Source organism: Dryobates pubescens, chromosome 28 (genome assembly GCF_014839835.1).
Source record: "Dryobates pubescens isolate bDryPub1 chromosome 28, bDryPub1.pri, whole genome shotgun sequence".
NCBI lineage: Eukaryota > Metazoa > Chordata > Aves > Piciformes > Picidae > Dryobates > Dryobates pubescens.
The window spans coordinates 12,057,756-12,201,200 of NC_071639.1; the positions used below are offsets into that span (position 1 = coordinate 12,057,756).

The following is a 143,445-nucleotide window of genomic DNA, read 5'->3' on the forward strand; positions in this document are numbered from 1 at the left end:
GAAAAGAAAGAAAGAAAGAAAAGAAAGAAAGAAAGGCTGACTTGAAGCAAATCAACAGGAAAAAAGAAAATGCAGGAAGGTGCTGATGTGGAAAACTTTCACACCATGCCAAGGTGTTTTTGTTAAGGTGTCACTTGCTGATGCTAACTAGTGATAGGAAGAAAGGAAATGGGCTTAAGCTGTGTCAGGGAAAGTTTAGATTGGGTATTAGGGCAAATTTCTTTGCTGAAAGAGTGGTCAGGGATTGGAAGAGGCTGCTCAGGGAGGTGGTGGAGTCACCATCCCTGGAGGTGCAGAAGAAGTGTGGAGATGTAGCACTTCACTGTATGATTTAGTTGGGTTACAGTTAGGCTCAATGATCCAAAAGGTCTTTTCCGGCCCTAATGGTTCTCTGCTGATGGCAGTGCTGTGCAGCTGAAGCTGGAGGAAATGAGGCTGATGAAAAGTTTGTGTGTGCAAACCTGTCGAAGCTGACTTCAAACAGAGCAGCGTGAGCCCGGCAGAGACGTTGCGCAGGAGCGTTCGAGCTGTCAGGAATGGCAGCTGGGTTGTGAGCATTTCCCCTCTCAGATTTGCATAGATGGAGATGGGTTGATTCAAAACAGGAGGATTGTGATGAGCAGAGATTAGCTTTGGCCATAGCTGAGTAAAGAGGAAGAAAGGTAGGTCACGTTCAAAACAACGGAAACTCAGTGGCTTAATTACATGCTGCGAGTGGTGCTGCTGCTTCAGCCAGCAAGGGTGGAAAAGTCCTTTGCTAAATGCTGTCAGTGGTCTTCAAGGCCATGCCAGCTGCTTCTGACATCACAGCAGTGCATAGTGCAGGCTAGGCTGCAATTTGTTTTCCTGAGGTCATGTGTTTTAACCTGCAAGTGAAACCTCCTTGGGTCAGATGCAAAGGTGTGGAGTTGAGAAGGGAGTTGGTGGATGTTTGCACAGAATCAACCAGGTTGGAAGAGACCTCCAGGATCACCAACTGATCACCCAACCCTAACTAATCAACTAGACCATGGCACTAAGTGCCTCATCCAGTTTCCTCTTAAACACCTCCAGGGACATCGACCCCACCACCTGCCTGGGCAGCCCATGCCAATGAGCAATCTCTCTTTCTGTGAAGAACTTCTTTCTAAGGTCAAGCCTAAACTTTCCCCCTGCACAGTTTGGGGCTGTTCTTGAGAAGTTTTGTGAACTTCCGTGGCCATTCTGCCTTTTCCCTCAAGAAATGCTAAAAACTTTGGGCAGGATGAGTTAGTGAAAGTAAGGCAAGAGCTTAGGCAGTGTAACTTTCCTGATGGCTAAAGGATGGCTCAACATCAATTAGATGTGATCAGTAATAAGAGTAAGCTACAATTATAGCCTGACGGTGCTTAGGAGGAGACTTGGAGCATGTGTGTAATATTATTTCCCTCCTTCCCAAACTTGTTTGACTGGCAGCCTGGCTACAGGAAAACCCTTGTAATTTAGCTTTTGTTGGCAGTATCAGCAGTGGAATCTAGGGCATATAGACATTGCTTTGTGTGTATCTCAGCCCAGATCTAACACAGGAGTACCTGAATATGGGAAAGTTTGCACTGTTGTCTCTTCTCCTTTTCTGGAACAGGAACAGCTCAGGCTTGGTCATGCTGGAATGTGCACTTGAAAACATCACCATTATCCCATCCCAAATGTCCTGCTGAATGGAGACATAGGCCCATGTTTGATCCAGCCTAACACAGGGATGCTCTTGAGCTGCCTTGGAGAAGCACATGGGGAAATTAATGGTCGAAGGTTTCAGGCTGGGCATGAGGAGGCAGCTCCCATTGCACCCAGGCCCCATGTGGGACTGAAGCAGGAATCTCCAGTCTCCAGACTGTCCCACATCTGACACAAACATTCCTGTTTCCTTCAGCCCACTCACTGGGAAACATCTGATGCAGCTCATGAGCTTTGCTTTGTGCTGTGTCTGAGGCAGAGTTTGGTTCTACAGTGAAGGAGTACTGTGAGTCTGGGGGTTTAGTTTTGGAAGAGCAGGGTAGCCAAGCTGTATCCTGCATTCAGTTCTGGCTCCTGTCAGCACTCAGTGTCTTGTTTCCCCAAATAAATCAGCATAAGCAGAGCCAAGCCAGCCCTGAGTGTGTCACTGGTGGCTTTGGTAGCCCTTTTGCCCCACTTGTTAGGAACTAAGGAACCTCTGTAATCTGGAGAGCCCAGCACTGGGGTTTGTGCCAGCATGCACCTGTTAGCAGGGCTTTGTCGAGGTCTTTGACCTCCAAACACAGATAAGCTGCTCTTGTGGGTTAGGAGATTTGAACCTGCTGGGCTGAAATCCAGCACGTTACAGCCCAAGCTCTTTACCTTCTCCTTGGTTAATAGGTGCTTGAACTATTTGGCAGGGAGCCAACGAGGTCTGCCAGGGCTGTGGTGGGGCAGAGAGTCACATTTAAAGCCCCAGTTCCTAATTAATCCAGGGCCTCTGTAAGTGGCTTGTCCAGAGTCACACCAGTGCAGGGCCACGCTTGTCTTCTGAGTGTGAGCTGGGGCAGGTGAGGCCTCCAGTTGTCCTAACCACTGCAGTGCAGTGCAGGTCATCAGTGGTTTGAAATTATCCACTGAAAACTGCTCAGAAGTGATCTGTGTGATGGTACTCTCAGAAGTCCCTTCCAGCCTCAGCCTTTCTGTGATCTTGAGGGGTAGAAATCAAAGCAGAGCCAGCTGGCTGATGTTTCTCCCTTGGGCAGGAGTTCAGCCTTGCTCTCTGTGCTCTCTGCTGAGCCTGGGTTGTGATTAACGTGGAATTTTTTTGTGGAGCTGTAGCTTGTGCTCAGAGGAGACTGAAGGAGATCCCAGCCTGGTGTTTTCTTTCTGCATTTCTGATGGTAGGTACTGGATGTGGGGGAATAGCTTTGCTGGAGCACTCTGGAAGTGTTAGCACAGCTCTGCCCAGGGTTGCAGGTGCTTGCTGCAGATGTGTCTTGGCTGTACTAAGCCACAGGATTGCTTTTTGCTGTGCTCTTAGTTCATGGCAGGTATCTCTCAAAGGTGATCTGTACACAGTCTGGTGTTGAATGATGTCCCATGTGAAAATATGGTGACCTCAAACGCATGGCAGAAGCTGTTGGTGTAGCAGTGTCACAGTGAACAGGGATGGGGTTTGCCAACAGAAGGTTTAATTAACACAACACTTGTGTGGTCAACTGTCCAACAGTTTCAGAACCATGAGCAGCAGAGCAGTGCTGGCAGTGCAGATTCCTCTGCTGCTGGTTGTGACTGAGTTGGTGGTCACAGATTCATAGAATGGTTTGGGTTGGAAGGGACCTTGAAGATCATCCAGTTCCAACACATGCCATGGGCACTAGCCCAGGCTGTTCAAGGTCTCTTCCAACCTGCCCTTGGACACCTCCAGGGAGGGGGCATCCACAACCTCTCTGGGAAACCTATTCCAGTGTCTCCCCTGCCTCACTGTCAAGGATATCTTCCTAATATCCATTCTAAACCTGCCCTCATCTGCAATGAGTGGTGATTCAGTGCAGACCCGTGATGTATCTCCTCATTGCCCTCATAACCCTCAATCCACCTTCACAGGGGATTTCAGGTCCCCCAGAATTTCCTTGATCAAAGAGAAGTCACTTTAAAAAGAACAAAGCTGTAAGAAGCCTCACACAGGAAGCTTCTTTGGTCTCTTAGTCGTGGTAAATATGATGTGTCTGCTAATATTGCATAAACTGAGTTAAGAGAAGAGACCCAGAGAGGGAGCTCAGGTTGCCCAAGTCCTGTGTGGTTGATGTTCAAAGAATTTTCACTTAATCATCCATTGAGGTGGGTGATAAGAACAAGCAGCTCAGTGCTAAATACTCTTCTGAAAGAAAAGAAGGGAAGAAAAACCCAAGCCCACACTGGGTAAACTAACCCACCTGCATTTCTCACTGATCTGCAGAGTGCAGCTCTTCATTTAAGAGGAGAATTTATAGTATTTGAAAGATCCTAGCACATACTGAAACCTTTAGTGTAAACTGCCACTTTCTGCCTATCACATATTGAAATACTTGTGGGGCAGAGTGAAATTTATGTTACATAGTGTAAAATATATAGTGAAACCAAAGTGATGTGTAATGAGACACACATGTGCCTGCCATGACTTCTCAGTTCCATTATTCTTCTGACATGGTTTTCACCAGCAGGTTTTTCTGGGTCAAAGGAAGGCAATGGTGAAGCCCAGCCCTGGGATTGCAAATGGGAAGTGTGGACCTGAGCTTGCAGAAAGCCCCCCCATCGAGCTGAGGGATCCTTTGTCCTCTGAGGTAAAATCTAAATGCAAAGGCTGCTAATGGTTGCAACATGTCTCTCTCTTTCCCTGCCAAAGCTCCCTGATGAACACCAGCAATGTCCCAGCCCAGGGAGACACCACCAGCCACAAGGGGAGAAGCTGAGGGCCCAAGTCTCAGCAGCTTTTACCAGCATGGGGCTGCCCCTGAGAGGTGTGTGGGGCCTTGAAGGAGCATCCAAGCACAGGTTAGGATGTTCAGACACATTGAGGTCTTACAGAAAGGGGCAGCCAGGCATCTCAGACCTGACCTCCTCCATCCACCAGTGCTCCAGATCTCCTGAAAAGGCTCAGAGTGGATGGGCAGCACTGCTGGTGGCTGTCATCTGCAAAACTTCCTTCTCTGCTGCTTAGATTTGTCGATTTGTTGGGGTTTTTTCCTACTTAAGCCAGGTCCTGACTATGCAGCCAAGCATCCCTGCCAGGCAGGGTGGCCACTGGGTGTGCCTTGCTGCTGGCAGAGTTGGGCTGTGGCTGCTGCTGGCCTCCCAGTGACCTGGGGAGCTCCTCTGTGGGGCTGTCATTTGCAGTTCACACTTGCTGTCCAACCTCAGCCATGGTTTGGGCTGAGGATGTCATCTCCTGAGCTGGCTGGCTTGGGAGGCAGTTTTATCCCTGTCCTGGTGGACTGTGGTCTTGCAGTTCCCACCTGGTGCACAGTGGCAGGACTTCCCCAGCCCTGCTGGCTCCTGCCCAGAGTTTCCCACAAACAAAAAGCTGTCTGCAAGACCTGACCAAAAACCAAACCAAGATCCCAGTGCTGCTCAACCAAAAGAAAGGAGAATAACCCACAAATCTCACACCTCCTTGGCCAGGCCCACTCCCTGCCCCATCAGAGGGGTTTCTTTCATGGGTTATCTTTTAGAATCATAGAATTGTTAGGGTTGGAAAGGACCTCAAGGATCATCCAGTTCCAATCCCTCTGCCATGGGCAGGAACACCTCACACTACAGCAGGTTGCTCACAGCCACATCCAGCCTGGCTTTATTAACCTCCAGGGATGAGGCTTCCACCACCTCCCTGGGCAACCTGTGCCAGTCTCTCACCACCCTCATGGGGAAGAATTTCTTCCTAACATCCCATCTGAATCTACCCATTTCTAGTTTCTTTCCATTCCCCCCAGTCCTATCACTCCCTGACACCCTAAAAAGTCCCTCCCCAGCTTTCTTTAGCCCCCTTCAGATACTGGAAGGCCACAGGAAGGTCTCCTCAGAGCCTTTTCTTCTCCAGACTGAACAGCCCAAACTCTCTCAGTCTGTCCTCCCAGGAGAGGAGCTCCAGCCCTCTGCTCATCCTCATGGCCCTGGTTTTGCACCACTGCCAGCAGGACCAAAGCATTGAACACCTGGGACAGGGTAAGAGCAATGGATTTCCCTCTGTGCTGTGAGCTGCTAGCACTCCAGGCAAGGTGTGCTTGTCCATCCCAACCGCTGGAGTGCTGGCCTCTTGCTAGACCTCAGCAATCTAGGCCATAATGAAACTGAAAGAAGAGCTGCTAACTTCACAGCTGTTGTGCAACCCATGCCCATCAGGGATGGCTGAGGGCACAAGACACAACACACCCTGTGTTTGAGGGTAACCTTTCCACTTGGAATGCCCTAATTGCTCAAATATTGCCCCCAGTGTTCAAACTGCAGATCTGTCAGGGAACAGGCAGAACTGGAGGGACAGCTCTATATAAGGGGCATGACAAATTTATTGGGCAGGTTGTATGGGAGGGCTTAACCCTGCTCTCTCTCTTCTGGTTTGTTGTTTTTATTGTGTTGTTTTGGTTTGTTTTGTAAGGACAGCTGCAGAGCAGAGCTGGTCATGACTAATCTCTGTGAGGAAACAGCACAGAGAAGTTGAGCAGCAACAAGCAGTTTAATTTCACTTGTTACCAGGAAGGCCAAACTTACTTTTCAGAAGGAGATGCAAGGTAGCTTTGCCATTTGCTCTCTGTGTTTTAAAAGCTGCAGGACAGCTTGAGGAGAGATGTGCTCTGCAGCATCAATGCCTCCTCCATCAATAGAGCAAGGGGAGGAGACAAACACAGCTTAATTCCATTGTATACCAAGGCAAAAGGTCTCTCAAGCATCAAATTTGTCTTTTGGTTTTGTTCTTCTCTATTCTAGAATGCTAGAGGGGATGTCTTGTGTTGTCCTTGCAGCAATGCAGAGTGTCTCTGGGCAGAGTGTCTCACTTTGTTCAGTGGTGCCCAGTGATAGGACAAGAGGTAACAGGCACAAACTTGAACACAAACTTGAGTTCCATCTAAACATGAGGAGGAAATTCTTCTCTTTGAGGGTGGTAGAGCACTGGACCAGGCTGCCCAGAGAGGTGGTGGAGTCTCCATCTCTGGAGTCATTCAAAACCCACCTGAACACCATCCTGTGTGACCTGCTCTGGCAAGTGGGTTGGATTGGATGATCTCTAGAGGTCACTTCCAACCCCTACCATCCTGGGACTGTGAAAACTGACCAAGGTGGTACAGAAATGATAAAGAAGGAATTGTCTTGAGGGAGAAGAGGTAAGCAGGAAACATATCTTAAGTATCTGAGCATCAGCTCTAGCAAACAACATATTAGGCCTGAGTGCACCCAAGGGGAGCAATCCCCTGCTGCCTGGTGTTTGATCTATCTCCTTATCTCCTCTGAATCAAAGGGTGAGACAGTGGTGGCAGTGAGTGGACGAGGTCCTACCTCTTTAGAGAGTGTTGTAGATCATTTGTTGAGAGGGAAACAGAAGCCTTTCATAGGGCTGGGAGGAAAACTCATCCAGTAATCCCAGAATAATAGACTTTTAATCCTCCATAGTTTCCTTGTATGATGCAAACTACTGGGTGTCATCCACCCCTCTGCAGCTTCACTGGGGCAGACCATTTCCTTTTGGTCCAGCCTGCAGCATGTGCTGATTCCTTCAGCTCTGTGGCTGTGCTTTTGCTAGGGCAGAGCAGAGCAAAACCACTGCATCACCACCTGTGTGTGTGAGGCTCCTGAAGCTTACACATGGACAAGCTTAACTAATTCTGGCACTGACATTCCAGCCTTGCTGGTGTTGGGGCAGGTGTGCATGTGTGAGTGAGGGAAAAGTAGCATCAGAGCTTTGATTAGAGCAAGGTTTCCATCAGACACAGACTTGTGGCCAGCCTCCTGCCCAGTTGTTTCCCAGTGATGTGAGGTGAAGGCTCACTCACTTTCAGCACACCTCTGGGGGCCCAGGCTTTTAATGATGTGCAATACTTCTGGCCCCAGATGAGAGCTAATCTGTGGTCTTTAAATCTGGGATGAGTTGTTGACCAGCTGTGGCCTGTGTGCAGAGACAGTAAATGCTTTCCTTTGGGTCATGGCACTCCCAGCCTGCAGCTCAACCTGTGGGTCAGAGGCAGAATCACAGAGTTAACCAGGCTGGAAAAGACCTTTGAGATCATCAAGTCCAACCTATCACCCAGCACCATCTAATCAACTAAACATGGCACTGTCTGCCTCATCCAGTCTCTTTTGAAACACTTCCAGGGCTGGTGACTCCACCACTTATTCCAGTGGCCAATCTCTCTTTCTGTTCTTCAGCTTAAACCTCCCCTGGTGCAGCTTGAGATTCTGTCCTCTCATTCTGACGAGAGGCAGGACTGAAGACCAGCAAAGTGAAGCCATTTCATGTCGTGCCAAGCCATGCAGAGAGTTTGGGTGCAGTCATCCTCTAATGATCTAACCATCTCAGAAGCTTCTGGGTGTGTTGGCTCCTTCTCCAGTGCTGCAGGTCGGTGGATGCTGGTGGGAGGCTTCTGCACCAGAGATGTGAATTAGTTAAGCAGAGGCATGAATTATTTGCATGCAGCTGAGGTGGCAAATGTGTTATCTGAGCAGCAGAAAAGGAAATGGTTCTCTATAGATTATTAGTTACTGAAAAAGCACAGGCATGCCTTATTTGTTGCCACCACACCACTGGTCTGACTGTTGAGTAGATACAGATCAATATCCCTCCTTCCTCCTCTCCCCCTCCACCCCCCCTCCCCTTCACATTTTCACTGAGGCTGAGGTGGAGAGGTTTCACTCTAATTGATGTCACTCTGGTCCTGCCAAATGGCCTGCCAGAGCAGCCACCCCGGGCCTGAGCTGCCTCTCTGCTCTGCTCTGCTCTCACAGGCCAGCCCCTCGTGGGAAAATGCTGAGAGAAAATGGAAATGTGAGCTCTGCACCCAGCCCCTGTGGTTTGTTGGGTTTCTAATAGTGCTTCGTTTGAGAGCAACTTGGGGCAGAGGGAGTTTGCTGCTGTGTTCAGGGTAGCTGCAGCCCGCCAGGGAGGGCTTCTCAATATTAAGCCATTGCAGATGGTGTGACAAGAGACTTGTTCTCTCTATGAACGTGGGACATGCACAGTGGAGGACCTCAAAGCAAGGTACAAACGTTAGTCCTGCACCACAGCTCGCACAAGTCTTGTGCTTGCTCTACAAATGACTTGGGTGTTGTATGGGAAGGTCAACTGACTTGTTCCAGCCCTCACTGCCAGTTAGTGGAGGCAACAAAACCTGAGCCCAGGCTTCTTGGCTCCTGGCTTCCTGTCCCTGATGCAAAATTTAGCTCTGGCCTTGAAGTTCTGAGATGTCCAGACTGGAACAGAAGTCTGCCTTTAAATCTTCATTGTTAGATAAGCTTAAATTGGACCTGTGTGGGTGCACAGCACTGCCTTAGTGTTTGGGTTGATCTAAACTGTTGACAGTTGCTTTGACAATGTATTGGATTGACAATTAATTAATTTTAAATCAAAGAAATTCATTAGGGATGGCATCAGCAGGCATCCCCAGACTTTAACACCCCACATCTGGAGAAAATGAGAACCTGGAGCTGAGCTCTCTGACTGGGGCCACCCCTGAGTGTATTTTTGGAGTCAGACTCACTTGGGGCTGGGGTGTTCCTTTGTGGCTGAAGGCTGCAAAGGAAGTTGGTGGACAGGAGGCCAGCAGCAAAGGGCTGAGATTGAGGCTGTCCATGTCTAACAAGGCTCTAAGAGTGCTTTTCAGGGGTGTGTCCTGCTTCAGAAGGGGTTAGATGGTAAGGGAAGACCTTTGTTTTCTGGTCTCTGAGCAGCCTGATCTAGTTGGGGATGTCCCTGCTTACTGCAGGAGGGTTGGGCTGGAGAATCTCTAGAGACCACTTCCAACCCAGTGAATTCTATGAAGGAAATGAGAGCACTGTTCCTCCAGTGTGGTCTGTGCCCCTTGCTCCTCAGCCTGCCTCTCTGTCAGGTGCTCCCTCAGCAGAATAAGGATAATCCTGCCCTGGACAGCAGAAGGACCCATGCCACACTGCCCCTGCCCCACGGCAGCCTGCACCACCTGTGTGTGGCAGGGCAGAGATGGCTCCACCTGCAGCCACTGTTGCTCCTGGGCTCCTTTTTGAGCTGAAACCAAACAAGTGACTGTGCAGCAAACAACAGTCATTCCTGAATGGTGAATCTGGGGGGAGATTAGAAACCTCAAGCGGATCTGAGGGAGGGAGGAAATCTGCACATCACTCTTAGCTGTTATGTAGGTCAAAACTTCATCAGAGAAACACTCAGGTGCTTGGCCAGCAAGGCTTCCAGTGAACTGTGGCACCCAGGGCATTGAGAGAGGAACCCTGGCTGTCCCAGGGCAACTGCACTGAACTCCTCCCTGTGGCTCCAGCTCTGGGGGGGAGGCATTTCTCTGCAGGTTTCTGCAGCAGCTGCAGGAAGCAGGCTGCTCTCGAGGGTGATGGAACACCAGGGCTGCTGCTGTCGAGCTGGAGGCCACATGGGCAGCAGGTGCAGGGATGGAGGATGTGAGGCACAGAATCACACAGAATGCCAGGTTGGAAGGGACCCCAAAGATCATCTGGCCCAAACTTCCTGAAGACATCATGCCAGCAATTACCTCTCAGTCACAGCCCAGCTGGAGACAGTGGTGTGGGCAGCATGGACATTGGGGTGCTAGGAGCAGATGCAAAGACGTTCCTTTGGAAGTCAGCTGCATGGCTGAGCCCAGAGCTCACTGCTGAGAGCACAAATCTTTGGAGCCAAACTGAAGCTGCTTCCCAAAGGCCCTGCCCTGCCCTGCCCTGCTGCTCAGCTCTGGTGCCCGGCTCAGGGCCAGGCTTGCCCAGGGCGGAATGGGGATGGGCAAGCGCCTCCTGCAGCTGCCCAGTCTGCAGTGGCCAGGCCAGGCCCCCAGTGCCGGGGCATCAGTGCACGAGGCCACAGGAGGCAGTGCAGGGTTTTGGGGCAGCAGGGATGTGGGAAAAGAGCCCCAGCCCTGGGGTCCCAGGGCCCTCTGCTTCCCAGGATCAGGAGCTCTTAGGGTGGTGCTGAGCTTGCAGGTCTCCAGGCAGCTTAAGGCCCTGCTGAGTGTGAGGGGTTTGGCAGATTGGGATGCTCTGGTGAGAAAAAGCCCTGTGGCCACCACCTCACTCCTTCCCTGTGCCTAAAGCAGATTTTCTTAGTTTGCAGTGTCAGGGGGCTGGGCACACCATGAAGCTCTTTGGATCCTGCATTGATAAGGCAACTGCAAACTGTCCTCAGAGATCTCAAGAGCAGAATCAAACTGAAACTCACCACTCAGAGTAGAAAGCTCCTGACACCCACAGCTACAGACGTGCACAAATTGCTGCAGCATAGGTTAGGAAAGGAGCCCCACTCTGCACCCTCTGGTCTCATTAAAAACACACATAGCACACACCCCAGGTCTTCTCTGAATGACTGTGAGCACCACTCTGAGTCCCTCCTGGACACCCAGGCAGCTTCTAACGGCTTGCTGAAAAGGCAGCTTTTCACTTTTCATCTGTCCTTGCTCCCTCTTGCACCTGGTTGCAGTTTCTACAACATTTTTAACTTTTGTTTTTTTCAGGACCAGCAAAGTGAGACCTCTCAGGGACACCTCCCATCCTGGTTAACTGGGTCCCTGCCTGGGGACATGGTCCCAGCACAGCCAGGAGAGGCCAAATCTTCCCTGTGTACCGAAGAACTTCTGCACGGGGCTTGGAAGCTGACCGGAGCAGCAGCACAGTCTGCACTTGCAGCCCAGAAGGCCACTGGCATCCTGGGCTGCATCAGAACAAGAGTGGCCAGCAGATCCAGAGAGGTGATTCTGTCCCTCTGCTCTGGTGAGCACCTGAAGCACTTCATCCAACTCTGGGGCACTCAACACAGGAAGGACATGGACCTGATGGAGAGGGTCCGGAGGAGGGCTACAAAGATGATCAGGGGGCTGGAACACCTCTGCTGTGAGGACAGGCTGAGGGAGCTGGGGGTGTTCAGCCTGGAGAAGGTTCTGGGGAGACCTAATAGCAGCTTTCCAGTACCTGAAGGGAGCTACAAGAAAGCTGGGGAGGGACTGTTTGCAAGGGCTTATAGGGACAGGACAAGAGGCAATGGCTTTATACTAGAGGAGGTTTTAGATTGGACAGCAGGAAGTTCTTTACTATGAGGGTGGTGAAACACAGTAACAAGTTGCCACAGAGGTGGTAGAGGCCCCATCCCTGAAGACATTCAAGGTCAGGTTTGATGGGGCTCTGAGCAACCTGCTTTAGTTAGGGATGTCCTTGTTTGCTGCAGGGCATTGGACTGGGTGACCTTTAGAGGTCCCTTCCAACCTGATGCATTCTGTGATTCCCTGATTCTGTGATCTTGGCTGTAAAGCTGCACAGGACCTCTCCTTAGAAAAAAATGCAGCCTACAGATGGGAGAGAGCAAATAGTTCCTGCAGTTTGCAGAGGGACAGTCCTTCATCCTGAAGACTGGCTGTAGGAAAGCTCTAGGGACGCTGGGAACTATTATATCCAAGGAATTCCACGTGGCCTGCCACGCTCCTCTTCCTGCCCAAGGTTCTCCAGCCACAGCTACTCTCCACTTTGCTCACTTAAAGTAGGATTTAACCTGTGAATCCCAGCTGGTAAAGGCAGGAGTGCTGGGGTCTTCCTAACCCTGAGAGCATTATCATGATGTGACAGCTGAGTCCTCAGCCTTTCACCCTGCCGTGCCTGGTTTCAGTGCTGCAGGAGCTGCTGCTTCTCTTCCTAGCACGGAGCAGCCACTTTGGGGCAGGAATGTTGTAAGGAATCTCACCCAGTCCCTGGATAAGGAAGTGATCAAGGACTTGCCTAGTCACAATTAATAAGGAAAAAAACAAAAAAAGAGAAGAGCTGAAGGCCTTCATTAAGCCTTGCCCAAGAAGGAAGTCATTCTGGTTTGGCTCCCTTCAACAGGGCTATTGGTCACACCTACCTAAGTGCTTTGGCATCCCAACCATCCCCGCGCCAAGCCGGAGAGGAGGAGCAGCAGGAGGAGGAGGAGGGAAGGGCCACTGCACCCAGGTGCCATCAAGGTGCCTGGCTGCCAGCTCATGGGGCAGGAAGAGCTCTGAGTGCCCATCTCCCTTTCCTGGAGGGGCGGCCATCTCTTTTTTGAGATCTCCATCCGATGCACACATCGGTGCCACCATCCCCATGCCCCGGGCACAGGTTTCTGCCCCAAACCCTGGCATCAGAGAGGAGCAGAAGGTCACACATGTCCTGTGCAGGATGGCCCTGTTCCAGCACCTGGCACAGAATGAAGCAGCCATGGCTTTGGTGTCACATCTCTGACTGAAAGTCATGTGTCCCTGCTTTTCAGGAGTGTCCAGTGCTGAAGCCACCAGGATTTCCATCTGTGCTCCTCACAGCCCAGCCCGGGCAGCTGTCCTGTCCCTGCCAGTCTGCCCCAGCCCCATGCAGAAGGAACTCTCCATCAGTGCCAGGGCAGCTACCTTGATGCCAAGGTGAGTTCTCCTTAAGCCCCTGTGCTGGGTGGTGTTTGGCAGATACCTGCCCTGTGACAGGGACATTCTGTGGCCACACCGCAGCCACTCAGCCCTGGCTCACGTGGTAATTAGCCAAGTGCTTCCTGGCTGCCTTTAATTATGGCCACAGCTATTTCCCTGGTGCTAATGTCAGGCCTCTGAAGGCCAGCAGAGGCTTTGGGCTGCATCCTGAGGGTAGCTGTGGTTCCAGCACGTGCCGGGCTGCAGCTGCACACCGGCAGCTGCTGGTTCGACCCCAAAGGGCTCACAGCCCCTCCGTGAGTCACGGTTTTCATTTTCGACCTCAAGATCACAAGTGTCCATGCTGGGAAGCAGCAGTGTCACCCCCAGCACTCAGCTGAGAGACACCAGGCTTTATAAGCCAGGCAGAAGGGCAAGATCCTCCTGAGCTCTGAGTTTGAGTCCATCATCTTGGCTCTGATTCACCCTGTTCCATGGCAGAGAACCTCAGCTGGCAAAGCCATGGCAGCCAAGTGCACATCTTCCTAGGCCACGCTTGTCTCCCCCAGCACTTTCACACCAGCAGTATTGATGTTTGCAGATATCTGAGGGGTGGGTGTGAAGAAGAAGGGGCCAGGCTCTTTTCAATGGTGTCCTGAGATAGGAGAAGGGATAACAGACTAGCACACAGGAGGTTCCACTTCAACAGGAGGAGAAACTTCTTTACTGTGAGGGTGAGAGAGCCCTGGAGCAGGCTGCCCAGAGAGGTTGAGGAGTCTCCTTCTCTGGAGACTTTCAAGACCTGTCTGGACATGTTCTTGTGTGACCTGCCCTGGCTTATCTTGCTCTGGCAGGGAGTTTGGACTGGATGATCTCTGGAGGTCCCTTCTAACCCCTATCCTTCTATGATTCTCTGCAGAGCAGCAAGGTGAGCATCAGGCAGCCCTTGGCTGTGTGCTGGGGTGCATGGCCTTGCAGGGCTGTACTTTGTGGCAGCACCCAAAATGATGAGCCATGCCTCCCTGCACCTTGCCAGCACCTGGTGGCGGTGGTGTCACCGTGGCTGAAGCCAAACCTATTTCTGGTGGCAACAGAGGGCTGCAGCAGCTTGCAGGCAGCTTGGCTGGGGGCTGCCAGAAAGCAAGGCAGCAGCTGCTGGGCTCAGCCTGGCGGGGCTGTGATCTGTAACGTGCATTGTCTTTGGATGTAATGTGTTTTATTAAACATCTTCTAAAGCTTACAAGTGTCCCCAGGACATAACTCTCCAGCCCCAACACAAGGCTTTGCCAAGTAATGAAGTTTGATTTACAGTGGTAACCCTTAGCCCAGGGCTTTTATTTTTTTCTTCTTTTTTTGCTCCCCCCCCCCCCCCCCCCCCTTTTTTTTTAACCAAAAATTATTACAGCAATAGCTCTGTGGACTGGAGGAATATAACATGCTGCATTTGGCACGTTTATGACACCAGTGCTCTGGTTTTCTTAACTCCACAGTTCGGGGCTGGCAGTATTTCAAGCTCCTCAGACAGATGTTTAAATGAATTTTTTAAGAGGACAGTGCAATAGTTTTCAAGCATCACACAGGGCTGAGGGGGCTCAATGTGAGCAGGAACATTATTTCTTTATCCTTCAGGTAGGGCAGGGCAGCACATGGCCTCTCTGGCTTAGCTCTCACAGCCAGTGATGGAAGTAGCAAATGTTGAATTAGCCGTTCTGGGGCATCCTGGCCTGCTGTTCCTTCATGGCTGAGGTGGTGGGGGTTGGAATGGACGCTTGACCTGCGCCTGGGTTTGGGGTGTGTTTGCCTCTCCTTGGCAAGCAGAGACAGCAGATGCACCTTTGTTTGGAGTGCAGCTCCCAGCAGGCTGGGACAGGGCTAAGTGGTCTCATGCTGACATTTTGAGTGTGTCATTGTGGTCCCAGTGGTTAGGGTTTCAGGCCAGAAATGACAATCATTTGGAAGTATGTAAATGAGAAGCCTGGTTACAGGGAGGCAAGGCAATAGATAGCATTCAAGTGTGTCCACTCTAATACTGAAAAGTCTGGGGTATAAAAATTTAATCTTTTATTATTTGGGGGGTGGGGTGAGGGGGTGGTGGTTGGTTTTTTTCAAGGTAGTGGCCAAACCAAACAGGAGCACTGCCCTGAACAAAGCTCTGGCCATCAGTCATGAAGCACATGCAGGCTCTTCAGAGTGGCTGATGCAACCTTCAGCTCAGGCCCTCTGTTGCAGAATGGCAAAACTAGGGGCTGGGAGCAGACTCAGAAGGTCCCCAGCAGGACCTCCTGCTCATAGAGCAGCTATGTCTTCAGATCAGGTTGTCCCAGGCTCTCTGCAGCTAAACTCTCAGCAAGTCTGCTGGCAGCCCAAACCCCTCGCTGTTCTCTGACACCCACCCAGCTTTGCCTTGCTGCAAGTTGCAAGCATTGACTTCTTGTGCTGTGCACAAGCTCTGGTCACCAGCTGGGTGGTTACAAGAGCACTTCAACCCTCTCACCCCCAGCTGGGAGACAGCAGCTTCCTTGGCCCCAGGGAGCTGCCTTCTCAGCAAGAAACATGCAGGCACAGCACTTTGGGACACGGTTTCATGGCCATGGTGGCGGTGGGTCGATGGTTGGGGCTCGATGAGCTTGGGAGGGTCTTTTCCAACCAAAACAATTCTATGCTTGCTGTTTGCAGCTTTCAGTCAGGGCAAATCAAGAGCCCAGAAAGCAGGAGCCAGCATTGGTGGAGGTGTCGCTGCAGCCCTGTTTTGCTGCCAGGAGGGGAAGGCGCTCCCCCTGCACCTGAGGCTGGGAGAGATTGAAGACAAGGGAAGCAGCAAGTAAAGCAATGAACACTTATATTTAATTTACATTTGACAATTTGCACATAAATAATGATGTAAACCAATACGTAAACAATAGGATAGTTTGTTGTTCTAGCAGAGTAAAAAGCCTGGTAACTTTGGTCAGAGTCTTTCTTAAGAGAGACAAAACAAAAGGAGAGGGGAAAAAAAAAAAGGAAGAAAAGAAATGAAAAAATCCAACAAAACAACCCCAAAACACTGTTGATCGTTGCTACATTCACAGGTAAAACTTCTAAGGGAAGGGGGAGGAACAGTAAAGAGAAGTAACAATTCTTAAAGCTGCTGCATATAAATTCTGGTAAAGGTTGTATCAAATACAAGAAAGCACTACAGGCAAATAAGAGGAGAAGCGTGTGTCCAGGGACAGAGTAGTGATACTTTGGTTTAGCCTACGGGTTAAGTCACTAAGAGTATGAACTATTGCTACATTTAAAAGGTGTCAGCCTCACACTTTGCAGGAGTGGAAATGTAATGAACTGTAGGTCCTTCAAAAGCTGTGCCGAGAGGGTTGGGTTTCAGGAGCGGTTTGGTTTGCGCTTAACGGAAGGCATTAAAATGAAGTTTGCTGAAGAGGGAAAAAAACCAAACCAAACCACCACCCCCACCACCCCAGCCCATGGAATCCTGAGGTGGGCTGGTTTCAAATGTCTAAGGATATAACCAGACAAAATGGGAGAGGTGGAGTGGGGGGTGGTGTGTAGTAATGCTACGGATGCCGAGTTGCCTCTGCAACTCGTTAATGGCCCAGGGGCTCGTCCCAGCTAGCCCCATCCTGCCCTTGGCTGTGCTGTGTGACCATGCCACGCACAGGGCATATTTGGCTTCAGTTCAAGTTCTTTCAGTGGCATTTCTTTTTGGCTGTTTGTTCACTGACCACCCACCTCCTCCCCCCTTCCCCATGCACACAGCTGAGTGAGCAGGGGACTGATGACCCCTACCCTGTCCTGCAGACAGGGTGACTCCCACCGAGTTGGCATGGGTGATGGAGGTGAGACACTGGCACAGGTTGCCAAGGGAGGTGGTGGAAGCCTCATCCCTGGATGTTTTTAAGGCCAGGCTGGATGTGGCTCTGAGCAATCTGCTCTAGTGTGAGGTGTCCCTGCCCATGGCAGGGGGTTGGAACTGGCTGATCCTTCCAACCCTGACAATTCTGTGATTGGTTTTGGCCGGTTCAGGCTTTCCCCTGGGGAGCTGTGCAAGTGGTAACACCAAGGACAAAAATGCCTTTAGCACAACCTTTTGGTTTTTCGAGGTCACTGGTAGTCTATGCAGAAGTGGATGAAGAGTGGATTTTCACACTTAGATGAAAAATAGGTTTTATTACACGGTTTGGCTCACAACTTAAGTGGTATAAATATATATACATATACATATATAGTATAGTGGTATAAATATATCTATAAATATACATGTACTCTTTGCTACACCTCAAACGTCACCACATCATCTTTGGGCTTAGCAGAACAACAGGAGAAGAAGAAGAAAAAAAAAAAAAAACCAACAGGAAAGCAAAACAAACCCAAAACAAAAAAAGCTAAAAGGATGTGCATTCTATCTTTCCCTGTGCACATTTTGGTTTCTTCTCTGAAGTAGCAAAGCAAGGTTTTTTTTTTTAGATTTAAAGGAAAAAAAGACAGCATTGTCTGCACCACTGGACACAAGCACTGAGGTAATTGTTGTTCAACAACTTTTGCAATGCCCTTTTTTTTTTTTTTTTCTCTTTCTTTTCTTTCTTTCTTCTTTAATTAAATTAACCACAAAATGTACAAACACAAATACTGAGGAAACAGGAAGAAAATAATAAATCTGAGTCGTACAGGAAGGAAGGGGGGAAAAAAAAAAAACCCAAAGAAATATAAATGTATGTGCCAGGAAAGGACTTTTGATCCCCACTTCTACCCAGGCAAAGGGGGAGAGGAAAATACAAGTAACAACCCAACCCCTTCTCCCTCAGGGAATCTGACCCTCTCTCTTTTATCCCTGGAAGGCTCTGGCCATTAAAAGGAAAGAGAAAAAAAAACCATACAGGAAGAAAGAAGCCTGCCCAAAACCCTCCTTTCAGGCAGAGTACAAACGCTAGCTGTGTGTTTGCTTGGGGAAACAAGAGAATGTAAAGCGAGGTTTCTCTTTTGGAAGAGCCACTTGGAGCTGATGCATTCCTTTGGTCATAAAGTTGCAGGATCATGTGTGGGGCTGTGGCTTTTCCATTTCCTAAACATTATCCATGGCAGGGAGGTGGTTGCTGTGCCACAGCTGCTGCAGGCAGGAGAATCCTCCTCCTCTCCTCGATAGAGGCTGGGGTAGCAGTGTCTCCCCTGCGTGCTGCTACTCTTGGTTGGTTTGGTTTTGGTTTGGTTGGGGTTTTTTTTGCCTTTGGGATGATTTGCACATAAAAGTGTTTTCAAACTGACAGATGCAGGATCCTGTATGTCAAATGTCCAACTTTGGCAAGAGAAAAAAAAAACAAACAACAAAACCCACCAACCCCACACTTGTTTAAAAGACATCAGTACATAAAACACATTTACTGAAACCCCAATCTTAGGTTCTTAAAACAGATGTGCAGGAAAAAGAAAAGAAAAAAGAAAAGAGGAGGGGGGAAAAAAAAAAAACCCAAACCCCAAACCCTCTACAAAGAATGGCCATAAAAGGAAAAATGCAAACATTTAAAGTCAAAATTACAATGAATTTTCCAGTCATTGTAAACATTTTCCTAATTATTGCTTTTTTTTTTTTTTTTGAGTGATTAATTGCATAATAAATTATGAAGTACTATCATTGTAAAAATAATTATGGATAGAGGATTGTCTTTTAGTAACTGGTGAGGCAATGCAGAGTCCTTTGCCCCCTCATTTGTTTTTTTTTATATATGCCCTGAGAAAACAGTAACTTTGGAGTTCCTTCTTTTCAGCTGGAGAGCGTAGGGAAACTACTGTAAGCCAAGATTGCTTTGCAGCATTGAACCTATGTACAAGCAACTGCTACAGGCACCCTGACTTGCCAAGTCATAAATTAAAAACAAACCAAAAATAGTCATTTTTGCCACCAAAAAAAAAAAAAAAAGAAGTCCTTAAGGGTCCATTGGTTCAACTGTTTCTTGCTTGACCTTTACAGGTAACAGAGGTAGTGGGTGACCGTGAGGCAACTTCATAATTGACATATCCGACGACTCGTAAAGGTTGCACCCTGAGGAGAGAAGTCCGTTTCCCAGGTTCCTCTGCAGGGATACTTTCAGGTTGGCTCCTTCCATCTCCCTCCTGAGCACGGTCAGTATGTCCTTCTCCACGATGGCTGTCAAGTCGATATTGTCCTCCACCTCTTCCAGCTTGTCGGCATTGTCACTGATGTCGAACTTCTCGATCTCCTCGTTGATGCGGTTCAGGTCCTCCACGGAGAGGCCGGAGGCAGGGGCGGCAGGACAGTTGCCCTTCAGGTGGACCTGGAGGCTGCAGAGGTGAATGTAGCTCTTGTGGCAGTGGATGCACTTGTGGGGCCGTTCCCGGGTGTGGAGCCGCTTGTGCAGCTTCAGGTGCACGAACTGGGTGAATTTGGCTGGGCAGAGCTTGCACTGGTAAGGCTTCTCTCCAGAGTGGAGCCGCAGGTGGGTTTTGAGATTGCTGGTGCTGCTAAACCGCTTGTGACAAACCTGATGTGGGGAGGGGGGTGGCAGAGAAAGAGTGAATGAGTGGGAGGGGATTTGATGGTTTAAATGGCAGACAGCTAGGAGGAGAGAGCAGGATGAAGCAGCAGCTTTATGTATCTTCGTGCTTCCTCACAGAGGGGGGAAAAAAAAATCCCCTCCTCTTTTATTTAAATATTGCTGAGCAGCTTTGTGAGTGTGGCCCAGGGCAAAACTCCAGCAGCAGATGTGTCTCTTGCGGGCTGGAGGCAGCCCTGCTGTCTCACAGAGGCTGGCTGCTGCAACAGGGCTGGGAACGGCTGCGGGACAGACTCCAGCCCTGAACAGTCACCAGTTTGTCACAGCCCTCCCCACGCACCACCAGGGGTGTGTGTGAGCCCTGCCAGCCCTTCAGCCTCCCGGGAGAAGAGGTCTCTGCGGTGTGCTACCTACCTGACACTCGTGGGGCTTTTCTCCCGTGTGTACCAGATAGTGCTTCTGGAGGTGAGCCAGCTGCGTGAAGCCTTTATTGCAAGTCTGGCATTTAAATGGTCTCTCCCCGCTGTGTACTCGGAGGTGCACCTAGGGAGAAACAAAGCAATTAACAACTTGCAGTTTCCAGAGCTGTAACACAAGTGCTTCCCTGAAGTTAGCAGAAGGCTCCCATTGCCAAGATACAACGTTGTCTAGTTCATTAAGTGGCATCAGGATTAAAACCCTGTCTTTACAGCCTTGCTTTCTTGCCAGGGGTGCCATCCTAAGCCCAGGCTGATAGCAGCCTGGCATTCCAGAAGGCTCCTGCCTCCTTCTCCACTGCCTACCTTGAGATTGGAGAGCTGGCCGAAGGTCTTGGAGCAAACGTTGCATTCGTACTTGATCTTCCCGTTCTGCTTCTTCAGTGGGTATGGGAGGGTCTTGTACCCAGTCACATTCCTCTTGCTTTTAATGAGATTCATGGCTTCTTCACCGCCCGTGGCAGCCAACACCACTGAGGTAGGTTTAGGTTGCATTATGTGTTCTGAACTGGCTGCTGTGCCAGCTGTGGGTGAGCCGCTGGTGGGGCTGCACGGCTTGTCCTTCATGCTGGCAGCAGCGCCCGTGATAGAGAAGGCACTGTTGGGGGCTGGGATGAGGAAGTCTCGGGGATGATCAGGCTGCAGCAGGCGACGGCCTCCTTCGCTGGGCAGTGAGCTGGGGAGGGTGGTGGGGTTCAGCATGTGGTGGGAAAGGCTGCCCCCGCTGATCAGGTTGCCATAGAGAGGATACATCCTTGGGAAGAGATTGAAATTGTTGATGCCGTTGATATTGTTCAATGCGCTCAGGTTATTACAGCTCATATTGAACGGAGGTAACAGGAATTTGGGATAGTGAGGGTTATAGGATGGCAGGAAGGCAGGCGGGAGGTGGCCAGGGGGTGCATAGCCAGGGTAAGACCCCAATCCTTCCGAGCCGTAGGATCCGTTCAAGTAGGAGTACGGCTCTCTGTGCTCTTGGGAAGGGGGTGCCAGAGGGGAAACCGTGACCCCCGGACTGCTGTGGGGGCTGGAGCTTTTTAAGCTTTGGTCTGGGCTGCTCCTCCCGGAAGGACTCGGTGTAGTAGACGTCTGGATGGGTGAGTGAGTAATGTAGCTGGGTCTGTCCATCCCGTATGCTAGGGAAGCTTTCAGATAGTCATCTGGAATGTGAGGTCGGATCGGGTAAACAACTCGAGGGAAGAAACACCTCTCCGGGCTATAGTTCTTACGCAAATCGTCCAAGTCTTTTTCTGGAGTAACTGGTGAAATGTTGCTCTGGAAGAAGTCTTTTCCCTTTGGAGGGTTGGATTCCATTTTCAGGATTTCTTTCACGCTGTGCTCCTTCTTTGGGACGCTTTTCTGATAAAGCTCATCTTTATCAGCGCTGTGCTGCTTTGGATTCCCGTGGGTTTGTGCTGAAACACAAAGACAAGGTAATGATTAGATAGGCCACTGTCATTATCTCTTGTCCAAACACAACCTGACTCCTACAAGTTTAGTGGGAAGGAAGGGCCGCTCTCAGAGATGAGCACTCATTTAACTCCCCCCAAAACCCAATTTCTGAGTGAAGAAATGCCCCTTGGTGTTAAGTGTTCATAAAAGCATTGCTAATCGATGGGATACCGAGTCGTTTGCAGAGTGCTAGCCTCCGCTTTTGCAAATCGATTTCACCTTTCTTCCCCCTTACACGTAACCAGTTTGCTGTCCAATGGCCTTTCAAGCAGCCGGCTATTAACTGCAGTTAAGGAGTATTTGTTCACAAGGCAGGTTTAACAGAAGGACTCTGCAGAAGGCAGGCTCCCAGAAAGGTTCCTCAGTAAAATAACAAGGCATGACAAATCGGCTTTTGCCAAACCGCAGCAGTCACTTCACCGGCCAGTTCAATTACTTACAGTACCAAAAAACCCCATGGCTGGCTAGGATGAAAGCCTTCTTCAAAGAGAAGGTATTCTCCATCAGTAAACAGATCATTACTCATTAAATATACTGCTTAGGAACATCTACAACAAAGCAGGCTATTTACTGCAGATTTCTGTGGCATTCCCTCTATGCAAAACTCCTCTGCTTACAGCTGTGCTTTATAAAAAAAATGCTGAAGCAAAGCAAAAGCCAGCAAGGCTGGTTGGCTCCAGCTGAAGATGAAATGGACTTTAAAAAATAAGGGGTGCTGGTGGAGGGGAGAAGTTTGTATTTAGAAGGAAACAGAAGCTAGCGTCCATTTGGCTCAGTTCAAGGCACACTGTATTGAGGGACTCTACCTTCTTATCTAGACATAACAGAAACAGGATGCTGAGAGATGGCTTCAATAGAGAAAGAAGCCTGCTTTTATCTAATCTCTCGGGGTTAATAGTTGTATAATCTTGAAATGATGACTTTTAAGATATTTTATTATAGAGGAAAAACTACAGCAAGGTTTCATGTGTTTGTGGTTAGCTATGTGCAAGGTTTTCCAGCGGGGGTACAATGCCAACGGGTTTGTCACTTGAAAGTGTTGCAGCCCTTTAGCCAAGCTTCTTTTGTGACTGACTGTCCTTGCTTCACTGGCTGAGGTGAGAAACTTCTTTTTTTCTGATGTTTTAGAGGACCAGTTGAACCCAGTGAGGAAGATGGGAGGAGGCAATGACCAGGGAGCTTTCACCATGGATTCTTTGCTTCACTATTCGCTGCCCTGATGGAATCTAACGTTTGGCAACATTACCCTATAAGGCAAAGAAACAGCCATCCACTAACTGTACCTAAGAAAACAACTGCTTTCAAAGCATGCTTCTGCTCCCAGCAAGTGACTTTTACAGCAGCATCCTTTCTCAAACAAGCATCGGGCTGGCAGCAAGCGAACTTACTCTGTGTGGGCAGTTTGTGTATTTTCAAGCTGCAGTGAAAAGCAGCTGAAGAGTTATGTTCAATTAAAACATCTGGGATGAACCATAGGGTGTGCTGTGCAGTGAGCACATAGGCACAGAAGCATGCAGACTGCAGTTACTTCTCTTGATGTTAAGGTTTAATGCAGAGCTCATTCAAAAATAAATTGATAACACGTTGCACTGTCTGGCACTAAAACTCAACTCCTTTCCTCGGTCATTTTGTCGGCTGGTAACTCATTTTCCAAGTGTCCACCCAGATTTCAGGGTATAGAGGGCCTGCTGGGTTCACAATGGCCCTGTGGATAATATTATCTACATCTTCTTATCAGCTGCCTGTCACCACGCCAGCATCCCAGAGCAAACATTCCTGGTGACGCTATCAGCATCGGGAAGTATCCGGGAAGTACTGAAAGCCGGGCAGGGGCGGGGGAAGCAGGACTTGTGAAGCCTCACAGCAGAAAAAATAAATAAATACCACCTTATCAGGTCCCTATCAGTTTCTCAGTGGGGTCTGCTGAGCAGGAAGTTCAAATTGACACTTTTCTCTTTTAAAGAAAAAAAAAGAATCCGGGGGGAGGGGAAGAGGAAGGAGAAGTGCTGGCGCTGCTGGAAAAGCCAGAGAGAAACCAGCGCTGCTGCAGCTGAGAAACGGCTCCTGCTCTCACAAGGTTAAGCATTAGGGTGGGGACAAACATGCCTCATGGGCTGGAGCAAGCCCACAAGTGACAGAAAGGAAGCTCACATCGAGAGCCTAACTTGCTTTGTGCAACAGGCACAGATCCCCACTTGACAGCCTAAAGAAAACTGCTCTCTCCTTCCCTTCAGTTTCCCCAGCAAAGCTTTCCCTCCTACTAATTTCCATATCCAGGCACAAATTGAACTGACAGCTCTTTAGATTGCAAACTATCTTTGGTCCAGAAATCTCCTCTTGGCTTTTTCCATTATTACCTGAGCACAAGGGATGCTTGGGAACAGCAGAGAGAACAAAACACAAACAAGTGTGCCAGCACTGTGTAAAGCAAGAGAAGGTGACGTTGGGGGCCAAGGTTTGGGGCCTGAGCATGGATTTAAAGCAGGGCTGAAACAGATTGAGAGGTTTACAACCCTTCTTGTTGCTCTAAAAGGAGCCACACTTCAAGGTTAAAGAAATGTATTTCTTATAAATTGATTATTTTCTTTAAAGCTGTGATTTTAGATTAAGTTCTTACTCATCACCATGTCTCCCTCTCCCTCCTGAAGTGCAGTTCTCTCTCCCACCCTCTTAGACACGTAAATACACTAAGTATAGGCACATCCAAGATCTAATTTCTGTGGTCAGAGAGTTACAGAGAAAAGAGGTTCATGACAAACCAAGAACAGTGCAGCTGCATTTCTGAGTTACTGATCTGAAGGGGGGGAGAAGAGAAAGAAAAAACCCCGGACGTGCCTCTTGAGGAGCCTGATCCACTTCTAACTGAGGTCAACAGAGCGTTTGCTCAGATCTGAGCTTAGTGAGTGCGTGCAAGAGGAAAAGGGAAAAACTCCTCTTACTTTTAAGTATTAATAAGACTCGAGGGGCTGCCTGAAGTCACTCCAATGTGGGTGTTCCAGTTGCTGGAATCGCTGCAGAGCTGTAGGCTTTGCTCTGGTTTCTAATGCTCCGAGCTGCAGCCCGAGAGAGAGAGACTTCATAAAAACAGTGATCTGGGTTTATCTAAAAACTTGAGAAACGGTTGCAGGAATCTCAGCAGTAATTTCAGGAGTGAGATGGCACCGAGCACGGTGAGTGGTGCAGCTGAATTGTGCCGATTCACATTTTCGGTCTAAATTAAGAACCTCTTTTGCTAGTAAGGAAGAGAACCTCGAAGTCGTGAAGCAGGGGAAAACAAAGAGAGTTTCCACTCAAAATGAGAATGGAGACCAGCATTGACAAGTCTATAATTTGATCATCTTGTTTTCTAACTGTGCCCAAGGCAGGGTGAGATATGCCTTTGAAAACATTTTGCACAGAGAAAGCCTTTAAGGGAGCCTTCACATCACTCTCAGCATCCAGTCGGCTTTAGCCCGCCAGTTCTGGTTTTGTGAAGACAACCTCTCATACAATTTCAGAACCATTTTCCTGAGCCCTTTTGAAGATTCCAGGAGGCTTTGCCTTTTTTTTTTTTTTTTTTAAAGCAAGTGCAGATGTTTCCTCTCAACCCACATAGCAAAGCTTCAAAACCAGAAAGTGAAACTGCCCAGTAAACAAAAGGGAAAGCGAGCGGCAAGGGCTTAACTGATGGCCAGCGTGTCAGGGCCAGCAGGAAGAAGAAAAGGACAAACCACATGTAAAGAAAGAAGCATTACAAAATTAATCTTCATAGAATCAGAAAGATTTTTAAATCATTCAGTCTTGCTGAACCTGCCAACAAAACAAAAAGATTGCCCAATGTCTTGTAAATAGGCAAATTGCCTTCCCCCAACTCAACCTTTCCTCCCGAAGCCTGACCAGAAGATGTCACCTGCCTGTACTTGACTGAGGAGACAAACATGACATGAGCAGCAGGAAGTTGCATCATGATTGCAATACATGAGCATTATTATCAAATAGTCATGTCCTGAGTCAAGGCAATTGTTTGGGGGTTTTTGGTGTGGTGGTTTGTAGTTGTTTGGTTTTGTTTTTTTTAACCTGTTATCCTCTCCACCCTCATCCATCCCAAACTAAAAATCCTGTGATGAGGTAGGAGTGAAATGGCAAACTATGTGGAACCCCCAAAGCAAATTACCTCAGTCTGTTTGCTAGTCCGAAAAGAACATATCCCAGGCTGAAAAAGACAATCTGAGGGCCCAGCTGAATGAGGTTAAGCACATTTAGCAAATTACCACAGACTGGTTTTCTGGGCAGCAGAATCTAGAAGTCTTGTGCTTATTGCACTAAAAACCATTTACTGGGCAATGGCACCATCTGAAGGTGGCACAGCTCAAAGCTTGATAGGGAGATCCAGCATCAGTGGCCTCCAAACAGGCAGGAAGGAGAACAGGATGGTTTGACATGAGACTGAGTTTCCACCACTGGGATAATGTGGATATTGTGCAACTCCTGCAGGCACTTCAACATCCACTTGGAATTACGTAGCTCCACTTGGAGCTAATCACAGCCATGAAGGAAGGTGTGTGCTTCAGCGTCTGAAGGACTGGGTCAAAGGCCCCAGTTCAAGAAAACACAGAGGACAGGGTTAAAGCCATAACTAAGTCCCTCCCTAATTGCTGTCTTCATTGGGGATGCTTTCCTTCTACGGCACCAATGAACTAACACTGCAGAAGTTACCTTTAATTTGAAAGTGTGCTGTTACAGAGGCAAATAGATGTTCTGTGTGGATGTGTAAATATATTTATGCTCTCAAGTGGTAGTTCTCTCATTTTTGAGGCCACTAATTACAGGAAATAAAGCCAGAGAAATTCTCTGATACATTTTTCCCCGGAGGCCCATCCCACTTGGGTGCTTAAAGAGGAACTGAGGTGCTGAACTCCCAAGACCGTGATCCCCAAACCCCTGAGGCACCTAAAGCAGCTGCCTATATTTTAAGTTGGCAAGACTGGGAGCTCTCTGTAGGTGTGTGTCCCAGGTGGCCTCTCCTGTGCTGGGCAACCAGCCAAGGCACAGCTCTTCCAAAGCCTCCCGCAGGCACCAACGTGCTTTGCACAGCCAAGATGGGATGGAGGGAGGGAGCTGGGCACAACACACCGCAGCCACAGGCTGGCAGTGCTGCAGCCCCACACTGGGAGGGAGCCCTGACTTCAGCCTACACTGGGACCTGGATCCCAACTTTCCCTTCCTCTTCCTCAGAGAGTGCCAAAACCATCAGCCAGGGGCTGGGAGAGGCAGTGATGCTTGCCTGCTGCTGCAGGCAGCCAAAGCACTTTAAACCCCAAAGGATTAGCAATCATTTGGATGGAGAGGGCTTTCCTGACTTTTTAGTGGGCTGAGGAGGTCAGTAGGGGTCTCCTGTAGCAAGATGCTGTTTAGATGTTTTTTTGATGGGGCCTGCAGCTGTTGCAGGATGCTAGCAATTTGGGGACAAGCCTTTTGCACTTCATTCATAGGTGAATGCAGTGTGAGGGTGCCTTGGGCAGGCTTGTGACAGAGGCAGAGGCAGCAGGATGCTCACTGGTTTTAGATGTGACTAAAAATGTCCTGCAAGGAGAGGGAAGAGGAAAACCAAACAGTGCTTACATTGACTTTCAACTCATCTAGTTCCAGTAATAAGACTGGAAAAGTCATCCTTGCTTCAACTGTTGCTACAGGGCTTTCAGCAAATACTGAGAAAGCTGATCTCTCAAATGTTTAAAGCTGAACTACACAACTATTGCTCAAGATTCTGTCTCTTTAAATCCACTTATTGAGCCTGCTTCTGCTCAGATGGCTTATTCTGCACATGTCCAGACACTCCTAGTTTTGACCTGAGTAAGAGTAACCAGGTAATTAGTTGACACTTTACAACTACATTCCTTGCTACTTCTGCAAGGCAACCTGAGACACCAGCAGATGGAGGAGACTGAGGCTGCACTTGTGGATCCTCCTAACTAGCGGCCAGATGTGTCTGGCTGGATCATCACAAACTCCTCATCCACAGGAAACCTTACTGCTGTTGTCTTGTCCCACACGGAGGTCCAAAAGAAAAGCCAACAGTTCATCACATCAGGAAATAAAAGCACACAGCCAGTGGTGAAATGACATATGTGCAAAGATGACAGAATCAGAGGGAGACTTTTTGAATAGGGAATATTGCAACATAGGACACTCCCTCCTTTTCTTCCCGCTGCCATTAACAGATAGTAATTTGTCCTCTATATTTAGTAGGAAAGACCAAAAATGGTGAAAAGATGACATCCATGAAGGACAGATGTACTTTTGATTATGACATCCATGAAGGACAGATTAATCTCAAGGTCTTGCTTCATTTTCTTAGCAAGGGTTTCCACTTTAGCTCTAATGATCCTCAAAGCATTTTTCTTGCCAAATAGCAGTAAATAGTCCTTCTTATAAAAAACCCAAGCAAACAACCCTGCTTTTATAGTTTTTCCTTCAAATTTCAGTGTAGGCACTGGCAGAAGGACAAAAGAATGCTCTGCTCTAGCTCAGAGCAGCCAGAAGGAGGAGAGGCATCCTAAAATTCAAATCAGAAGTCAGCAAGAACCTCCCCCTCTTTTCAAGGGGCTCTGAGTGAGGTGCTAGGCAGTGATTAAACTGTGAGTAAAGAAGCACTGAGGCTGGAAATGGTCAGAAACCACAGAGGAACACGGAGATAAACTCTTGGAAGTACCTCTTCCCCCTGCTGCCAGCACTACTATTTTTGAACAGAAAATGAAAGCTGTGATACACAGCCAAGAAATGGGGATGAAATGAGTTTAAAAAAACGAGTCAGCAGATGAGAAGACCGCAGGAGGTTTGCTCCCATAAGATAAGTAAGCGTAGATGGAAGGTTCAAAGGGTACTGTGCAAAGGGTATTTTGTCAGACACCTAGACAGAGTCAGAGCACATGGCCACTTCCTTGTGCAGTGAGGGCAGCCCTTTGGGAGCATTACTGGACAGCTTTGAGTATATGCTATCGAAGTAGGCTTTGGCTCAATGCGCTATAAGGTCTGGACTTGGAAAGCCCGAGAGTGAACCAAGGATTCTGAGGGCAGAGGACATATTCAGGTTGCCTGCCCAGACTTTCAGATTGTAAACCAGTAGCTGTTCAGATTTTTTTTATACTCTGTTTACATTTGAACAGCCACAAGGAACTCCTTCTGTTGTGTTGGGTTTAATTCCCTTTTTCCACTCCAAGCAGCCTACTGTGACACAACAGATGATGCAGCAGTGTAATTATACAACTTATTATTAGATCATATAGGCAGAAGAGACATTGCTAGCATTCCTTGTTCATACTGTAATCCACTTACTGAGGTTCATCATTGTCAGCTCTCTGGAGGAGGGATAGTGCAGCCTCTCTGCAAAGTCTCGGCAATACCACACAAGCAGCTCTTGGTTGGCAGGGATGGGCTTGATGGTGTAGAAGTAGATGTTCATTCCATTCTGACAAGCAGCCAAGTTCTGTTCCTGAACAGAGTAGCCAGGGTTTACATAACGCATCCAGTTGCTCTTGTCCTCGTTAAATCCATCAATGAAGTGGTGAAGCTCACCACTTGAATAGATCTGGAACAGAGAGGAAGTGCTCGTGAGGGTGTGTGCACACAAGCAGCTATGTGTGAGCACAGCATCCTGAGGCAAAAGTGAGAAGACTCTTTTTTCTTTTCCCACAAGGAGATACTACTGAAAGAATTGAAGCCCTTTCCACCTATTCTATTCTCTCTGTTAACAGAAGAGCTGCTTATTCAAAGGTCACAGTCACCTTTTCCTTTCTGCTTTGCCCATGTCTCTGCTAGTACAGACACACCAGACCCAAAATCTGAAAGGCAGAGTACTCTCCCTGTGCCAACAGTCTACCTTGGAGTGCTTTTCCTGGTCCTATGATCAACAAGTGAGTGATGCTAATGACTGCAGGTCTGAGTGCATGCTTGCATTAATGCTTTGAGTCACCTGTGTATAAGACTGAGTGGCTGTGCTACGTCAATCCTTCTCGCCTTTTTCTATGGCCTCTGTACTTGCAGTTTCCTACCACCTCCACCCAAAGGTTTAAACTATGCAAACATCCTCCACCCCCCCAGAGTCCTAAAGCAACACTTGCTCATAGTTGGACTGTAACCCTTTTGTAGAAGGGCAGGGCGAGGCAGAGATGAACTTCACCTGCCATAGTAACTTAAGGAAGACCTAGAGAGGGGCCAGCCGACAAGAATTCACTTTTCCTATCCAGAGACACGTCCTGGCTTGTCCGCAGAGGGGAGAGAAAACATCAATCTGAGAAAATGCTAGGAGGCCTGGGTGGGGGAAATAAATCCCAATGACTGACAGAAGCTACTGTTTCTTAAAGAGGCAAAAAGAAGAAAATTACACCCTCCCTATGGCCAGAAAAAAAGGGGAAAAAAATCAAGACAAATCCAGAGACACATTTGCTAAAGACACATCCTTTGCTCATGGCAGGGGTGAGCTCTGTGCTGGATGAAATGGGGTTCCCGAGTTTCACAAAACAGATGACTGGGCAAAAGCCAGACACTGGAAGCAGGAGCAGCTTGCACCATCCATGCACCTCGCTGGGCAGGAAATGCCTTTCCAAAGGGCACACAGAGCTTATCTCATAGGGAAAACACTCCATGGTGTATTCCTGCCTCAGTGTTCACTCCAGTGTCCCTTGCACCTACCTAGCTGGGCAGCGGGCCCTGCGAGCACCCGCCAGCCAGCCAGGACCTCTCCTCTTCTCTCCGAGAGCCACCAGCGGAGAGGGGTGAGGCAGCCTGGCCCTTTAACGCGGGCAGTAAACACCAGAATCACTTTCTTTAAGAGCAACTTCCTGTAAACTGAGAAGGGGGAAATACATGTGGCCTCATCAAAGCAGCTTGCGAGAGATTCTGCGGTGTGTTTGTTATGAGAAAATGGAAGGGAGCCGGCCGAGCCGCGCTGCACCAAGAGCAGCCCTCGGCTTTCTCTGCTCACCCCGGCTCGCAAACTTTCAGGAACGCGGGGCTGCGGCGCTCGACGCCCGCCGCCGCTTCCCAAGGCCGCCACGTGGTGACAGGTAACCATGCTCTGGCCCAGGCGAGGCCACCCCACCGGGCTCCCACCTATTCTGGGGAAGGCGAGCCCAGATGTGCTGAGTCACGGTAGGGTTCCCAGAAATGACGTTGGCTCCGCTCCCCTTGCGCGGGCAAGGCGAAGGCAGCGTCCCCCTGCGCACGCAGCAGATGTTCATGCTCCTGCCAGCAAGCCCAGGATGCCTTTAATAACATGTGGGAAGTTATCTCCCACAATTTCCTTTGCATATGCAAGCCTGTGTCAGAGCCCTAGGAAGGAATTCATCTTTGGTGCAGCAGCCTGTCTTGAACGCATCAAGAGAGTATAACAGGGAATTTAACAATGCTTAGATGGCTCCTAGGATATTATTTCTGAGGATGCTTCCGCACTGAGGCTTAAAATCTCATCATGGGAATGATGTCACCTTTCTCACTGCAATATAGAATGAAGTCCTGCAAGCTGGTTAGCAGCCCCTCTTCCCAGTGTCTTATTCACAACCAGCAGGACTGGGGCTGGTGGACTGGTGTCACCTACGCTGGACACAAGCTCCCAAAAAAATTCAGCTACAAGAACCAAGCCTCATGAATGTGAAAGCAGCTGCTGCTTGGTGAGGACACTCATGCAAATAACTGCCTGTGCAATGCTGTATTACACTGCACACAGACAATCTGAGAAAACCAAAATGATGCAATTAGGAAGAAAGGGGTGTGGGGAACGCTGGTGCTTGCCCTGTGTTTCACCTGGATATGAGGTCAGGATATTGCTAAGGTAGGCACCTGGGCACAGAGGCTTGGGTATACTCCCAAATCCAGTGATTTAGACACAACCTAAATGGCTAGAAGGCAGCAAAACAAATCCATGGAAGGAGATGGGGCTGAAGGAATGTTCTCTAATAATTAATAATGGGTCTGAAAGGAAACTGAGGATTATGTGAACTGATAAACTGGAAGTATATTTCCCAGCACAGATTTCCCAAGCCAAAACAAGCTAGCTGGTGCTCCCTTCCAGCCTATACTACAGAGTGCAGATTAGGCATCATCCCTAAGTGTTTGTCTGGCAGCAATGGATTTTCCCCTTCACTAAGACCAGTAGGTTGCTCTTTTAACACCTTCTGAAGTAGACTAGGAAAGCTTATGACTTGAATGATAGATGCTGAAGACCACTACCACTGTGTTATAGCAGTCCTGTTCAAAATGGAAAAGGAAAAAATGCCACAACATGCATGACAGTTCCAGAGTAAAAAGATTATGCAGTACTTTCAAAGCTTCTTCACAGCTGGAAAAAACAAGGATAGGTGATATTTGCATAAACAAGAGAGACTTTCCGCTCTGAAGAAATGCAAAATCACTTGCCCCTACTGCAAGAAGCAGAAGTATTCCTTTACACAATCAAGCAGTGATCTGTTCCAGAAGACAGAGCCAAGAGAAGAGCTATGCATCTCCCCTGCTTTCTCTCTCTCTACCTAAATTCAAAGCAGCCAGGCACTTACGCATCTTAGCTCGCCCCACAGGCTCTGGTGGTGCCTGGCAGCGGACAGAAGTTGCCCCCTGCACTCAGAGAGCTCTGAAGCAGGAAGTGACCCAGCTTCTCAGCTGTACTCATTTAGTGATCTGCTTACTGCCACAACATGGTGCTGTTTTTTCCTGCTTACCCGCCAAAAGTATTTTCTGTTCGCATTCTTGGGAACTGTATCGCTGGTATAGATCTCTCCTATCAGGGGTCCGAAGCGCGTTCCTTTTGGGATGTACTCTTTGCTTATAACTCCAGTGACCTACGAGAAGAGCAGCACAGGATCAGTTCCTTGCCAGTAGAAATCAAAAAGTCTTCCTTCCTCTCCCCTGTCCCCCAAATTTAACAAGGGAAAGAAATCAGTGCAGGGAATTTCTTTGTGGCGGTTCAGGACAGGAGAGAGAAATTAACAGCCGTGCTGGATAGGACACGACCAGCATCTTACCAGACACAGAGAAGCCAAAGCTGAACGCTGCCTGAAAAACGCACTTTGTGAAGATACACTTTTTACAAGGAGAAAACAGCAAGTGAAATATACAGAGGCTGTCAAACACCTTCTGAAGTTATTCCTCCTGTCAGAGGCGACTCCCACAAGTCTAGCTCCAGCAAACAAAAACAGTCAACAGCTCTCAATCACTTCACTGCTACAGAGTTCACTTTTCTAGTAAGTTAGGAACTGGAATGACTGCTCCTCCCCATCAAAATGAAACCTCCCTCTTTCCCCCCACCCCATCATTGTCGCTCTATCCTCATCCTGATAGCTAAAAGGAGAACAACAGGGGAAAAAAAAAGAGACCTACAATTGCCTCAGCAGCAGCCAGTGGCATACCAAACAGAACAGGAGATGGCTGTGGGACATGTACTCACAGATCACCCTGCTTTATAAAAAGGAGGCAGCAGTTCCGGTAACATGTCAAGTGGGTTTGGTCAAAAAGGCGTGAGGGTTTTGATGAAAATGCTCCACTATGCGAGGTCTAAGAAATGTACTCTGCTTCTGCTGCTTCCTTCTTGACAGTAATTATACCCAAAAAAAAAGGCACTGACCACAAATCAGGAAGCAATTCATCATTATTCAGAAGAACGTGCCTTGGAGTAACCCTTTGCAAAACACTGCTGAGTTATTGGTTTTGTCTCTCTCTGTTCCTCACCAATCTTCTTCAATTTAATGTGTCCAAACAATGTTAGGAAACCAACAGTTTTGTAAACCCAAACCCCCAAGCCTTTGCAAGACTAATCCTGCTGCACAGATAGTGGGTAGGGGGGAGATGATAAAAAGCCCATTAATTTGGTATCAGAACCAAACTCTCATGGCAGAACCTATTGCTCCTGTCTCCTCGCCGCTTGTCTTTTTGCTCACCAGCACTTCGGAACCAGACAGGAGTGGCAGAAGTGGTTGACCAACATAAAGAGTTGAGATTACAGCTGTCTGTACCCCACAAGGAACTGACCTTCTTACCAAAGCAGCTTAGCACCCAGCAGACCTTGCAGAGAGCTCACTTCAAGTATTTCTTTTTCCTAATAGTCCCTTGCAGCAAAGGACAGTAAAACCCCTGGGCTGTAGAGAGCACTTCATAAATTAGCTAAGCCTTCCGAGTTTCTCATGCTACATTTTCTTCTGTGGTATCATCCTTGGTGTGAGAGAGGGAGGGGGAGAGAGAAATAGTTGCCTGTGTGCTGGTCAAGATTAAAAATCCCAGTAAACAACTAATGCCTACCCATAATTTGTATGTTAAATGTCAAAATACAGGGGACAGATAACAGCTATGGAGTCAAGGAGGTAATCCACCCGGAAACAGATTGCTGAGTGTATGTGGTGGCTGTTTGTGCTTGCCTGTGTTTCAACATGTGTTTCAGCACACTACCAAAAAAAAATTATTCAACATCATCAGTAGAGGCAGTTAAATGCTCCATTGATCTGTGCATCTGGACTGGAGAGATAGAAAAGGGACTTCCAGAAAACTTCCTACACCTACCACAGGCTGAAACAAGCTCAGTGGCTCAGTTTTATTTTTGTCTTGCTTATACATTTCTCATAGAGAGCTGAAAAAGGCAGATGTTCTTCTCATCTTCCCCATATATCTTGATTTACATCCAACTGCCCTCTCATGAAAAGTTCACAAGCAAGCTACCAGCATACCCTACCAGCTTTACTGCAAGGGAGCCTGAGGTTTTTTTTCACAGTTTTAAAATATCTTGGCCTTAATTAAGATGACTTTAATGCAGTTCTCAGAATCTCTAGAAATCACTCCTTGAACCAGTCAATTTGAAACACTCACTGAACTGGTGTCTCTGACACAGCAGATACTTTTTGGTATTCACCTTACTTTTGCTTCTCCCCCGGCACAGCTGAACACGAAGTCAATTTCTCACCCTGCACCCACAAGGTTATTTTGCAGAGGATGTTCTGCACATCCATGTGTGCCAGCACTGAAGTTGTGCTAAACCACACTGAGGCCGACCTTTAACCGAGGGTGACTTTCTGGTCAGCTCTTTTGGCCCCCGTTGTGCCCCCACAAGTTCAGCTGCTGTGGTGGAGGAGGGGTAGCCACGTCCAGAGTGGAGGGAAAGCCATCCCCGGGCTGCCGAGGAGCTGTCTCGGGGCAGCATTTCAGACTTGTGTCCACCAGGTGTCCTTCAGCACATAGCTGCCTCTCGGCGATGAGCCCTTCCCGAACAGAGAACAACGGGGGACCGTGCCCTGAGCTCGCTGCCCACTGATAAAAGCCCACTCAGTGGCCGTGTGCAGCCTTCTGGGTCAGACCCGTGCCCTGCAGGAGCAAGGCGCTGTTTCGGACCCTTTTCCTCTCTACAGACGCCTACCTGCTTTCCCTTCCCAGCTCCAACTTCCAGCCCACTCGCAGCGGGCCGGCTGACACATTTTCCCTGTCTGGAAAGCAGCGTTTCCAGGACAAGAGAACTGAGCCGGCAGCCTGCAGCCCCAAGGACGGCTGCCGGCACTGCACGCAGCGGCGGCTGCCGCCGAACCCGGGCTGAGTTCATGCAGCCGGGCTGAGCCGGGACGGAGCCGGCCGGCGAGCGGGGAACAGCCGCGACCTGCAGGCGCTGCAGCGGCGCTGCCCGGCCCGGGGAGCCCGGCGGGGGGAGCCCGGGGCCGGGAGCAGCCCGGGACGGCGGCGGCCCTGGAACTGACCAGGGTCCTAATGCGGCGCCGGGGGCCGGAAGGCGGGAGCGGGGCGGCGGGAACGGGCAGGGCTGGAGCCCGCCGGGCCGGGAGCGGGGCACGTCCCGCCCTGCCCGCTGCCCCGGACAGCAGGCGGATGGGCTCCAGGCCCAGACCCGACATCAAAAGGCACTGTGGAAGACCCGCGCTCTTTACACCTGTGTTCGGAGAGAGGGCACCGGGTGTCAACGCCGACCCCTCCTCATGCATTTTGCAATGAGACCACTGCTTCTAGAAAAAGCCAGCAACCAAAACCATCGAAGAAACCCATATTGGCTTCAGTGAAATAACAGGACTCTCCAAAAGCAAACAGGGAAGGTGATCCAGTGTCCTGCAGTAACCCTGATTTTTGTATTTTCTTTTTAACTACTAGTTCTACTTATGTAAGCCCAGACAAATTTTACCCAGTTTTCTACAAGAGATGCCATGAAACAAAATGCTTTCAGAGTTCTTCCTTGAGGACCACAAATAAAATAAAAGCAATATGGGAAAGCAAGAGTCTGAGGTCAGAGACATGCCCTCCCTAACAGCTTGAAATCACTGCTCTCATCAAAACCACTGATTCAGGGTCTGTCTCTAAGAAACAGCCTTATCAGAGAAATGCAACAAGTAAAGGCTCTGCTGAGACATGCTTCTGTCAAGCTCATGGACCAGGACGAGGCACTAGTAATACACAAGACAGCAGAATAACTGGCACTTTCTACCAAGGTCTGTTTGGGCTTTAAAGACTGAGACCAAGAGGGGAAAATACTGGGGGGGAAAAAAATTGGTTTTGAAGGTCTGTATGAAAAAGATCACACACACATTGCCTTTCTGGAGCATGATTTTGGCACTGGCTTTTCATCATTTTTTGTTGTTGCTGTCAGCTGCTAAAACTGGCACAGAAATAAATAAATGACTTCATGGAAGTCGAGCAGCCTAAGATGTTACGAGCAGTAGTAATTCATTTTTTAGAATGCTGACACACATTGTGAACTCACAATGAAAAATGTGTCCCTCAGAAAAAAAAAATTCCCGCTTGAGATCCAAGAATAAACAAGAGTGTGACGTGTCAGGGACTCTCTTGCAAATTCAATAAACCTTTAAAGAGGAGCCACTCGTTTCGCAAAGCGTGCAAGGGAAAGAAACACAAAAAGCAACCCTCCCCAAACAACAGCAGTTGTACTTCCTCCCTTCCAAGCAGGCACGCAGTACTTTTCCTACTCCAAGTTGGAGATACAATACTAATCGTGACAGCACCAGGGATTCATGATCTAATCATGACAGTATTAGCATTTCACAAGCGATGTATTATATATGTTTTTGTCAATAAACTGACTCAGCATTTAAGACTCTCGGCCAGACAAAGCTACATGAAGACAGCTCACATCTGAAACCCACTGGCAAACACGCACATTGACATCCCCCAAAGCCTTACCTCACCCTTTTGCAAGTGAAAAAATCCCCCCCCACTCCCCCCTCCTGCCCCACTTTGCTGGCAGGACTCCGGTGGTTTTCCATGAAGTCAAAACCAGAATCATGTTCCTTTGCTGACCCCACAAACACTGATGTGCAAGAGCAACTCGCACCCTGCCCTGACCCCTCTGAACAAAACCAAACTTGGAAAGTAGCAGAAACAAAAACTGAGGTATGGCAAAAGAAGTTGATAAGTGGATTACACCATTGACAAGTACTTCAGCCAGCAGACAAGTGGTAAATGGGTGGCCTGCCTGTACATTCGCAGGACTGTAGCTTTCCCAGAAGGTGGGGGGAAAAAAGCATCATATTTACCCTTTCTTTCAGAGCTACCTTAGAAACACTCAGAGTTTGAAAGTTCCTATTGCTCCTCATGGTAGGTACTACTCAGAACAAATAAAAGACTGAGGGAAACTCTGGAGAACAAAAGGAGGATGTCCTATATTCAGACTCCCACTAGCAGGGAGCTGCACAGGTCACATTTTACAAGGAAGAACCAGGAATCTTTCAACAACTTCTCTCTCTCTCCACACCTCTTACACAGACATGGCAGCAATCCTTCTATCCTGATTCACTGACCTGAGCTACAGCACAAAGAAATTACGCCTCGGTGTTTCCAAACAGCGCTGGGAATTTTGAAAGCTCCTCGGCCGTCTCCTGCCGCGGCAGCAAGACTAAACAGGGGCAGACAGAGCCAGCAGCCTAAGCAGCCAATCAGTCACCCGAGCTGTCGTGCTGCAAGCTCATCCTTCAACCAAGAAATCCTCCCAAATCACACAGCGGAGCTGCAGCTCTATCTCCCCGTCTCAGCCAAAGTAAGCCCTATCTAACAATGCAACACAAAACAAGGGTTCACACCTTTCTTTTTTTTTTCTCCAGAGTGTGTTTTTTCTCTGCCAAAGTTCTGCAGGGCAGGGCAGGGCAGATGGGAAGAGAAAAGTGATTTTAAGGAGAATTTAGCTTACCAAACCTACTAGGCACTTTATTATGTGCTGCCAAGCTAAATTCCACGGTGCCAATACCCTCCAGCTGGGGGTCCGGCCCTATTTCTATATGCAGGATTAAACAAGCACCTCCTTTGGAAGAAAACATTTGATAGGCACAGATGAGTGTACCTCTTCTTTTCAGCTCTGTGGTCAGTGTGTTTAGCCAAAGCAGCAGCACAGGTAATAGCTGCTATACCACAAGTCTCAGCACAAGGAGAAATGAAGGGTTGTCCCTTGGGTTATTACCCCGCCGAACATCACACCTAGCTATAATAGCTACTCTATATGAAGGAGTAAACACAAAACCAAATTGCTCATCCGGGCTCATTTCTTTCCAGCCCTTCTGAAACAACAACAAAGAATGTACCCACTCCAGGGACAAGGATAGGACAGACTTGCACGGTGAGCTACCAGTGAAGATACTGTCCCAGATAAACAACAGTTAATTTAAGCTACAGCCACTCTTCTGTCAAGCTTGTTGCAGTTCTACCATCACTTCCTTAGCTGACCCGCTGGAGTTTTTAAGAATTTAGGAAGCTGGGAACACAGCAACCCCACAAAAAGAATAAAGCAATTTCATAACCAAAGGGAAAACAAAAAGAAATAATTAAACACATTTCCAGGAATTTGTTGGTTTGTTGGTTTTTGGGGGGGTTTGTTTTTGTTTTTTAATCCCCTCTACTTTTTCTTTTTAAGCTATTTATTGGACAAGGGAGGCACTTTAATCTCTGAGCCAGAGGCAATGAATGGTCCTGGCAAGGAGCAGTCTAGAAATTGGCACAGAGAACTACCCCACAGTTCAAATATGCTTATTCAGATGCTGTTCAAATTGTGTGAAAATTTAACTATTTGTAAATTGGTACAGAACCAGTTTCAGGGACAGGCTGGCTGAGATTTCCAGTGAAGATATTCCATGACAGATGACCAGCTCACAGTTTCTTAGAAGAGTTATTAGGATCCCAGCTCACAAGCCAACAGGCAGCATTTGGTGGTGGTGGTGGTGGGGTGTGTGTGCATGGTAAAGAAGGGAAGCCAGGGTGAGCACACACTTTCCAAAGCGCTGTGATTTGGCTTGTCTGACTCCAACCTTCCCCAGAGCATTGCCGCTTACCTCTTTGCAGTTAGATGCATATTTGAAAGTCAAGTTCCTTGGCAAGGAAGCCTCTGCCTGAGTTAGGGTGCCTCCGTCGGCACTGGGATCCAGCGGGTGGTCGTTTACAATGTATGTGCACTTCTCTTCAAAATCAGCTTCCGTCCACAGAGTCATGTCAGCATCCTCCATGTCCATTTTCATTGTCCACTCTCTCCCTTTCACCAGATTCTTGAAACTCACAGCGTCCGAGCTACACTGTGTAGCAGCCTGGAAAATAAGAAAACAGCCTTTAATCCTCATTGTCCTTCAGTGTTGTGGTTTCCGTTGAGACAGCGTGACTAATACTGCAGTCTGTGACACTTTAAAAGCGTACGCAGGATAGTTGGTACAGTTGAGTAATAGCCAAAAAGCAGTGTAAACGAAGCTGCTCTGACTGAAGCAGCGCCTTAGAACGCCAGCCTCAGTAATAACTAGGAGCAAACAAAAACAAAGGGGGGTGGGGGGAGAATCCCTAGGCTGACAAAAAGTTTACCTTTTTCAGACCCTTTTGTTAATGCCTCAGAGGGAAAAAAAGTATTCCATGCTGAAGAAAACGTGGGGTCATGGCCGTGAGACCACTTAGTTGCTTGTGGAAAAGCTGCCTCTGAGAAGTGTCACAAACAAGGAGAGGAAGAGGAAAGGAGCTGCTGTCTGCGTCTGAATGAAGCTAAAAATGGAAAGCGCATGTTGGAAGAGCGGAACCCAGCCTTGCCTCTTCCAAATGGGGAAGCCTGAACTTTCCCACCGGCTTTCAACACACAAACAACTTTCAAAACAACCTGGCCCCCCCGCCTCCTCCTGACGTCCCCTTATCCTTTGGCATGGAAGGCTGAGAAAGCCGACATCCTGCCAGCATCACTGCAGCAGTAACAGCACTGTACAAAGCACTGTAACACTTTCGCGGGGGGGGGGGGGGGGAGAAGGAGCAGGGGAAATAATGAAAATAATTGAAGTTTTTTCCTATGCCTTCTGATTGTGATGGTACCTTCAATAATGACTATCGCAAAGCGCTGGATAGGAGCCTCGCAGGACAATTCCAAAGTTCTTCAGCCCCTCTATCTACCCAGGACAGAAGCACTGCTATCAAACCTATCCCCAAACAGGTACTAAGAAGTCAGGTTCTTTCCTTAAAGTTCTTTAGGAACCAAACCCTGTGCCTACGCCGGTAGCTGGGAATGACCTTCAAGCCCGGCGTAAAATCCCTTCATTTTTTTTCCCTTTCCGATAGGTAGCTGCTGCGAAATTCACAGCCCTGCTCCGGGAACAACGAAGCACGAAGACTGGAAGAGCGCGATCTTCCGAGGAAGAGGTTAAAGGCTGAGTGACTCCGGGTCACGGGGAGATCCCCGGTGCCCACCCCGGGACTGCCCGTGCGGCGCTGGAGAGGCACGACCGGGGCCGGAGACACTGAGGCAGGGAGGCAGCGGCACACGGCAGGGCTCGGAGCCAGCCCCCGCGCCCTGCCCCGACAGCAGCCGGAGCGAGCGGTGCAATAGTTCCTGACTCCTGGCATTAAAAGGAGGAAAGAAGAGTAACAGCGAAACTCGGGGTGGGGGGAGTGCGGAGGATGAGGTGACAGCTGCGCGGCGGACCGAAAAGGGTTAACGCCGATCACAGGAGCAATCCCGGCTCGGGAGAGGCGACGAGGAAACTTGTGCTCCTTTCCCCGGGCGCCGGTGCGGCCGGCGAGCAGGAAAAAAACGCCGGGGAGGTGCGGCGTGAGCCGGGGAGCAAGGGGGGGGATGAGGGGAGGCATCGCACTCCTTACCGGGGCAGAATCCGCGCGCGTTTCCACACCGAAGCCCACCGTCGGCGGCAAACCTGGCTCATCTCTACCGAGTAAACATTTCCCCTTCCTTCCAGCGGCCGGGTCCCCGGGAGACTGACTCACACCTCCAGCCGCCGCTCCCCTCCGCTCCTCCCCTGCTGTCAGACACAGGTGCTGCGCTGCCGCCCGCCTGCCCGCCCTCTTCTCTGCTCTTGCCGCCGGGGAACGCTGGGGGGCCGCCTGCCACAGCGCCGCGCGCTGCCCGCTCGCGCGCAGCCCGCGCGCGCGCAGCCCGCGCGCGGCTCGCGCTCCACGCAGCGGCCCCTCCCCTCTTCCCTCTCCCCTCTGCTCTCCCCACAGGGCGGGAGCCGGGGCTGGCTCTACCTGAAGCCCCTGCCCATGACCAACCCCCAGAGGCTTTCTGGGGGTATTTTGGTTTGATCTTCGGTGGTTGTGTTTTGTACTGTGGGGTTTTATTATTACTAAACGGTGAGGGGGCTTTCTGCATTCCCCTTCCCCTCTCTTCTCTCCCCACAGGGCAGGGGCTGGGGCTGGCTTTAGCTTTACCCGAGTCCCCTGCCCTAGCTCTACTCACCCCACCGGGGCTTTCTGTTTGTTCTGATTTGGATGCTACTGTTTGTTAAAGAGAAAAGGGGGGGAAAAAAAGTTTTTAAAAAGAGAGGGCTGTGCTATTGTTCTTATTCATATTTTTTTCATGCCTTCCCCACAGTGCAGGAGCTGGAGCTGGCTCTACCTGACACCCCTGCCCTGCCTCCATCCAACCCAAAGGGGCATTTTGGGGTTGTTTTTGGGTTTTCTTGTTTTGTTTTGGGGTGTGGGTTGTTTTTTATTTTTTTTTAAGTTATTATTACTAACATTTGTATTTTTTCACCCCCTCTCCCCTCCCCACAGGGCAGGAGCTAGGGATGGCTCTACCTGAGGACCCTACCCTGCCCCTATCCAACCCACAGAGGGCTTTTTGGTTTGGGTTTTCTTAAAATACTAATATTTTTGTCATACCCTATTGACCAAGGTGCCCAGCAACCAGGCAGGAGAAGTCTCACCACATGCAAGACAGCTTTTACCAGAAATCTGGTTTTCTTGCCATTTTAAGCACCAGAGAACAACACGTGCCCACTTTCATTTCCCGCCCCCTTCCCCCCCCCATTTGACTAGACATAAAAATAACAATTAAAAGAATTCTCAGGTTCCAGAGCATAGATTAAAACCTGATTTCAAGTGCTTCCTCCCAAACCTTAAATGTGTAGTACTATCTGATATGACCAGTTGGGGGGTTTCAGAGTTCTGATTTCATCCCCCTTCCAGACTTCTCTGCCTAATCAGTGCTTGTAAAACGAGTTAGGAAAAACTTTTGTTTCTTCCTTTAAATAAAGTCTTCCCCCTATACCTCAGCACCAGTAGGGAAGCTCACACAAGCAGAGCAAGGCTGATGTTCTCTGCATCAGGGCAGGCAGTGTTTCCTAACCCATGGCAAGCAAGCGAGAGCTGATCCCATGCAGGGCATTGTAAGGGGCCGGCTGGCAGCATGCTGGTGACGGGAGCAGGATTGGTACAGCAATCAGCAGACCCCGGACCAAATTTTTTTCTCCTCCAATCCCAGTCAGCGTGCTGGCTGAAGGAAGGACATCCTGTGATGATGGCATACAATGTCCTGTTTGTTTATTATTAAGAGCATTCCTGCTTCTCATTACAAAACAACCAGATGCCTTACTTCCTTCAGTAGTGGTCCTGTCTCTTCAGCGAGGCGTCCTCAGGCTCAGAGAGGAACAGGGATGCACAACTCCATTTATAGCCATCTACAACCCAGTGTGAACGCTAAGCTGCTCCACTGTGAGGCAGCTCTACTACTTTTCCTCCTTCTCACACTTCTGCAAAAGCATTTCTCATCGCTTTCCCAGCGCTTTACGTGGCAGCTAGTTTCACATTGTCTCCTAAACACACAGGCACGTAAATTCTGGGGGTGATCAGGGCGCTATGTGTTTCTTCACAGGAAAAAGGAAGAAAGAGGGAAAATAAAAATAAAAGCATGCCTTATGCAACCGGCTGCCTGCGTCTCTCTGATGGACTAACAGATCCCTTTCCCTTAACCTACTCCTCCTCCCTCTGGTGAAAAGACCTGTGGAAGGGATTACTTGCCATTTTTGGTGCGTGGTGCTGAGAATAGTAGATCTGTGTAAAGACCTTCCGCATGTGCTAGCCCAGGAGGGCTGGCTCCTGGCCGCAGGCATAAGTAGGGCAACTGCTAGCTAGTGAGTGTCCTGGCTTAACTTCCACCACAGGGTAATTCCACAAGAGAGCTGGCCCGAGCACGGGGCTGAAGGATATAAATGTAATTGGATATATCCAGTAAAACCCAGGCACATCCAAAATGAGGTCTAGGAAGGCTCTGGAGTAGGAAGAACCATTCATTAAAGGAGAGAAATCCGGCCTACTTGATTGGGTTAATTAGCTGATGCTGAGTCACACCACATAGAACAGAAAAACAATGTAGTCATACTGAAGGTGATTATTTCACCGAAAAATAGTCTCACTCTGAGAGGCAGCTGTTTCAGAGCTTTTCACTTCCCTGTTAGCTTGAAAGGAAAGAAAAATAAATAAATAAAAATAAAAGGGAGAGGGCCAAGAAGCAAAAAAAAAAAGGGTGGTGGGTGGTGTTAATGTGTTTCCTTCAGGGGTTGATCTTAATATGAAGGAGAGTTGGGAGAAAAGTAAATCTGCCTTTCAAGGAACTGAGAATGCTTTTGGGCTGGAGAAGAGGAGGAAACAGAGATTAGATCAGACCAGATGAAGTAAAGTATTCATCAGGACAACAGGAGGATGCCAACATCCCAGGTAGAGCAGAGCCTGGGGGGCTAAGTACAGCCTATGAAGCCTAAGGACTGCAGATATCTCCATGGCACACTCCCAGGCTACCCTGATGTGAGCTCCAAGGTCTCAGCAAAGCTGAGCCCAGGAGCAGGGATTTCACTGACATGCAGGTCTAGCCTAACAGTGCCTGATCTGGAATAAAACTAAGTTTTTATCAAGGAAGAAGAGACAGAAGCACATTGTTAAGAACGTGTACTGAAGTAAGAATCACAAAGGAAACTCCGCCATTAAAGAAATACATAGACTGACCTCCTGACCTTCCTCCTTAATAGAGAAACATAAAAAGACACCCTGTTCAGCCAGAAGTTTTCTGCTCTTTTATAGAAATCTTTCATACCAGCAGCTGCTATTGTCTGGAATGTGCAATCTCAACTTGTTGTTCATTTCAAAAAGAACATTTTTAGTCACATTTTCATTTTTTCCTTCTCGCTCATAGAAAACCTCAATTACTGTATTAATCAGCATTTCTCAGGCAGCTCTCTCTGCAGCAGCTTTCAGCTTGACAACAAATCATGAATGGCCCTAACAGCTCTGATCTCAGAAATCCCCATCCATTTCCTTTGATGCTATCACCACTTCAGCTCAACAACAAGCCTGCTGCCACTCAGCCTCAGCTGTTGCTGCTGTTCTCCCTGTGCCTGCTGTAGTTGTAAGGGGAAGGAGGAGGGAAGGGAGCTGGCTCTAATAGATGAAACTTCTTTAGAAAGTTGGAGGGGAGATAAAATGCACACAAGAGATTAAAGCAGGGTCTCATTTTCACATCCTCCCCTTACCCTTACCCAAACAAGGTCAGTGGCAGATTAACCACATCAAGAGTAACTACCAGACCCACCCCCATTTCCCACTTCCTGCATGTAGGCATCCTTGTGCTGGTAAACATTTGGGGACCAGTTGTGGTCATTACACTCGGGGAAGGTACATGATGTAGTTGCACGGCTGCACATCTTTTATAAGCCAACTGAGAAATCACACTCAAAGAGGAACCCACTTTCAAGTTCTGCTGAGATACACTCGTGTTTTGGGGCCACAGTTCTGAAAATGTGGTTGCTGTCAGATTCAAGGAAAAGAGAGAGAAACAGCAAGCTCTGTGACTGTACAACAGGAAAAGTTAGAGGCTTCTTCCCACAGACTGGCCTGACCTCTGCGAAACACAGCCTATAGGCTTCAGATACCATCTCAGAGCCTTTGTATGCCCTAGACAGCTTCACCATGGTATTGCCTATAAAGAGACAAATTAAAATTGCACTTGAATCTACATGAAGGTTTTTGCAAGGGCATTTGGGGTGGTGTATGTTGTAGCCAGAAGGCTTTTGAATTAGCACATGCAGCTTTCAGGGACTGCCTTTAATTACAGAGCACCCTGGTCATTGCCTCCTAGCACTTCCAAATGCCTTTACGTTTATTTTCGTCTCAGCTGTGTAATACCAAGAGCAGATCTTCTGGCTGCACTCTCAGCTACTGCCTAGTGCAAGCCTTAACAACTCTTTTGATTTCTGTTGTTTCATCCTCTCAAAAATGTTTCCTTAAAAAGAGAAAAGAAGAGACAAACTAAAATACCATAGCCCTTTTGGGTTCCAGCTAGGCCTTCTTAAAATACTGCTCTGATGACTTATAAATAAGCCAAAACAAGCCTTCTCCAATAGAAAAAAAGCCATTCTTGCAGCACACAGAAGCAAGAACTAAGCTTCATCCATTTCCTCTTGTTGAGGCTCGAGTCTGAGAAGAAGATGAAGCTGTCTGGGCCTGCTATTAGGAGGGCAAGAAGTCACTCTGAGAAGTTTGGCTTCTCGTCACTGCAAATGCATCTGAGAAAGACAAACCAGTCTGAAGCCACTCACTCATTTCCCAGGAAGCTGGGCTAGAGGTACTGAGAAAGCAGCATCAGCAGAAGCTTTGTCACTGGACTTCTTTTCATTGTGGGAAAAAGCAGAAGACTTCAGGGTCTGGCCTAAATGTAAGGAGCCATCTCCTTGTCTCTTACAAGAAGGGAAATGCCACTCAGCAAAGATCACACATGTTTCCCTCTTGGCTACCACCAGCCTTCTCATCCCACTTCTGAGAAACACTGATCTTGGGCAAGGTTGGGATGATAGCCAGAAGCCCATACAACAATGCTTCTGTTGTCTTTGCATGTTTCTACTAGCCCACGTTTATACTGGACAAGAAAACCTGAGCAGGAAAATCAACCTTCCACATCCCAAACATGGACTTTTGAATGTCCTGTCCACAGCAACTGAGTTAGAGGGGGAAAAAAGAAAAAAACAGGTCAGCCCATTCCAATCTTATTGGTGACAGAGGACTGGAAATAAAAAGGTTTTGCTTTGGGAAATTTCCCTTTAAACCAGGCTGACTTCCAGATTTCTATGGAGGAGAGATGGGACAGTACACATGTATTAGAAGGCTCACTCTGCTGAATGTTTTAAAGACATCAGCTCCTCAACAAACTGACAACGATCTGAAACAATGAAGCCACCTCAGAATTAATTGCATTAATTCAACTTTCCTGCCTCTTATCAACCTGGCAGTTGTGACACTTTTTGGGGTATCCTCTCCCCAGCATGCCTGGTAAGTTATCATGGTATGAGCCACAGTAAAACCCCAGGCTCTGTTTCTGCACAACTCGACTTTCATATCAGATACTCTCCAGGCCGCCCAATCTCACAGAGCTGACAAAGACAGCAGAAGGAAGGTGAGATCCATGGGTGGAACCACACCACTTTTCTCAGACAAAGAACCGGCCAGGGAGTGCGTTTCAAAAGAGATTAACAAAAACAACAGCTCCACGCCGTGACAAAGCCCATTCGCTGGGAATGAAAATATTTACCCACAGATTATCACAGATCCAGCAACGCCACTACTGTGCATCTAGGAGCAAAGGATTCCCAACAGCGACTGGTAGAGCTCCCTGGGGAATCTGGCAGGGGCAGGCTGAAGGACCACTTTTTCAGCTTCTAAGAGTACAGTTGTCATTTCCCCACCTTTCTTACCCCAGGGTGGTGAAATAACAGTCTTTTCATACCTGTGTGTTGGCTGGGGGAGGGAAGAATTCCTCTGCTATTAAACACAACTTCTCATTAAATAGTTGACACCTTATCCTTCTTTAAATGTTGTAATGTTTACTTTGCAAAACCCGGGAAAGCTTTTAAAATAAAGATAGCAGAGAGATTCCTAAGCCGGGTGTCCTTGCTTATCTGCTCTTTATCAACTCGCTATTGTTTCTGGAGGAGCTCGTAGGGGAAGGTGGAGCAAAGGGGGTTAATGTTCAATAGGTATCTATCAGTTCCCCTGAAGGAATAGCGCTGCTGACAGAAGAGCAACACTGGGCTCTCAGCTACTTCCTGCAGAATGTGACAAACCAGGAGGGGAAAAAAAATGAGGACTGCAGCTACTTCCCCCCCCCCCCCCCCCGTTTCTTTTTTCTTTCCTTATTTTCTTTCCCACCCTCTCCCAAAACAACTAGTTTTAAGGAAGACATTGTCCTTAAGAGAGATAATCCCACAATAGAGAGTCCATTAGAGGTATTAAAGCATTGGCAGTGCCTGATCTACAAGAAGGGCTCTGTCCTGACAATAGACAATTAAAGCTGATAAATCTGCACTACTTGTTGCCGTTCTAATTCCTCGTAATTGTATGCTACTTGTCCCTGCCTCCTGCGTCCAGGGATGAAGCATGCTTCTTTAATCTTCAGAGTACCTGACCTAGTTCCTATGTGGTCTTTTCAGGACCTGTTTTCTTCCCATCTGGACTTCTTCCCTCCTACTCTCCTTTCCTGCTTCTCTCCCCTAAGCATTAAGAAGAGGTTAGGAGAGAGGGCACAGAAAACACCAGAGCACAGCACCCGGATCAATAATTCTGGAGCCCCAGACAATGCACTAATCTGCAATAACAGCTAATCATGGTCAATTTGGCACACCAGTGATTAAACTGTACTTTTCATTAGGCTCAACAAGTAGAGCAGACGCACACTGACAATTCAAATTGCCCTATCAGTAAGAGCTGCCAAACTTGTGTGCACTTGTAGCTGCTGCATCACTTGGTTGGGCCACACTAGGTGCTCTTTGGAAGCTTGTCTCTTCCTTTTATCCTTCCCTTTACCGTTTCACAGGCTGGGACCCTTAGCTGGGTTTTCTGCAACAAGCATGCCCCTGCCTCCCTTTACTAACATGAGTTCTCCTAGTTAAAGGGCTCAGTGGGTGAAACTGTGATGTGCTGTGCAGGACACTGAAAAATGACCATCACAATGACACGTTCCCTCCTGGTGCTGACAGTGTTCTGGGGTTTACTTTATATCTCAACAATATTTGGCGCTTATATCAATATTTTTTTTTTCCTTCTTTTTAAAGTATGCTTGGGAGTCTGCAGGTGACAGAGCAGAAGCATGAAAATGTGCATCACATGTCTTACAAGATGGAAAACAAGTAAAAATTACCTTGGATCTATTTATTTTTCAAACTACACTGTTCAGCCAACATCACAAAACATTCGGGGATTAAAGGATGGTTCAGATTCTCTTTTTTTCCCCACTCCTGAACATGTGAGCAAGCCTCTACTGCATCCACCTCGGAAATCTACACAGTCACTAACCCTTACATGCCACTAAGATAGTCTTTCCCATCACCTTCACAGAACATTTTTTTCTGACAACATCATCTTCTGGTTACAACTGCACCTAGAGGACTTGTTTTGCAAACTGCCCTGAGAGCCTCACCCACGAGTTTACCACAACCTTTCCCTAAAGCACAGCACCAAATTCCAGGACTCCTGGAGAACGACCCCACGCACTCAGGGGTCTCCTTCTGTTTAACTTTACCTTATCAACCTTGTACTAACTTGAATAAGTGTTAAAACTGCACTTCAAGTTGCTCTTAAAAGAGAAAAAAATATAACAAGAAAAAAGGGGGGGAAAAAAAAGAAAAAATAACAGACTGGGGAAGATGTCAAAATGAATGCAGGAAGTGTGTATTGTACTATTAATATTAATGAATCCCTAATGCATTTGCAACCCACTGGAGGTAAGCCAGTAGAGTTCTCCTGACAGCTCTTCCTCAGCAAACTACCACTGTTGGAAGATGTTGATGCTTTCCCTTTTGCTTTGTAATCTTTAAAACTAGTTTAAATCACAGCAGAGCCTACCACAAAATCGTGTATTTTGTCCTAAGTGAACACAGCAAGCCCTGGAGAGAGAGGTTCAGAAGGGAGCACACGTCCGCTCAATTTATCATTTTAAGATAGGAAGCTGCCGCAACAAACAAAACACCTCCTTGAAAGTGGGACAGCAGCAGATTGCGGTGCAGAAAGCTCTGGGATCTTTTGTTTTCCTGGAGAGCAACGACAGGAGCTTTGCAGAGAAAGACAACAGCTTCCCCTGCCTGAAATCTAAATCAGTCCATATAGGAGAGCCTGCCAACTGCTAGTTAGACGGTAACAAAATATCGCAGATAATTCACTTTTCACGATAAAGCAGAAACAAGCAGGCATGCAGCACCCAGCAGGGGCTCAACTGATAAAACGGTGTCAAACTCAAACCATTTGTCAACTGGGAGGGAAGAGAGCGAGCTGAAAGATGGACTCAGGAAGTAGATTTATCTAGTGCGACACATTAACTAGTATAAATACTACGGCAAAAGTAAACACATTTACCCAGCAGTATCTCCAGCCAGCAAGAAAAGGCTTCTGAGCCTCAGAGCCACGCTGGCCATCTCACCACTCAGCTGTCAGCTCCAACAGCAGTAGCATTTTTCTTCCTGTGCAGGATTGCAATGCCATTTAATTCACGGCACTAAAAGGTTTTATTAAAAGCGTACATTGTAATTAAGCAAAACAAAAGCGTGACTCCTCTGCTGCTTTAGTCTCCTCCCTCCGCCCAGTAGCCAAAACAATAAAACCACCTCGGCAGCAAACAAGTCAGGTAACATACCCCAGAGAAGAGCAGAGATTTGTTATATAATCATTTGCTGCTTTGCGTCCGGCTTGCTCAAAACTGCCTTATCAGAAACTTCTGTCCCGGAGGCAACCGAGGCAACAGAGGGGGGCTGACAATGCAGGTCAGTCAGGCACCGTAAGTCGCCAGCAGCGTAATGTGGGGCACACAAACAAACTGGACTAATGCCGGGCAGAAGGGCTCTCTGGATGTGTGCCTTCTGCTGGGAAGTCTGAACAAATAACACAGTTTGTGGGCAGCACATCCCTGCTGCAATCACCAGGAAGAAGGAAAGCGGTTCAAAGGGAGTTTGGATACCAACCCACAGCTACGTAACGCACACACACCTTGTGCTGGCAACCCATAATATCAGAGTGGGGCACGTCACATCAGCAAACCATCTGCTATCAAACTTAAAAAATTAACAGCAATCTGCATCGTTCCTTCCTCCCCCCCCCCCCAAAAAAAAAGGAAGAAAAAAATAAAAGAAAAAGGAAAAGGGGGAAAGGAAGAAAATAAAAAAAAAAAAAAGAAAAGAAAAGAAAACAGAAAAGAAAAAAGAAACAAAAAAAAAAGAAACTAAAAAGGAAAGTAAAAAGAATAAAAAAGAAAAGAAAAAGAAAAAAGAAAAATAAGAAGAAGAAGAAAGGGGGGGAAAAAAAGTAAAGGAGGTAATTCATAAAGCGGAACAGAGCAGAGTTCTTTGTTCAGCGGTACCTTCGTGTGTCCACACAGCACAGGTTCCCCACCTCCAGCATCTCAGGATGTTAGTCCATATGGAAGGTCTGCCGCTCACTCTCACACTCGCGCACACACACGCATGCTCGCACTCCCCGACACGCACACCACACCCGCGCTCCGGCTCCCCGACACGCACTGCCTGCCACCCGCTCCGAGGGTTTTAGAATTTCCTCTTGCTAGCAGATTCCTCCCTCCCCTCGCATCCACTCCACCCCGTTCTGTAATTAGGCTTAACAAGAGCAATTAACAAAACAAACTCCTCTCCGCCTGGTGGCCTGATAACTCTGATTGTCATAATGTATTAAGATGTGTAAGCCAGTTTAAAATAAAGGTAAATTACAAGATTGCACAAGAGCCGTTTCGCACCGATTTTTACTGCTTTTAGCATGGGGATAATGAGCACTCAACCGCGCCTTGAATTGAAAACACAACCCCCAAAACTCACCTCTGAAGAGCAGGACTCAAGATTGTCACTTAAGGACTCACAAGGCTAATTTTTTTTTTTGCTAAGAGAGGGCAGTTCCCTCCTCCTGTGGGTGGCAAACCCCACAGAAATAGACTTTTCTGTTTGGAATGACTCTGTGACTCTCAAAATCAAGTTTAAATGATGCTTCTGGCTTACAGGCATCCACAGATAAATGGATTGTAACTGTTCCTTTTGCCCTGCCTGGTGTTTAATGCCATGATACAGGAGACCAAAGCCTCCACTTTTTTTCTGGTGGTTTGTCCATCCACTTTCAGATCACTTTCCTTCAGCAATCCAAGCAAAGAAATTTAGTGCCAGAATCATAAAACCCCCCAAACCAAACACACACACACACACACACAACCCCACCAGCAATTGAGGACTAAATGATTTCAGGTGGTCAGTGGGGAAACTTTGATGTCCTTTCCTTTCAAGGAGTCCAATACACTCAGGAAATTTACACATAGCTTCAATTCACTTGGAAAACACATCTTGTTCTGGCAGCGTGTCATTAAAACTGTCAACAGAAAATTAGTAAATACATCAGAATCATCAGCACACAGAAAATTCACGAGCAGAAGTGAAAAATAGAAGCACCCCACACACACATACACACACTTTGGTATGTGACATGGATTTGGGTTCCTATGAACTGAAAAAAAACCCCATTCCGTACAACCCGATTCACAACACCATCTGCCAACTAGCCACAAACCATTAAAGAGAGAGAGAGGGGGGGGGGGGAAGAAAAAACCAATTGAAAAGCTGGTGTTGCAAGTGTGTTGTTGGAATCCTGCAGTTTCTGACAAGCTGGGTATGTTTTCCTAAGTCAATGATTTCATCTCTGCTGGGTGTCAACATTTGCACAAGAATAATTTTGGGGGTCAGAAAGCCATCAGCGAATGAGATTTCAGGAGGTTTCATAAGAGGCAGATTGCTCAAATGCAGGGAAAGGAGGGTTTCAGCTTCCAGAACTTCACTCTTCTGCTTCTTCATTCCTCCTTCCCTGAAGCTGAGTCAAAGGTTCTGTGAAAACCTATAGCAACCCATCAGATCTGCAAGAAAGTGGCCTTGCATGAAAAGCTGCACTCTGCAGCCAGCCAAGCACTGCAAAATTACAGTAAAAGGAGACCGTTCTGGTGCAAAAAATACAACAGAAAGAGGCGATTCTGGTGCAAAAAATACAACAAAACGAGACAATCCTGGTGCAAAATTACAACAAAAGGAGACAACCTTGGCCCCAAATCAGGCACTCCTTCAATGGTAGGAGCAGCCAGGTGCAGGATAGCCTACAGAAGCCCAGTGCTGAGTGCCCTGTATATGATGCACCACCTCTTTATTTTTTTTCCACCAGATCTATTCCTGTGTCAGTGTGTAGAAAGATGAGTGCTCACTAAAAAAGTATTTTTCTTCCTGATTTTTTTCTCTCTTTCTATCCCCTTGAAAGGCCCAGTGCCTTTTTTTTTAACCATGCACTGTTCACTTGGAAGCCCAAACTCATTTAGTCTCGTGTTTTTCCACTTTGCTCCTCACAACAGGAGCACTGAATGCCACACAAATATCAAATCATGACTAATCTGATATTCACAATGCCTCTCCCATATGCTGATGAAGGTATCATTGCTGGTCTCGCTCTGCAGGGGCAGTGTGGAGGCACAATGACAACAACATCAAACACATCCAGTAATTTTGGCATGCAGAGCAGCTGATGCACGGCACATGGACCGTCTACGTTCAAAGCACAAAGCATTCCTCTTCCTGGCATCTGTGATGGCTCTGTATTTTGCAGGGCTTCCCACCAGGCGCCCAGGAAGATGTCAAAATTAACCTGCAAAAGGCTCTGCTGAGGTGAACTGGAATGAATCTTAATCAGAATCACAAGCAGAAAGAGTACCTGGCTCCTCAGACCACAGCTCATCTGTCCTGAGAAGTTCAGCACTTCTTCCTGCCACGGCTATTTTACTTCCTTACACTGCAGCAAAGGAGATGGAGGGAAGAGGTGTCTCCAAGATAACATTTCATTACCCCACCCCAGTTTATCTCCCCTAGCAAGCTTGTCTGATACCTGAATGAAGCAAGTAGCCAGTCAAAAAAACCCCAAACCCCAACAGTAATTAAATGAGTAATTAAAGACACTATCATAATGTGTGAGGATCAAATTGGGGTTAGGCAAACAACCTGAACTCTGGAGACTGTGAGTTTAGCAATTTAGCAAAGTTCTTCAGCGGCTTTTGTGCTGCTTTCTGAAGCTGCAAATAGAAGAAGCAGAGATCCCATGACCTGGCACCACACTGATGCCCACACGGATCATCACCAGAGCTGGGACAGTCTGACCTGCCGCAGGCAGACCTCTACAGGGCAGCTAGCAGACCTGCCTCACAGCAGCCATACAGTTGCTTTGGGCAAGGTCAGCACAAGCCCTGGAAGAGACAAGACACTGGTGGGCTCCCCCAGGTGTTGTGCTGGAAGCAGAGGAATGACTACTTTCAGGCAACCCGGTTTCATGCCAGGTTTGGTGTGGAGTTTGGTCCTTCTCTCCTCTCTTTCTGTTCCATCCCATCTTCCAGAACTCATCTCCAACACTTCTGATCGGTTTCCTTGCCTGGCATGTCCTCACTTTGTTCCTGCTGACCCCTCATGTAGTTTCCCTTTCCAGTCACTCCCATTCTCCCCTCGCACACCCATGTCCTGTGTGCCAAGTCTTCTCATCAAGCCAGTTTCAGTCCCTCCTGGTTCCTCATCTGCACTTCTTTTCTCTCCTACCTAAGCAAATGTGGCACACACTCCATCCCCATGTGGCCCTTCCTGCTGTCTAGCAAGCCAGGACTCCATGGCCTGAGCAGCAGTGTGGCACAGTTCAATCTCCAGGCATCTCCTGGTGCAGGCCTGCAGTGGCGAGCTGAGTTCACACATAGAGCAGACATGGTGTCAAGCCAACTGGAAGTCCTGTGACTATGTTAGTGTGGCACTGAGCCCGAGCTATTAAGCCCTGGTGAGAAGCCGGATATATTAGCTTGGGCTTAGCACCATGCTAATGCAGTCAGGCAGCTTTTGGATGAGAGCTGGCTTACATCCCACCCGCTTTTAACACCGAGCTTGCTCCTCTTCCTCTACCACAACCCATAAATCCCTCAGTCTGGTACCAACCTTACTCTCAGTTTCCCTCCTCCCTAACACTGCTGGTCTCCAGGCAGTCTCTCCTCCTTCATAATTCCCTCCAGGTTCAGCTCTTGTCCACAAGCTTTTAAAAAACAGCTCCTCCTGATGACTCTCAGGATGGTTTGTAGTAAGTGCGCACTGAACACAGGTTTTTCTGGTCTCAGTCCTAGATCCACAGCATTCACTGACTGAAGCCAGCTGTGATGCCCTCCTACAGTTCCTGAGCTGTTGCTCTGCCAGTTGTCTAGGTTGACTTGTAGCTCAAAAGCAAATCTCCTGGGCATGGGAGTCAGGGATGGAGTGTCCTGGTCTTGCTCTGCCAAGACACCTGACATTAAGTGAAACACATGTGCAGATCCAGGGAATCTGGGAAGTGATCCTGGCAGAGGGATGATATTCAGTCAATGACCATCACCCTTCCCTGCCACATATGCTGTCCTTCGCTTAGCCACTGAACCTCTCATTCAAACTCCTGCTCCAAAAATTTGGGGGCTGGAGATGTACTTTTCAGAAGCAAAGGCATCATCACACATTCAAACTTTACCAACACAATTTTTTGACACAGCCAAGTTCTTGGAAATAGCAGAATAGGTTTTGGGGGGAAATGAAGCTTGAGGAAAGTGCAAGAAACAACTGAGAATGTGACAGATTTATGAGCACCTCAAAGTGGGGCCTCCAAATGCAAGTGATCTGTCTTAGCAAGAGGTGAAGCTACCAGCCCTGCTTATACCAGAGATTAGTTTCCTGAGATTAATGTTACAGGGATTTTATTGTATGAGAGGGAGAATATTGCCATCACTCACAAATGACATACAAAGCACATGCAGAGATTTCAACCCTGCTTCCTTGGCCTTTCAGTGGCCCAGGCCAATACAGCAGAGCTGTATTAATTACACAGCATAAAGCCAGAGAGGATGCTCCTGTTCCAACCAGTTCACATAAAGTGCTCCTTTTCCTATACCAAATCCTAAAAGGCAATGGGGACAACAAAAATGCTGCTGCTACTATTTCTCATCACTATGAGGACCAAACAACAGACAAGTGGCTAACTGCAGTCCTTTGCTGTAATAAACCCAGAACCTAGAGTGACTTACTATCAAATTATTTCATGTATTAAATATATTTGGGATACTAATTTCCATCAGTCTGTCCTGCCATACCCCTCATCATCTAAACCTGTTGGCACCACGTGCACAGACAAATCAGGCAGCAGGGAGTGAGGGAAGCTTGCAATCAGCCCTGATGCCTTCCCTTCCTCTCAGCCCCCAGTACAGGACAGCCACTTCCTTTCTACAAACGCTTCGCTCAGATCTGTACACAAGACAGGCCACATCTTCCGGGGAGGCTCAAAGCCTTTGCAGACACACAGTTGCCTTCAAAGCATCACTGGAAATCTGTGTGGGAAGACTCTCTAATATTAAAACCATCCTATATTCTTTTCTTCTCAGCCAACAACAAACATCCTCTAAACTTATCGCTTCTCCGTTCGGTTTATTCTGGGCTGCGGAGTAAATATTCTGACTACTGAAAAAGATGCACAAATACAGAAGCAAGGAAAAGAGGAGGGAAAAATTTGCATACCCTTTCCAGAATGACAGCTCTCTTCCAGAACATAAAATTATGCATCAGCTTTTCCTCTACTGCCAAAAGCAGGCAAAAAGAAGGCTGGTGTGGAAACACTGCGCTTCCAAACGTGGCTCACCTGTCCTAAATCCCAACGGACTTACCTTATGGATCAACACTCTGCTACCTCCTTGCCAGATTTCCTCCTCCCAAAGGGGAATGCTTGTCATCTAGCAGACTCACAAGTTATTTAAGCCATGATTCTCGGTCTGAAGAACTCCCCAGCTGAAAGTTTGCTAAGGCACTTGTAACCACAGCCCAGCAGCGAGCAGAATGCGATGCTCAGGCGGCCAGCCTGTGCTTGCTGACTACAGACCAGGGGTTGTCATGCTCTCTCAGTTTCCCCATCTCTAACCTGAGAGCTACTCTCTGCAGCAGGACAGCTTTCAGAGCTGCATCCTTTGTACCCACTCCTTGCTGCCAGATGTCCTCTGCAGCCAGTTCATGGCTTTCATTTTGTATTTCACAACAGCTTAACAATTTTGCTACATTTTCACAGAGTATTACTAAGAAGTGTGCATCCTTAAAGAAGCTGCAGAGGCCAAAAGATTTGACCTCAGTTAAATCCTCCAAATTTCTCTCATTTCACATTTCTTGTTGACTGTCAAAGCAAATCCTTTGCTAGTCCCACATATAGATAACTGGATCTCAATGAAATACAGTTGAGCTGCCAAGGTGTGGGGCAGCATGATTGAGATGCTGTTTCCTCGCATACTTGGCATGTCTGCAGTGTGCCAGGACACCAGGAGAGTGTACACTACCACAGCTCACTGTGCAGAGAGAAGAGTGTCCGAACAAACCTTCAGAGATCAGTTTGTGAGGACGGATGCTGTAACCAACCCCACAGATAGCAACGAGGCTGAGGGAAATCGGTTTAAGTCTAGTGAGGATCTAAAGAGAAACAGGTAGCAGAAGCTCGGGCTGTGTGCTTGGTACTGGAATAGACAAGACACACAGGAGTACTTTTTTCTTTTACCAGGTTAATTTAGATCAGAAAGAGATTTGACTTTTGGAGGCACAGCCAACGTGGCTTTGCAAATCACCGCCTCCAAGAAAACTAAACACAAGCCATATGCACGCTTCTAAGCGTGGAAAAGTGTTTTAAGGGTCACAATATGCTTTTTAAAATCAACAATAATGGCTAGCCCATGCTTCCAATTATATTCTTTCTTCAATTAGTCTCGAAGAAACTAACACCTCTATTAATCATTTCAATTAACTCCACGCACCACATGACATCCGCACCGGCAGCCCATATGTTGCGTTCCAATCACCCAAATATTAAAGCCTTTTTAATTGATTGATCTAAAGAACATTCAACAGGCTCAAGGTGGCAGCCAGCCAGGAAATCCCAAAAGAAGATGACAAAAAGGTGGGGGTGCTAAACCAGCTTCCCAGTTTGTTTTTCCTCTTCCTCCAGGGTTCACTAAGTTAATCCAATCACAGCCCATAAAGCCCCTTTTTAATAAAATAAATAAATAGATAAGAGAACACACATGTTGGCTTTCCCCCAGAGCAGCCCCCTCCGCTCCAGCCCCAGAGCCATCCTGTTAGGAAAGTGCTGCATACGAGGGTGCATTTTTTATCCGACAGAAATATTTAGCTTGGCTGCCCGCCAGGGAATGCTGAAAGAATAGACTGAATTAGGGGATTTACCTTCCACGTGTTTGGCACGCGTCATTAGAGGCTCTCAAGAGCTTGACTTGACTCTTTCGCTCTCTCACTCTCTGTTTTTTTCTCTCCCTCCCCCCTTCCCCAACCGGAGCTTTGATGCAGAGAATAAAGCAGGAGCTATAAGAGCGGTTGATGTGCTGCCTTTCCAAGTGTTGGCACGGTGGCTTTTGTTCTGTCGGAGAAAACTGATGTCCAGTTTCTGAAGGCAATTTGCTTTGCTTTTCTTTGTTTTACGTTCCAGTCAGGTATGGGGTGAGATGGTGCAAAAGCATTCCCTTGAATGCAGGAAACCTCCCCCTCCATGCTGTGTTTCTTTCTTTCTTTTCCATAAAAGAAAAGGAAAAAGAATGAAAAATGGGGGGGGGGGGGGGAAGGAGGTTTTGAACTTTCCTGTAGACAGCCTGAAACTTGGGAGAAAGTGGCTGAAAAGCTAAACTCCTGAAGTGAAACTCCAGCCACAGAGTATTTTGGGAGCTCCTTTGAAAGGTTGGATTTGTATCAGCAACCCAGGAATTGCTCCGTCATTTGGCTTTTATATGCTGTCACAGGGACTTAGGCTATTCTACCAAACACTTCTTTACATCAGTGCTTTGGTCCTGCAAATACCTCTGAAGATCTATAACCAGAGCACATTAGTTGGGATGGTTGGTCCATACCTCATGCAGCTTCCCAGAGTCTCCAAGGTGTGAAGAGGAAGACAATATTGTAAGTTAGCCTCTGCTGCCCTCAATTTACAGAAAGAGAAAAAAACCCAACAGCAACAACGACAACAAAACCCAGAAGAGTTTCTAGCTGATTAAAAGCACGGAGGCCCTTAAACCAACAGTGAAAGCAAATGTTTGTGTCTGGCACACATGCCAGCCCTATTTACAGGGCAGAGTTTTGCAGAACAACTCCCAGTGCCACTCACACCTATCTGCTGCACTGGTGTGAGCACCAGGAGAGCCCTGCTGCAGCTGCCTCTGTCCCAGTGTCCTGTCACAGCATCAGCCAGATACAGACCCTGTTCACACGTAGGTTTTATCACTATTGATTCAAGCAAATCAGGTTAGAAGCTCTTTGTTGACCACCCTTACTCAAAGCAAGGTTCCAGCAGAGTTTCTGAACTGGTGCTGGCTCTATCTTTACCCCATCTTCGCTTGCAAATACATCTGGGTCTGCTGCTGGTTCAGCTAAATTCACGTCACCAGATGCCAGCATGTGATCCTTCATCTCTCTTTCAGTGAACTAGTTCATTGTGCCTTGCCCATCAGAAGGTCCTGGAGGCTACAGAAGGGTGACTGAAAGGATGGACAGTGGCTGGAGCACAACTGAAAACACAAGACATTAGCTCCAGCGTCAGAAGGACGCCGAAGCCCCGAGTGTAAACCACCCCAGCTGCAGGACCTCCTCAGGGCTGAAGGGCAGGCCCATAGTTTATCACATCTTAAATAAATCATTCGTACTTCACAGCCAGGTTGAAAACCACACACATAATAAGCTCTCAGTATTACTCAGTGGAAAGTGAGAACTGGAGTTTTCCACCCAAACCTGTAAAGGCTGACAAGCTCAGACATGTTTTTATGATCTCCTTCCTGGACCCCACGTTTTTAGTTCAGCTTAAGATATTTAGCCAGCCACTTGCCCCTGTTTTTTAAGCTGTCAACCTCCATGCTACTTACTAATACGACTCCTTCTCTTATGGAAGGCTCCAGCAATAACAGAGGCTTTCTTTTTATCACAAAGGAAAACTGCAGAAGTAAAGCTGCCTGGTTCTGCTGCTGACAGGGCAGGTTTGGCTTAATACACTGCAGAGATGCCAGTCAGTGGCTGGAGCACTGCTTTATGTTCCCAGCAGAGCATCTTTGCTGCTGATTCAGTCTTCAAATGCAGCACCTGACTGCTGCAAGCCAGCAGCAGTAGGAACTGCAACAGAAAATTCCCCACTGGTTGTTTCCACTTTACCAGAAAAGAGTTAAGTGATCTGGACTCAGAGTGCCAAGGGGGAGAATTGCTCTGTGGAAAAACTGCAGATTAAACAGAAAATAATTGTGAATTAAGCTGTGGATGCTGCAGGCTGACATTCCATGACAAAGAGAAGACCTCCAGTGCTCCCTGCTCCCCCAGCACGGGGCTGCACTCCTGCAAAACACCGACCAGCACAAAAGGTGCATCCTGCCACCTCCCACCTCTGCTATGAGCAGTCACAGGAATATGGGATTGTCTCTGCCTGGGACTGCCTGGGACCTGCCTGCCTGCTTTGCCTCTGGAGTGGTTACAGCGAGGCCAAGCCCATCTCAGCTTTGTGATTGATATTTTGAAACCTGAGTCAAGTAACACAGAGCCCTGGCCTGACCATACCGTTTCAGTGGCAAACTGCTTGATGGATTTGTCATCACTGCAACAACCCCGTGTTTAAACACAGTCTGCCAAGCTTATCATATTTGCAGATTAAAAATATGACCTTTACAAGTGAAATAAAAGAACTCTTCCCCCCCTCCACCCCCCTCCTTCATCTCCTCCCTCTGAGTCTTTAATTAAAACCACAAAGCAACACACGTATCCCTCCTGCTTTCTGCAGGAGTTTGGGATTCCTCTCTCAAATATTACACAGAGCAAATGAACCTTTCTGAGGCAGTGATTTGCCAGGCAGTAAATTCTCCTTTCCAAACCTGCCGTCTTCATTAAAATCTTATTTGCTTGGTAATCTCCTTTGATCGCTAAAGTTATAAGAAGCCCCCTCCTCTTCTCTTGATACTATCAGTGTAGCTTTTGACCAGAGAGCGTGATGAATTAAATGTATGACAGATATGACAGGTGAGGAGTGCTTGGAGAGGGCTTAAACAGCAGGGATAAGACAAAGCCCCCATTTAAGAACAAAACCCCTACCCGATGGCTAGCCCGTTAATGACCAACCACTCTATTTGTCCTGGTGGATGAGGAGCAAGCTGATACTACAGACAAAGCTTTGTTAGCCAAGGGGCTGTTCCTCAATCAGGCCACACAACCAACTAATTGAAATGCCTACTTTTCCCCCTCAGGATTTGATACAGAAGCTAGGAGGTTTGTAGGTATACTCTTTTTCTCTTTTTTTGCTTGCTTTCTTTCTTCTCCTCCCCTCTATAACGTATTAATTCAGCCACCACAAGTTTACAGCTGGACTAAGTGGAATTACAGCATATAAACCTGAAAATCTATCTGCAGGGATCCAGCTAAGCCCTGGAGAGAGACAAGTCCAGCAATACAAATCCAAGGAATTTTGGAAGTCAATCCATTAGGATTACTAGGCCTTTGATTTTGGAAGTCTCAGGCTCAAAATATGGAAGCGATGAACTCTCAATCTTCCTTCCTTTTAGCCTCTTTTCAGAGGCCTTGCTGACCCCATTTTCCCCCCTCCTCTATTAAAACACATTGATAAATACAGATGAATGATGTTGGCTTTCCATTATATTTGTCATGGAGGAGGACAGGGAAATATCTACTTTCCTGAACTCACTGTTACCATGCCCTTTAAAATTTCATGCATATTTCCTATGTGTTTAGAGCTGTCAGAATCAAACTCATTGTCCTTCTCCTCAGCTAAAGGCCACACTCCCCCTTTAAAGTTCAAGATAATTTTCAGCACACTGGGCTGAAACACTACACAAGAGTTTTGGGCTCTAGTTACTTTGAGCTGCTACCCAGAGGTGAAGAAATCTCTATGCCCCCCTGCAGACCAGGATTATGTCCTCCACAGGCCTTAGCCTACCAATCTGTGGTTAGCAGAAGGCCAGCAGCTTCCCGAGGTAGGTGCCAACAGGACATTCATCATGCAAACCCAACTGTTACAGCAAAGGAAAATTAGATTACAGGGATGCAACAATGAACCTGACTTTGTTGTTGCTTTGGATATAATGGAAAACACTAACTGAAGCAAAAAGAGTCCTCATGTTCAGAAGAAATTCAGATTTTGTCTCTTTGTTCCTTTCTGTCCTGCCCTCGCCATGTGCTGAAGCTGAATCACAGGTGCTGGTATCAGGAAACCTGGGTTCTGTTCTTAGCTGCCACTGCTAACGTGGTTTCTGGCATGCCTTGCACCCTCAGTTTCCTGATATAAAAAATGCAAATATTCCTACCTGTTTCAGAAAGAGTGTGGTCTAGTGGTTTAAACCACAGAATCAAGACATCCGAGTTCTCAAACTGAACACAGCATCGGTGCCTGCTCTGGCTTTAAAGCGGCTCACTCTCACCTACCCAAGGGGTCAGCTCCCCCTGGAAAATGTGGAATGGCCAAACCCCAGACTTCCCAGTAAAACATCTGTGCTGCTTTCCAAAGTGAGTCATGTTTCTGGCTGGATGAGAGCTCAGCCTCACCTTGCAGTGAGATCGCTTACCTGGAGTGCAAGAGACTCTGAGCTATGGACAGCAAAGCTTTTGGGAGCTGCTCTCCTTAGCATGCTGTTCTGATCGTCTCTCTGAAGGCTTTTCCCCAGGCCACCCAGCAAAGCTGGCCTGACTCGGGTGCAGCCATCAGTGTCCTAATTCAGCAAGTGGAGGCTCAAGGTTAAAGTCTCAAGTCTTCACCAAGCAGGACAAAAGGGCTGAAATGAGAGCTTTTCCCTTCCCCAGGGAGCACTCTGTAGCTTTTGGCTAGGTTCAGCTGGTCTCTCATGCTCTCTCCTCCTCCACTTTGCCTCCACAGAAAACTCCCTGAGGTTCTGCTTCCCTTCTGCTCAGAGTAAGCAGCAATTTGAAAAATCACACAGGGCATTTAAAAACATTTCCTGCCTGGCACTACCTCATGGCTGTCTGGCTCACTGGACACTTGCTAGGGTTAATTAAACAATGCTTAGATACTCATAACATGCAAAATCCAAGAGAAGTGATAAGTGTTAACGTTACAAAGAGGCACTCAGAGAAAATAACCTTAAAGGAATTTAGAGCAAGATGTTTTAGCCTCACAGGAATATGGTTTCCTTCACTGCAGACTCCAATAAAGCCTAGAGAAGTTGTCACCAGCATCATCACTAAACTAGTACTGAAAAAAAAACCCAAACCCAGACTGGTTTCTAGGAAGAGACCACAGCAACACAGATCAATAAATTAAGGGAGGGAGAAACACCCCAAAAATGTTCATCTGAGGCATTTTGGTTTTGAATGCACCAATCCAAATGGAAGCTGCTTTTTGTTGAGGCAGCTTCCCAACCTCCCTATTAGATATAATGTTATAGTCTTATTACACATGTTGTCTACTAGATGTGCTCTGACTTTTATAGATGTCAACCCCATTTCTTAATTCAAGACATTTGTCTCTTGTGATCTCTGCGCCTCTGGGTTAGAGTTCCAGCCAAAGAGGTGAGCCAGCTCGTATCTGCAGTGCAGCCATAAAATCCTCCAGCACTGCATCCCTGAAAGCTGCTGCTGCCCTGAGAAAAGGCCTGGATTTTGTCTGTCTGCAGCTCAGCACCCAGAAAGGACGTTTTGCAGAAGGGTTCAGTGGACATCCAGGAAAACTGCTTTCAGGACCTTATCTGAAGGACAATACTTAACTTTCACCACCTGGGCCTGGCCCCTGAAAGGAAACAGTCACACTCAATTATTGTCTTTTTCTAGACAATTACTATTTAATCAAACCTCCAGCTGATATTAACTGGTGGAAAAAAGGCTATTTTTAGTCAGGACAGTGATTCCCCCTCACTCCTTTCATCTATGAGTAATGTATTTCCTTTTGCTCTCAGTACCACAAACCAGTCCCCACCAGATGCTCAGTATTAGGTAAAATTAAAAATGTGGGCATCATACCCTTTGAAAGATGCTTTGAACTCAGAGTAATATACCTAAACCCCACTATTTAAATTAAAGATATCCTGTCTCTCTGCTCTGTAGTTTTCCCTTTTATCAGAAGGGGAATTTCAGACCATTTAAAGGAGTTTTGGTTCAGCTCCACAGACCACACTTTCGACTTAACAACACATTGTAATTTCCTTTTAGCCACAAGAATAAAGCAAATGCATAGAAGCAACACCATAATCTTGTCAAGCACCCTCTTTTGTTTCCCTGAACAAGCCTGCTCAAGAAAACCTGAAGCCTAAGATTTTTAAGATGTTTAGATCATGAAATCCTTTTATTGGAAACAGACATGTGTACTTTTATGCATCTACTGATGGATCCCCACACATAAAATATGTTCCTACTCAATTCCTTTATGGAGAAGAACAGAGCAGTCTGCAACCTGCAGAGGTTTGGCAGAATTCAATCTCCTTGCCTCAGCATTTTACCTTTTCCAGACTTTTGCCCAGAATTTGTGTGGATACTGGAGGAAGCCCCAGCAATTCCTACACCCAGGCAGCACCTGCACCCAGACTCACCTGTGAGCTGGGCTCACTAGTTGCTGTCAGAAGCAAAACTCTCTGAGCAATGCAAAATAGACCCATTTCTTGTGGACCTCTAGGTAGGAAAAGGGCTCCTGCCCAGCTCATGCCATTTATTTGCACCTTTAATTCTCTTTTTTCCCCCAAACACAATGATTTAAATGCAACTGCTCCACCTCTGGAGAGCTACAGGACTAAAGCAGTTTGCTGAGCATAATCCAACTTTACGTTCCGTAAGGAAAACCTGCCCACCTTCACCTTCAGTCTCTTCCCTCTTGAGGTCACCACTGACAGCCCTCTGAACACAGGCAGAGGTTTAAGAGCTACCTCTTCCCTTTGGTGAGTGCCATGGCAAGGGGGAGCCGGCCTTGTTTGAGGTCCCACAGGACCAGGAGGCATACCCCACCACAAACAGCAAGGCCTCGGGGCACCCATGTGGGCACCCACATATGCACAGGCTATATCTGCCTCTGCAGACCCTGGCAGACCTCACTTGGTCCATGTGAGCTTCACTGAGATGCCAGTGAGGCACAGTCCCTGGCCACAGCATGAGCAGAGGGACCTGTCAGGAGCAAACTCAAGCAGCAGTCTGGTGACAGCGATGCTGAGCCTGCCGTGCTGAGAGAGGGCAGAGCAGCGCTAATGATGCCAAGGAAATGTACTTTGGGACAAAGCAAAGGGGCAAGTTAAGCATCTGTGAGTTCTCTTGGAGCAGGTTAGACAGTGATAGTAGGGCAGTTTATCCCCAGGAGCTTTCTCCTGGCTGGAGGTGTTGAGTTAACTGGCGGTGACCTCGCGCTGACCCACAGGCAGCATCTGCGAGCGGTGCGCGGCGGTGGCGGCCAGGAAGCACTTCTGCCAAACAGGGTCCTTTCAAAACACCACTCTGAAAAGCAACAGCTGAAGTGACCCAGGAGTCAGCTGCCCAGCCCCAGCCAGCATGGAGGACGTCTCCCTTCACCCTCCTGGGGTTTCATCCATCTTCATTTGCTTTTTCTTGCTGCCATTTCCTCTGACTTTTCAGACTCGGGACACTGGTAGCTATTATTCATTCTCTTGTTTCTTACCAGCCACACAGCCAAGAGCTGCAGCTTTCTATCAATAAATACCACATCAGTTCTTATAGAGCCATCCTTTTAATTGATGATTTTGGGTTTTTTTCTCTTCAGATATCTCTTAAGCAAAAGCAGGTTTGAAGGCGGTTTAGATTTCTAAGAGAGAAACATCCCAATGTGATCACTGGGGAGCCACAGACTCACTTGCTAATGAAAACTCTGAAGAGGAATGAAAATGTAAACTGAGCTATGAAGAAAGTTAATTGTCCAGACCATATGAGGTGAAGCAAATATGAACAAACATCTTCACTGTGCACCCTTCTGGTCTATAAAAAGAGGTGAAGAGGTGCAGCAGCAGGACCTGTCCCTTCCACCACGAACAATGCTGTAAACACCAGAGGCTCTCCAGTTTCCAGCTACAACAAAACATTTAGCTCTGAGTAATTCCAACCATTTTAGTCAGCAACTTGCAAAACTGTGTCACTTGTGCTCAGCTGACATCACTTTGAGTAATTTTGTTCCCACATCTGGTTAAGAGGAGACTTACAATAATATGTTTTGACTTTACAGAGGGGAGGGGGAAGGCTAGCCCTTCTCTTCCTCTGCATTTCTGGGTGCTTCTGGAGGGATGGGGGGAGAAAAGGAAGTGTTGGGAAGGGAAAAACTGGAGGAGAAATGGAAAGGCAAACAGAAGTGCTGGTGGCAGGTCTGGGTGTGGGATAACCTTCTCCACTCTAAGAGCAGACTCCAAAACTCTTCCACCTGAACCCTCCACCCCAAATGTGAGAAGGCAGGCTGTCCAGCTTGTCCAGCGGGCAGCAGTGGTGGGGAAGGCACACAAATGTGCAGCTGGTGACAAGAACCCCTCTGCTCAATAGGAAAGATGAAGGAGTCGGAGACTTTGCATAAGAGGAAGATCAAATGACTCCCCCAAGGGTTCACTGAAAGCAGACAGCAGGGACAGGAGCTGAACCCACGCATCCTGAATCACAGCTCTTCATCTCAATCACAAGAACCCCCCTTCCTCTTGTATGTTTTGCATTATCTAAGGTAATCAGGGAGACTGCCTTGCCCTCCTGAATCGAGAACTGGATACCAAACCTATAAATCACCTGGAGAACTCAGGGGGCAGTGGGCTCCAAAGAAATGACAAACCTTGCTCTTGTTGCAGAAGGAGGGTGTCGCTTCCTATGTTGGTCATCTGTGTTGAATCAAGATCAATTTAGATGGCAATAGGTTAGAAAATGCTGAGTCCTTCTCAGGAAACCCCCCATGTCTGTGCTTTGCTGCCAAGCCCGCAGAGCCAGCTGCAAGCCTGCTGGCTGTAGCAGAGCAAAGTGTCATGAGGGGCACTGCTGCATCAGGAGAGGGACACAGATACATCAGCAGCTAAGTTAATGAGCTTTACAGCTCAAAAGGCAAACAAATCTAAGTCCTGGGACATACTTACAGTTTCTAAGGCTATCTCAGTCACCACTCATGCTCTTGAAGGCCACTGAACCTTGTTCCATTATGCAACACAAGGATGATTTTTCTTGCCTTCTGGCTTTGCCAAGGTTGGGAAAGGATATGGCTGTGCTCCATAAATATGACATGGGGTAAACAGTAAGGGGCTATTTCTTGAGCTTTTTTTCAGCTGAAGAATGAAATTGATCTGAGCAAGTTTGGGCCAGAAGTTGTTTAGTGTGAAAGGGGCTTTTCTGTCACCACAGTGAAGGATCTTGGGACACCGAGCCATGCCCATTTACACCAGCCTGGTGTGACATATCCAAGCCTGAGCTCCTTAACCAAGTCCTGAAACTCTATCACAGGCTGTTATATTCTCATAGAATGGCTTCAGTTGGAAAGGATCTTGAAGATCATCCAGTTCCAACCCCCAGCCATGGGCAGAGACACCTCCTACTAGACCAGGTTGCTCAAAGCCTCATCCAGCCTGGTCTTAAACACTTGTTTAAGGCATCCACGATCTTTCTGGGTAACCCATTCCAGTGTCTCACCACCCTCATTGTAAAGAACTTCTTCTGCATGTCTTATCTAAATCTATCCTATCCTACCCTACCCCTGTCCTATCACCACAAGCCCTTACAAAAAGTCCCTCTGCAACCTTCTTGTAGCCCCCTTCACATACTGGAAGGCTGCCCCCAAGTCTCTCTGGAACTAGGCTGAACAGACCCAGCTTCCTCTGCCTGTCCCTGTAACAGAGGTATTAATATTTAATTGCCCAGGGACCCTTGGTGGCACTTTTTAAAGTCCCTGCTACATGCTGTGCCTAGTGGGGTAAAGAACAACTACATGAGAAAAGCAGCAAATGTTGGAAATGAAGATCATCCAACTGCACTAGAAAGGAACTGGGGGGAGGAAGGGGAAAGGAAACATGACTGATCCTTAAGGCAAAATAATTCAGACTTAGCTTTTTAAATGGAAAAAAATCTATATCTATTTTTTAAAGTCTTCCCTTTTCATCCCATACCCAGATGAAGGCAGAAACAAGCATTTCCTCCCCTGATGATGGAAGTGATACCAAGTATTATGTTAGTATTAAGTGAACCTCCCTCCCACCCATTCCTGTTGGTTTAATGTCATCTGCCTCAAATGCAATTAATAAAAGCGGGCTGTTCAGCTCCAACAAACTAAAGCCTTGCAAGTTTACAGACAGAATAGCTTCAGGCTCCTCCTAGGGTTGAGCAGACAGAATGTCTTTTGAATGGACTCAAAAGAAACACATTTTCACACCTGTCAGGCCTAGATTAATATCCCTGCTAATTGCACTTTAAGGACAGCCAATTAGTTCTAGTTATAGAAGCTCTCCTGGGTGAGGAGAGCAGCAGCCTGTTATCACCATCAGCACTCATTGTTCGCCTGAATAGATTTGTGTCCCAAACCCCGTGTACCTCAGTGGTTTGACTGGAAGCCCCACCACTCTGCACCCATTTATCCTCGGCCTGAAGCCGCTGTAATGACGATGGAGACAGCAGAGGTGCCCATGGTTGTAAAAGGAAAATAAACCAGTGCTATGCTGAGATGACAAAGCCCAACACCCATTTCCAAGCCAGGAGCATTTTGGTGAAATTTCCTAATTATGCCAACGTATTCTTTTGTCTCAGATAAAATCTTTTGGCTCTAGAGGGACGGTGCTTCCCTTGTAATAAAACACTTGTTCCTGCAAGGGGAGGAAAAAAAGCAACATCATAGAATCACAAATGAAACACTTCTGCAAGGAAAAAAAAACCCAGCACAGAATCACAGAATGATAGGGTTTGGGAGGGACCTCTGTGGATCATCGAATCCAACTCCCTTGCCAAAGCAGGATCACACAGAAATGCATCCAGGTGGGGCTTGAAAGTCTCCAGACAAAAAAAGACCCCACAACCTCTCTGGGCAGCCTGCTCCAGTGCTCTGCCACCTTTACAGTAGGAAGGGTTTTCCTCATGTTGAGGTGGAACTTCCTGTGTGAACAGTCCCAAGATCTCTCAGCCTTCCCTCATAAGACAATAATGTTGCTGATTTTGCAAAAGGGGGATAAGCAAAGTTCTGGCCTTGAAGCAGCAGCCTGAAGAGCGCCAAGCGCAGCGCCAGCACCACCGGTGGGGACGCTTGAAAACAAGTCAGGGACCAAGGGTTAGTCCAAGCCACTCGAACATGACAGGAAGGCTAGTTAATAAACACCAGCTAACCCCTCCAATTACAGCAATAAATTGTTCAATTGGTTAAATGTCCACAGGTTCTGCCCCAAACACCACTGTGAACTGTTTAATTAGCAAACTCTTGCATCACTGGACAAACAGCTCTGGGCCCGGGGGAAAGGAGGGGGGGTCATGCAGCTCCCCCTGGCAGGGCTCACCTCTGCAGCACCACAGCATTTCCATTACTCTATTTTTTTTTCCTTTTTAAACAGAATCGAGACTGCATGGGCCAAAATATGGCTTCATCACCATTCTTTCCACATCGGTTTTGTGTCTTTTGATAAGGCACCCCACGAGTTGCAGCTTCCCACCTGCCCCCAAGATTAGATAGCCGCACACGCGCGGCAGGTTGCGCAGCACAAGAGATACCGAGGGGCTGGAAACTGCATGCTGCACAAAACAGACCTGCAGACGAAAAGTCAGCAAGCTTGTCTCTTGGGAATACTTAACACACTCCATTTGGGATTATCTCCCCAAGAGTTAAGAGCATTCAAAGCCTTATAAACTGATATTGGGGGTTTCATCCAGATCGCTGCTGGCTACGAAGGGTACTTCGGAGCACAGCCAGGAGAGCAATGCCACTCTAAGATTTAAAACAGCTCTGATACCAAAACAGGGTTTGAGAAAAGCTATTTTACAAAATAAAATGTTATTAAAAAAAAAAAACACCTAAGAAAATTTCTAGCAGCTGCAGTGACAAGTTGATCACCGAGGATCAATTCAGAGTTAAAAACTCACATGAGATGCTGACCTTTGATCACTTTGATGAACCATTGACTTTCCATACTCTGTTACTAACTATAAACCACACACTGATGCAAGGGGGGAAAGGCCTGGGGTTTGATTTGTGTATTAATTAGATCCCTCTAGCAGGGACTTCACGTCTGAGAAACAAGCACAGGACAGAAGTAGTTTGCTGTGTTTACACAACGACAAGAAATTGCATTTCCCCAGTGAACTAAACAGAGGTAAATTCATCACAGTTGGAAGTAAAACACAGACAGCATTTGCCTGTGGGAAGCTGGAAGTGATTGCTCCCTGTCTCTCTAGCAAAAGTATTTCTTTAGGAAAGGGCTTTAGGCAGAGATGTTTATTTAGAAGCAATTATTTTTTTTAATAATGTTGAGGAAATCTACCATTTTGCTTTTCTGCCTGAGAGGTCAGGCCTGGATCCTCAAAGGATATTCAAAGCACAGTCTATTGGGGGGAGGCTGAGGGTGGACTGTCTCCCACCCTCCACTTTGCAAAAATGCACAAATGGTATCACTGAACTCAGCTCAGGATGCTTGTGGCTGAGCCTGCTGGCTCCTGGGAGTCTCCTGAGCAGCACATTCTCCCAGTGAGCCACCTGGAGAGCCTCAATATCTAACTCAAGCTTGAAGATTCTTCTCCAGGTTACCTGCCACAAGGATCCACATCCACTCCGGGAAACCTGTAGGTTGAGCAGTGTGTTACTGCCACATGTTTGAGGACATAATGATCTCGTTTGATGGCCTGCATCTTGCAGAGCTAAGCAAAGTAAACTCCTAAATCTGGATTCACAAAAAGGCTTCTGTTGCCTCCAGCAGTCACTGGGTCAGTCTTGTTCAGAGTGATTTGAATGCAGATTTCAATCTTTATGTTGTGAGACCCAACAGAGAAGAAACGCTGCAGAGACCCTTTGCTGCCAACAAATTACATCAGCTACCTCATGTTTGTACATGGTGCTCAATGCTGAAGAAAACAGTTCTATTCTTAAATCAGTACCATTAAAAGCAGTGAACTGACTTAAAGAGCTTGCTGAATCCAGAGGTTTAATGTCTGTGCCTCCGGAGTGGACAATTTAGACCTACTCTTCCTTCCACCACTACCCCCAGCCCCCCCCCCCCCCCCAAGTTTTGTAAAGCAAATTAACATCTCTGAGAAGTCTGGGGGTCTCAGGACAGGCTTCTGTTGACACAGATTAGCTTGGCCTCACTGAATTAAAGACTGGAGCAGTTCAGGCCATTGGGAATCCACGGGGGCAGTGTGAAGAGAAACCGCAAATTAGGAAAAGAATAGAGAACACAATACCAGCACTGATGTCCTGGCACCCAGGCTTTTATTCTGGAGATAGTTTACAAGCAGTTCGTAACCTTTGGACTCCAGACAGTCGGTAGAACCAACAGGAGGAAGAGGAGGAGGAGGAGGTTCAAGATTTGGTCTGAACTTTCCATCCAGCCCCAGCACTGTCAATATTTGGAAGGTGCACTGGAACTCATGAAGCATCCATAAAATGAAATGTTGGTAAAACAAAACAACCCCCCCCTGAAACTCGTATTCATAAAGTCATTTATTACTTTGATCCAAGAAGGTATTAAGGAGATAAAGATTTATAACTTGGCTGTGCTTAAAAGAGGAATTTCCCAGCGAAATAGTTACTGCCTTTTTGTCTGACAGACACGGATCCAAACCCAGCTTCTCAGTCCAGACTCCTCATTTCAGATACACTTCCAACATTTTCATTTCTGACCTTAGACTTTCTGCATTTAACAGAGTAATGTTCATAGAAATGGTCCAAGTGTGACTTTTCTGCCTAATCAAAAAACCTGACCAAAGAATTCACAAACCAAACCCCTCTGTGCTTCAGGCCTGTCAAGATTTCATCCATCTCTTTAAAATGCCTTCAGTTTTCCTTCGTTCTCCACTAAAAACCAGTTCAGTTATCACATCAAACCCCTACTCATGCACGAATAAGTCTGTCAAGAATAAAGTACTTTAACAAATTCACTTCAGGCTACAAATGAAGGTTTTGTTCTCTGATAGTCATTTTTAAAGGCTGAAGGAGAAAAGAATTATAGCTGTGGATTTTACTCTGTGAATGAAAGATTCTTAAGCTAATCATTCTGTACTCCGGAGGCTTTCATGACATGTTAACTAGAAAGTGACATTTGCTGTTAACTTAATTGACAGAGCTTTGGTGCAACCGAAGCCAAGGCAAGCAGACTGTTAATAAACAACATGAAAATAAAGAGAGTTGCAGTTTAATTCATCATTTTGTTTCTTCTCCCAGGTTTCATGTTCTAAGTCACATGGGACTTCATTGAAATAAATGTACTTACACCAGGGCAAGGACAACCTAAATGAGGAGGGAGTTGAGTGCTCAGCAGCGTTTTATCTGGTCAATAAAAATACCTTAAATGCATCAAATTCTAACTCCTGTCCTGAGCAGAGGCTTCTATTGTGTGCAGTAGGTGCTCTACAGTTATAAATCCACTACTTTCTTTGAAGCTAGCAATCTCATTTGTTTGTAGAAGCAGGTCATTTAATTCAGCAAGGGAGGAAAAGTTAGTCTGGAAAAAAAGTAATCACAAAGAGACAGTTTCTAAAGTCCTTGGTATAACTCCCACTAGCCATGGTCAGAAAGCTGAAATACCAACTTACTCTGCCTGTAACTGTGAGAAAACAATACCCATTGCTTCTGCTCTAGGTGTGCTTTTGAACCCTTCCATACTGAGTTCTGCCTTTCTATCTGTAGGAAGGAATTATTTGCTTAGGCTTCACAAAACTCTGCTGTCCTTATCTCAAATGCATAGAGAAAATTTGTGTTTGCCATTAATAAAGAGAGAGAGAGAATTACAACTCATTCAGAACCAGCATGCAAGAGTTGCTCAGATTGAAGATACAAACTCAACCCATTTAGAAGTTGAGACAATTCATCAAGCTGCCCATGCAGTGCTGTCACTGCAAGAACTCTGCTCGGCTGAGAGGTCTCCCTGCATATAGAAGAGCACATTGTTGCCTTGGTACGAGTTCAGAAAGCAAGACTGTCGCCCCATATGCCTCATGGGAAGTGATACCCACAAAGTTTGCAAAGCCCCCAGCATAGAAGCAAGATCCAGAGAGTTTTGACTCACCTGCTCTATTAGGTTTTTGCCTTGTATAGAAAGCTCAAAGTTTCAGCACTATCTTGCCCCTTCATTCACCGTACAGAGTATCTCCACATGGGAACCTCCTGTGCAAAGCATGATCTTGCCTAGTTCTCTCCCCTTTCTCACAGCGTGGAAGCAAAGCTACGCCAACTATCCTGAGAAGCTTTGTGCTGCATGGAGCACCTGTTCAGACAACAGTCAGTTAAAAAATCAAAGTAACAGCTGAGTTGAGGTCAGCCACCCTACCAACTTCAGGACATACTCAGAGACCCCACTACCCTCATCCCTCCTGTCTTTATGTGAAAATAGCAGCTCCAGTAATGTGATGCCTTCCTCCCCTTCCCTGTTTGAGCAGGCAATGAAAGCCCTCCCGCTGCCTTCTGCTCCTAAGAAGAAAGCATGACTCTCCAACCTGCACTATGCCTGTCTGCAGAAATAAGACAACCCATCCCACACTGATAGCGTTTGTTTAAGGAGTGCAGGTTCAACAGAGCCGGTTAACCATTAGCTTGCACCCCTACAGATCATATTACACTCACTATGCACACTTGTTAAGGTATCCTCACATGAAGTTTAGTCTAAGAGCAGCACTCGGCGCGGGCAGTCAGTCTTCTCTGAGCATCCCTAAAGGGGAACACTGACTGCCCCAGCACAGAACACCCAGGCAGCACAAGCTCCACCTCTCTAGATTGTCAAAGACTTCACTTACACAACTCCAATGTTTATTACTGATACCACCCCAACCCCCACCCCAAAGGAATTAACAAGCACTAAAAAACTCCTGCTCGGTGTTTGCGGATTTAGAAACTTCCCTCAAACCAGTTCTAGGCAAACATTCTCCCACATTCATCCATGAAGCTGTGCAGCTCTAGAGGCTGAAAAGAGCAAAAAGAGAGTGGAAAGTTACCCCATTTCTGCATTTCTTCTCGTCCCAGGGTCTCCCAAGTTACTCATGCTGGTCAGAAAACCTCTCAGTGCTGACATCCCTTTGTATGAACCTAAATCTTGAGAGAAACTTTAGCTGCAGTGATACTCTGTCATGTCACACAAATTACTCTGTCAAGCCCAAAGCAGAAGATTTATTATTATGCACTTCTGTTACAAAAGCACCTAGGAGCCACAAGCCAGAGCACTGTGCCAGGCATTATGTAAATGTGTAGAAAGGAATCTCACCATCACCTCAAAGAGTCTGCAATCAGATAGAGAAAGGAGGGGGAGACACAAAGTGAAAGAAAGGGAAGTGGAGTTACCTTTCCAATAGAGTCTGCATTGAGGCTTAGGATGATTAAGCTTCTTCTCTTGCAACTTCAGACTTAGCACAGCAGCTACGAATGTTAGAGGGCTTTTTGTGCATGCCAGGGCTCACCACCCCCGGGAGTGAAGCACAAGGGATTGTCAATCTCCAGTAATTTAGTCTAAAACAGATGTAGGAAGTGATGGCACATCCCTGCTATGTCCTACCCACGATGTCAACGACCTCAGCTTTACTCCATTTTACACCTATGCACCCTTCTCCTTGTGACAGTTGGTGCTACCCTCTTCCTGGTTTATATTAATTCAAGATCCAAATCTAGTGCCTAGCTTTTCAATCTTTGCAGCACAAATAAGATTAATTTTTAATTTTAAGGCCCTGATTCAGCGAAACATTCAACTCTGTGCTTAATTCTATCCCTATTCAGTAAAGTACTTAAGTATTTGCTTAATTCTCATTTGCTCCGCTGAGACTTGAACATGTGCTTAAAGATAAGCCTCTTCTTAAGTACTTTGCTGAACTAGGGCCTAAACTGTGACCTAGGAGCCAGGAAGAGAAGGGGGGGGGGAAAAAATAGATCAATACTGTCCAGTGTTATTTCCTCACAAGTATTAAGGTAGCTGAAAGGAAAAGATGATGAAAAATAAACATTGGCACACTGGTTTGAGTAGTCCACACAGTTAGTCCAGGGGGGTTATGGGAAGAGACACACTTGATAAAACCCTCCTAAGAAGTATCTCTGCACATTTTCCTTTTTCTTGCCCATTTGTACCTACAAACACACATTACAGCAATCTGTTGAACCAGCCACTCTCCAGTTCTGTAACTGGAATCTTGAGGTTTTTCAAGCTAGGTACCTGATGATTAAATATAAAATAAGATACAGAGCAGAATCCAATTTAATAAGTACAGCTGAATAGAATTCTGGTTTGTATTATCTTAAGACAAAAACAATGGAGGAACTGGAAAGATACCAAGGAAGAGCCCTCTTGGTAAAAAGCAAAGGAAAAAATAGATACTGGAACTCCACTAGGAAGAAATTCCTAGAGTTTGGTCCTCATCAACAGAGATCATAGAATTGTCAGGGTTGGAAGGGACCTCAAGGATCAGCCACTTCCAACCCCCCTGTGCCCTGGGCAGGGACACCTCACACTACAGCAGGTTACTCACAGCCACAACCAGCCTGGCCTTAAAAACTTCCAGGGATGAGGCTTCCACCACCTCCCTGTGCAACCTGTGCCAGTCTCTCACGGGGAAGAATTTCTTCCTAACTTCCAATCTGAATCTGCCTAGTTCTAGTTTTGCTCCATTCCCCCTAATGCTCTGAACTAAACCAGGCTACTCACAGCCCCATCCAACCTGGCCTTAAACATCTCCAGGGAGGGGTTATCCACAACCCCCCTGAACAGTCCATAAAGGTCTCATCATGGGTGGATCCTGGGGCCAGCATAGAGGTGACACAAGACTAGGATCAAAGAGGCCCTTGGCAGGTAGAAGGAGATGTAGCTACACATCCAAGCTCAGGCTAAGATAGCAGAGAAGGCAAAATATTTCTTTATTTCAGAAAAAGATTGGCTAGTGGCTTATTTTGTTCTGTATTTCTCTGCCCTATCCTCATGACCCTGAATCATTCAATAAAGCATTCTTCTCCAGTGGCAAGCTCCTAAGCTGACCAAACACACTCCTTTTACTGCAGGCTCGCTGTTCAAACTAAAGCCACCCTGCCTGTTTCAAGGGGATCAGTATCGATTCACCTGACATGGACAGAAAATATTGAGAAGCTCTGAGTCATGAAAAATACCTGCAGACAAAACCTATGCTCTGCTCCTTTCAACAATGCACCTCTGTAATTTTACTGGGGAAAAAAAAAAGAGTTTGGTCAAGCCCAAACTGCTACACTGCAGAGAGGTGCCTCCACCATGTGTGTGCCCACACATGTGGAACTGGGTGCCCCAGGTGACTTCCACCCTCAGAGGAAGCATTTTGCCAGAAGGGTCTCCTTCTCACAAATAAAGGCCAAACACGTGTCACTGGCAGGTCTTCTGCTGGCAAGCCTTTCATGCCAGCTGCTGCTCTTCCTTCAGGAACTGCTGCAGGCTGTGGTCACTCTTTTCATCTACCTTTTGATTTCCAGAAAGCAGGAATGCTATTTAATCCTTGCAGTTCCCAACTTACCCACATGCCAAACTTCATGCACTGTGAAGAGTTCCACTGAAGCCTGACTTAGGGAACATAAAGCTAAAACACATGCCTGCATATGTTTTAACCTGAGCATTTACTGGCTCTTCCCCTTTTGATGGATCCACCACACTGTAAAGATGGATGTTTAGAAAAAAAAAGCTTTGAAGATGAGAGATGCTCCCTGAGTACATGTGTGGGGTAAGGGAAGTGGAAAGGGCCAGAGACACAGATCACACTGCCTGCTCTGATGTTTGCCATAGAAACCACACATCATTATTAGCAGCTGTAGGATTCCCAAGCTTACGTGGCTGAGGTAGTTCCTCATGTTTTGGATGAGCACAGCCAGAGAGCAGAAGACGCAGTTTCTAAGCCCCCAACTCAGTTTGGTCCTAGAAAGGAAGATCATAGAATGGCTTAGGCTGGAAGAGACCTTCAAGATCATCCAATCCAACCTCTCTGCCACAAGCAGGGACACCTCTAAACTAAACCAGACTGCTCAAGGCCCCATCCAACCTGGCCTTGAACATCTTCATCTTAGAAGGGAGGTTTTCACAAGAAAGAGAGTTTGCCCATAGGAATGGGCTGCCCAGGGAGCGGGTGGGGTTGATGTCCCTGGAGGTGTTTAAAACAAGGCTGGATGAAGCACTTGGTGCCATGGTCAAGTTGATTAGTTAGGGCTGGGTGATCAGTTGGACTTGGTGATGTTGGAGGCCTCTTCCAACCTGGTTGATTCTGTGATCTCCAGGAAGGGGGTATCCACAAGCCCTCTGGACAGTCCCTTGCAGTCTTGCCACCCTTGCAGTGAAGAATTTCTTCCTAAGATATCCCACACAAACACACCCTTCCTTGGGAGGCTCTGCTGCAGCCGTGGCCACGCTCACCATCAACATGCACAACCACCCCTCTCAATGTGGCCTTTGTCTCGCTCTCTCTCGCCTGTGCAGCAGTGGTCATGTCCAACGGCCGAGAGAGAGGATGGTGAAGGGATGAAAAACGTTTAATCTGTCCTCCTGTTGTCAGAAGGGTAGGAAAGGTCACCCAGCGCTCCCCTTCAATCAGGCACAGAGGCAGCTACCTGCTGTCCCCTCCCGAGCTGCTGAAGCTGTGGAGGTATAAACTATTCTCCAACAAAAAGAAACTGGATCACTTGCCCGGGGGAGCCAGAACGTTTGTTCTGAGGACAATGAAAGACAGCTTTGATCAGCAGGGGCCTGCAGACAGCAACCCCACCTCAACGCCGTTCCAACGCCTGTATCGGCCTCCTTCCTCCTGCCAGGCTGCATGTCAGGCTAATCAGTTTGATCTGACAGATTTTAATTAAATTAATTAAGGCCTTTCTGAATGGACTTGATTAGTGTTCCATAGAGGAATCTCTGGTGAAAGGAAACCCTGTCCTCAAGCAAGGCACTAATATTTTTCCTCATCTCAGGAGGAACGAGAATTTTCTTGGGTTTTCTTAGATGATGATGATGATGATGATCTTCACACTACTAATAAAAATGTTTTCTATTATATTTTATGATTTTAATATTTTATATAATTTTTTATATATATCTGCAGTGTTTTGAAGATTTTACATAGATTTTAAAGCATTTCTGGTTTATGGGATGCTTTCTGAAGCCTGGCACCCACTCAGATGAAATGAACAATTGCCTTTAACACACAGATGGAAGGTTTGCATGTCCTCCTCCTCCTCCTCCAAGCAATTTTGTTACTGCCAACTCCAGCATTTCAAATGTGACCACTTATCCTGATTGAAACAGAAATGAGCAAAAACTCAAGGTGCCAAATAATCCTGATCACTTCCAGTCAAGAGGAGGCTCAGGGGAGACCTTATTGCTCTCTACAACTACCTGAAAGGAGGTTGTAGCCAGGTAGGGGTTGGTCTCTTCTCCCAGGCAACCAGCACCAGAACAAGAGGACACAGTCTCAAGCTGCACAAGGGGAAGCTTAGGCTCGAAGTGAGGAGAAAGTTCTTCACAGAAAGAGTAATTGGCCATTGGGATGTGCTGCCCAGGGAGGTAGTGGAGTCTCCATCCCTGGAGGTGTTCAAAAAAGGATTGGATGTGGCACTTGAAGCCATGGTTTAGTCAATCATGAGGTGTTGGGTGATAGGTTGGACTTGCTGATCTCTGAGGTCTTTTCCAACCTTATTGAATTCAACCTGAGAGGAAGGAGCAGTCATCTTGTTGTGGGTGAAAGGATGCTAAAAGCTCAGGTGCTGAAAACCCCACTACATCTACCAACACTTCCCTCTCCTCTGAAATCAGCATGGTCACCCAAAACACTTGATCTTGAAGTGTCAAACGATGGCGTGCCCTACAACAGTTTTCTTCTGGCACAAGCTGAAGAAGGGAAAGGAACTCTGAGGTAGGAAGGGATTGAGTTTGGAAAGGAACTCAAGGAGGAAAAAAAAAGGCAATAGGGAAAGGACAGAGAAAGGGTGGAGCAATGAGTTGGAGGATTAAGACACAAGGTGCTCTGAGGGAGAGTGAATGAGAAAACAAGAGGTGAGGTTGATGTCCCCCAAAGAAAAGAACTAAAAGATCCTGAAAAAGAGAAAATCATGTTTGCAGGCTCTGACATCATTAAATAAGAGGAAAGAAGAAAATAAGCTCATTAGCATTTTTCTTCCATGCCCCTCTCTTTGTTTTGTTTTCCCATTTCATTTTCAACATCTCTGTGATGCCACACGTCCCAAGAACAGCCTGTGTTTTGCTGAGTCAGCACCCATTTATGTTTCAATAAACAAAAGCTGTTCCAGTTTATCTGCTGGGGAGTCTGAATCCTGCAGACCCAAATGCATTTATTTTATTTGGGGTGTGGTTTTCTGACCTTTAAAGTTATCTCTTCTGAGCCTGAGCCAATAATTGAAGCCTCTTCATTGTACTGAGACTAGATTTACATGTCAATGCATGAATTCCAGGCTCAAAAACGTACCTGGTTGCAGCATCTACTTCAGCTTATTCTCAGGACCACACTCAGACAAGAAATACAAATTGGCTGCAGTGTAATTCTGTCTAGTAATTGCCACAGAAACATCTGGTTTGGGGACTTTTGGGGCTATTTTATACATGCTTCAAGGGAAGAGCACGGATAAAGAGGGACAGATTTGCCTTTGCAGGGAACACACAGCCCCCCTCCACCCCACCCCCCCAAAAAAGGAGCTTTGTTTAATACATTATACAAAGAAAGACAGGTTGCAATAAAAAAGACACATCCAGGAAGAAAAAAAGAATTCAGTGTGACTGACCTTCAAGTTCCCTCTGCTCTTTCATTAACTGTCCACTGAGGTGATCCCTGGCCAAATACAGGCAATTCAGAGCCTGTCATGGAATTACAAGATGAATTAGGAACTGCTGCCACAAATTTACAGCCACCAAGGTCTCTGCTGATTAAATTTTCCCAGACTTGGAAAGTAATTTCACTGGAAACACTCTTAATGTGGCCCCACCATCAGCATCAGGACAAATGTGGAAGGGGAGTAACACTTTTCCCTTCCAGTTATGGGGTGGTTGGGTGGTGGTGGTTTTTTGTTGGGTTTTTTTCTCTTCCCCATGTGATTTGTAAGCAAATAGACATAATTTCAGCCAGTGTGAAAAAAAGGGCCAGACCTAACATGGATTGTTTGCATCCTAGAAAACTTTACAGGACAATCTGAGTTTCCAGCTGCCTTGAGGAGAGCTGACTCCTGCATTTTAACTTCTGGCTTGCAGAGCTTATTAAAGCGACTTCAATTATCACACTGAACAATTACTGACTCACAGTGAAATCAATTGAAAAGCTAATGTAGTTGAAACTGTACACAGATAGGCTTACTCCAGGTGAGTAACTTCTCATGCATGAGTAGTGTCGCCGCTCTCGGTGGCACAACTCATGTGCATAAGTATTTGCAAAACCAGGGCCTCAGATTGTAAAGTCACCCAAGCAGAAACCAGATCTTATCTGCCTGTAAAGCACCTGGCAGTGCACCTATCTTTGCCACTACATAAATTAATTATCATTAACATCTGAATTTTGTCAGCTCCAGCACTCTCCCCTAACCTCAAACATCAAATTTATACCCGGAGTGACATTTGTGCACAGTGCATGACAATAATTGGAACAAGTTTTGATTGAGCTCCTGGTGTCAGGTTGCAGATGTGAATATTTTAACTGGTTTTGGGGGGGTTTCATGTAGAGCTGCCTCCAAAATTTGAGTACAAGGTGAACATGTGTAAGACATCTGAGAAGCTTCTAAGGTCTGAGGTCTGGGTGGGGCAAGGGAAATCTTTAAAGGTTAAAAATATACCAAATTGAAATCCTGAAACATTTTGACCTTTAAACGGAACCTTCCTCCCCTCCTGAGGTTTAAGATAAGTTCAGCAAACAAAATTTCACCCTGGGCTTGACACATAATCTGCTGAATTGCTGAAGAAATAAACAAACACTTTTTCCCTTAAAAAAAAAAAAAAAAGGTAAAAAAGCAAAAGAAGAAAGAGATCTCAACATGGCTGTAGGGGAAAGACAAACTCCACTGCTTATAACTGCTGGTGATGGCATCTACACACACAAGTTTAGAGACAAGGTAAAGCCCTCTCAGATTTTAACAGGAAATACAAACTGAGAAAGACAGAAAGAGTTGTGAAATAGCAGCTGAAAGATAAGGAACTCCCAAGCAAGAGGACTTTTGGTCATCTGAAGAAAAGGATAGTCATCTTCCTTAATCATTTCAGACTGATTGCTTCAGTTTGCCAAGCTCACATTTCAATAGGTTTTTACTGCTGAACCTACAGAAACAGCCAGGAATTGGGGTGGGAAAAAGATGGGAATGGAAGTGCCACTCAGTTCACTCAACCCTTTTGGTGCACCTCAGCTAGCAGCTCTTAAGAGTTGTCAGTTTCTCCCTGCAGAATTCCGGCTCCAGATTTCATTTCCAGTGACAAAACAAACAAAACAACAACCCCCCAAAACAGCAACAGCAGCAAAACCCCAAACACACCCAAGTTTACTTAATCCATGACAGCAAGTAAGTCAAAAGGGAATATATATATATATATATATATAATTCTTCCTTTCTTCCCCCTCCTCTCCTTTTCCCTAGGAAAAATTTGAGGAGAACATTTCCATGTGTGATTATTTGCTGTTAAGCAAATGCTATTCATCACGGCAGCAGCTGCTTTATCTGCCTTGGATGGGTACTCAGCGCTACTCCTCTTCTCCTCTGCTTTCTCTTCTGAGGTCTATCCTTTGCTAGTGGATTACTTAGCTCCTTTATCAGGCACGAAATACTTCAGTGAACAATGAAAGTTACAACGTGCTCACCAGACCAAAACTAAATGGAAAGAGAGAGAAATAAACAAACCCAATACATTAAAAAAGAAGAAGAAGGAGAGGAGTAAACTCTTCCCTCTTTTGTTTAGGTGAGACAGAAATCCTGATTCACTAATCCCATGCCAGCAGAAACATTCATTTTAACTACAGCCACAAAGATTAAATTACACATTGCACAAAAAGACTGCCTCATTATAAAGGGGGGGGGGAACCCCACCCCAACATTGTTCATCCTTATTCAAGAGACCTGCTCGGATATGGATGTGCACAAAACCCCTGTCTAAAAGCTCTTTTCCTTTTACTGTTCCATACAGCCACAAAAGCTCCACAAGGCAGTTTCTGGTAACATCTCTTCCTAGGCCCTTAAAAAAAACACCTCCCAAACAGCCTGATGAGATTTTATTGGTGTTTACCATTTCTGCAGGCAGTGTGATGCCAAGTTCTCCATCCCAGAACAATGCTATTGATTCTCAAGCTTTAAGTCAAAGACAGCGGTGTGGCTTTAAAGTTGATGGTTAAAAATAAAGGGGAGGGGATGTCAGATTGAATCTGTCACCAAAAGAATTCCAGAAATAAACAATGCACGATTAAAACACAGTCGAGGAGGACAGCAATACAGCCCACTCTGAATCTCCACCTCTCTCCTTACTTGTGCTGGGTAACAGAAAACTGACTGCACTCACAATATCCCACCCCGGACACAAGTCTCCCTACTGCACACAACAACTATGTACACTTTAAAAAGGGGGCAAAAAAAGTCATCCAGCCGAGAAGTGACGCAAAGTACACCTGAGACTTGCCTCCTCAAGCACTTCCTTCAGCTGTACATCACCTTAGGGGCTGCCTCCGCTTTAAGCAGTAGCCCTTGGTGGCAGCTACTTACTCACAGCTCGTTCTCTCCATCACAGACACCAAGTGGAAACCTCACCTTGGATATAGGTCAGAATAAAGTGCAGTCTGCTGGCCGGTGCCTAGGGCAGGTGTGAACAAGGGCCAGCCGGCAGCTTTCACACTGAGAGCCAGGCCAGCAGTTCAGAGTCTTTATGAAGTGAGAAAGTAGAGCAGAAGCTCAGAGTACATCTTTTAAGCAGGATATTTAGGAGCCTCTGCAATCCTTTTACCAGACACACAACCTGGCTGCTTGCTGCTGCCTTTTTTTCCTCCTTTCTCCTCCCCACCCCCAAAAATACCAACCCTTCTCCTGAACTAGTTGGAAAGGACTTGGGAAGGGGTGGAGTAAGGGAAATCAGTGCAGCAAGTCACCTTTCAGCCACCTATGACATCAGCCTGCTGCCCTGATTCCTTCATTAATACCTTTGAGCTGAAAACAATGGGGCTGCCATTAAGCACCACACAGTTCGAGATAAGAAAGCCCTAAGCAGATAATAATCGGTGCATTTAGCTGGATTTCAAACATTCAGCTGCTTAATCATTTCTTCCTCACTGCATGCTACCCAAACACAGGGGGAATGCTTTGGATGCCTTGGGCTAAGGAAGAAGGAGCTCTGGGGTGTGGGGAAGAGGAGGGAGAGAGCGAAGCCACAGGATGGGGATTGGGGGGGGGGGGCTGGAGGGGGGGGTGGAGAAGGGGATTTTATTGGCAATCCTCTCGCTGGGAAATGAAAACATTTCTTAATTGCCATTAGGGAAATAGGTTAAATACAGGCTTGGTAAGCTGCTAAGGGCTGGCTAACAGATTAGAGCGGATGGCTGCTGAGGTACACTCATTTCCATTATATGACAGAGCAGGGAATTTCTGTATTCTTAATAGTCTTCAAAGACTGTTCCTGTCAGGCAGTGGGTGTGAGACTGCTAGTTAGATTTTAACTAGTCACCTTCCAGCTGATGAAATGAGGCCCAGTTCTCTGGCCCTGAAGTGACTGCTTTACTGCTTCATCCAGGGAAGCAGAAACTGCAGGACACGCTGAGGAGGATGGCATTGTAACACCTGCCTGCTTTGCTCACAGAAATAACAGTGAGTAATCACAGAATCAGAGGCACTAAAGACAGGATGCATCATACCTGCCACACCAGGGAAAGAAAGCATCTCAGGATCCCCAAAGAGTGAATGGAATTAGAGCCAAGGTTGAGCTTCACAGTGGTCCTGCCAGGGCTGGGTGACTCTTCGCCTCTGTCACCTTGGAGCCCATGTGGGTGGGAGTACAGGCAACAAATGAAACTCCAATGCCATCACTTGCCTGCTAAGATCTCCACAGCCTCTCCTCCATCACATTCATCCCAGACATCTTCGCCTGCAGGTTCCTCGAAAGCCACACCTCGAGCCCACAAGGAGGATGGTAAAGTAAGTTTCATCAAACTGAGCAGGAGCAAACCGAAACCAGGGCTCCCCCTAAACGGGCACAGCCTTACTCATCCACACAACTCAAAATCGGCTCCAAGCAGCACACACTGCGAGGCTGAGACACCATCCTGTAATCCTTCGTCATGCAAAACTCCCCGAGGCATGAGTGGGAGTTTTATCTGAGCAAGGGCTGGGTTTCTCCAAGGAAAGCCTTTGTTCTGGGGCTCCCTGAAGCCAATATCCTGAGCTATGCAAACGATCACGGATTGGCAGGTGAAGTCCACAGGGGGCCGTTTGAGGAACAAGTTTCTGGCATCAATTCGAGTTTACAGCACTTGCTGCCATCCCCCTCCTTTCCACCTACAGACACATTGACCTCCCCCCACCCCAGTCCTCCCCATGTGATCAAGACACAAGAATCTGGCTCTGCAAAATGGAGCAAGGAACTCCCTTGTCTGGGTGCTCTTCCACAAGCTTTACCTTACTCTCAGAAACAACTCCCAGGCAGGAAATGCTCTGGCCATCGTTTAATAAGCAAGGGACACACAGGCCACAGCCACCATTCTGCAGCACAGCAGATTAATCACCCAGGAGGGCCAGTGCAAAGCCAACCCACATCTTTTAGCCTCTGTGACAGGGCTGCATCCAAGTCACCTACCAGCAATGACCTCTGGTCTGTGTTTAACACCCAAAATGTGTCCAGAAATTGTCCAAAAGAATGTTGGTTGAGTCAGGGCAAAACTGTTAGCAACCATCCCAACCAAAACCACTGGCAACCATCCCCACCAGTCACCAGGGCAGGCTGCTGGCACCTAGGGCTGCTCTGCCCAGTGGGTTAAGCATCATTAACCCAGAGGCTCAGAGGCTGATTGTTAAAGGTATTTAGTCTCCTTGGGAAACAGGGAAGAGCCTAGACTGATCTCCACCAGCTTTTGGTATGTTCAGTGGGTATCTGTCTGCACCACTGGACACCTTGACACACTTTAAAGTCTGGTGCTAAGGGTTGGTTTCATCTGATTAAATGTAAGCTTCTCCTTTGCTGATGTCTGAAAGAGATGGATAAATGTGTTGTCAACGTTGGCTGCTTTTCTCCATGACCAGTAAAGGGAGCTCAGAGAACAGACTCAAATTCAGGCACCTGCAGCTGGGTCAAAAATGCCCCACACCAGCTCCCTGCCCAGAATCACCCTGGAGAGACAAAGGGGGACCACACCATTCAGCCTGGATGCTCTGTCTCTTCCAAGTCAGTATGCCTGCCGTGAGATGAGACTTAAAGCATGCTTACCTGTGTGTGCAGCCAGCAAAAGGATCACTGTGGAACAGCAACCCCTTTGCTAAGGACTGCTGCTGAAGAGCAATTGCTCAGCTGTTCTGCTATCACAGACTGAGCTGGCACGGGCAGACAGCCCATTCATTTACAGAGCAGCAGACAGCATTTTCCACTTGGCTAGTAATTCCATGCAATTCATTTGCAGGGAGTGTATTTCCTGGGAACTCACTGGATCTTGATCCAAAGTCCACAAGAAATGGAAGACTCAGCACTTCCCTTGGTTGTTGCTTGCCTTTAGCACTTTTCATTCAGCAATGTTTGCCTGCTTCCCCTACACACAAAGGATCTGTGAACTGACACAAGCCCCTGGGCTGTGGAGAAGTATTCTTCCAGGCTGATCCAAGAGTTGAGAGGAACCTGTGTATTCACCAGGGCTATAGTATGCTGGGTTTAAAGAGCCTGGGACAGATTCTTTGCATCTGCCAATCATCTGAGGTCAGAAGTTTTTATGCATGTTTTTCCTGTGACCACATCTTTAGCCACAGCCAGTCTAAACTGGCCACAGCACTGCCAGAAGACAACTGAGTAAGGAAAGTATGCTTTTGTATCATGATATCCTTAGCAGCTGAGTGCAGCCAGCAAACTCTGGCTGGGTGTAAGAGACACTGGGTTAGGTCCATGGAAATTAGTGGTGATGCACAGAGTTAGGCAAGCTGAGAATGTGTCTTTTGTTAACTTCTGCAGGGACACTGAAACCTCCTTTTTAAGAAACAGTTATTAATACAGTGCTCATCTATGCTGTCTTTCCAATTGTTTTTGGTAGAGAGAGAACAGCAGGGAAGCAACACAGGTGTCCACTCTTATCTCAGCCTTCTGGATAAGCCTTTTCTTTTCTTTTCTTCCAGCACAGGTACAGTTCAAGATGTGCACCCTTTCAGCTCTTTACATCTGGACATGCAAGCATAAGCCTTACATGCACTGTAAAGCCTTCTCAAACACAGGACTGGGCTGTGGTTCAGCCCTTCTTAGCAAACAGGGGAGAGAGGGGGGAAAGGGGAAGAAGGAGAAGGAGAAGGAGGAAGGGAGAAGGAGGAAGGAAGAAGGAGAAGAAGGAAGGAAGAAGGAGAAGGCAGAAGGAAGAAGGAGAAGGCAGAAGGAAGAAGGAGAAGGGAGAAGGAGAAGGAGGAAGGAAGAAGGAGGAGGAAGGAGGAAGGAAGAAGGAGAAGGAGGAAGGAAGAAGGAGAAGGAGGAAGGAAGAAGGAGAAGGAGGAAGGAAGAAGGAGAAGGAGGAAGGAAGAAGGAGAAGGAGGAAGGAAGAAGGAGAAGGAGGAAGGAAGAAGGAGAAGGAGGAAGGAAGAAGGAGAAGGAGGAAGGAAGAAGGAGAAGGAGGAAGGAAGAAGGAGAAGGAGGAAGGAAGAAGGAGAAGGAGGAAGGAAGAAGGAGAAGGAGGAAGGAAGAAGGAGAAGGAGGAAGGAAGGAGAAAAAGGACCTCTGAAAAATCCAGTCTGCCAAGTCAGCACAGTCCTGGTTCCCAATGAAGAAAAAACATGCTGGCTTAAAATTTCCAGAAGGTGAGTGCATGTGGGGTTTGTGTTGTTGAGTAAAAGAGAGGCACTGTTTGGAAGTGGCAGTGCAGTGGCAAAGCAGTGAGTACACTGTGCTTTGCATCGTGGCCTTTCCTTGACAGCATAGGTAGCACACAGAGCAATTGGCTCTCCCTGCAGGTTAGGACAAGCCCAAGTACCCTGAACCCTAACTTTAGCATAAGGCACTCAAATTCTCATTCTATAAACCCTCCAGCATGCACATTCCTGTGATAGAGCAAATTCCTTTCCCCTGTTTATGGCATAAACATTCATGCTATATTTAAATATATACATAAAGTATCTACATTAATGAACAGCCTTCAGAGCAGTATCATGACAGCAGATGGTTATCCTTTCATGGCATAAAATGACTAAGGTCAGTGGAAGAAGCAGCTTTATGGCAAGCATGGGGACAACTGCTGCAGATAGGGCTCCTGATTCCTAGATACTAAATAGAAATTACTCCAGATATATTTCCACACCCCCCCCCCAAGTTATTCTTTATAATGATTTATTAACTTACTTCACATCTTGCATATCTAAAGAGAACATCTCAATACCAATAGCATACTCTACAGAAGGAGAATCAACCTCCACAGCCATTCTGGAATCCTGAATTAGATCTCAAACCACACTTGGCAAACCAGAAACTCTTTGAGGAATCCTGGATAAGGAGTTGGAGGGAGGTCACTTCCAATTACATAAACATGTTGTGCTTGGGAATTAACCATTAAGGACAGACCATTTTTCATTTGGCATCCAGCAGCTTTACTCCAAAGTAAAATGGGGAACAAATGGACCACATCCTACAATGGGGGAAAGTCACCTCCTCAGCTAAGTGGGCCAGGAGCAACCGCATGAGGTTCAACGAGTCAGAGTGCAAGGTCCTGCATCTGGGCTGGGCCAATCCCAGACTCAAATCCAGGCTGGGTGCAGAGTGGGTTGAGAGCAGCTCTGAAGAGAAGAGACCTGGGTGTATTGATTGATGAGAAACTGGAGCAGGTTGCCCATGGAGGTTGTGGATGCATCCTCCCTGGGGGTGTTCAAGGCCAGGTTGGATGAGTTGAGAGATGTCCCTGCCCACATGAGGGAGGTTGGAGTAGATGATATCTAAGGTCCCTTCCAACCTAAGCCATTCTGTGATTCTATGAACTACATCAGAGCAGCTTCACTACAGCCCAGTACAGACACATTAGCAAGAAACTGAAACTGGATGAAGTTATGGAGAAATGAAGTGGCATTTTAAAGACTAAGCTTATTTTAACTAAATAGTAACAAAGTGAAGAACCTGACACGAGAGGGGAGGATTTCTGCATCACTTAATGCCTTTAAATCAAGATTAGACAGCTTCCTGAAAAGAAGCTTCAGGACACTCAGTTAGGACTTGAGACCTGGGCAGGAATCAGTGTGGCTTTCTCTAGCTGATGTTCTGCTGAGTAACAAATCTAGGCTTTAAATTCTATAAACACGAGAGTGTGACCCACCATCACTTATGATGTGACAAAATCCCTCAGCTATTTATTAGAAAAGGGGAATTAAAGACTACTAGCTGAGCTTTCCATTGCCCCAGTGCAATTTTGTGCTGCTGTCATCCTCCTCTCCCCCCTTGCACCCAAAGCACAGACACACGAGCGCAAGATGAGACCAAGCTAACGTGGGGCTGACTGCACGAAAGGGAAAAGCAGCTCAAGTTCCTATAAACCTTTCAAACTTTCATTCCTGCTCCCTTCCTAGCTTGCACAGAGGAGTCTCTTTTACAACTTTATCCATGTAATGGTCCTGCAGACCTCTTCTCCACGCCAAAACTTCTCTTTGAAGTTCGCTCTCCCATTAGCGTTTTCGGCGGAGGTATTCGAACCGATCGCGCAAGCACAGCAGAACTCCAGGACTGTCCACGTTCCATCCAGTACAGTTGTTTCATGTTGCCTGTGATTTACAGTCTTAATTAATGCTCAAAAGAAGAAGAGGAGCACATCTTTGGTGGAGCTTCCCCCCCCTCTGCACACACACGCACACCCCTCCTCCTTCTCTCGTCCAAAGCAGCGCTCTCAGGGGTTTGTTGGACATTGTGCAGGATGGCTTTGCCAAGCAGAATGGAACACACTTAATACTTTTCCTTTATAACCTTTGCAATAAATCAGCTACCACTCCACTTGCACGAGAACAGCCATTAGTGTCCTCTCCCCTCCCCCCAGCACTTCCCGAATTTTAAACAAAGTAGGAATAAACTGAAGCTGAGCAGAGCCAGCGAGCCCAGTAAATCAGTTTAATGAGAACTGAAGCACCCCTATGAAGTCCACTACTGAACAAACAAGGTGGGCAGGAGAGGCTGAGCTTTCTGTGGAGGTACTGGGGATGGGGAAGCACGAAAGCAGCGCTCACATCCTCCATCCTCAGCAGTGCTGCATGTCTGCAGTGAGCACTCTGTTCCCCAGAGCCACACTCGCTGCAGCTCGCTGCTGCAATCCATTGTTTAGATTTGGCTGCTTCCTCTCCCTTTTGTGGTTTTGCTCCTCCACGTTTTCCCACAGAAGTGGAGTTTTTTTGTTTACCCATTTTCACCACTTATCTCCTCTGAGATTCACTTTGACCCTCCACGTATCCTTCTCAGGTCTGCCCTCCTTCCACCTCTCCTTGTAAGTGAGCACATCTACACCTCTAGACACACACTACTGCTCAAAAGCTGGAAAGCAAATCATCCTTTATTTGCAGGACTGCAGAATATTAAAGAAACCACATCAAATTCTGTGCATGACAGCATGTAGACTCCAGACATTCAGCATTAAAAAGACCTCAGAAGTGTAAACATCCCCCTTCCAAAGAAAACCAAACCCAAACCCAAACCAAACCAATGTGAGCTGGTTCAACCATTTCTCCAAACCAGGGCAGTAACTCACACAAGTGGGCCAAGTATGAATTCTCTTGGTCAAAGGGGACTAAGAAGCCTTTTACCACCCACACATCAGTCCCCATCTCACTGCCTCAGCTTATCCTTGTTCACTCAGGCTCATGCACTCAGAAAAAAAAAGACCTGAGCAAAATCAGGACTGAGTATGTTCCCTTTGCACAGTGCTCCAGCCACAAAACTGATGGACAAGAGAAGGCATGGCCCAGCCATTCAGATCACCTCTGTCTCTTCCTCAGGACTGCCAGACTTCTATCCTAGGTGCTGCCCCAACCCCAGCTGTAACTCCCTGCTACTTGAAATGGTCAGCCCTTTTGAAAATGAAGGGCAGAAACATGGATCACCTTTTCTCTTCTGCCTTCTTACCTTCTCCAGAAAGAGCAACCAGAGCCCACTTGTGAGATCCTGCTAACACAGGAGCCCCAAAGTTTGGACCAAGATGTAAGCCTGTAAGCTTACATACAAAGCTGATTTGTAAGTCTGGTCCTGTTCCCAGAGCATTGCTGTCTTCACTGTGAGCCTAACAGAAGAGTGGAACTCAGTTCTCTGAGACACTGGCACAGGTTGCCCAGGGAGGTGGTGGAAGCCTCATCTCTGGAGGTTTTTAAGGCCAAGCTGGATGTGGCTGTGAGCAATCTGCTCTAGTGTGAGGTGTCCCTGCCCATGGCAGGGGGCGTTGGAACTGGCTGATCCTTGAGGTCCCTTCCAACCCTAACAGTTCCATGATTCACCCACACCACCACACAGCCACACTTCCAGATCCTAGCAGGTCAGTCAGTGACACCCAGCAGAGCATCCTGTGCTGCTTCCCTGCCAGTGCAGCCATTTCTCAGCTGCACAATTATCCATCCTACTGGGTGACCTCAAAAATGTCAATCTCCATTCAATTTCCAGACTTGTCAATAGGAAAACCTATTATTATTGGCACCCCTCCACCCTCGGCCTGGCTTCTGGGAAAAGACAACTAATTGCTGCTAATTAGAGAGACAGACAGAGCCCACTTTGCACCCTCTTGCCTCCTGCTTTCTCCTTTCTCACTACAAAGGAGAGAAGAGGACACACCTCACCTGGAGCTGCCAGGCTGGCCTGGGAGATGCAGAACCTCTGACTCTGTCGACACAGCAAAACGTGTTCTGCACAGTGAAGGGCAGCAGGTGCTCCTTCAGGGTTTATGAGCACAATATTTAAGGATGTTAAGATGGTATCTATCAGATGAGGTGAAGAACAGAATGCATTTATTAGGGTGAGTTTGGAGACCCTTCTTATCTACCAGCAGCTTGCACTTCATGCCAAACCAGTGCTGAGAGCTCTTCAGAATCCCACTGGGAGGTCTACAAGAGAGGCTTTTTGAGAAGCCTTGTATTAAAACAATAATGTAATTGTGTGGGGATCTCAGCCCTCATGGGAGAAAGAAATTAAGCATCTAGTCTTCTTGGTGACCAACCAACCAAACCAACCAACCTGAAACAGAAATATAACCAAACCCAGAAGGTTAATTAAAGAACTCAAAAATATTGTTTTCAAAACCTGGGATTTTTTTAAGCCAACTTCAGGGCCTCAGAACCCGACTTGGAAGCTGAGGTTTGATTACATCACAAGTGACAATCTAAAGAGCTCACTCTCTGCATTGATTTCATTCTTTTTCCTTGGGCCTTTCTGCAGGTAAAAAGTGCTCAAAACAAACTCCTTTCTCCAGCCTCTAGGCCAATGCTTTGCTCTTCATTGCATTCAGCAACCCTCTTCCAGCGAAGCCAGAGGTTTTCTGACAAGGCAAATGCACTCCGTGCCCACTGTTCTCAGGTCAAAATCACAGCCCAAAGCCAAATGATCAAAAACCTGGCTGCAAAGCAGACGATGCTAACAAAGAAGCAGTTTCAAGCGTCTGCTCCTCAAAAGCACTCAATATGTGACACATAAATTAGGACAAACGTTGACTTTTTCTTTCAGCCCCTGCAGCTCTCTGTCTCTTCTTCCCTGTTATGGGTATTTAAACTACCTGGGATGACCCAGGGATTCAGATAATCCAACAAACTGAGCAGTTAAGGGAAACAAACAAAAAAAAGCAAAGGAAAATGAGAAGCATTAGAAGCCCTTGGCACAGCTAATTCACCTTTCATTCTAAACGGTTACATTTATCTCTCCTCTTTGTTAAAAGAGAGGAGAAAAGGTACTGCATTCAAAGTAGAATAATAAAACAGTCCATAAATTACAGTTTCAAAGAGCCTGGAAAAAGAGAAGGAGATTTCACTGGAAGGCAGCTGAAGGTTGTTCTTTCTCCTCTCACCAAAACTTTGCAGGCATCTGTAGAACAGGAATCTCCACAAGATTTATTGTACCAGGCCATCATTTTGGTCACAGCCACCAAGGGATCCAAAGCCCCGCCGTGATGAGAGTCTGCCTGTTGATTTCATGGCTCTGGATCAAGCCCAGTGTTTGTGCATTTCTTTCAAGGAGCAATTTCTCCAAGTAAGCCAGGGTTTATTTGGAATCCTTCCAAGGGCTACGTGACACTTTCGAGAGTTTACATCCATCCAAGTGACTTCTAGGAGCCAGTTCTCTGATTTTTTTTTTACATGGAAAAAGTCTGGGGGAGGAAGGGAGGGAGAGAGTCCCATGTGAGGCCATCTAGGATTTTCTAGATCCTTCTGAAGAAGTGTCCCTCAGGTCTGGTGGCACACGCAGGGCGGGTGGCAGCACACCGTCCCATCCCTTCCTGGCGGTCTTTCCTGAGGAGCAACCCCCACCTTCTGAGGCACTTTGTGCCCTGGGGTGGTTACAAGGAAGGAATTGGTCCCATTGCCCACCTTAGACATTTTGAGGGCTGGGCACTTGGTGCTACATTTGTTTGTGGTGCGTCTGGAGTGGAGCAGGTGGGAGTTTGCCTGCCAAGGAGTGTCTCCCAGGTGGGGTGAACCCAGCATCCTGCTGTCCTTTCTGCCAGCAGCCCTATGTAGGGAGTGCCCAGCCAGCATTTGGGGCATTAGCTTTGTATGGCCATCCTGAACTGCTAGCACAGCTCCTTGGGCACCCTACATCTCCAGAGCTCCCAGTCCTCCCCGCCTCTGCCGGCTGGCTTCTGGTACCCAGTTTTTCAGAAGTGAGCGGTGGCTTAGAGCTGGAAAGGTCTTACAGCAGCTGTAGCTCACTTGGTAGGCTGAACCACCGCGTAAGGAAGGGGAGGGAGGGGAGGAAGGAAGGTGATGTACCATCTCCCTGACCTTTCACTTTTGCTGCACGCTGGGACACCAGAGGCTCGGAGCACCTGCTGTGGGGCAGGGTGTTTCTCAGCACAGAACTCCTCTTAGAACGGCATTTTAGTCAGTATCTGCCCCTTCACCACAACTGGGGCCCATCACTAAGCCTTAATGTCTTCAGCTTAAACATAAAGGCCTCCCCACAACAATACCCAAAGGAATCTGCTAACTGCTCTGAAGCAGGAACAAGCAAAAATGAAACAGCTTCTCTCACCCTCGTGGGGTGTAATTAGAGGTAAGGCTAAAGAAGAGAAGTCCAACCCACTACGAGCAAACACAGAGCTCTCCTTTTTAGTGCTCAGAAATCCTTGTGATATGCTTGATACAAATATCCACCTACAGAAATATTTTAACGCTAAAATGATGTGAGGAAAAAAAATTCCTTGGCAGACCTCTGGAGATCAGCATTCACTAGCACAGTGCTTATAAGAGATATAATTAACACAGCTTGAACCATTCAGTGCAGATGTTAAGCAGCCTGAAAATTTCCAGGTCTGCTGCAGTACCTCTGCACAGATGGAGCCCCACCACGATTTGTTACAGCAGCAGCCTGACAGCAGAGCAGTGCAGACAAGACAACATCTTCATTTATTAAACTGCTAACATTCTGCACTACTGGCTCCTTGGGTTTTTTTTCCCCTTGAGTGCACACAGGAAGGTATTCAGGCTCTCCCATCCCGGCAGAGCATTCAGGTGGTCTTTAGGGCCAATATCCTGAGGTAGTTAGGTGCTTAACCTCCCCTGAAATCAAACCGTTTTGTTGGTATGCGAGGGACTATATTTTGACTCTTTAGCAGCTTTTTATAGCGTTCACTTAAGCAACTTTCTGCCAAAAAAAAAATCAAAGCAAGCCAGGCCAAAAAGCTTGGCTGCACATGGTGCTGTACCCACCACATTCCTCTGAGCAGCAAACGATGCTTCCATCAAAAAGATGAAGACCTCCTCGATCCGACACCAGCCCCTTGCACAGACCTGGTCTTAGTCACGCTGTGATTTTTCCCCCCCCATCTGCCTCTCGCAAGCACTACTGTGAAAACTCAACAGCACTTTTCCAAATGAAAGCCAATCAGAGTATCTAGCGTCGGCAAGCCTTGTTAAAGTCCATACATGTTTACACTTGGCATCAGATTACACACGTTTGACTTCTTGATTTAGTGCTGTGCACTTGTGTTTTCCCCTTCTTTTGTCAGGAGTGAAATACAGCTATCCTTAAGTGAAGTCTTTTGGTTTGTTCTTTTTTTTTTTTGGGGGGGGGGGGAGGGGGAGGGAAAGGCAAAAAAAGCAAGCCCTAATTTGTACTGTATGTTAGGAGAGTTCACTTTTTGCCCCACGCAGGGAGACCAGGAAAAAAAACAACCCCAAAGCAAAACTCAGAAGAGGTTAATCTGGGTAACGGCGACGTCTGCTTGCAAGACCTAAAGAAGAGAAAGACAGAGAGGCAGAGATGGAGAGAACACAAACAGTGGAGTCTTTGGACAGTTGTGTGGGGGGGGGGGGGGTGGGTTGTTTTTTTTGGTGGTGGTTTGTTGTTGGTTTGGTTTTTTTTGCTGCCTCACCAAAGCAATTCTGCTGAAATCTTAGCTCGGAACATCGCCTGAGTAAGAAAGAGAAACACACTTCTTGAATTCTTTTGTACTTTCCATGCATAGAGGAACAGTCAGAACTGTGTGGGGCTTTACGCCTTCTCAGCAGCCAGCTTACACAAACAGCAGAGCTACCCAGGTCTTTCCATAGGAAAAGCAATGCTCTGTGGACAACAACAACATGAGTAAGTGCTCAGGAGGTTTAGGGGGCAAAGAACACCTGCTTAAGGTGTAGCAGGCCTGGAGTGATAGGATGAGGGGCAATGGTTTGAAATGAGAGCAGAGCAGAATCAGATTGGATGCTAGGAACAAGTTCTGCACCATGAGGGTGGTAAAACACTGCAACAGGTTGCCCAGGGAGGTAGTCGAGGCCCCATCCCTGGAGATAGTCAAGGTGAGGCTGGACAAGGCTCTGAGCAACTTGATCTAGTGGAGGATGTCCCTGCTGACTGCATGAGTTTGGACTGGGTGAGCTTTGGAAGTTCATTCCAGCCCAAACCATTCTAGGATTCTATGTGGCCATCTATTAGCATCTGCTAAGGAATTAAAATAATCAAAAAGAAACCTTAGGTTGGAGTCAGGAACTGGGGAGCTGCCATACAGCACAAGTTTGCACAAGCTGACCCTTTCCATCTCTTATTTCTGTGAATCTCCAAGAAAAAAAAGAAATCACCTTAAAACTCAATGAAACCCAGGGTGGGTTTTATTTGTACAGTGTGTGTTAACAGGCCATCAAGTAGAACATTGGCACATAAGTGCTTGTAGAATCAAACTCATAAAGATAAGCCACAACAAAGTGAACAACTAGGTGAGACCTGAAATGTCCAACATGGGTTTTTTTAGTGGATATTTATATGCAGGAAAAGGAAGCTCATGGAAATGTAGCAAACAGGTCAAATAAAAACAGTTGTATGAATTCCAAGCTAATTCAGACATTATCCCATCATTGATCATCAGGCAAATAAAAAGCAAGCCAAACACCATTTATGCCTGTCAATAATAATTTGAGGGGAAAACTTCAATCCAAACTAATGTTTGGTTTGGTTGTTTTCCAAAGCAGGTTTGCCTCAGAGCACAGTTTGATCTTTGAGATCTTTTCCACCCTTATTGATTCTATGATGTCCTCCACACAGAGCCAACCCAAGAAAAGCCCAAAATAAGCCAGATGTGAGCAAGTGAGTAACCAAACCCCTTGGTTGTGAATCCTACTACCTCTGCAGAGTGCCTGTCTGACAAATGAGTACCACTCAGCTTTGCTGCCATGGGAAAGCCTACTGAATGTTTGCAGAACCTGAACCTTACTTATGTTCCCCTCCTCATCTAAGCACAATGTACTAACCCAGAGGGGAGGTTTGTTGTGGGGAAGAGAACAAAATAATGCTTTGCATGTATAATCCACTGAACCCAGAGGATTCTTCCAAAGTGGCTTAACCCCACAGCATTTCTCCTACACTTCCTGCAGCACCTCACAGAGAAGTGAGTGCTTCTTACACCTGGCTTCTTCCATAAATCTATCACAGCTCAGTATCAAATGAACAGCAACACAGAAATGTCTATTTCCTTCCTTCCAGGACACTTACTATTGGAGGGAGGCTGCGCTGCCCAGAGCTACCGTGCCTGCACGGAACAAATTCAGGCCCACATGAACCTCCCCTGACAAGCCCTAAATCACCTCTGTGGGATTTCTGTGCGTGCTGGGAAGTTGCTGTTATCTTGAAAATTAGCATTCATTCAGTATCTTGCCTTGAAATCTCAGGATTGGAAATAAAATCCACGGCCAATACAAAGCCAAGTCAAAAGTGGATTATCCCCAATTGTCATTTTGCCTTTTGCTCAGAGGCAGAACTAAACTCATAGGAAAGGATACAGACACAACCTGAACGCATGATTTGCAGAAGCCCATGGAAAAGAGAACTTTGAAGCTTTGTTTGCAGCTGAGATGTGAAATAACCTCCTGGGAAATGGTACAAGGCAGCAATCTGGGACCAGTGTTCAGTTTACAGAGTTGTTATTTAGGCTCAGAGGCTACCACAATCAACAGCAGCCTTGCACCTTCTCAGGAATTCCCTTTGTGTGGGTAGGGATCTCTGCCAGGGGCAGTTCCCCCCCTACCTAGGGTAATGCTGCAGCTTTGTTGTTCATCATTCTTTCATCCTCTACAGATCTTAAACCAGTAGCATGCAAACAGCTTGTAGGAGGAGGCAAACCACATTTTAAATTATATAGATTAGGGCTCATTTTAACGAGTTGCCAAGAATTTTTCCCATCTATTTTACTAGATCTTGGAAAATGAACTGTGATGCACCTAAGAAACCCAAAACAGGAAGGTAGCTACAGCTGCCTTGTTTACATGAAGAGCAAGAATGTTTCTCTAAGGAGCAGAGAAAGAGAAAATGGTGTTTGCTGTACAGGAATTGATCTCTTTTCTTGGTGATGTGCAATCATATTAGCAGCTGAGCTGCGGGCTTGAATTGAGAGAGGCTGATTGTCTGATTTAATAATCAGATTAATTGTAGGGTTCTGATGAAGTCCCTGGAAAGCAGAGCTGTTACAGCAGGAGAAGAGCACATTTCCTCAAGTGGCCCTCCTCGTGGAGAATTGTAATGGGTCCTAGCACAAAGCCCCAAACTACTCTAAGAATGTGTTTAAACATTTTCAAGCAGAAGTTTGAAATGAAGCAAGGCAGTTTCAGCTGGAGCTTGAGCAGCTTCTGAGCCAAGGCTGTTTCAGGTCTGTATGAACAAATTGGATCATTTTTATTTTGTTCCAATGACCAATGAGAAGTATCTGTATTGTACAAAGTCTGCATGAGTTTCTTGTTCTGACAAGGGGGGTGGATGTCGGCTGCCAAACCTGTCCTGCACAGCTCACACCAGGCTGTGTAGGGTCCACCTGGCAGCTGAGATCATCTGGGCTTCCTCAGCTTATGCTGAGCAGTACCATACCTCACATGAGCCTTTCAAGCTGTGCCTCTACACACAGAGTACTTCAGTCTTTCTACCTCCTTCCTACCCATCTGCTAAGCACTGGCCAGGTCGTTTTTGTTCCAGCATTTGACTCTCTTTTATTAGCTTGTGCCTGCAAGACCTTCACCTTCCAACCAGTTTCCCGCTGACCTACAGTGCACACCCATGCCTGTGGCTTTTGGAGAGCAGCTGCTTCCAGCCCATTATGGCCAAGGCCCTTTGAGTGGTGATTTATTTCACAGTGCTGTGTGACAAGGACTGTGTGCAGCTCCATTGACTGTTTTGGTAGGTATGGTCTCACCTGGAACCTCCAAGGTCCAATAGAGACAAAGGAAAATAACTGGGGCAAAAGAAATATGTCAGGAAAAGGAGTTTCAGGAAAACTTTGGGGCCACTGAGAATGCCTTAAAAACAAGCAAATAAAAAAACCCACACAACAACAGCAACAAAGATACACACTCAAAAATAAACACCCCAGAGAAACACAAAACAAAGAGACAAGCCCCCCAGACTTACAGATCATTTTGCATCCCTCAATGCTGGTAGCCAGATGACAATGAGAAAGAGGAAATCTCACTCAGTTGCCCAAATGAGAAAGGCTGGAGGCTCTTAGCAGCCTAACTATAATTTCCAGTATTTTGTATTGCTCACCCTGGAGCCAGAAATAGACAAGAGGCTCCATCTCAACATGAAGCAGCCTTACAGGAAACATGAGTTTTTCTTAATTTTAGGGAAGTGCTTGCCACAGTTGTTTACAGAATCACTCATTCTGTTTACAGGGACATTAACTGCATGAGTATCATTTTTCCTCTCTGTGATTTTTACGCACTGCTCACTCATTCTGAAAGTCAGTCAGTGGACCCCGTTTGATGCAGTTCAAGCATGGCACTGCAACTGCTTCCCACATGCAGTAATTTATTGAAAGGGCTGACCCCGAAATAAAATGATGCAAATCACATCAGTGCTCAAACCCACTGCTGCCTGTGCTGGGAGAAACAGCAAGGCACGAACGTGGCACCGCAGCGGGCGAGAGGCAAAGTCCTCCGTGGGGTTGGGCAGCAGGGAGCAAGCTCAGGGCTGGCAGCTCAGAGGTAAAAAGGGGAGATGGAGGGACCAGGGGACTCAGCGTAATCACAGAGGGGAAATGAAAAGCAAAAGGCAGAACATGAGAAAAGATGTGCTAAAACTTGAAGGAAGGCAGAGTGAAAGAAACAGGTGTGGACAAGTAGATAAATGATGGGGGGGGGGGAAACCCTCAACAACCAGTCATCATTCTTCTTCTCAAAAATAAAGGAGTAGCTGAGAAGGGAGGAACAAGACCACCCTTCAGATAGGACATTGGGAAAAGAAAGGTGAGAAGGAAGGTCAACATGAAAAATGGAAAAGAGGGAAAGGGGAGAAAACAAATCAAGGGGGGAAAAACAGGAGAAAACTGTGCAGATCTCTCCCCTCCCCTTCAAAGTGCTCTCTTGTATTGGTTTTCTCTTGGGGGGGGAAAAAAACCAACCAACTAAACAAACAATAAAAAAAATGCAGAGTGCAAGAAAGCAAAAGGAGGATTACAGCCTCACAGTAAGGAGATGAAGGAGGGGAGCAAATTGGCTATCAACCCTATTCAGAGGATATGAGATGTAAAAGTAGCTGAATTCTAGGCCACTGCAATGCAAAAAAAAAAAAAGAAGAACATTTATTCAAGGAGGAAAACTCTTTGTCCAGTAGGATTCCTGAAATATTACTGTAAGCCCACAACTTTGTCCAAAAAACCCCAGTAAATAAAACTTCAGTCTGAAACTTTTCCCACCATTCCAAGACAGTTGGTATTTAATCTAAATAACCTCCTGCTGAGTGTTGATCACAGCCTGTAGCTCTGCAACACAGCCTCATCAGGGCCCAGTCTAAATACAGCTTTAATAAATAGTCTGTTTCAGTTCACTCCAATTCCAGCTTGCTTTGAGTCTGATCTCTGTTTCTGAACCTGGAAAGGCTGAACCCAACCCCAGAACGTTGTGGTGTTTGGGGAATGATGGATTTTCATGCTGGGTCTACAGCTTTCTGGCTGCTGGGAAGCCACTGGTGTTTGGTGCTGGACAAAGGAGGATGTGATTTCAAATACATGGCAAGTCTACAGCCATGGGCAGACTCCAGCAGTGTGAATGCCTCAGTGCCCACCAGCACTGCATCTCAGCTGTGGGCTGAGAAGGAGCAGAGTTGTGTTTCATTCAGCCCAGGTACTTCTCACCCTACTCCAAATGCTGCCTTTGCAACTGGTTTGCTTCCTCACGTCTGCAGTCAGTTTCAGTGGTGTAGGAACCTCACAGCCTGTTCTGTGCCCACCTCGAATCTCACTGAGCCATCCCCATCACAGCAAACCCTCACTGAACAACAATGGATTTCCTGGCATAGGCTGGGGTGCAAGCATGAGAAAATCAGATTCATTCAAATCCCAACTTCACTGGGAACTGGAGCCTAAACACTGCAGGCACCATTTCTGATCACACAGACATTTTTAAGCTCCCCAGAGACCCTACTACCCCACTGATGTGTTGTTTTTCCCCTCAAGGAGAAAAAGGGAGGGTGCCTGTTTGCAAAGAAATGAGAAGGCTTCCCCCAGCCCTCACTTCAATGCAAAGCACTTGCTGCTGCAAGAGAGCCGGGACTGCAGTTGCTCCTTCAGCCAGATACCTCATCTAAAATAGCCCCTTCCCACCTGCCAGATCCAGTCAGTGACCTGGGGGAGGACTTTTACCCAGCCCAGCTATCGTTTCCTCCTGCTTTAGATCCAGTGACCCACCGCTAACACCACTCCCTGCTCCAACATGACCACCCTGACTGACAGGGTCAGTCCTTGCTGGATGTCACTAGATCAACCTCCCTCCGGGGTCCCTTCCTAAAGGGAGAATAAGCTCTCTCGGGTGACCTTCAGAGTTCACAAGTGGCTGGCGCAGAAGCCCTGCTCCATCCATCACTGCGGCAGGAGGGGACATTTCAGAGGGTCAGAATGGCACAGGACTGCCATGAACTTCCTGCACCCTGCTTCCCTGCATGCCGAGCCCTGCTGCTTCCAGTGATTCATTTATCAGCAGAAGGGGATGGAAGGTGAAGGCAATGAAGCCGCAGTGAGCGCGGCAGAGGTCAGGCCCAGGAGGGACTCGGAGCACACACACCCCCCATAGACAAGAGACTCGGGGAGAGGGCAAGAGTGTTTTCTATTAGCTGCCTGCTATAAATATTACCTTTCAGGTCAAATATTTTGTTTTGAAAATAGCCAAGTCCCAAGGACTGCTTCCACCCATCAATCTAAAAGGAGGGGAAAGAAATGTCAATGCTTTCTTGAGCCGAAAACTAGCTCAAAACAAACAAGGTCACAACTGCTCCGTGGCTAACAGCAGCGAGCCGCTTCTATCAGCTCCTCCTTTGTTCCTCACTCAGCTAAGAGCAAAGCCAGAGCTCTGATGCATGGTGGAGCAATTCCCAGGGTGATGCCTGGAGAAGCAGTCCCTCATGTGAGCTGTGGTCTGAAGTACACACAGAGCAGAATCACGCAGAATCACCCAGGCTGGAAAAGGCCTTCAAGATCATTGAGTCCAACCTATCACCCAACACCATCCAATCAGCTAAACCATGGCACCAAGTGCCTCATCCAGTCTTATTTTAAGCACTTCCAGGGGTGGTGACTCCACCAGATCCAGAACTGACCAAACTGATTTGCAACCCCCCACAACGACACAGTTCATGCTCTTACCATGCAAAGATATTAAACCACATCACCAAAAGTGGATTCATTTGCCAGGAGGTATGAATCCCCTTTGATTAACACGATTTACAATCCTTAATAATTGATAATTGCCTTGGGTTGTTGGGGGTTGGGTTTGGTTTGTGTTTTTAGAAGGGAAACAATACAGCTCCCTTTGCCACATGTGACTTGTTGCTCCCCAAGGAGTATCTGGGAAAACCCAACTCCTTGGAGGACAGGTGACACCTGAGGCTTGACAGGCAGCCCTGTTTTCCTTAACACAGGGACAGGAGGAGTCTGGGGGACACAAATCAAGAAACAGCCTTCAGAACTCCCTCAGCTCTGTGCCACACCTGCTGTCCACCTGCCACCACAAGGGTCACCTTTTCCACTGGTTTTCCCTCTCCATTTGCTGAGTAAATGGCAGGGGAGGAGATCGCTGTTGCTTACTCCTAGGCAGGCAGAGACAGGGATCTGGACATGACAAGCATCTTGAGTTTGCAATTCTGACTTTTAAATTTGTAGATAATGATGACTGAAAGAGGGACACTGTCCTGTCTTATGCTGTCAGATCAAGTACACCAAAACTAGCTCCTTTACAGTGGCAAAATGTCTGGGCAAGAGAAAAGCATGAAAGAGGTTGAGCATCATACTCCATAGGTCTTGCCCCAGGCACAGAAAGGGGCAGGAGTAGCTGTGGAGCAAAAGGCAATGCTAATGCTAAGAAGGGGCATGCATGCAGCAGAAGTATGAATTGCTGTGGGTACAGAAACTGAGTGTGTGCTGGGAAGCACCAACCTGAGGTGTGCTCTCTGGGCAGCAGCATCTGAGGTCCCCCTGCCTGCCCAGGCATCTCCAGGGGGTGTATGTCTGCAAGAAGCAGCTGCTCTGCAATTGTTTGTTGTGGTTAGGGCTGCTCTGGTTTATGCACTGGAATGGGATTAGGCAGGGGTTTTAGGTGATTGGGTTGGGATGATGACTAGCTGGCTCAGAGTCGAGCCAGCCAAAACACAGATCACCAGAGAGCTGCAGAAGGAAGGTGAGGGTGGAGACAGCAAGAAGGGTAAACCAGCATCAGCCCTTCCACCCAACAGTACAGCCTTTTATACACAAATCAAGTCTGAAGCACAGAGGTCTAGCTAGAGACAAAGCTGATACTCCACTGGAGCCACATCAAAGAGCCTTTTTTTCTGTGTCTGTGCTTGGTAAGGAGCCTGTGACCTCTTATTTCAGATGTGGATTTCTGACTTTCACCATATTGTGGTCACCTCAAGAACAGGCCACTGCCATGGCTTTACTTGCTCAGGTCCTTAAGACTACTCAGATGCTGAAGTGAAACCAAACACACCCCAGCCTTAAGCGTGGCTTTATGATTGCTTACACATGAAGGTTGGCAGGTGGAATTTAATGCAGTGGTATGAGGGGGTTTAACTGTAAATGCTTTCAGTTTCCCCAAGATACCTCTGCCTGTGCCGCCACAATAGCACTGTACATCTGATATGCAAGCAGCAGTGTGATCTAAATGCTAATCTTCAGTTTGTTACTGATTCACTGGGGAGGCAGACTTCTCTTCCTGATATTTTTTACACCCTTCTCTCATTTTCTTCCTGCTTTTGCTTGGTCATTGAGAATGTTTGCTTTGTGTTTCTTAGCAGGGATCAATTTTACATTAACTACAGCCAGGCAGAAGGAGGACTGCTACTCTGTGCACCTCTGGAGTGACAATACACACAAAGCTCTGACAAGCTGTTAGGCACAGAGCACTGCAGTTCAGCCCTCCAAATCCAGTGCTTATGTTGCATGTAGCTGTTAGATACAAAAATTACACTGCATGGTCACACAGCTTGCACAGTTCTTTCCACAGTGAGGTGAGACTCAGTAAGTCAACTCCTTCTCACACAAAATTCACACCTAGGGATTATGCATATTTAAATACACAAAGCTATGCCACAGTCCCCAGGACACATATGGCTTTTTAAAGCAAACTCACTAGAAAACAATGTAGAAGATATTACATGTAGAATAGAAATGAATAGAATAGAATTAACCAGGTTGGAAAAGACCTTTGAGATCATCAAGTCCAATCTATTACCCTACACCATCTAATCAACTAAACCATGGCACCAAGCACCCCATCCAGTCTCTTCCTAAACACCTCCAGGGATGGTGACTCCACCACCTCCCTGGGCAGCACATTCCAATGGCCAATCTCTCTTTCTGGGAAGAATTTCTTCCTAACATCCAGCCTAAACCTCCCCTGGTGCAGCCTGAGACTGTGTCCTCTTGTTCTGGTGCTGGTTGCCTGGGAGAAGAGACCAACCCCCACCTGGGTACAACCTTCCTTCAGGTAGTTGTAGACAGCAATAAGGTCTCTAGCACCATAAAATGTTTTTCTCTTTCCTATCATCATCCTCATCATGACTTTTAAATAGGAAGTGTGCTGAAAAACATGGATTTTCTGAGAGGAGTTTTCCACACCACCACAGTTCACAAATCCCCAAAAAGCTCAGTAAAGATGCTTGAGGAAACCAAGACCTCTGCAAGGTTTCCAGCCTCAATGGTGTAGCAATGTGCTGGTGTGTCAGAACTAGAGAGTGAGACAGGAGTTAAAATGAGTGACTTTACTTTCCAGGTGCTTCTTAATGGAGAATCTCTCACTAATCTAAAAGCCCAAGTAACTACAGAAGGACCAAACTTTACTATGAGAAGAAAGAGACTTTTGTACAATAGCTATGCAGTTAGTGTCTCATTTTAATTTACCACCAGCTCCAAATGCACATTGGGTGTCTGCTCTTGCCCAGCTGGCCAGTGCCAAGTGCAGCACTATCAACAAATTCACTTTTTCAAGCCAGGAGGACATTCTGGTACACTGCATCCCTTTATCTTCTTGAAACTTCAGCAACTTGAAACCACACTGTGATACTTAGATCCAAGACAGGGACATAGAAAAGGGAGGGGAGAAGAGCAGGAAGAATGTTTCAAAATGAATTAAGAATCACAGGCTGCTGGGGGTTGGAAGGCACCTCCAGAGATCACTGAGTCCAACCCCCCTGCCAAAGCAGGAGAGTTGCTTTTTCTCTCTGCAGAGTGAAAAGGTTTGGGTTTGAGACAAATGAATAACATTTATTTCTTCACATTGCTTAATGTGGAAATCCTCATCAAGGATTCCCAAAGAAAGTGTGCACATTTTGAAACGTTCATGTTTCATTTTGAAAGGGACCCTTTGAGATGCTGCACTTTGAGGATGATCAAAGTCATTGCAAAGCTTTAAAAAGTCTCAGCTGAGAACTCTTCCAACCCTTGACCAGAACAACAAACTGAATTAAGAACCAACCAAGCTAATTGCTTTGCTTTCCAGAACAACACATACTGGCAAAGTTATTAGTCACAAAAACCTCTTTTACCCAACTGTAGCTAAAAAGCACAGGATTGTTTCCCCAGACCTAAGGGCTAAAAGAGCTGCAGTGACTTGGTTCAGATCACAGGACCCTTCTCTGGCTGCCAAAGGCAAGCCAATGCTCTGCAGAGCTCCACTACACCTTATTTTCCCTCAGCTCACTTTGGAGATAGGAGAGCCAAGAGATAAGAGGCTCGGAAATTCCCCCCCCACAAGAGGAGGAAGGCTGGAGGGGGAGAAGCTGCTGGGAATTTCCCCTGCAGAAGGTGGATTTCCTGGGAGCTGCACAGACTGGGGAGTTTGCAGGGAGACTGAATTCAGCTGCTGCAGCAGAACACAGCACCAGCATCATTTCCATGAGGGGCAACCAGTACCACCACTGCATCCGCCAAACCTGCTCTGTGATGTTCTTCAGCCACAAGGTCTGTTATTAACTTACCTAATGTTCTTGCATACTTCTCGATTTATCTTCCCCCAGCAGCCTGAACTTAACTTCAAACCACCACCAGGTAAGCTCACTGATCACACCTGCTGCTGGCTCTCTCTCTGCCCAACACACATCACTCCCCAAAGCAGCGTTTTAAAGCTACACTTGAGCAGGAGCTTCCTCGGGTTTAAGAGCTGAGGACTATTATCACTCACCTCCTATTTTCCCCCGTTTTATTTCATGAGGGTACTTTACCACTACATTTAGTTAAGTACCTTTGTGAAAGGTCTCATCAAAAGAGTATCCAAGGGTTTGAGGGTTTGCTTTCAGATATTTCTTTCCCCCTGTTTATTCTTTAGATATCCTTTAATCCAGAACACTCAGCAGCTTGTTGCATCTGCATGCAACCCATGCAACTACTCATTGTCTGTCTGTTACACTTCCTTCTTTCACTTACTAGTTCCCATCAGTTAGCAGGAGCAGGGATTGATTATGCAGATGAATAATTCTTAGGAACAATATTCATGAGTCTTAGGGGAAAACAAGTGTAACTTATTAAGAGTCTGTTGCTCCTGCCCAGGAGAACTGAAGGTGACTTTTCTTACACCTATCCACAGCCACTTAAGTTGCTCTTCGTTTTCTTTAGAAGCCTACACACACACAAATGAGAACAAAACAAACAAACAACCGAAACCACCGCAACAAAACAAAGCAACCAGCCAAACTTGGATGTGTTTCAAAGCACTTTGTAAAGCCTGTTCACATTTCATTCTTGGGAGGAAACACTAAAAAAAAACAAGGGGGGGGGAAGGAAAAAAAAAAGGGAAATGTGTTGCCTTTTTCCAATTCCTCAACTTCATAACTGGCAATGAGTAAAGCCCGGATGGATGGTTATTTCCCTGCATCATTCACTGCGGTGAAGCTGACACAGTAATTCCTAGCATAGGCTTGAGAGGAAACCCCCCACAATGTGCTGATTTTCATTCCACGGTGCTAGAAGGCCCTGCAAGCGGCAGTTAAGGAGCTAGCACGTAAAGCACTGAACGCTTCTGTCCAGCTTCAGCCAAGCACCGAGTAAAAGCTTAGTTTCGAGAGCAGGAATGACCCCACCCATTAAACCAATAACCTCTCATGGAAGAAAAGCTGAGGATGCCAAAGGAGGGGATGCCAGGGCTGAAGAGTGCCTGAGCATCATGGCACTGCTACAAAAACCTTTGCCTTCCCCATTTGACGCTCAGCCACAAAGGCACCTGCACTTCTAAGCTCAGTTATCAGATGCTACAAACATTTAAACTGCACATTTCCCAGTTTGAGGACAACCACAGTAACCAGAGTACCAACCTCCTGCTGCTGCCGGGGTTGATGATTTCAGAGCTCACGTCAGCACTCCCTGGTGCAACGAAAAATCGAAGAGAAAACTCCCAACTAAATAAACTTTCGGGGATTTTTCAGCATGAGAGGTGCCAGAAGAAATCATTTCGAGCCAAACTGTTGGTTTGATGGCTCCGCTAATTACAGGCCAGGGCTGCTCCTGCTGTGCTGAAGAAGACCAAGGCTTGCTGTCAAGCAGACAGATTAGCCACTGTTGCCCATTAAGACCACCTGAGTGTAGGCAGAGACGTGGAAGGAAACACAAGAAGGCGGCATGTGCATAACCAAACAGGCTACCTTGCTGAAAAGAAACCCCCTAAAGCCACATTCTGCTTCATTAGCACATGAAAATAAGGTAATTGAATACTTCATTCTCCCATCCAGAGCCAAGATCCATCACTCATGGAAATGGAGTTTTGATAAGGTGAGGTGTTTAAATGAGGCAGAAAGAGACTTTTGAGTGTGTGTTACTTTGTTTATCCGAGAGAAATCCCACTTCTATATGAGTGAAAAAGACAGAAAAATCGCTTCACCATTATGAATCACTGGCACACAACAAAGCCCCTCCGAGGCTGAAACTTAAGCCCATTTAAACATTTTTTTTCCAGCGGACAGAAGGCATTGTGCTTGTTGCTGGGTTTAGTTTTGTATCGAAATCCACTTTTTCCCTCTTGTTTTCTCCCCTCCCCCCCTTTTCTTTTTCCTTTCTCCTCTCCTTAAATCTGTTTCACCAGCTATTTCCCCTGGCTGTTAACATCACATATGTCAAGAGACAAGAAATGAAGCATTTGTCAGGGCCAAGTATTTTAATCAGACCTTTGTTATCGTTAGGGTTTGGGTTTTTTTAAGTTATGCATGTCCCACCTACACTCAGGTTTGGGGAGAGGAGGGGGTTGATTATTTTTTTGGGGAACACTTCAATTGATGACCAAATTAAGACAAGACATTTAACAGAAGCTTTACCATTCTCCATTCCAGGCCGAGACAGCTCCTCCTTTAGACCTTTAGCCTTGTTTTGCAAAAAGACAAACCAAAGCAAACAAAAAACCCAACCAAAATTTAACAAACAAATCGAAATACTAATTAAAAATAAAAAAAAATGAGAAAAAGAAAGAGAGCATAAAAAAAAATTCTGGTACTTAAAAGGCAAAACCAAAGTAGAAAATGTTTTCTCTTCTTTAACAAGCTAAACAGCAACAAACTCATTTTCTCCCACTGGCTGATCACCTTCAGTATGAAGCACAGAGAGTGGCATTTCCTCCAGAGGAAGAAAAAGATGATATTATTTACGTAAATACTGCAAATAGAGTCCTTGCCTCAGCCAAAAATGCCTCCTCTGGTGTTGCCAAGTCTTTTGCAGGGATTACAGAGGCATGGAGCTGGACAGATTGCAGCCTTGCTCTTGAGTTTGAGTGAAAGTGCTGCAGCTCCCTAGTTTGGAAATTGTTGGGCTGATTTATTCTCTCCAAACATACAGGAAAATGACAACTCTCAGTCACTGGCAACCACAGGGGTTTTAATAGCATAAACATTTAATAACACCACCACCTCCAGGCCCCTTGCCCCCTAGTTGTTGTCTTGCTCTCTCTTGTGTACAGACAGTTGGTACAACAAGGGACAGGCTTTCATAGAATCATAGAATGGCCTGGGTTGGAAGAGACCTCCAAAGGTCATCTAGTCCAACCCCCTCTGCAGTAAACAGGGGTATCCTCCTTAGAAATATGGGCAATAAAAGCAGTGCTAGGAAAGAGCTGCATTTTTACACCACTGCACTATGTTGGTGCTGGGGCCAGGCTACCACTTGCCCTGGTCCAGACTGCCTGCTCCCATCCAGATCTTTGCTGCTGCTGGTGGAGTGTGTCCACTCCCATGAAATGCCAAGTTCAGGGAGATAACCTTGCAGAAAGCTGCTTGGTCTTCTGTGGCTTGCTCTGCAGGTTGAGGGCTGTAAGGTGGCTCATAGAGGGTCAGCTGTGAGCCAGCTCTACAGCACAGGGGAAGGAAGGAACTGGAAGGAAAAAGAGGCTGCTGTGGACCTGCACCTTTTGGAACAATGCCACCTTGGCCAAACAACCAAAGATGGACTAGAGGTAAATCTGAAGGGCTGGGGCAGGGTCTAGTAGGTAAACATTTCTCCAGCCCTGCTCACAGCCCATGTAATGGTGGGAAAATGAAACAGGTTGGCATCTGAAGGCAAACATCCTTCAGACCAAAGCTCCAGGAACCAACCTGTGAGGTCCTACCACGTAGCTTTGAAATACATACAGCAGCACCACCACCTCAAAGCCAAGTCACTATCTCATAGCTTGCCAACCCATAAAAACAGAGGGGTGACACAGCAAGCATGTAGTGCCACTGGCTGACAAGCAACTGCACTGCTTGTTGAAGAAGCAGTGGGTAAGCAGAGGAGAAGCTGGGCTGAAGGCTTTGCTGCGGAGGCATTACAGGAGTCCAGCCTCAAGGTCCTAGCAGCACATGCTGCAGATGTTGCACCACAGCTGCCAGAGGCAGCAGCAAGCTAGCAACACAATTTTTATGCTGAGGGCTGAACAGACCTTCTGAGCAAAATTAGCAGGCCACTAATTAACACCCCTTTTTAGTGCTTGCCAACAGAAAGCAAAAACGAAACAAAATCGTGGCTGAGAGTTATATCAAATGGCGTTAGAAGCCTTATTGCCTGTTTCCCCCCACCCTTTGAGTAGGAAAACACACAAATAAAGCAATCACTTGTGAGTTATAGCCAGCTTGTGATTTTCTGTGGAATACATCTGGATAGAGCAAAAGACTTGATCTGACTCTCTATCTCAGAAAGAATATCTTCAAGTGTCCAAACCACAGCCTTTATTGCCTAGTAAGATGCTGACTAGCCAGGCCTGAGCACAGTTAGCAAACAATGTGCCCTAGGAATCCATCCAGAGCAAACTGGAGCTGCAGAGCCCACAGGGAAAGAGAAAAATGTGTATTATCAAAGTTCTAATAACTTTCTACAACAAGATTGCAAGAGGTCTTAAACACATTAAGCTAAGCTCTTGATGACCACAGTTACCCAACAGCTCCGGCTTACTACTTCTTACCAAACGTGCCCCGAAATCAGACACAGGAGTAGCTGCCCTTAGGCCCTGTCTACACTCAGATTTCCATATAAAATTCTCACAGTGCTGCTGCTGGCTTCATTGACCCAATGGAAAATTCCTCCTGAAATTCCTTGCTGCTGACAAACCCCCAGCACTGAAGCAACACAATAAATTACATCATGTGCCAAGGTGTCTCTCGTGACCCAAATGTTAATGCAACAGAAGCAGAAAACCACTGGGGACTCTGGAGAGGGAAGTTTTGACTCATGTAAAAGACCTTTGATATACTGAAATCAAGTCAGATATCAATCACAGAATCACAGAGTTGTCAGGGTTGGAAGGGGGCTGCCCAGGGAGGTGGTGGAGTCACTATCCCTGGAGGTGTTCAAGAGGGGATTGGACGTGGCACTTGGTGCCATGGTTTAGTCATGAGGTCTGTGGTGGCAGGTTGGACTTGATGCTCTTTGAGGTCTCCTCCAACCTTGGTGATTCTGTGACCTCAAGGCTCATCCAGCTCCAACCCCCCTGCCATGGGCAGGGACACCTCACACTACACCAGATTGCCCAGAGCCATATCCATCCTGGCCTTAAAATCCTCCAGCCATGAGGCTTCCACCACCTCCCTGGGCAACCTGTGCCAGTCTCTCACCACCCTGGGGAAGAACTTCCTAACACCCAATCTGAATCTACCCACTTCTATTTTTGCTCCATTCCCCCTGGTCCTGTCACGACCTGACACCCTAAAAAGTCCCTCCCCAGCTGTCTTGTATGTCATGGAAGCAAGCAAAAACTTAAAATCTGCTGGCAAACTGAATTTTGGAAAGCTTTAAGCAATGTCTTAAAAAGTGAGAATTACTACCAGGTGTCATGGCACACATGACACTCTTATGGCACAAATATGTAGCAGCACAAATCCCACACAGCCCACAGCAAAGTAAAGCAAGCACAGTTCTATTCATTCTGCACATATAAAATTAAAGCTGATTTTTTTTTTCCTTTTCTGTTCTTTATCCTTTTAATTTTTTTTTACTATTTTTTAAATTATATTTTTCCTTCTATTTTCTTTTTTGTATTTTTTTTTTCACCTGTGCTTAGCAATAGAGGAAGATTCTACAGGTGCCATTGTTTCTCCTAGGTGTCATCATCTTTTCCCTTTGCCCCTCCGTGAGAAAAGAAAAGCCATTTAATGTGCAGGCTGAAAGTGATGATTAATTGAACAACTTCCAGGGCCTGGGGGATCCTCCTCCATTTGGGACACATTTCCTTTAGCTGCAAGCAAGCTGGAAGGCAAAAAGGCAGGCTCCTCCTCAGCTTTTTTGTTTTAGCTGCCATGCAGTTGTAAAAGGGTGAAGATGCTTAAGCTGGTATGTGTTTGCAAAGGCTTGAAGACGTTTCTCAGCTTACTTGTCAGCCTTTCTGGCATCAGTCATCCAGGAGTAACACTCACTGCCTCCCAACACAATGAGGGGCTTTTAAGTGCTTGGGACAATATCCCAGCGCCTAAGATTCGGCATCAGTTTTGCTATTTAAGCGACAGAACTTGCTGATAGACTTTCTTCTTTTAAGCACCAAGACTCGAATCTGCAGGATTTTGAAGTGTACTAAGTGAACCCCTGAAAGCAAATCACCTCATCCAAGCAGGCTCAGGGCTGATTTTCTAGTGAAAACTCGCAAACAGGGAGCAAGACCACAGGTCAGAGTCGGGCAGACATGTGGCCCCTTTCCCTTTTTTCTTACTACAACAACACCTAGAGGACCTTTGATCTGAATGTCAGCGGTGAAAATACACAAACAGAATATTATATACTCGCAGGTGTACATTCCTAAAACTGTTACATTCCATTACTTTCAGCCCTGCTGGAAAACAATACCTTCAGAAGCTGACCCCTTCTCTCCTCTGATCGCACTGGCATCCAAGTACAAAGCAACACAGCAAGCAGGGGATTCTAAACATCAGCTAAGCTCACACCAACAAACCCAAGCAGCACATGGCAAGGACAGGGCTAAAGTGTGGCTGGGGTTAGCCTGCAGGACTGTACAACTCGCAGAGAAGGCTGCTTCTCATGCTCAGCAGAAACGCCTCTGGGCCGGGCAGATGGAGTTGTGATGCTGAGAAGGATGGATTTAAAGCTAACTCGACTCGGTATTGCCAGTGGTAGCAAGAATTGGAAATCTTGTTGAAATAGATACAGCCCCTGTGGACGTTCACATCACTCCCCGTGACAGCACGCAACAAATCATTTGTTTGGGCTGGGGCTGTTGAATGCAAAAGCACATCCCATCCTCAGAGAAATCATGTTCCTGCTTCCTAAAAAGCTTAACATAGGAGGCAGTGCTCTTCTGTTTAAAAAAAAAAAAAAAAATAGTAATTAATAAATAAATAAATCAAATATACTTCAGGAACTAGAAAGGAGCAAAAAAAGGGTGAGGAGTTTTGCCGTGTCCCACTCTGCTCTGCTCTGCTCTGCTCGGTGTTTATCAGCCGGCTTGGTACTGCACCTCCTTTTGTTAGAAAATTAAAAGTTGAACTGCAAGCATAAAAGCCACCACGAACCATGCAATAACCTTCAGGCATTTTAAGAGCAGCAGAGGTTAGAAGGGCAGCTCCTGACTCTAAACAGCACCTATTGTTTCTCTTTCTCCTTGAATAACAAAAGCAGAGCTGAAAGCTATTTACCTGGTTTTACCTCGGTCGGATCTCATTTCCCCCTTTATTTTCAGTAGATGATCTTATCAAACGGTGTCCTTTCTAACAATTGCTTTGATCAGATTGTATTTTATTATGATTTTATTTTAGTAGTAAGTTTTGTAAGAGGGAACTCGGGACACAAACTCGTAGCAGAAGAGCCCTTAGAAGACTTCTGTCAATGCGTATTGAAATGAAGGGGTAATTCTTGCGAAGCATATAGGTTAATATGCTTGCATTTTGAAATCGTGAGGGCCAGCTCACAGCACAAGGCTCTGATCTGGCAAACACTCCCACGCCAACAGCTTTCTGCCTGCACCATCCCCGTGCGTTCCCCTCCCGCTGCAATCGGACTCACATAGCCGGACACCGAGCTTGCACAAACACGACTGCCAGAGCGAGGGTGGAAAGATGAAGCTCCTGACTTCTGGGGTGTTTGCTAGTCACTGCAGTGCATCCAATATATTCCTCTAATTGTTTATAATGCACAAACAGGAAAAAAAAAGCTAGTTTTCAAGACAAAATAAACCTCAAAGCTTACATGATTAGGCATCACACAGAGTTTCTATGGCTGGCCAAGGATGATCTGCAGTTAATACATAAAATCTTCTGAGATCTAGCCTTAAAAAGTGCTTGCTACAGACAAAACCAATCCACAATACATCATTTCTTCCACTGTTTACAATATGTATAAGACTTTAAAAGGGGGAAAAATTATCCTTTTGGAGGTGTTTTTCTCTTCAGGAACCAAGTTCACATTTCTAGCTTTTTCTGACCTTCACTTTAAAAATGCTTCTGTTTTTCTTTCCTTTCTCTAAATCACTTCCCAACACCCTACCTCTTGCCTTTTGGACCTTTCTGCAATTTAATTTCAAATGAATTTTTTAAAATAAATAAACAAATAAATGACATTAAACAGCAATAATTTCCCAATTCATAAGCTGCTGTTCAGAAACAGAACAGAGCAATCATTTTTATTTTAGCTACAAATTAAGCACCAGTGGAGTATTTGCAGCCCTAAACCCACAGTTTTTAGGGCAGTGCATTCTTCATCACTAGCTGGAGCTTGGAGATGCCACACAGAAGTTTAAGCACACCAATAAAGCCAGGGAATTACCAGGGCTTCCCTCTCCTGCAAAAAGCATGTTCTAAATCATAATTTTAGGGAATTCTTGGATAAAAATCTAGGAGCTCAACATTGCTTACCATAACATGCAACCTATGAAACCTGGTTCACTGAATGCCACATTAGCAGCACCAGGCTCTCAAGTCGGTTTTGCACCAGACCCTCAGCCTCTATAAACTGCCAAAGCTCAACTGGAGCTGATGTCCCACAAGGACTCATGTAAGACCTGCAAAGTGTTTCTGACAGCAAAATAGACACACACCCCCTCCAAAAAGAGGACTCAAAACACATCTGCTTGCACAAGCTGAAAGTCTGCTGAAGGGACACACTTTTGAAAATGGCCTTGCAGCCAAGTTCAGAGTTTTGTTAGAATATATGCAATTTCTACAAATCCTCTATCACTGATAGAAAATTAAATCAAGACAGCCTCTGCAATCTGCTTTACTTTTTCTGGCCTTTTGCAGCCCTGTTTTCATCCAAAGCTTTTCCTAACTACAAACACAAGGGAAATTGACATCCGAGTGCCTGTAAGAACTGAAATGATTGCGTACATTATTTGGTCTCTACCTATCTTTATGGAGTCACTTGAAAAGTTGTAATTACCTATATTTCCTGCTTTAATAAAATGCTGGTGAAAGGTTTAGTTCCTATGGTCCTTTATAGCTTGGGAAGAACTGGCAAGCTGGAAAGCAACTTCCCAGTCAGTTCAAAGGAGATGGAGTGTGCTCATTTCCACTTGCAGAATCCACTCCCTGTCAGGCTCTACAGGCATTTCTGTGAGACCTTCTGCAGTGCAGCATCTGGGCACAATATTTTCATCTTATTACTTCCCCCCTCCCCCCCCCCCCAACAGAAGATATTATTAGTTTATAAAGCTGGGGGGGGGGGAATGGAGAAGATGTTTGAACAAAAATGTGTTATTAGGAGTTCAGCACTTTCTTCTTATAGCTGCTCTGTCTGTGTGTGTGTGTTAGGATTTATGATTTCTCTGTAGCTTCCAAATCTACTCTCTCACACACACAGAGAGTCACAAGTACCCCATCTTACTTCAAAACCATCGGGTTTGGGTAATCCCCTAACAAACCTGATTGCTTTTCTGCATTACTTAGCAGAGCACAGTTCAAAATATTTATGCTGAAATTCTAACATTGCCATTATGCTTCAGGAGGAAGGAACAAGACTTAGCTTGGACTTTTGAAAGCCAGCAGCTCTCTACTCAGGCACAATTTTCCCATGTCTAGCAAGACACTTGCCTTGAAAATGTTTATCAGAGGCTTGGAAGATAGAGAACAATCATTTCTTTCCCCTTTTTACTGCCTCAGTATAATCTGAGTCCTCCCACCACACAAGATGCACACACTCAAGCATTTCAATTACTTCATCTGGATGATGCAGTTCAGTGACTGGAACATTAAGGCGCTTGGCAGACACAAGGAAATTAATTCTGGAAAATGGAAGGGGTGGACAATGTTTCTCAACTTCTTCACATGCCATAGGTTGTTAATAAGAGAGTCGGTACCAACAGTATTTAGAAGGCTTTAACCACAAATACAATATGATCAAGAAGCTCTTTTCAATCCACCTGCGCTTGGCAAGCTAGACAGGACTGGAATGTTTCTGACTATAATGACATTCCTTTTCAGGTGTGATTTTGAAGAGGACATCTACCTACACAGGCTTGAAGAGGAGGCTAGAGCATCCATGACTCATAAAGCATACATCATCTCGCAGAAGAAAAGCCACTAAAGGCTTAAAGGAGCGGGAAAGTAAGGAAACGTTATCCCATCTTCATCCCACGCTCCTGGAATGTGGGCAGATCATAGTAAAAGTTTAAGTGGCAAGAAGATTAAAGGAAAACTGTTAAAGCCAAAAAGGACACTCACATCATCTGCTGTAAGTCAGCCGTGTCCCTGCAGACTTGAGTGGAGATACTCTGATTTACACCGGTTGATGTTTTGGCCCAATGGCTTCGCAGGAGATACCATCGACTAAATCTGGGTTCTGTTTCGATTCAAAGATCCTCTCGCCCCTCAGAGCACATCTTGCCCCAGCTGGAAGCCACTCTGGTATTTTTTTTTTTTGCTTTTGCTAGAAAGTACCCCATGGGCAAATTCCAAAATAATTAACAAACATTAAAAAGAAAATAAATAAATAAATGGCCAACTGCCCCTTGTTATTATTTAGCCTTTTTTTTTTTTGGTACTTTACAGAAAATGCTTCAAAGACAATTCTCTGCCCTGCAGAGCCTAAAAGACAAGGGCTGAGTCCATTCTGTGAACACAGGGCACAGCTTTACTGAAAGCTGTTCCCATTAGTAATAAGCACAGCAGTAAAGTTGTGCTTATTATGCACGCCAGCAGTTTCAGGTCTTCAGTGGTCAACAAGGGAGGATAGAAGAGGAAGGTATTTCAGAGAGTGTTCTAAACCTGAACAGTTCGTCTGTGTATTTAACAGGGCAAATTTTCACCCCACCCAAACCAAAAAAATCCCCAAGATTTCAAGGCCTTATCTTTCCAAATGTCACTGTGCAAGTACTCGATGCTTAGCCTGTGGTTACTAACGTGATCCACTGCTGACGAAGATCCTTCGCCTTAGTTTTAATAAGAATGAGGAATCAGGAACAGTGGCAACAGTTCTTGAAGAGTAATACCCATATGGTTTCGAGCACAACCACTCAGCCCTCCACAGAGCAGCACAACTGCAAACCCTGACAAGCTTTCCACCCAGCCATCAAAGCAAAAAGAAAAGTGGAACACGAGGCCAACCGTGAAACTGAAAGAGCTGTGAGGTTTGAGGAGGGCTGCAGGGGGGGGGAAATAATAATCATGTATTACAAGGCAACTTCAGATCCTGAGTATCAAAAAGCCACGATCATAATGTCAGAGCATCCAAAAAAGGAGTGACCTATTAACTAGCAAAAAGTGTTCCTAGAAATGCTGTGCTTTCACAGCAGCGAGTAGCTTTCACAGCAGCAAGTAGCTTTCCAAATGTTACTTGGGAGCAACAAGTTTTTAATGAATAGTGCAGATCCAGGCTGTCACAAATGACATATATAATATATAGTGAATACACAGACAAAGGCACATGCCCTTCTTTGCCCAGCTCTCTGGGCCATGGGAGTTTCATGAGATGATTTCAGGTTGGCTGTCTCAGGTTGGCTCTTTCACTTTTACAAAAGCTAACACTTGAGTAACTTTTGTTGTGGCTAGGATATGCCTAGCAACATATAAAGTGAAAAAACACAAAACTAAATTAAACCCAAAATCTGTCAAACAACTTCATTTGCACAAAGCTTTTAGGAAAACAATTGATGAATTTGATGAAGTATCTCTTGTTACTTTTAAGACATAGGTCGAACCCAATTAGCTTTTACTTAGTCTCAAAGGAATTGATCTTGCAAACAGACACACACACACAACAATCAAACCTGTGACATCAGACAATCAATCTACATTCCTGTATTAATTTTCAAAGACACAATTGTGGCCATTAGGAAGAGCATTTCCAAATGCAGCAGCTGAGCATGCAGTGCAATATTTCAGCCACAAGACATGGAACATTATTGTTATCATTACTATTTATCAGTATTATTGTTTATCATTATTTAGCATCATTATTATTAAGCACTAATATTCTTATTTATCATCAGATCATTGTTATTATTAAGCACTTTACCATATTATTATTTATCCTTGTTGTTATCAAGCACTTTACCAAGCTCAAAGGTCTTTTCCAACCTGGTTAATTCTATTCCATTCTGCTCTATTCTTAACAGCTGTCAAGAATATGAGCGATTCTACAGCTTTTGGCAGGATTTAGCAGGTTTGGAAATCAGGAAGAGATGATCTAGCAAAGATATTTTTAGGATGGAATCTCTTTCTCTCTCTCAAAAAAGAGAAGATACAAATCATAATCTAAGCAATCACAGATATAATTTGCAGTTAAGATGGCAATTGTGCTACCCTGCCCCTTCTTCTGTAGCTTCAGATTATGTCACAATCTTTTCGTTCTACAAGGGGAAAAGTCAGTGTGGGAGTACCAGAGGTGCTTAGAAAACTACTTTAAAAGTCCCACTGTGAAAGAGCTTACTGCTTGCCAGTGTGCATGCTTGGGAATCTATATTAGCTGCTTCAAGGTTACCTATTTCAAACTGAAATTGCCACAATTGATCATTTTCACTCCCATCCAAAATGCCTTACAGGACTTGCTGAGTGTTTTAATTTGTTAGGCATTGGCTTACCTACTTTCATGTACAATGATTACCTCTTTTGAAGTTTTCGATAAGGATTCACTGCAGTGTCCCACATGAATTCATTACCACAGGAAAAGAAGAATGAGAAAGTGGCACTGCTAGCTGTAGAATCCGTGGGAAGACTTTAGCATTAGAAATTCTCTCAGATAAACTAATTGGCTTTTGTTTGCCTGAAAGCAGTCACATATTTAAAGGAGGGAGGTATATTTTGCAAGTTCTTGCACTTCATCTGGAACTAGCATTTGATATTTAGTCAATCAGAGCAAAACAGAGCTCCTGTGAATGGCAGAGCTACGACTTGAGTTAATTTGTCATCCACGATTATCACTTGGGAAGTTCACTGAGTTTATTAAAGACAACTACTGTGTGATAAGGACAGCAGAGACACTATTAACCATGCCATTTAAATTGCTTGAGTTGGCATCGTGCCCGAGTCCTTCAGATCAGTGTATCAACACACTTGTTGCTGGCAGGGACTCGTTTGAAGGGGGGTGGGAAAGAGGAACTCCTACAGAGCTGAGTGTGCTACACAGATTTCTGAAGCAGCTCATGAGAATAAGCAGTATCACCCAGCCTTTGTATTTCTGATTGCTAGACAAGACAATGACAAATTAATGACAATCAAGTGAAAGACTCTGTTCTTCCTAAGGAAAAAAAAAAAAAAGGGGGGGGGGGAATTTACCATTTTCATTGGAAATCACTTGAATTTGCATTTACTGGAACTGCACATTTTGCTTTTAATTGCAACACTAACAAACTAACAAAGACATCCCCCCCACAATCAACTGCTCTGCCAATTTTTTTGATCCTCTACCTCTCCCACCCTTGCCTCCTCCCCACGATCTCCTGCTTTCACTTCATTAAGCCTGCAAGAAGGAGAAAAATTCGGGTGGCTGGCTGGACACAGTTTACTGTCAGAAGTAATAAGAGTAATTTTCTTTCTCTTCAGACAAGAATCGTGTCACAAAGTAACACAGCACATTTGGGAAAGCTGCAGTTAAGAAGGTACAAGGCTTTTAAATTCTCCTCTCCCTCCCCCCTTAATTCATACTCAAATTAATAAGAACATCTTTGCTGGAACTTAGCATACATGCTAAATAACACACATGCCAAACTTAACACACTTTAGGAAAGGTACAAGGATTTAAAATAATCCCCCCCCCCCAATTCATACTGAAGTGAATAAAAACATCTTTGTTGGCACTTAACATACATGTTAGAAAACAGACATGCCAAGCTTAACACATGTTAATTTAGGCACATTACTCCTGCATGTAGAAAACAGTTGGAACAGAAAGCTTTTCATTGCACTCTTCATCTCTTTCCCTAAGTTATGTCCTGATTAAGAAAAGAAAGTGTATCCTTTTCTTTTATTTGTTTAAGGTCTTTCTTTCTTTCTTTTAGGGTTGGGGGGGATTGGTTTTGGGGTCTTTTTTTTTTGTTTGTTTTGGTAATGTTTGGGGTTTTTTTCAGAAGGGAGAAATTAATCAGTTCAAGAAGCATCTCAATTCCTACAAGCAGCTTATTTGTTTGCTAAAAAAAAAATGCTGTGCTTTCCATCATCCACGCCACGGTCAGCAACGGGCGTTCTGCTGCCGATCACTCCCCAGCAGCAGCGCGCTGGTACTGCGGGCCTGGGCAGTGGGCAAATGCCCAGGTACACCACAGTGCATGGCCTTGGAGGATACAAATACAGGAGAAAAGGCTCTTACCTTCCACAGATCGTCCTCCGGCGTCTTCAAGTGAATGATCTGTAAACACAAAACCAAACCCCCCTAAAGTAACAGCACAACCCGCAGCAACCCCCCCACTCGCCCGCCCCCGCTGCTTTGCCGCCTCCCCCCCACACACCCCCCAACCACTTTCCCACCGCTTGCACTACAAACAGAAACTTTCCCGTGGCATTTATTTTTTACTGGTGAGCCATAAAATCGCCTGCTTGTCCCATTAATACGAGCACCATCGTTCTCCTTTACCTTTCACCATCTCCAGAGAAGGAAAGCGGAGAGGGGGAAACAGAACAGCAAATACGTAAAAGAAGCTTCAGAAACACGAGTTTCAACTCATTTACGATCCCAGATAAAGGTTAATAGTTAAACTCCTTCCTCTCCCTCCCACCCTCACAATTATTGATGCCCTTCAAGAAATGAAATGGGTTTTGTTCTCGTTTACCAGAGGCTAGACAAACTGTCAACATCTCGGCTTTATTTACGGGTTGAGCAAGAGCAGTTCCTCAAACATCAACATTTTTTACGTTAATCCTGGAGAGAATCCACTTCTCTAAAACTACAAAATCTGCCAACTTCTGTAGTATTTATTTTTAACGAACGAGAGTGAGAGCCTTGATCTATCCTTCCTGCCCTCAGCAGAAAGGAAGGGGGAAAGCGCGACTCCACTCTCCCATTTTTAAATCCCTTTCCCCCTCTTTCTCACAGCACTCAGCCCCTGGTCACTCTCTCTCCCACCACCCCGCTCCAATCCCCCCAAATCTCTTCTCTCCCGGTCCCCCACCTGCTCCACGTCCAGTGGGATTTCAGGAGAGGAAACAAAATCTGCGAAGTGGTTCCTTTCGGGCGATTTCTTCAACCCGTCTGGAGGTTTAAACCTGAAAAACAAACACCTCTATTGAATGCAAACTAAGCTTTGGGGGTAGCCGAGTTAATTCCTCGGCAGACAGCTACTCTCAGTGTCTGGTTACACAAACATACCTACAGACAGGTTGGAGGGGAGTCCCTTGGAAACCAAAGTGGGGGGATATATCAAAATAGGCACAAAGGTGTGTGTATGGGAGAACCTCGGGAGGGCAAGCGGGGTGTGCAGGCTGGAGAGAAGGAATATAAGTAGCGGGAGACAGGCTTAGGACCGGGGAAGGGATGGGGGAGTTAAATCAAGGAGCAATCCAGGAAGGGGCAGAGACCCTACAGGTCTCAACTGGAGATGGGGGGAAGGGAGGGAGGTGTCTCTTTGGGTGACGCTGATAACAAGTTTTTATACGGAGCCTAAATAAAACAAAGGAAGGCACAAATCGGCAGCCCGCTACGGCGCGGGTGCGGAGCAGGGCTGCTCCGGGGGCCGGTGTCACTGTGCACGGCAGCCCCACTCCGCGCCCTCCCTCGGCGGCGGCATCCCAACCCGCCCGAAACCGGGATAAAGAGCAGCTGCCCTGCCTGCGGTGCCCTTCCTGATGCCCGCCCGCCCCTCCGCTTACCTGCCGCTGTCCCCGGGCGCTGTGAGCCAGCCGCGCCCGCCGGCCGCCGGCCCCTCGCCTCATCGTGCCGGGCACAAAGGGGCGGCGGAGCAGGGCTGCGCCGGGAGCCCTTGGGAAGAGCGGTGGTTAAGACTTAATGGTGAGAGCGGTGACAGCCGCGAGGAGGAAAATTAAAAATAATATCACCAAACCAAACCAAAACAGGGAGACGGGCACCCTACTAAGCCGCCGCCACCATGCCGGGGAGGCGAGTCCCTCCTGCCGGGGGCAGCGCTGCGGGGCACGCTCCTGCCCTGCCTGAGGGGGACGCGGCGGAGGGAAGGGAAGGGGGAGCCGCCTGCCCTGCCCCGCCGCCGCCTCCAGGAATGGGTGGCGGAGAAGCTTGTGCGGGTCCGCAGGGAGGGGAGGGAGAGGCGGCACGGAGGAGCCGCTCGGCAGGCGGGGAGGGGGCACCGCAGCCGTTAGACACACGCACGCTACCCCCCTGCCTCCTCCCGTTAATCGTCCTCTGCAGCCCCGTGCGGCCCGGCTGCTTCCCGGCTGTCACATGGCTCCTGCCGCCACCCCCAAAGGGTTTCGGGAGTCGCTTCACTTTCACTTTGGCTCTACCAAGGGGCTCCCGGGGGGCCGAGGCGCCTGGCAGGAGTCCCCACAGCGAGGGGCTCACCCGTCCCCCGCTGCTTCCCTCGCTGAAGAGGGAGCAAAGCTGAGCCCCCTTCACCCCCTTGGCAGCGCTCGAGATCAAGCGGGGGCAGCGGCCCCCTCCTCAGGCCCGGCTGGGCGTGGGGATGCCCCCGCGCTCGCCGCGGGGCCTCTGCTCGCCCCGCGCTCTGACTCCTCGCGGTTTAGGTAGGAAATAAAAGGAGAATAACTAAAAGATGCCTGGGTCCGTGGGAGCTGCGGTCTGGGGAAGGGCACATCGTGCTGCAGCAGAGGGATGCAGCAGGAGGACTGGAAGGAGTGGGGCATTGCAGAGCCACAAGTGAGGACACTTTCCTTGGTATCTGATGGGACCGATCTCATCTATTTCCGGTCCCCCCTCAACCTGCTTAATCCTTTTGGTCATTTTATCTAAGGGGGTTGGTGAAAATCCCCCTGGAGAGTCAATGCCACGCGTTACAGAGGGCAAGCTCCAGCATCAGGTACAGGGATGTGGCAGTGCCTTCATAGGGCTTCTCCTTGCTCCCCTACAAAATGCCTTACAGCCACACCTATGTGTACACAGACTGCTCCATACCTTACTGACAACAGTCTAGTGTCCCACGCTTACACCAGGAATGGATCTGGCCCAGTGTTGTGAGTTTTTGAGCTCAGATAATAAACACCTCCCAGGTGGGAGGTACAAGTATGTCAAATGCTGCTGCCTCCCAGCTTCATTTTAAAAGAACAATCAAATAGGAAAAGAAAGTTATGACTTCTGTCTTGCTCCCCCCCCCCCCCCTTTACTACAGGCACCCTGCTCTTGTGTGGGCATGGTCCTCCTGTATGAAGAATGAGATCTTCCATGAGCACCTCTGGTACAAACATTGGTACCCTTCAAACCAGGAGAATACCAGAAAAGAGCAGTGGCCATCTCCAGAGAAGGTCTCCATGTGGCTCCTGTGAAGTGCCTGTCACCTGCACAGCACTTGTGGGTAGGTGGTCATTAACCACATAAGGGGGCTGGAGGCTCCCAACAGTTCCCAGAAGATACAGCAGCACTTAGGTCACTAATCATGGCTTCACGTGTTCTGTGCAGAGATAACGTTGTGCCCTGTGAGTCAGCTGGCATTATGTCCCTGTTAATGCTTTATATAAAGTCCTTCATCCTGGCCTTCTCTCAATCAGTCATAAAAAGTGGCACAGGACATATTAATTGTCTTTAACGAGCTGGCCTGTAACTACCTTCACCTGAGCCTCATCACCAGCACAGCAGCAGGTTCCATCAAAGCTTGGCTGTTGCCAGTGCCAACCATCAGGCTGCATGTTCTATGAAGGACCAACACATGCTCATGCTGGGTTCCTCCACACCTCAGCCTGCACTCCACAAAGCTCTGACATGTTTCACTCAGCGTGAATAAGCAAAATATAATTGCAGTGGGTTTTGTTTTGGGGTTTTTATTTTCAAAGCACAGTGAGATAAAAGGTTACCACCCAGAATATACATTCCAGGGAAAACAAAGTACCACTGCCACACGTTTCAGTATTCTGTCCTGAGGTTTCTATGTCTGAACTACAGCCATTAGTCTTAAGATTAGCTGCTAAGTGGAACAACAACCACCAAAAAAATGTGCCATCTGTGTTTGTGTTTCTTCCCTTTTTTAGTGTTTATCATGAGGCAACAAGAAGCAGTGATAGGTCAAGACTGTGAAGAAATGCTCTCTCAAAATCCACCAACTGCCTGTTGTTCTATTTGTTAACTTGGAAATTAAATTGCTGGTTGAGATTATTCCATAATATTAATTATATTTCCTTGATTTTACCATTGATTACAAAGCTGAATTCCACTCCTTTTGTCCATGGGTTTTTTTTCCCTTCTAGAAACTCCCATGAAACTAGGCAGCAAGTTATTGCTAGCTGGCAAAATAGAGCACGATCTATTCCAGTTCCCTTCTTGCATCCCCTCCCCAGTGACAGCATGCTCACTAACCAGGTTAAGCAAGAAAACATTTTACAATATGTGAGATACAGGGAAACAATACCTTGATTTAACCCACGTGATCAGTGAGATACCCCCGAAAAGAGTTGAGAGCCATCCAGATAAAAGAAGAGAGAGTGAAGAGATGATCAGGCAGCCATTCAGGCCTACCTTCTGATACTGCCCCAAGATTAAATCTGTCCTAACAAAACAGAGCAAAGGCTTGGAATAATGTTATCTTCCCTCTCCTCCCCCTGCCTGCTCCCCACCTCGCCCTGGCTGCATTTTTATCAACCGCTATTACCTTCTATTCTTGGAAAACAAAAGGAAAGGGCGGAAAATACAGAAAGTGAGAGGAAGGAACTTTACTTTTTCTTTTTGCCTTAAAAAAAAGAGGCACCAGCCTCTTTATGTGTTATCACACTTTCATCGCAGGGCATTTGAATTTAGACATTTGCAATCAAAAGACTGTCACTTCTCCTTACAAAAGGCTGGAATTAAAGGAATATCAAGTTTAAGTGTCCATCAAGTGTCCACGATGCTTTAAGTAAATTGTGGGGCTTTGTTTGTTTGTTGGCTTTTTTAACATCAGAAAAAGTGGTCTCAAAGAAGGGAAACACGTTTTCAAATCAACTGACTGGAGGAAAAAAAAAAAGGCTTCTCATCCTCAAAATTAGAGCGAGGAATGCTGCCTAGCAGAGAAATGTTTCAGTGATCAAGAGCAGAATAACCTGAGACAACTAAAGCGGCGGTTTGCATGCTAAGGTACACAGAGCCACACAGAGTGAGGGTGCTGGGCAGAGAAGGCAGGGATGAGCGAACTCAAATCTGTCCCTTAATGCACTTCTCACAACATTCTGATTTAACGACGTTTGTAAGTGAAAAACGAGAAGGAATGAGAAATTAGAACGTAGCCCTGGCACAGAGTTTTGTTTCCAAGGGCTGGCAAAGTCTGTTTGTGATGTAAGTAGCTCTGAGGTTATTTATGATAATGGTATGCATGAGTCTAAATGGCATCCTGTGAGAAGAAAAGAGCTGATGGAAAAGCGCTCTGGGGCAGTCTACACCTTTTTTTGTCCTTCAGCCAGAAAGGCGACTGATAGGGACAAACTGTGACAAAAGTGTGGTGCTGTGCGAGGTGGGCAGGCTGGATTAAATACAGTGTGGAAAGGAGCCCTTCTTAGGGGCTTTCTCTTCCTGAGCTAGAGAAACTTCCTACAGCCTTGGGCAGGACGTTGTGCCTCACTTTTTGCTGCACAAGGTAAATAATATTTGTTTGTAATGCAATCCACCCTGTCTCAGCAGCTGTCTCCTCGCTTTCAGATTGTAACTCACTTCAGCAGTCCCACATGGAAGGTGCTTGATCCAAGGAGTCTAGTTAAGAAATGACCTTCCCTCTGAAATTCCAGTTGGCAAAGGTATTGATACTGAAGTTCCATCTCTACTGAGGGGGAAATTACTGTATTCGAGGAATTTGCTGCTTGTTTTCTTTCTAAGCTTCAAGCACCTTGAATTTACTGAAGGTATTTTCTTCCAGGGTATAACCCCCCTAGTCTTTTTCTCTTGCCTAGAATAGATAGGTGTGTGGAAGGGCAAAGAAATAGTGTTGCATAGCTGTAAGGGTAATGGTTGAGTGTCAGTGGTTGTTCTTGGGTTTATTTAATTTGAGATTTTTATTTTCTTTCAATTTGTGAAGTATTTGTCCAGGCTACTTAGAACACCAGACATGGAAAGGCACTATCTGATAGTCTTGCAAGCTGCTCAGATGTGTTAAATTAAAGTTACTCTCGTTAAAAGTTAAGGAACAAAAACAAGAATGGAACTTTTCTCTTTGTAGTCTTAAATACATTTTAAGTCTCATGCTTGTGCTGTTTTCTAGTTCCACTAAAACCCAAATCTAATTCCCCAAATTAAAACACAAATATAAAGATTTCCTGTAGCAATTACTTGAACTGGAAAGGGAAGTCAAACTGACTCTGCCACATGTGAAAACCCAGATAAACGATCACAATTCTTACATTGAATAGGTTGAGGAGGAAGCAGTTTATCCATTACACATCAGTTTTTTAGGCAGTGGATAGTGTTTGCAAAAGCTCCCAGATCCTATCTCTAAAATTATGGAGGCTTACTCTTTTTTTCTGACAGTCACTGAGACACCCTAACTCACCTAGGTGCTGTAAGAACGTGGAGAAAAGGAAGGAACATTATTTGATTTGCTCTACTTTAATACCTTACTGTCAGACTTGATACTTCTGTTAATGCAATTCCAGACCTGGTGCTAGCAAGCAGGGCTAAATGCTGTCCAGGCAAGACAGCTGCTCCAGAAGAAATGTAAAGACCCTAGAATGGGCTTATTAAGTCAATCCAAGGTTGTATCCAGTATTCAACCTCAAATTGTGGCTACTTTAGAGGAAGCTGTGAAAAATGTCCCCAAAAGGCATTTCTAGATTAATCATGTTTGTTCCTACATTCTGTTCCTTAGACTTAGAAGTGGAGAACTGCATTGCTTCCAAATGTGATAGTACAGAAATATTATAGTCCTCATTAGAAATACAACTCTCATTATCCATGTACATCTGTGAGTTCCATCAAGGCCTTGCTTTGAGTGGCATCTGATGACAGAGCATCCCGCAAGTTAACTGTGCCCTGTACAGAAAATTCCTAAGATCCCTTTTCCATTTCCTCTTGTCTTGTTCATGTATTACTCATGCAAAGTCATGAGGGTGGCCAAGAAGTTCCTAATCTACCTTATGTCCCCCCCATTACATTTTACCCATCTGTGTTATTTGTCTTACCCCCTGATCATCCCCAAAGCAACCATGGTCTTTTCAAATATCAGTGCTGTCTCGGTCACTGACATTCAGGATGATTTTCCCTGAGCCATCTTTTTTTCCTGCTCTTTTCTTTTTGAGATCCTATTCCTGGCAGGGGCTTCCTGCTGATCTGCATGATGACAAAGCTTATGTAAATCTTTCTCCCACGCCTGTCTCCCCTTTCCTTTGCTATCCAACATTTAATTAGCTTCCTTTACTGTTGCTGCTCTTTGACCAGCGGTTTTCACTGTGTTCTCCACAGTGATGTCCAGATTTCCATCCTGAGTCACCACATCAAATGGAGAGGCAAGTCATGAATGTGTCTCTCAAATCTTGTGTCTGCTGTCTCACATTTGCCATTCTGTTGCCCATCCTCCTGGCTGCCTTGGGCCTCTCTGAAATTCCTCTCAGTCTGTCAAGTATTTGGTCAAAGTAACCACTTGCACCATTAAAAATGGATACCACTTAGTTGCACTTATCCTCCTTTCGTCTGCCAGGCTGTGGGCAGGCTGGGGTTACTCAACTGAGTTTGGGAAAGAAAGTGAAGGAGAGCGGGGCCATCTTTGTGTCACAGGGCCAAACTTTCATCTCCTGATTATGTTCTTCCTCATTAAACAGAGATCCCTTGGGAATGGTGCCTCCTCTCTGGAATGGGATTGTAGAAGCAGTTGCATCTGCAGCCTTTTGCTCTGTTTGAATCCTGCTTATCTCCAGTTAGACCATGGAATTTGGAAACAGCTGTGGGCTTTTGGTTTTTTTTCTTTAGCAGAGGGCACACTGAAGTGGGATCTTCTATTTGTTCCCAAATGGCCTTAAATATCAGAAATAGTAGAAGTGAGTAAGCAACTCTTTTTCCCTTCTCTGTTTGGATATATCTGCTGCAGGAACAGGAGAGAGCCCCTTCCCCCTGGATTAGTGTTAAAGTGAGAGACATTGTTAAAAGGCTAATAAAAAATCAAGGAGTCATAAATTCTAAGTGATTTTTAAGTAAATATGCTGGACTTTTTTTTTTCTTCCCCCCAAAGGAATCCTCAGCTGTTAGTGTTATGTTTGACAGCTTGTAAAAAGGTGAGTTTTCACTGAAGAGCAAGAACAGGTCGAAGAGAGACAAAGGCATGTTCTGAGATAAAGAAATCAAGAGGTATCTGCTCCACAGATTGAAGGTGTTGCATTACTCCCTTCAGTGTGCTGAGAGAGGGAGAAGTCTGCACAGCAAAGTGGTCATAAAATACATTTTTGCAAAGAAGACAGGAAATGTTTCTGTCCAAAAAAAAAAAAAAAAGGGTGGGGGTGGTGGGAACCTGGTGCAGTTTTCCCATCTGGTGGAACAATGAGATGGATATCTCACGAGGTAGCTTGAAACCAGCACTGTAGTACATGGCAGCAAGGTGCTGTGGGTGTGGGAAGTGATACCAGCCCTGCATGTGCCAGGACAGCTATGGCACCTTCTTGGGCAGCTTAACCAAGTCAGGGCGATCAAACAGTCTAGTGCTCATTTAAGCATTGCTCTTTTAAGTATTTAATTAAAAGTGACCACTGCTTAGATCTGAGGGGGAAAAAAACCCAACAAAACACTTGCTTTTTCATTCTTCCTTCAGGGTTTATTGCCAGCATGATTATATTTTCAGGAGTGACAGGGAGGCCCTGATCCATAAATCCAAGGGGCATAGAAAGTGAGCTGATTATCAGATACCTCCTTCCCCTCTCCAAAGTCTATAACCTCAGCATCTTGCAAGGTTACTTTCTGGAGGAAAACAATCTCTCAGCCAGGCTCTGCCTGTTTGCATCTACCGATTTGCAATCGGCTGGTATTCCTGGGGCATCAATAGCCTGACAACCGTCCCAGAACCCAAAACACCCCATCCTTTTTGTACTAGTGAGAAAGAGACTTGGGTCCTCGCCGGATTAGGTGAATTCGGTTTAAAACGAGTCGTTTAGGAGGAAGGCGTTTGCTTGAAGGACGATCACTTCCCAAATGCAGCATCTATATCTGTCCCCCTGAAAACATGGGGACCCCTGTCTTTGAACGCCCCTTCAAATAGTTCCGTGGTGTTTTAAAGACCAGGAACCCGCTGGGGACTATGCAACATGTTACATTTAGGGCAATACAGGGAAGACATCAGCCGCCTCCCCTAATCTCATTCCCAACCCCGGGGTATGTTTATTGTTGGAAAGTTACAGTCTCTGTACCCCAAAGTTGCAAGCAGTAAACGCGGGCAGTAACAGGTCACTGAGCTGCTGAGGAGCTGCTTGCAGACGGCAATCGCGGTTTATTCACCACCTACGAAGGTACACGTTCGAAGTAGCCCCGGCGGGGGGCTCCCGTACTGCGGGGCCAGTGATGAGCGGCCGGGCACGGCTCGGCTCGGTCCCCTCTCGCCGCCGGCATCGCGGAGGAACGAGTTAACTCCCGGGGCTGCACAGAAACCCTTTGCCGAGGGACTTCCTGTTCTATCATAAAGCCCTGCACTTTCAAACGCACTTTAAAGGGATTTTTCACAGCAACCTCTGGGAAGAATAAGAAGACCAAAAGAAAGAAAGAAAGAAAGAAAGATAAATATATAAAATGCCCGCTCTCCTTCCCGGCAGCAGCCTGGGCGCGTTTCCTGAGCACCGGGACTTGTCCCGCCGGTGGCTGATTCATCCCGCAGCGCAGGAATCACCGAGAAGGTCCTCGGTTGCGGTGCGCACTTGGGAGCACAAAGCCACGGGCCCGGTGGCCGCACAGTGATGCCACCGGAGGCCGGTGCGAGGAGGGGGGATAGAAATAGAAATAACCCCGCATCGCGCTGTGCGGTGGCGAAACGGCGGTCGGCGACCGCTCCGCTTCTAGCGGCGACCGGCAAAGGGCTGCGCGGCATCCGCACCGCACCGGCAGCCGCGCGGCTGCGGGGGCAGCGGACTCGGCTCGCACCGGAGCACAGAGCGGGTCCCCGAGTCCCCGCACCCCACCTGCGAGATGTTCCCCGGTGCAGCCTCGCCGCTGCCGCCGAGTCCGGGGATGGGTGAGAAGAAGATCAATTAGCATGGCGCTAATGATCTCTGTGCCTTTGCTCCGCGCTCCTTTAAGCTGTCCCTGCCGGCCACGATCCGCGAGGACCGGCTTGGCCTGGCCCCACCTGCTGCTCCGCGCACCTGAGCCGGGGCCGGAGCCTCTTTTACCGGGGCTGGAGCCACTTGCGGACGGCAGCGGGAGCCGGCTCTGCCTCTGTACCGCGGCTGGCTGCGGGACCGGGAGCTTTCCCCGAGCCAGCGCGGAGCAACTCTGAGTGAATTTCCACCACCCACCCCTCGGCAACACCGTGAAAAGTGCATTATTCCAAGCGTGTTGGTTTTCCTCTTTTTATCCCTATTTTGTTGAATTTCTTTTTCTTTATACTTTTTACTTTCTTATACAGCGCCAGTATGAAGAGCGCGATTTAAATGGGAGCTCCGCCGTAGCCCTGGCACTACCAAACCACATCCATTTGCACATCCTTCCCCCGCAAAAAAACTAATTTTTTTTGCCTCCGTTCCCTTCCTGGAGTTTGCGTTGCCAGCTTTACTAAGTAGCTATCGGGAAACGTAAATACAAGCGAATAAATAACAACAGTGCACCAACCGGGATGGACATCCCTGGGCAAAGCGGGCAGAGGAGAGCCGAAAGTAAAGATTATCTCTCGGAACGGGTGATGGTGGGTTTGGTTTTTTTCCCTGCAAGCAAGGCGAGATAATTTAATTAAAATATAGCTGGGTTTTTTCCCTACTTTGATGTGCGCTCGAGTAGCGGCATCGTCTTGAAGACCAAGACGAAGCAGACGGCTCCGGGCACCGCTAATAAGAAAGCAACGAATGCCGGCGGCTAACAGACATTTGGGTGGCCGGGGGTGCAGAAGGAGCCCCCGGAGGAGCAACGGTTTCCGAGTGCCGTGCTGCTAGAGCCACAACGGCTCCGTGTGAAGGCAATTAGCCCGGTTCTCCCCGCCGGGATGCAGAAGCGAGCACGGAGCCGAGCCGCGGGCAGCGAGTCCTGCCTGTCGCCTGCTGCTCTCCGCCCCCCTGCGCGGACCCTCCGCGGAAGCCGACGGGAGAGGAGCTAATTTATCCACTAGACGATGCCTCCTTTGCTCCGGGTGCCGCGGGGATCTGTGTCGCTGCCTACCCTCTCACCCTTTCTTTCCACCCGAGGGTCTCATCCCCGCGGCGAGTGGCCGGCGGCAGCTCCGCGCACCCCCGCGGCTCCCCTTGCCGGGTAGGCGGGGGCCGCGCGGTTGGTGACAGGCAGAAAGCCCCGACCTCCCAACCCTTCCTCTATCCATCTTCCAGGGATGGCAGCAGACAGCTCACACGGGTTAAAGAAAAGGGCTTTGTCACTGCTGCAAAGAGGGAGAAGAAGCGTGCGGGGGAGGAAGGCAAGAGAGGTGCTGAAGAGCGCTGGTACAGGGTGGGAGGGGAACCACCTGGCTATGAAGCTGTGAGGGGAGTTAAACATGCAGCCATCCCTCCCTCCATCCATGCATGCCACTGGCATCCCCCACTTCTTCACCCCTATGTACCCACAGAAGTATGACAAGGTTGGGACCCACCTGGGAAGGAGCAGCAAGACCTCAGGTGTGCGATGAACGGTGCAGAGAAGCATGGAGTGGTGAAGCCCAGAGAGTAGATCTAAAGGCAGCCAGAGTGGGGGTGAGGGTCCAGACCTACCCATACACCCCCAGCATCAGTGGCCTCCATGAAGGGAGTGTATGGGGTTCACCTCTGTGGGCTGGGACCAGGATGGGTGAACTTTTCCCCAGCAGCAGAGCCCAGGACAGTGTGAGGAGCTGGCAAGGGAAGAGGTCTCCCTGCTTGAATTACACTGGTGTTGCTTGTCCAACACAAGGGACTGCAGCAAGTGGAGAAATGAGAGCCAGCTGAGCCCTCCTGCCAGCCTCTGCTGGGGATGAACTTGAGGTCAGTGGAGTGTAAAACTCCTCCAGGGAAGGAAGAAACAAATGTTCATGGATCGGATATCGACAAACTTGAACAAGTGGGAGGGAGAGGAGGAGAAGGGGCAGCGAGAGCTGCCTTCATAAAACTGTAAACAGCGATGCTGGGACAGAGTTGAAAGGAAATTGCCCAGCAGCTGCTTGGAGTTTCCCTGTGAAGTGCTTGTCCTAGTGAGAGAGGAGAAAGCCCTTTACAGGAAACGTGAAGTCCCCTCACCCCTGACAACTGCATCCTGCGGCTGAAGTTGGCCATCCCCTCGCAGGTTCCTCTCTGGGTTACAGTCAGGCCTGGGGTGTTGGTGGGGTGGGGAAGTTACACTTGGAGAAGAAATTTTTGTCACTGCTGATGAAGGCCTTCACACTGGGACACAATGCACTCCAGTGTCCTGGCCCTCACAGCTCCTCCTGCCAGGAGAAAGGTGACTGCCCCCTGGACAGGCCACCTCTCTGTTCAGGGAGTTATTAAACTGGCCCAGGCTGCTGGCAAAGGGAGAACTTCCCATTGATTTTTACAAACTGTGAAACCTTAAGCCTGTATCAGGTGATGAGAGAGAGGGGGAGATCAGGGGGTTTCAGCACTTGCAAATCTCTTCATTTCATCACTTTAAAGAGGAATTTTTATCTCCAACCATACTGAAGATAAATGATCTATTAATAACAATAAAAGAGAGTTCCAAGTAGAGAGATCCAGGTATTCAGGGTTAGGACTGATTTTCTGAGCAATGCTTCAGCAGTGGCTTTTTTCATAGGATACAAGATTTGATTTTTCCACGAGATATCAAGAACAGATGCATCTAAGTAAACACATACATGTTAAGGCCAGACTCTCACAGAAGGCAGTGCTCATGTTGTCCATGTGAGCTTGGAGAATGATTTAATTTTGTAGCCCTTAAGCATAATAATAATAATAATAATAATAATAATAATAATAATAATAATAATAATAATAATAATAATAATAATAGAACATATGTGTCCATTTTATTGCCATATTTCCAAAGTTCATACAACTCAGCAAGCAAAGAGCATTTTTCTTTCAAGCTGGGCATTAGACCATACACTTTATTAAAAAAAGAATTCCACAAACCCCAGAACTGGTAAAACTCTGTGTGGAGGGCCAGGGAGCTGCTTTACTACACCAGCTGTGCTTAGCATATGCAGGAAGGACCAGAACTGGCTCCATTCTTACTTACTCACCTTACCAGAGGTGTATAGTTGTTCCAGTATCAGCCACACATCTCCCAGTTGTAAATGGTCACAGCAAAAGTGTATTTGTGGCTTAAGTTTAGTGTGGAGAGTCTCAGGCAGGACTTTGTCTTTCCTTTTTTTTCTTCACTCTGAAATATTCTGAAACTAAGCAATTCAGTCAATTACTTGGTGTTGGAGACAGGAGAAGAGGGTCTTGTGAAGCTGTTTCCCGGGTTTTAGTACTCAGAAGGGGTCTGGTTTTAGAAGCGTATTTCAGACAGATAAAGAAACTTGAGTCTGCACAGTAAAGGTTAAGGGGAATTTGTGATGGAGTTCAGCAGAATTGGGAGGCAGCTCAAAGTTTTCCCTGGCAGTTACATATGGTATGTAGACCATACACCAGAAGTGAACCATAGCGGGAGTTCCAAGAGTCAGTTTAGAGGCAGTGAGGGTGCAAAGCTGCTATGAGTCACTCTGGTGTGATTTACTTACACTGCACAGCATGGCCCTGAGGATCCTGCCCTGTACTACCCTGTGTAGATGAGGACACTCTTAAACTTCTCAGTGAGACCTAGGATGCAGGATATGCAACAGGCACAGCCAACTATGCCATAGGTTGTGGAGGGAAATTAATTTTGTCATCATTCATGGTGCAGTCAGCCAAGGCTAGGAGTCTGTAGGCCAAGGACCTTTCTACATCCAAGGGTTTTGCCTATCACTTCTGGAAATAGTTCTTAGAATAGGGTCAGAGGAAAGACACATGGGTCCAAAGATTTGACATCTGGATGTAGTGACCCTGGAAGCGTTTCTGTGATTCTTTCCCCCGCCCTCTGATTCTGTGTTTGCTGTGTAGAGATAGGTTTGAAACACGGTGCCTGGCAGGATGCAGTGAAATCCTAGCTAAAAAGCCTGAGCACACAGCTGTGCGAGGAGGAGATGAAGTAAAGGACAAGGAGAACATTGCCAGGACCCCAGATGACTGACTGAATTAAGGATGCAAACAGTGAAACTTCAGGAAAGGTCTGGTGCCAGAGGCCAGTCAACCAAAGGAACAGGAAGTCCCAAGACTGATGATATGTCTCCATCTCTATCCATGTAACTCTGTGAACACCTGAAAACTTAACCTTCTGTGCCCTGGGCTGGAATTTCTCCCTTCCCTACATGCTGTGAAGAGCAACTACTCCATGACAGAAACTGGAAGGGATGCTGAGAAGGGAGAGGTAGTTGTCCTGCTGCAACCTTGGGCGTGTCTAACCCACACAATGCCCTGCAATGGTGGAGAAGGCTGAACTCGTGCCGGCTGAACACTGTATCTGCTCCAGAAACAGGCAACTATTTCACAGCAGCATGGATATCAGCATGTTCCACTAACGCCCACAGTTGTCACTGCCACTTAACTGGGCTGCCTCAAGGCCCTGCAGCAGGATGACTGACTCTGTGTTGCACACTCATCGAGACTAGACTTCTTGCACAAGCCCTGCAGAAGGCAATTTCACTCTGCATTACGTGGGCATGGGCATGCTGCACATGAGTATCACTTAACACTGCGTGGCATTCAGCATGCCCACAGCACAGCACCATGAAACCTTGCCAGCATGTCCAAAGTGTCCAGCATAATGCACACTGATGGGGTCAGGCCCCTCCAGCCCATGCTTGGCATTCATTATCATTCTTCTGTTCAGACATGACTTCTTCTTGGTTAGACTTACAGAGTGACTTCTAGTTCTGCCACCATGGTGGTGCTTGGTGCCTCTGGTGTTGGTCAGGTGAATGGGTCATAGGTTGAGGGAGAAAGGGTATGTGAAACCTGAGGGTTAGCATTGGCAAGAGCAAGACCAAGGGCCAAAGTTCCTGTGGAATCATACACTCATTAAGGCTGGAAAAGACCTCCAAGATCATGAAGTCCAACCCAACACCCCATGTTCCAGAGTGCCACATCCATGTGTTTTTTGAACACCTCCTGGGATGGTGACTCCACCACCTCTCTGGGCAGCCTGTTCCAATGCCTGACCATTCTTGGAGTGAAGAAGTTTCTTCTAATGAGCTGGAAGGGGGAAAAAAAATAAACAATTTAACAGTGTTTATTTTCCCTTGTGCTTTAGAGCTGCTCAACATCTGCTAGCAATATTTAATCTAACTTCTGAAAGTGTGAGTTTAGGTGCTATCAAATGGATGGTTCTGATCCTGGAAACCTCTTAAATGCATAGCCCTGCCATACATTAATTGCTTTCATTTAAGTAAGAAGATTATTCCTTTTATCATCAGGTAATTGATTTAAGAGTGTTTCACCGTATGTTTACGCTTGATAGGAACTGGTGTGCCCGAGGATTTAATCATTTAATAGATTTAATGCAATCTTGGTGGTCATTGCATTACACTAACACCTGATGACATTTAGACAGTTCTTTCCGAGGAGGAGCTGCACCTCTCTGAGCCCAGGGAGAACATTTCAGGGGTTTGGGGCTGTGTTTGTTCATCAAAGGCTTGGGCAGGGGCTGCCATGTGTGAGAGGTAGGCCACTGGGCAGTGCATGCCTGCGCAGGAGCACAGTGCGTGCTGCTTCACTGCTTTTATCCATAGACTGGTTTGCTGTGTTTTAAGGATTAATCACCAGCCTGCCTGGCTGATGTTGTTATTGTCTGCTGGGTGGATGCTGCTGAAGACAGTCTGAGAGAAAATAATGACCTCACACTTATGCTTTTAGACCCCTCCTGGAGGCAAAAGGCTGCCAAGTACCCAAAGCTCCTTTTGAAAACCAAATGCTAAAAAAAAAAAAGCTTTTTACATTTTCATCTTACTGAGGTGACCAGCAGGGTGATGCAATAAAATCCACTGCATTTAGCCTTCTTCTTGCAAAACAACTTCTATTGATATGCAAGAATGCCTGAGAGGTCTTTCATTTGGCTTTGCATGTATCTTGGAGTAATTGGCAGGCTGGGAATAAGCCATCTTAGAGGTAGTCTTCAGCAAGAGATTTTGAAAGTGAACAGATAGTGAGGCTTTGTAAGTATGTTAGCACTGCAAAACTCTCTCTCCAACCCAAATGGTTCCTCTCTCTTTCCACTTCAGATTGGGGTTTAATTTATGGTTGATGACACTGATACCTCTAAAAGCAGTTATGCCAGGTTGTCAGTGGCAGATGATAAAATAGGTGAAGGATGTTTGAAATGCCAAAGGCCTGTGTTCAGTCTGGGTATAATTTCAGTGATTTCAGAGGAGAATTGCTGTTGCTCATGATTATACACAAGGGATTCAGCTCTTTACACATTTGCTTAACACAGTGTTGTTTCATCTCTCAGCTTGTGTGTGTAACTGCGACACAGTTTTAACTTCATAGCAGATTTGCCCATGATTATGAATATTTCTTTGTGTGTTCCACATTAGTTCTCCAGTCGTGTTTTATCTGCTGATACAGCTCCACAACTCTTTGTTAGGTCTCAAAGCACAATGTTTTGTGCTTCTTACCCTGGAGGTACCTAGCTGTTCACTGTCCCATGGCAGCTGATGAGGGAAGCTGTAGGAAGGGAGCTTCAGTTCAGCAAAGTGTACACTGTCTCCCACCTGGACATAAAGATGCTGCCCCTCTCCCTACCATTGCCATCTCCCATTAATAAAAATTAAAAATACTCTAAACAGCTCTCCTTACCCTGCATAATTGCTGTTTTTAAACCAGCCATCTTCTGTTTCCCCCACCAAGCACCACAAATATGTTCCTCAGCCTCCGAGACAATAGCTGTAATTTGACTGCAATTAGAATCTGATCAGGGCAGGGAGAAAGGATGAATACAAAAGAAATAATCAGATTCCAGAAATGTGATACCATAGGCCAAATCCTGCTTGCTTTGCTAATGAAAGCTGCCTTGCTTGAGTTGGATGGACATAATTTTAATCAAAAGAGAGGGTGGAAAAAAAAAATCTAATAATATCAGCTGCTACAGAGCCTGGAAGAAAAAAAAAGAGAGCTGAAGTCTTGGAGTGAAAAAAAAAAAATCTTCAAAGGCATATAAAGTATTTTGACTTAATCCTGCTCACAGCTGCCTGTTTTGAACCCCAAAACAGCCTAATGTTTATCTAATAGTCTTAGTACATTTTGTAATTAAACTAATTAAGGAAAACATCTTACAGGTTTTCCCTGGCAAGACACTCCCCTCCCCTCCCCCCCAACCCCCTTCTCCCTCTCAGAACAGAAACTGAAAATAATCTCTTTTGTTTGTGAGGCAGATAAAACAAATTCCCTCTTTATGTGTGTTTTCCAGCAGCAACAACAACAAAACAACCTTTCGATACTGGAGATTTAAGAGGCAGCCGAGTCCTATCCAGAGGAGGCAGAAACTGCTGCCCACCGAAACCACCTTCTACAGAAGGAAAGTTTTTGATCTTAAGAGTTCTGCTCCTCCCCCCTCTCCACCTTCCCTCCCCCCCCCCCTCCCATCCCCAGCTCTCAGCTTCCAAAGTCCATAAAAATGCTTCTAAGCAAAATTAGCTTCCAAGTCCATAAAATTGCAATATATCATTTAAATCCTGACTTTTATAGCATCTTTTTTGTTTTTTTAGTACTGGAAAGGGGAAACCCATGAAATGGTGTGAAGACATTCTGGGCTTTGAAGATGGTTAGAGATACGATGGCATTTTCAGCACACCTTCTGATTGCCATGAAATGAAAAGTGCTTAGTTGATTAGCAGCCTGATCCAACCGAGTGAACTGCAATTAAAGTCAGTGGCAGGTTTACCAGAGGAAGAGCTGCATGAACAGCCATCCAGGGACTTCTTAACCACCCTCTCAGAACTGGAATGACATTTTATTTTATTTTATTTTATTTTATTTTATTTTATTTTATTTTATTTTATTTTATTTTATTTTATTTTATTTTATTTTTCATTTTTGTTTTATGTTATATTTTATTTTATATTTTATTTAATTTTAGTTTATTTATTTTATTTTCCTTTGTTTTATTTTATCATTTTATTTTGGTTTTATTTTATATTTTATATACCTTATTTTATTAATTTAACCTTTTTTCTCTTTTCTTTTCTTTTCTTTTCTTTTCTTTTCTTTTCTTTTCTTTTCTTTTTCCTTCTCTTCTCTCCTCTTCTCTCCTCTTCTCTCCTCTTCTCTCCTCTTCTCTCCTCTTCTCTCCTCTTCTCTCCTCTTCTCTCCTCTTCTCTCCTCTTCTCTCCTCTTCTCTCCTCTTCTCTCCTCTTCTCTCCTCTTCTCTCCTCTTCTCTCCTCTTCTCTCCTCTTCTCTCCTCTTCTCTCCTCTTCTCTCCTCTTCTCTCCTCTTCTCTCCTCTTCTCTCCTCTTCTCTCCTCTTCTCTCCTCTTCTCTCCTCTTCTCTCCTCTTCTCTCCTCTTCTCTCCTCTTCTCTCCTCTTCTCTCCTCTTCTCTCCTCTTCTCTCCTCTTCTCTCCTCTTCTCTCCTCTTCTCTTCTCTTCTCTTCTCTTCTCTTCTCTTCTCTTCTCTTCTCTTCTCTTCTCTTCTCTCCTCTTCTCTCCTCTTCTCTCCTCTTCTCTCCTCTTCTCTCCTCTTCTCTCCTCTTCTCTCCTCTTCTCTCCTCTTCTCTTCTCTTCTCTTCTCTTCTCTTCTCTTCTCTTCTCTTCTCTTCTCTTCTCTTCTCTTCTCTTCTCTTCTCTTCTCTTCTCTTCTCTTCTCTTCTCTTCTCTTCTCTTCTCTTCTCTTCTCTTCTCTTCTCTTCTCTTCTCTTCTCTTCTCTTCTCTTCTCTTCTCTTCTCTTCTCTTCTCTTTCTCTTCTCTTCTCTTCTCTTCTCTTCTCTCCCTACAGTTCCATCCACTTTTTCTCCCTCTTCACAGCTCCTCCACCGTATCACAGGCATCACAGTATCACTAAGGTTGGAAGGGACCTCAAAGATCATTGAGTCCAACCCATCACCACAGACCTCATGACTAGACCATGGCACCAAGTGCCATGTCCAATCCCCTCTTGAACACCTCCTGCTCAGACTCTGTGAGTTCTGGTATTGAATAATTTTAATGACCCTTAATGTATTTAAATCACACAAAATTTGCAAAGAGCAGGGTTTTGTTTTGGTTTGGTTTCGTGTGTCTAAAGATGGTCTCTGTTTTCACCTTTTGAACAGTTCAGACCATCATACATTCTAGTTCTGCTTCATGCTCAAGAAAAGTCCAGAATTAGAGCCTGTGTGAGGGTTGTGGCATATTTAAATAACACATTTGGTGTTAACATCCAGGTAATGTTGGTGTTAAATGCTCCTGGCATGAACAGTATGTCTAGTTTCCCCTCATGTATGTCTGGGAATCACAGAATCACTGAGGGTGGAAAAGACCTACAAGATCATCAAGACCAGCCATCAACCCAACACCACCATGCCTATTAACCCATGTCCCACAGTGCCATGTCTACACAGTTTTTGAACACCTCCAGGGATGGTGACTCCACCTTCTCACAGGTCTTCAGACCAACGTTAAACAAAGGTGGGATGTTGTATCTCTCACTGCTCTGGCAATTAGAAGTATTTTGTGCCTGTAGCTCTCATCTGTACTGGTGATGCTATCCATTCCTGCTTTGTAAGTAAGTGGAGCCCAGTACCAGCTAGACTGGGAACAGCTAGGAGTGGAGGTGTGATTGTAGTGATCAGGTTCAGTGGATAGTGGCATATAAAAGTTGGATGTTTCTCCATGTGTTCCTGGAGTAATTTCTGCCTTCTTGGCTGCTAATTACATCTCCTGGTTTCCATCCTTCTTTTCTGCCCTCCTCCTATTTCTAATGTTGTCAAACTGATTAGCCACTAAATGACATTGCATTCAGGTAACAAGATCTTTGTTATTGATTTGCTCTGAAGGCTTTCTTTGACAGACAGGCTGGCAGAACCCTTCATCCAGGTTAGAGAATAATCTATTTGAAGGTTTCTTCCAGATGTCACTACTATAGCAACAGCTTCTATAGTGTTAATGCTGATATTAAATAGGGTTCAGCCCTGCATTACCATCCAGCCATATGGCTCTGTTTTTTTAAACTTGAAAATGAGTTTGCTGCTTCTTCCTCAGGGACAGCTGCCTGCCTGCATCTTCTTTTTATTTCCACTACCACCTTCTTTAACACTTCCAAAATCTGATTTTAAAACTCTCAGAGGACTATTAAAAATGGACCCAAAGTATTTTTTCATCTGATCTGAGCAGACCTGAGCAAGCCTTCAGAAATCTATGCAAATCTGTGACCATGTATAATTATCTTCCTGTTAAACTTGGGATTTGCTGTTTGCTCTCAGTTGGTTTCTTTCCTAGGCAGGCTGCATTGTGTTCACTTCGCATCCTCACATCTCTTTTCCATCTCTTATTCACAGGAACCCCAACCCAATCTCCTTTGTTTTAGGATTTCTGGGAACTCCCTCAATCTCCAGGAAATTTGATATTCCTAGAGACCCAGGTCTCCTCCCTCTGCTGGTAGAAATCTTCTCATTAGGTCCTCTCCCACCCTGACACAGCCATCTTTAGTGTTTCCCCCTCCTTTTTTATTGAAGTATGAAGGGTAAGATTTAGCTAGCTTGTCTGGGCTGTGACCCCATTTCATTTATTTCAAGTAGAATCACTAAATGCACTGCAGGTTCAGCCCTGAAGACCTCCAGGCCCCCCTCTTTCCAGCCCCACTGGCCGGACCACAACCAACAAAGTGAGGAAACACAAGCAGAAGGCAGCAGCGGGTTTGGTTCAGATGCCTGCATGGAAGGCTGCGAGAAGAGCTGTGGCCAAGAAGAAGGAGAGGGTCATGTGAAGGAGGAGAGCCTGCTGGGCACCAAGGCATGAGCTGGGTGGGAAGACACCTGCACCAGGGTGGGCAGCAGCCTGATGGGGATGAGGAAATGCAATTTCTCAGGCAGGCTCTAGGGCCATGGGTTTGAACCCAGCAGTGGGAGTCACCAGAGCTGAGGGTGCAGGATGCATGGAAGGCTTTCCTTCCCGTAAAGCATTGCCCAACAGCTGAGGTACTTTACAGATAGAGCTGGAAGGGACAGGAAGGATGGTCTTGTAATGATGGTGGCAAATCAGGAAATCTGGGTTCAATAACCAACTGTGACACAGATTTCCTGTGTGACCTTCTCTGGATCACTTACTCACCCTGTGACTCAAGCCCCACTGTGTAATGTGGGGCAGCAGCACTTCTTTTCTCATACCTTTTATCTATCTTGTCCAGTTAGGCAACTCTTCCCTGGTACAGGTGTTTCCTCCAGCTACACATAGCACCTTGCCCCAGAGAGATGATTTTCAGTTTGGTTACCTTCTCATAAGTGAAATTACTTTGATATTACTTCAGTTCATATTAATTGTCATGGGTCCAGCAAGAATAACCTGAGTAGCTGTCTTGACAGCGTGCTTCAGGGCCCTTTGACTTTGAGGAGCCCCCCTTTGAATCTGCAGGAACTGTATTGCTTTCAGAAGAGGAGTTCAAGTGCAGCAATAAGAGGAATGATCCCGCTGATATATCGCTGAGTACAATCTGACGTGCAGATACAATGGAAACATGAGGCAGTTTAATAATGAAAAATGTATAGGCCTGAGCTAATGGCTGAAAAATGTTTAGTGAAGGATTACACTGAAGTCAAAAACCACAAGAAAGAAATTCAGAGAGATTAAACATTGGGATTTCATTTGTAAGTCCAGACAATCTATGGTCTGTAAAGTACTTTTATGGCACAACAGGATACAGAGGAATCGTTTCTGAAAGACTTACTATCCTTCCTGGTAGGACTTCTGTGCTCTTTGACAAGCACTATGAATATGCTTTTGCTTTTGAAACTCCTATCTATCTCGGGGTCCTTTGGTGCCATGCCCACTGGGAGGGAGGCAACAGTCCAAGAGCCCAAGGATGCCTGACAGAGAATGGAATTCCTGGCTGTAGCCATGGGGAGGACAGAATCTTTGTGGGGAAGACTTTGTTAGAGCAGATTGAATTGACTCACAGGCTGATCACTGCACAAAGTGGTGTGGTGGGACTGCCTGAGAAAAGCAAGCCTGGGCTAGAGGGGTGAAAGCATATTGAATGCATGCCCTGTGTGGACAGTGAGCAATGCTGTTTGGAAGGGACCTTGAAGATCATTCAGTTCCAACCCTCCTGCCGTGGGCAAGGACACCTTCCACTAGACCAGATTGCTCAAGCCCTCTCTAGCCTGACCTTGAACACCTCCAGGGAGGGAACAGCCACAACCTCCCTGGGCAACCTGTTCTGGTGTCTCACCACCCTCACTGTAAAGAATTCCTTCCTAATCTCCAGCCTAAATCTGCCCTCTCCCATCTTCAATCCACTCCCCCTCATCCTATCACCACAAGCCCTGTAAAAAGTCCCTCCCCAGCTTTCTTGTAAGTCCTCTTCAGGCACTGGAAGGCAGCTATGCACCTCCAGGGACAGTCAACCATCAGTGCCCAACCAACAGTTTACTTGAGGAGCAGAGTGAGCAGGGAAGATGCTTCACATTACCAAAGCACTGAGAGCTTTGTAAAAGATTCTCTGTATAGTTTTCTGCTCTGTTTTCTCCTACATTTCCCCCAGCAGCTCTGTGCTTTTGATTTTATTATTTTTGTTAACTATTTGTAGGGTTTGTTTTAACCAAACAGCTCTCAGAGCATTAAGAGGGGAGGGAAAAATCAACATAAAATCTTTTAAGAGCTAGTTTACATTGACCAGCTGTCACAGAAACAGAGAGAAATGTGTGAGATAGTGGTGGACAACATGTGTACAGAGGAAGGTAGGCATTTTAGAGTTGTTAAATCCTATTGCTAAGCCCAGGGCTTAACAGGCTTCACATTTTTTTGCTCCAGGATATCATGGTACAGTGAAAGCAAGCTGATGGGCTCCATTAGCATGAATGATAGCTTCCTTCCACACACAAGTCAATTTGCAGGTAAAGTTGGTTTGGGGTGTTTTTCTTTTCCACCTTTCTCTTCATACTGTCAAGAGAGAAAGAAAGCCTCTCTGAAAATGTCCCAGAGCTGGTCTGAGGGCAAGGGAGAGGTCTCAGCTCCGTCCAAGCAAATGTTTGCTGACATTGTTCAGCTATTTTGGAAACTGTTAACTGTTGTTTTCAGCCTGGTAAAATTAGTAAGTGGATTCTCTGAAACTGAGCATTAATCTCTGTCATCAGCAGCTTCACTTCTTTAAACTTCTGAAGTGTCTTTTGGTGACATTCCTACTTGAACTCAAACAATGGAGGCCCCCTTCACCGAGCCCTGTTCACACAATAAATGCTGCCTGCCTTTTTTTCCTTTTTTTTTAAGGACCAATTATTTATTAAAGAAAAAACCCCTCATTTTAGAGTAGTTTAATAAATCCTCATTGCAGGCTTCCCCTTGCTTCCCTTGCCGTTTCGCTCAGCTGGGTCTTTTGCCCCTGAACGAAGTGGAAGAAGTGGGAGGAGAAATACAGTGAGGCTGTAAAGAAAACCCGGTGCAGCCTGTGTGTCAGGCTATGGCAAGCTAAAGAAGACATTATTAGGGCCAGGGGTGGAATACTTGAAGGATTAGATCCCCCCAAAGAGCACAGGGGATGATGTGAAGCACATTCTGGCTGTTAGGCAGTCCTGGATGTCACTGGCTGTACTTTTGAAGGAGAGATTTCACCTGCGTGCTCTAATGCACCGGAAGAGTTAAACACACAGACATAAATTACTGTCTAAAAAGGCCACATGTGAAAACCCTCAAGTGGCAAGGCTGCTGTAAATATTTATGGTGGAGCTAGGCACCTGCACAGAGTCTGCCCACAATCCCTTAACAAGCGGCGATTAGAGCAGGTATTATGGAAATAGTTCAAATGTAAATAAGATAAATTGCCACAGGGTTGATCCAGGGAGTGAGTGGAAGCCCTGTGGTGAATGTTCAGGCACAGAACATTTGTGTTCGTGGCTGGCGACTGCTCGTTTTCTCTCACAAGGTTTCAGGGTCACAGTGGTAGCTCTGTGTCGTTCCTTGCAGTTGAGGGTATTGATTTGAGCAAGCAGAGTTAGCAGGGATTATGGTGTCACTCAGGATGTCTGCCTGCATTCCTGATTCCTGGGGCATCACCCCCTGGGGCTTAATCACAGAATCAGGGAAGGGACCCCAAGGATCACAGGCTCACAGGATGTCAGGGGTTGGAAGGGACCCAGAGAGATCCTTGAGTCCAACCCCTTGCCAGAGCAGGACCATACAATCCAGCTCAGGTCACACAGGAACACATCCAGACGGGCCTTGAAAGTCTCTAATGAAGGAGACTGCACAACCTCTCTGGGCAGCCTGTTCCAGTGCTCTGTGACCCTTACAGTAAAGAAATTCCCCCTTGTGTTGAGGATGATCTGGTCCAACCTTTCTTGGTGATTGCAGTCAAAACGAGCTGGCCAAGCACTCTGTCAAGATGAGCCTCAAAACTGACCAATGTGGGGGAACCCACTGCTTCCCCTGGAAGGTGATTCCAATGTCCTACTCTGCTTATGGTGAAAAATTTTCTTCTGGATGCCAATCAGAATCTCCCCAGCAGTAATTTGTCCCCACCGCCCCTTGTCTTTTCCATGGGACTTCCTGTCAAACAGGAGTCTCCATCCTCCTGCTAGCCACCCTTTATGCAGTGGTATGTGGTAATAAGGTCTCCCCTAAGCTTTCTCTTCTCAAGGCTGACCAAACCCAGTTCTCTCAACCTTTCCTCACACGGCAGGGCTTAGTCTCATGGCCCTTCTCTGGACACTTTCCAGCCTGTCCACATCACTAAAATTGCTGAAAATACTACAAACAAGGAGGGAAGAATTTTCCTCTTCATATGTCTCTGTCTGTTGGAGCATGCCATCATGCTGCCCCTTCATGCTCTTTCATTTCCCATTTCATTGCTGAAAGGAAAGCCAGCCCTGGTTCAGAAGCACCAGGAACTAGAAGTGTACAAGGAAATTGGCAGGAGCTGACTTTGCTGGATGGGCAGACGGTCTGCATCTCTAATGAGGCTTCTTACAAGAGCCTCCATGGCTTGAGAAAAAGGTCTGTTCTCTCTCCAAGGACATCATGGGTCTCTCTCATTTATG

At 46.6% G+C, this 143,445-nt stretch overlaps 1 protein-coding gene and 1 long non-coding RNA gene across 7 annotated transcripts; one reads left to right on the plus strand and one right to left on the minus strand.

The window, feature by feature from the left end:
* The first annotated feature begins 11,341 nt into the window (after positions 1–11,341).
* LOC128898625 (uncharacterized) lies at positions 11,342–19,059 on the plus strand. The gene is made up of 3 exons (XR_008462924.1): positions 11,342–11,397; positions 12,905–13,049; positions 18,991–19,059. It is a non-coding gene; the product is annotated as an uncharacterized LOC128898625 (long non-coding RNA).
* PRDM1 (PR/SET domain 1) lies at positions 18,918–118,374 on the minus strand. 6 transcript variants are annotated; one of them, XM_054174088.1, is made up of 7 exons: positions 118,353–118,374; positions 38,745–38,993; positions 32,154–32,273; positions 28,777–29,029; positions 20,317–21,425; positions 19,949–20,077; positions 18,918–19,522 (listed from the first exon to the last, which is right to left on the minus strand). In XM_054174088.1, exons 2-7 carry the CDS (start codon positions 38,925–38,927, stop codon positions 18,947–18,949), a joined length of 2,370 nt encoding a protein of 789 aa, XP_054030063.1. In that variant the 5' UTR covers positions 38,928–38,993; positions 118,353–118,374; the 3' UTR covers positions 18,918–18,946. The 6 variants fall into 6 exon arrangements, with proteins under 6 accessions (XP_054030063.1, XP_054030062.1, XP_054030060.1 ...); XM_054174087.1 differs by lacking the exon at positions 118,353–118,374 and adding an exon at positions 81,637–81,701; XM_054174085.1 differs by lacking the exon at positions 118,353–118,374 and adding an exon at positions 50,060–50,221.
* Positions 118,375–143,445: the final 25,071 nt, after the last annotated feature.

Bases quoted from the DNA above. Each gene is read 5' to 3' on its own strand.
- PRDM1 (XM_054174084.1), bottom strand. From the start codon at position 39,026: ATGAGGATTAAAGGCTGTTTTCTTATTTTCCAGGCTGCTACACAGTGT. The intron at 29,030-32,153 runs GTAAGCAGGAAA...TCTCTGTTCCAG, and splicing joins ACAGAAAATACTTTTGGCGG to ATCTATTCAAGTGGTGAGCT. The intron at 21,426-28,776 runs GTAAGTGGATTA...TTTGTGTTTCAG, and splicing joins GCTGACAATGATGAACCTCA to CACAAACCCACGGGAATCCA.